Here is a 144,179-nt window from a genome sequence, read left to right as displayed (position 1 = left end):
CTAGTCAATTTCCATGTGCCTGAGTATCAAGCATCACACTTTTCCAGAGTATCCAAGCTTTTCTCTCGAAACAAGAAAGCACAATGCCTCATTACCCTGCAAAATCGTATGTGGGACCCAAGTGCACCCACCGACGATCATAAAGACCATTGGATTCATAGCATGCTGAGTAAACTCTGTGAGGTCCACTGTAGGCGTATGTCTCATCCACTCCATCCATCCGTTTTTTCAGCTCATTTTATGTTTTGAACCCAAAATTGAAGAATATCCCTAGCTTAAGTGGACCACACCATAGGAAACAGTGTGCATGATGACACCCACCGTTGAAACCTTCCTAGGGCCCACAACAATTCTTATTTGTCATCAAACCTATTCATAAGGTCACACAGACATGGATGAAGGGAAAACACAAATATCAGCTTGATACTAAACTTCCGTGGCCCTCAAGAAGTTTTTAACGGTGAGCGTTCAATTCACACGGTTTCCTATGGTGTGGATCACTTGAGCGTTGGATGTGTTTCAAATTTTGGATTATGCTTTTAAAAGAGCTGTTAAAACTGATGTACGGAATGGATAAAACACATACATACATCATAGTGGGCACCACGGAGTTTACTCAGTACGCAATCTGCTTCCAGATATCCCCACGGTTGACACATGGGCCGTGGCCCAGAAATCTCCCACATAGGACGATCACAGCCATTCGAGCAAGGGCCCACCGTACGTCTATTTTCTCAGACCTGCTGACCATCCAATCACGCCACTTCGGATCCAACGGCTCAATGCGATGATTAAAGGTAGGATCACTTGGGCCCCACTGGATTATTGCTCTTGCAGTCCACCTGCCTTTCTCCTTTAAGAGAAACTTTGATACTCTGGCATTGTGTGATGAATGATACGCCAGCACTAAGAAATTACTTAAAAATTGTGTACATGGTATAAAATTAATTAAAAACAAACCATTCAGATGATGTGTATCTGTTTACATGTGCCATGAGCTAAATATATCACTGGTTAAATTATATTGGACGGTTAAAAATGAAAATATCCAACGGTCTTATTCCAGTAAACAAATGAATCAGATGTTAGAAAATTTCAACTAATATGATTTTGGATTTTAACTTATAGATATTGAATTCCACAATTCAGTCGATTGGATTTGAGTTTAAATGTGCCACGTGTACCATCTCGAAGTGGCTGCACATGAAGTATCGTACGCAGTCAGAGTATCAATTAATTCTCCTTTTCCTTTCATAATGAAGAAGATGCTTTCCGAAACGAGAAATTTCAATATCATTATGGGCCGAGAATCGCAATTTTTTACGGAAAAACCACTGCAATTCGAAGTCAGAGAAACGTACGAAACGAATCTCATCCTTTTTTAACGAACGACTAAACATTCCGAGAGCGGATGGGTGTTACCCGGTAACACGTAAGTGGATATTTTTCCGACCATGGGCCCACCTTGATGTATGTGTAGCGTATCCACGCCGTCCATAAGTTTTTCCAGATCATTTGAGGGTATAATCCAAAATACGAATGAGATCCAATTCTCAAATGGACCACACCATATGAAAAGTTGTCATTGAATACCCACCTTTAAAAATTCCTACGGCCCACCGTAATGTTTATCTACCATCCGACCTGTTGATAAGTTGAAGAGACCTGGATGAAGTGAAAATAAATAAATATAATCTTGATCCAAAACTTTTGTGGCCCTTGAGAAGTTTTTAATGTTGAACATTTAATTACTATTGTGTGGTCCACTTGAGATTGAATCTACTTCATTTTTGGGAATATTACGTAAAATGATCTGGAAAAACTGATGGACGGCATGGATATACAAGATATAAATCAAGACAGACCTTACCGTCAGGTAAACACCCACTATCTTGTCACCCGGGTGATACCTAATCTCTCTCGTGAAAGGGTTTATGATTTAACGAGATTCCAGATTTTTTTTGGTGAAGTTATCTGATACTCTGGTGGTATGACGCTTGATACGCGGGCACTTAGAAATGGTACACTTGGAAAATATTAAATCAAATTAACTGATTGAATTATGTAACACATGGTCTCAGAGTTACTCGCTAAAAATCAGATTGTTTGAGCCATGCTAACCTCTGATTCATTGACACATGTTCCTTAAAATAAGACCATTGGATACTATTAAGTTTTAACCGTCCAATAAATGTCCATCAATCTAATAATTAAATAATTTAATAAGAGTTTTTGGTTCATTATACATCTAAAATGGTACCTATAATTTGGACAGTTTATTTTGAATTATTTGTTTTCCGAGCATGCAATTTCTCAGTAATTTCTAATTGCCTGCTTATGATCCATCACACTCCGCCAGAGTATCAACGTACTTCTCTTTTGATTTGCGTATGGCGACAGATCTTTGAAATTGTAGAAAGCGTATATTTCGGCACCATCTGTTCATAATTTCAATGCCTAGTTCAGGTAAAAGCCGGTGGGAAGGTGGACCCCACACGATCGTGACCTCTCATGCATGCCTCGGAGGCTTCCACTCTCTATCAAAAAATCTCATCCGTACAATTTGCAGATGAGTAATCTGGAGCACCAGAATCTGGGGCCCACATCTCTACTGAATTGATACTAGACCTAGCTCTAATTGGCCCAGCATCATATCTATACATGAGAAAAACGTGGACGCTTTAACACCGGTGCCACCACAACTTGTGGTGGTGTCGGACAGCTGTGAGGTCCATGCAAACTGTGCATCAGATCCACCCCGTCCACCCTTCGATGATCATACATGTGGTAAAGATCAGGCCATTCCAGAAGCTAGGTGGGCCACACCATGTGAATTTAGAGGTCATAGGAATGATTATACATTGTGTTCTGCGTTGTGGCCCACCTAAGCTTTTTTATCTCCAATTTTATTTTATTTTTCCAGCGGTGAGCATGAGCGGGAGAAAGCAATGGATGGGGTAGATCGGATTCAAAGTTAATATAGGCTTCACAGCAGCATGGTATGAGCACACCGCTCAAAACCCAGGCAAGGAATGTGAAATCGGGACTTTTCAGCTAACGGTCCATCAAGCTCAATCCCACGGTTATGACTTCTTGGCCACGTAATTCAGATTTACTTAGGAAAAGTTCAGCCTTGTTAAGGGGCGTTTGATCATAAGTTACTTTGCTAATTATGTCATGAGTAATTTATTTTAGTTTTTACATTTCCGTAAACAGCATACTCATTGTTCGTAAAATAAACAAGCATATATGGTTTCCAACATCATAAGTAGTTATCTAATAAGTTTGTTTGGTCCCCTTACATCCATTGTCCATCATGTTTTGCCAAAATTTGATGTGGATTGTTCAATGAGTGGACCTCACGTTTGATATGGACCGTCTATCATGCGGGGCCCACCTTGGTTGTGGGCTATTTATCGTAAAAGGCTAAACTTTAAAGCACATTGTTCATTAGGTAGGGCTGTTGTAATGTCCTCCATTTTTGCTATTTTGAATTTTCAAAAACCATTGAAAATCTTCGATATGACTAGCATTTGTTGTTGCTTATTGGCCCTTGATGCTCAAAGTGAGCGTATACACAGGTAATACCAGTAAAAGACTGCACAAATCCAATCAATCAACCATAGGAAGCCAACGAATCCGCCTGATCATTTAAACATCGAGTTTAGCCTCTGGATTTATTCACGTAGGGTTCAAATCTATCCGATCTATCACTGGCTAATCGAGACAACCGTAACTAAATAAAGATCTACCCAAAGTCGAGACAAGTAGGGGTCAGATCTTAATTAACAAACTAAATCAATTCAATTACTCCTTTAGCCTAAAAACCAACCGTTTAGGGTTATTAAGACCGAATCGCCGTTTCCACTAATTATAAATAGGCCACACTATGAACGTAGTTAATCTAAACCCTAATAATTGCGCACAAGAAATTTTAATACTTAATTCATTTCATAAATGGCTCGATTTTCCAAATAAGCTTTAGATCGCTCGTTAGTGGGCCAGTAATTCCGAAATATACAATAATGTCTGTCTCGTTGGGCTTGACGTCCATCGCGGATGGAGAATCAAGATAGTACCCAGAACTACGCAACTTGGGCCAGAGGTTGAGTGCTTGAAATGCGCAAATATCCTACGTTGAAGCCTGAAACTTAGGTGAAATAGACTTTCCTTTCTTTCGCGAAGTTGTAGATTTTCAATTGTTGGATCGCAATCAAACTCGAAGTATGAGTTAAGGATATTTCCCTGCTCATATCCGTATAGTCGTGGTCCCAATCGATCACCGACGACCGTTCATCGTAAGTGGGGCCTTCACGGTTGATTTAAGAGTCCGATTGTCGCCCGATTCTGACAAACTATAGATCCTATAGTGGGGCACATTTCTCCCGACGTGGATGAGCCAGTGGGCCCCCAGAAAGACCCTATAAGTGGGAAACAACTTCCCTTAGGGTTAATATTAGAGTTGAGTAAAACAGATCCGATCCGGTGGATCCGACCCGATCCTAACCGAACCGACAGCCTGGATCGGGGCGGATTGAGTTAGGTATTTCAGATTCGAATGATTTTCAAATTGGGATCGGATCATAGTCAATCTGGACCGATCCGATCCGAATGGACCCGATCTGGAGCCTTAGGAGGATTTTAATGGAGGATATCCAATCATTATTATTTTCCTGTGATGTGGTCCACCTGAGATTTTTATCCCTCTAATATTTTGTATCAAGCCTTAAAATGGTCTGTAAAAATGAATGAACAGTATCGATGAAATACATACATCATTGTGGGGCCCACAGATCATCGAACACAAGAGTTACAATCCGTCAGCGTCAATACCACGCACCAGCTCGCTATAGCCTGGGAAATAGGGAAATAGGATTGCGTATTGAGTTACTCGGTATGCTTCTATCATACAGAGTAAACTTAGTTGGGCCTACCATGAATGTATTGGGTTATCCACGCCGTCCATCTGTTTTTCAAGATCATTTAAGTGGTTGAGTTTAAAATAGAAGTATTCGCAATGCTCAAGTGGACCACACTATAAGAAACAATACGAATAACGACTTCCACCGTTGAAACCTTGCTAGGGCCACATGTAACGTCTTGGAAAAATTTGTACAATGGCCCGAGTACCACCTCAGGCAGAAATCACTAAAGACCAGATCATTTAGAAATTAAACGAAGATTAATTAAGTGTTAAACTAAATTACCTGTCGAGTTAGCTTAGACAACTTTCAATACGAACTGCAAGACCCAAAATTAGTAGGCTCGCTGGTGCTACATCACCTAAAAACCTATAATTCATCCCAAAACCCAGTTGCTGTCGGGAGCATCACGAAATTCCGTATCGGACCTGGACCGCGCGTCGAAAGTCCGATTACTGTGAAACTATATGATTATGACCGTCTTACTGGGCTTAACAACCATATTGGAAATCAAGTCCTAATAGTATCCAGAAACGCACAACTTGAGCCCGGAGCGAAGTGTGTGAGAAACGCGAATATCTTTAGAAGTGAATTGAGCCGTTTGCTTATAGACCAAATTTAAAGTTTCAGACCATCAGATTCTGACCCAACTACACCTTTGAATCAGGAAAAATTTTCAATACATGTCAGTGTACTTGTGGCCCTGATTAAGTAACGGTGACCGTTGAACTGAAACTGATCCTCCGCGGTCGATCTTTAAATCCGATCGGACCGAAAAATTAACTTGAACTAGATCCAATATCAGGGAACTTATTCTGGACCGTACGCAGAAAAGAGGCCTCCAGATGTGCTCTGTTGGACCGAAACAGCAAACTTTTGGCTATAACCTAAGTATACCATGGCCCTGGGCCATTCTCATCAGTTCTAGGCCTATATAAGGGCCTTAAACCCTCTCTCTCCCATTCCATACTAATTTTTAAACCCTAGGAGAGAGAAGGGAGAAAAGAGAAGAAGAAAGTAAGAAGAAGAGAAAGAGAGTTAGGGATTGCCGCTGGGATTCGATCCCACCACTACACGTGCTTGATCACCTCATCCGTGTCGGTATACCGGCGATTCCGATTCCATTTTTAGATAAGAAGTCTTAACCCTAACCTGTTTTAGGGATTCAAATAGAGCAGATGGTGAAATAGCTAACCTATTTCATGTTATAGGTTGCCGTTATGCCGTAGATAAAGACTTAGTGTTTAAACTGAGTTTATTACGAGTCCACTGGCGAAAGGTGCGGACTATAAACGTTTAGGTTATGGTTTTCAAGGCTTTTAATGTCAGTTAATGATTTATGACTGACTTGATTGCTATCACATATGCTTAGATACGATGTTTCCGCATATTATACATATATATAAACTATGTTGAAAATAATGCATTCTATGTGTTTGTTGAAATGCCTGAATGAATATGGAATTTAGATTTGTGTTTGCCATGATTATTAATTGTAAATGTATGATGGGTGTACGTGTGACAATTCCTTTGTGAAAGGACTTATCATAATATGTGTTATAGCTATTATATTACACGTAGGTGATATGTGTAGTCTAAGTGTTCTATAAAATGCCTGAATAAGAAAATGCTTGTTTAAATGTATGTAATGAGGGTGTTGAGATAGGATTCTCAATTTCCTTATCTATGGTTACAGTTTCCTTTATGTAACCCATCTTACTACTATGTGATTTAAAAATGAAATGCCTGCGTATGGTAACATGTGTAGTGTGTGATTTGTTGAAATGCTTAAATAAGATTTATGTTTAGATTTGGTTGTCACATGTTGTCTTTGGTTGTTACATGCAAATGTTATTGTTTGGAGTGTGATTGGGGCTACGAGGTAGTTCAGGCAATCGGTAATGGTTTACGATCGGTGGCCGAACTATTTTAGCCATGACGGATGCGTCCAATGAATCTGAGTCGTACGGTGATTATCGACAGTGGTTAAGCCACGAAGGGTGCGTATGCGCTCCATGTCAACTAATTCAACGTATGCTCGTACTAGTCGGGCTTGTCAAGTAACCCGATCGGACCAATGTGTGTTCACCATGTATGGACGCTACTGCTTGAATCTAAGGTACCAAACTCACTAGTTAAAAGCCTATTTAACCTTGGTACCTCGATCCGCTAAGACTTATGAGCCGGGCATGGTGGTATGGGACACTGTGGTCGAGTTGTCGGCCTACGCTGGGGCGACGAGCCTCCCCATAGTGACCAGTGAGCAACCTAAACTCGTGATCCGAATACTATGGTATGGGACACTGTATTCGAGCTGTCGGCCTACGCTAAGGTGACGAGCCTTTCCCGCAGTAACCTCGAGTATACCCTAGGACTATGCTAAAATGATAAGCCTTTCCGTAGTGACCTGGAGTATAAACTAGTCCTGTGCTGAGGTGACGAGCCTCTCCGTAGTGACCTAGAACTTGCCTATCGCATGTGATTAACTAGGATTGACAACCCTAGATGGATCATCGTTTGGGTAAACAATGAAAATGGAGGTACCTTAGCTTCTCAAATCTGTTGTATGAATAAGCCTAAATAAATTAGTTGGCTAACATGATCATACACCGCATTACATGTGCTTTGGTGAGAAAGCGCATGTTTAGGGAGTTTGCCATGCGCAATCGTGAGATGATGTCGCTGAGGGAGTGCAGGCAAGGGCATGCATCATTACAACATACCATTCTTGCATTAACAAGAGTACTTAAGATATGAGTGTTGTACTGCTTTATCATTACTGCTTGACTGAATTGATAACATGTTAACCTTTGTCTTATAGCTTCACTAAGTTGATCACTCACTCTCACTCTGGGACGGTGTTTTAAAACACCAACCAGACTCTGTTGTAGTTGCAAGTGATTTCAAGGCTTACAAGATGGAGCCTGACTTTTATGATGATGAGGAGGAGTTCTCCTACATGCAACTCTCTGGCGGGTCTATGTAAACCTGGAGTTACACATCGGGGCTACAAGGATATAGATAAACGATATCACATTTTATCATTTTGTTATTTTGAGAATTATACATGTAATTATTTGACCTGGTGACATGTTCATACTCTGGGGATTCACATCCATTTATATGTTTTATACAACTATCACAATCTTCCGCTTGCGTAACTTAACTGTCTCTAGAGTATGATATGTTGATTTAATATAATCTCACTCATGTTTAATGCACTAATACGGACAACAGTTAATCATCATTATCTATGTTGCATAAGTGATGTGGTGGAACTCAGGAGTTGGGCTTCTGCTCGACCCTCAATTTTCAAGATGTTACACCACAATGATTTTTATTTGTCATCCAACCTGTTCATGAGATTATGCAGACATGGACGAAGGTAAAAAAACAAATATCAACTTGATCCCAAACTTCTATGGGCCCCAAGAAATTTTCAACAATAGAATTTCAATTCACACTATTTCCCGTGGTGAGGTCCACTTGAGATTTGGATATATCTCATTTTTTGGATGAAACCATAAACTTATCTGTTAAAATGGATGGACGGAGTAGATAAAATATGCAAATTACGGTGGACCCTATAGAGTTTACTCAGTACACGTAGCGTATTAAGTTACATAATACGCAATCTGCTTCCATAGCGTGCTAGCTGGCTAGGCACGTGCGAAGACGAGACTGGCGCTCTTCGAGTTTCGAGTTGTACAAACAGTTCAAAGGAGATCAAAGTTATATGGGCCCCACAGTGATGTATTTATTATATCTACACAGTTCATATATTTTTAGATATCATTGTAGAGTATTATGCAAAAAATGAATAATATCCAAAGATCATCTGGACCACACCACAAATAGCAACAGAGAATGATTTTCACCGTTAAACATCTTGTGTGGTCCACTTGATAGTTAGATCTGTCTTATTTTTCGTCTCAAGCCTTAAGACGAGCTTGCCAAATAGATGGACGGTTTAGATATAACACATACTCCATGATCAGACCCATGGAACTTGCTAACATTAATACAGTAAGTTAACACTTGCGTGAAAGTTGTGAAATGTCACTGCACTTTCGTGCAACGCACATTAACACTAAAATGTCTAATATATATTCGATATAAGCAAGGATACATAAACGAATAATTCTTTCATAGTCATGTGGGGCCCACCTTGATGTATATGTTTTATATAAGCTGATCATCCATTTTGACATATCATTTTAGGCCTTGAGCACAAAAAGGAGGTATATTAAAGGCTGAAGTGGACCACACCATGTGAAACAGTTGGATTAAATTTATACGATCCGAATTTTATCGAACCCGATCTGACTCGGTTTCCCTGACCGAGTCGGACTCGGTTCGGGTCAGGCCAACCATGTATCGGATCGGTTCGAGTCAGGTGCCCTGGATTCGGTCCCAAATCGGATTGAGTTCGGGTCAAGACATTAAGACTTCGGATCGGATCAAGTTGGACCCAATCCGATCCGATTCGAACCGATGCCCAGCTCTAGTTAATATAATGGATGAAGGCCAATATGGTCATTTACACCACTTCTGGCACTATGTAAGGGCCTCATTTGGGCACCCCCTTCTCCCATACGAATTTCATACCCTAGCTTGGGTGAGGGAGAAGAGAAAGAGGAGAAAGAGAGAGAGAAAGAGAGAGAGAGAGAGGAAGCTTAGAAGAGTGAGGGTTTGTGCACATTTACTCTCTCATCCCTCTCTATAACTACATTGCCACTCTCATATCCTTTATGGCGTTCTCTCGACTGCGATTGGACGTAAGAAATAGAATCTACTCTATAATATAGTCTTTTGGGTTAGGTTTTCTAGTTCTTATAATGGTTTGTGTGATCGTTTAGGCTTTGTTGCATTTTCTCTATAACCCGGATCCTAGGAGCACTTTAAGTCAGAAAAATCATTATAAAGGTGTGAACCATTATCTCTAGGTCATCGTTTATCGACCCTTGAGGTTCTTAGTTAATAATTAAATCTTGTAGATAAATTTGTGCATGCTAATATGTTGACATTTTGATTTTTTTTATAATATATGTTATTGGTTGCATATGGATGCTTATGTGTTTGATAAAAGGTTTAGGTGATTGAACGTGTTGTTTTATGGATGCTCATATGCTTGATTGAATGCCCAACTAAATGTGTTATTTTGTTGATGCTCACATGTTTGATAAAATGCCCAAGTAGATGTGTTGTTCCATTGATGCTTACATGTTCGATAAAATGCCTAAGTAGGTATGTTGCTTATATTGATGCTCACATGTTCAATGAAATACTTGAGTGATTGTGTAATAGAACCCATACTATAATTGTGTGATGTAATGTTTAGTCTGTAGTGATACTTAGGATTTCTATGATGTTGGGTCAATTGGCCAACCGCCCGAACTAAAGGAGTGACCTAAGTTAAGGCGGTCACCCTAAGTTTGTTCGATCGACCCGGGTTGAACATGGACGATCGACAGGAGTTGGACTACACGAGCTGCTTGCACCCAATGCCGATTGTGTCATGGTTCTCCCAAGTCAATCAAATTAGTCCACTAGCCGACTAATCATGTATGTTCATAATGTATGACACAACTAAATAAAATCTAGGTACCCAATTCCTAATGGATGTGTCCATTCATAACCGTTAGTGTGATACAATCCCACTAAGACTCATGAGCCGGGTATGATGGTATGAGACATCGTGTCCGAGCTGTTGGTCTACGCTGGGGTGACGAGCCTCCCCGTAGTGACCAGTGAGTAACTAGGACTCATGAGCCGGCATGGTGGTATGGGACACCGTGTTCGAGCTGTCAGACTATGCTGGGGTGACGAGCCTCCCATAGTGACCAATGAGCACTGATGGAAGTGATAGACCATTGTTCGAACGGCCCCTATCAAATTACCCGGCCGATGGTTCCGTGCCAGAGTACCGTTTGAACGATCGGACGTGAATGGAATTGGATGACGAGTCCTTTCCTTTGTATTGATTTGGTTTGATGTGATAAGCTCACACCTCTATAACACCCCAGCCACTATTCATCTGGGTTATGGTCTGAGCGTGGGTTGTCATCCGGGTCCATGTGTGGGATCGGTCGAGCTTCAAAAATAGCGCTCCAGTCAGTCGGGATAGCATGTTGTGGGTTGTTACAACCTCAAAACTGAGTGATCATACTTGGTTTGGGTAACAACCCATATCGGATTGATTCTTATACATTCAGATATCATATCGTACCTTTGGAATTATTGATTTGTGATATAAACAGTGACACTTAAATTTGGATCAAATGACTTGGTAAGGATTCGCTACGTGCGACAACGAGCCACATGATCTGGATAAGGACTCGTGATATAACGTCAGTATCCTAGCTTCGCTAATATATTAAATGAATGAAACTTAATAATTACTCGGCTAACATGATCGTTCATCGCATCGTATTAGTTTAGAATGCGGCAAAATAAGATTTGAAGTCGCATGTTGAGGAAGTGTTATCATTTGTGAACCAGGTGGTCGAAGTCGCATGTGAGGGAGTGTTGTTTGGAAAGGGCATGCATCATATCATATCTTCATATGCACATTTAACAAGAGTATTTTGAAAATGTTTGATTTCTTGTTTTATAATTACCTGCGCTAATTGGGTTGATAACATGTGTAACTTAGAAGTAATGCAACTACTGAGTTAGCTACTCGCTCCCACCTGGGACAGTATTTTAAAATACCAATCAGGTGTATCATTGATGCAGGTGCTAGTGGGACCTCAGACAGGTAGTCTCATATTGAATTGTGCCAACGCTGTTATGTTTTGAAGAATTGGGCGTAAGCCGAAAGCTTTACACTTTAACCTTCTTGGGTATGTATATTGTAGATTGTGGCTTGTATAATCCTCATTTTTGACGATCGTCACTAATGAAATTGTATTTTTGACTGTTAGTCTTTTAATTCTGAATCTTTCGTTATCTCTACCTCGCTTTGGATCTGTTAAGTGAATTGCGTTACTTTGATTATCCGTATGCGGAATGAATGTGAATCTGAATGAGGTCACATATGCATTCTTATTAAGTTAACACTCGGGAACTCGGGATCGGGGTCTTTGTACTCGAGTGCCAATTTTCGAGGCGCTATAGACACCATCAATGTTATTATCCATCATGTGGGGCCCATCTTCAATATCCACTGCTCATCGTGTGGACCACACCTTTAATGTGAATTGTTTATCATGTGGGCCCACCTCCGATGTTAGTTGTCCATCACACTGGACCTGCCTTGGATATGGACCACTCATCAAAAGGTCAACCTTTGATGTGGATTGTATATGATGTGGGACCCACCTTGATATGGATCATCAATCTATGAGACTCATGGTTTATTAATTACCCATCATGTGGAGCCTACATTTTATGTGGGTTGAAATCGTGTGGGGCACACCTTCAATGTGCGTTGCCGATCATGTGGGGCTCGCCTTGGACATAGGTCATTCATAATTAGGTGTGGACCTTTGATATGGATCATCCATCACATGGGGCCACCTTGATATGGGTCATTATTATGTGAGGCCCACTAGATCATCTACCCTTTCATTGGATGATTTTCTAAACTCATGAAGGTAGGAGTTCTTGGCCATAGAGTGCTAGTTCCTTTAAATAATTTCCTAAGCCGCTGTATCGCCAATGAGAGTAAAGGAAATAAGTTATTTTTGGAAGTAAAAAGCAATAAAGAATAAGTCATGTTTTGAAGGAAAAAAAAACAAAAAAACAAACAAACCAACTTATTTAAGAAAAGTAAGTTATTAACTTCTGTAAATTAAAAAAGCTAACTTGTTTGGTAATATCCAAATGGGCTTTAAGTCTTCATCAAAATTAAACATAATTTATCATTCAAATTCTTTATTAAAAAAAAAAATTTTAAAAAAAAAAAAACCAAACAAACAAAAAACAAAAAGCTAAGTACCAACACCGTGCACGTGGAAACTTGGATACCCAATCATGTGCAATTGCCACTAGTTTGTAGCATTTGACAATGGTTTTCATATTTCATCTAAGGGCTTATTTGGATACCATCAAATAAGTTACTCTTCTGTTTATAGTAATAAATAACTTATTTGAGATAAGTAAACTTGGTTTATAATCAATTATAAATAACTTTTTTTAAAATTTAAAGTTTCTAAATCACTTTAGTTTAATGATTAGAAATCAGAATAAGCTACACTTAAGGCATAAGTAGCTTAAGTCACTTTTGATCCAAATGTCTCCCTAGTGACCTTAAATTACAAGCTTACTCAAACGTTGATTGGGCTAGAAGCCCTGATAACTATAAATCTACAAGTGGCTATTTTGTTTATTTAGGGCCTAATATCATTTAATTACTGTAGTTCTAATAAATAACTGATTGTCGAACAATCCACCACAAAAATCTTAGCTTCGATATCTTGCTTATACGACTGCTAATTAGCTTTTTTTTTTTTAATTTGAACACTGCTTAAAGATTTGTAGATATATCTTCCCCCTCTGTCTACTATCTGTTGTGATAACATCATTGTGATATCATTGTCTTTCATTCCAGTTTTTTTTTTTTTTTCACTTGTACAAAATACATTAAGATCGATTACCATTTCATTTGGAAGATAGCCCTACGGTGTGTGATCACCCCATCAATTTGCAGGAAGATACTAGATCAGCTTCCAAATTCAAAATATCGTAAAACTCATAGAATCCATTCTAGCTAACTAATTATCTTGTTAATTGATTCGGACAATTAATTCACATGATAATAACAAAAAAAAGTATTTTATTTTATTTGCATACCATATACTATTAATGTGTGTGTGTGTGTGTGTCACACACCACTTATACATAAAATTGTATTTGAGAACATTTTTAATTCAATTAAGATTTTTGTCATGCTGTAAGTGAATGATACAACCCAACATTACTGTTTTCCCAAACTGCACAGAGGTTGAATATGGGGTCGTTTTGAAACAATACAAACCATTTTAATGGTGGCTTGCTCGATTATAATAAACCTATGTCATGGTCTATTACACTGCCTGTGAGGATTTTATGCTACCATTATTGCACGTCCCTCATGGGAAAAAGAAAGAGGCTTGCTTTAAGTAGGCGACTCCAGTAATTTAATTGGGATAACCCGCTCAACCAATGGTTGTTTTTATCTTTTCAACTTATTAATGAGAGTAGCTTTCTCTCACTTAAAATAATAATAATAACAATAATAATTTTACTTGCACCCGACACACCCACACACGCCATGGTGGGATTTCCCTGCTTATGAATTTCAAACCCAAGACCTCATGTTGAAACTCCTCAGAGTCTACCATTGAGGCAAGGATTGAATCCCAGTAGCTTACTCCCACTTCTCTTCTTATGGTGTCAAGGGACCCACCCAGTTGTCCCATGGCCCATCAAATAAACAATTTGAATATTGCAACATGAGCCAAGTCCGAAAGTTATGGTTGAGATGTAAAACTACCCATGCCTTGAAATGCATTCTAGCAAACCTACTTATTGGATTCTATCTAAATTTGCGGTCCGTTTGATGATCATACTATGGCAATTTTGAGTTATAGCTAGTACATAGTGGGCACTGCTTGATTAGCAGCTCCGATCCATCACGTGTGCCCTTGTATGCATGTGAGGCGAGTGTGTTATATGCAAGCAAGTGCACTCCATTGAGTGCAATTAGATTATCTAATTTCTTATAAGTAGGGAAATGATACAATTAACATGCTTGTAAGTGCAGTAGTCCCATACGTGGGAACAAGGCATACATGTGTAAGATTTGAGCTGCCTGTCACGTGATTCCCACTAAAGAATAAATGTGTAGCTGTTGCCTTTCGATTATAAATTCAGTCACATGTGATATGTATAAGCATGATAAAACTAACTCTACGACCTGATACCAACTGAATAACTTTGACCCCGAGCGTCGTGATAGACAAATATATCAAACTTGACCATATATGTCCGAAACCTAAGGAAATTAGCATCCTATTCATCCACTTGTAAGCTGTTTAAGATAATCAAGCATTGTTAAAAGGTAGGGTTCATCATTTGAAAAATGGGCTGCACCTTGCCTACTAATCACATAATGTAAATGCAAAGCACATTTTTAATAGAGGAACTACTATTATAAAGGAAATTGTCTTGCGCGTGTGGAGTACATTTACTACTAATTGCAATCGCTAAGTAGTATTTCTCTTGCTTAAATTAAAAAGAACCGTATCTCACGGGAAGCGAGACACGAAAGTGAAATTCGTGTCGGGATCTTAGATTTTTTTTGGTCTGGAAAGGTACGATTACCGCATGATCTACGAGATTTCAGGTCGAATCCGTGAAATCTTAGCCGTAAAGGAACCAATGGCCCACTTCGCCCGGCAAATGCCGCAAATCTCGTTCCGACTGTACGCGGGTTCTACGCTGGGACGCGGATTGCGTCCTAACCCCGTCCGTCTCTAGCCCCGAACGGGGAGTTCCGTCGGCGGGCCCACCTTGATGTATCTATGCATCCAAGCGGTCCATCCCTTTTCTAAGATCATTTTAAGGCATGTCCAAAAAAAAAAAATCCAACGCTAAAGTGGACCACACCAAATAATAAGCTTGGTTGCATTAAATGCACAGAGCAATAAATGCAAGAGTCATATATAGTGTGGTACATTTGAACTTTGGATCTAACTCATTTTTGTAGTCATGTCTTAAAATTATCTGAGAAAAAGGATGGATGGCTTGGATGTACAGATACATCATGGTGGGCCTGCCCACAGAACTGCCATTCGGGGCTAGAGATTGGCGGGGGTAGGACGCAATCCGCGTCCTCCACACTGACCTTGCCAGGACCGACATCGCCACCGGTCGGTGTTCTGTGGACTCACTATGATGTATGTGTTTTATCCACGCCGTCCATTCATTTTTTTCAGCTCAGATCGACCTGGAAAGAAGGAACACAACTACATTGATAATGACCGTTAGTTTTGCTTGTTTCACCGTACAGCTTTACTTATGCATATGTGGCCTAATTAATGACTGGATAGGCCTTATTTTGACCAGGGGATACTTAAAAGTACGCCCCACCAGATGAACGGCGAGTAATCTGTGTGAGTTCTACACATCGCACGTGTGCTGCCAATGTCCGCTTCGATAATTCGTTGTGCGAGCTTCCCTGCACTTACGATCCGTGAAATCTACGGTGACAAAAATCACGCCTCGCAAGGTTTTGTTTTTTGTCTTACTTTAGCCTGTTATTTCAACCACTGTCAGATCACACTTCCCTGTTAGCCACCGGGAGTCTGCCACCCGAGCAAGAGCAAGGATTCCCTCACAAGGTTACTATTTTTTATTTTTTTATTTTTTTGGCGCACAACCCCACACACTCACACTAGTGAAATTTCACCACCTATGGATACTCGAACCCTTGACTGGGTGTTGAAACTCCGGATAGTCTACCCGAGCGAGGGCAAGGACCGCCCTCACAGGGTTACTCTTTTTTTTTTTCTTTTTCTTTTTTACGCGCGCACACCCCTCACAAGGTTACTTCTCTTTGTTTTTTTTTCTGTTTTACACACGCACACACAACCCCACACACTCACGCTGGTGGAATTTCACCACCAATGAGTTGAAACTTCCGAGAGTCTACCACCTGGGCAAGAGTAAGGACCCCTCACAAGGTTACCTGAATCGTTCTAAAATGGCGTAAAATACCCAAGCTCTGCGGGGCCCACCAGTAATATATGTATAATCTATTCTGTCGTTCGAGCTCTATCCTTGACCCTAGATGCTATGGAAAAAAAATCAGCTAGATCCACAACTCAAGTGGACTACACAAAATCACCAGGATGAAGTGGTATGAAGTGAAGGTGCAAAAACCATCCTGATTCAAAACTTAGGTGAACCACACCACGTAAACTTAGGGTTTATGAGCAATTATATATATATATATATATATATATATATATATATATATATTGGTTCAGTCAATGGTTACCCAATGATTAACGGGTAGATTTACATATACAGCATGGCGGGCCCCACGTAGCTTGCATGTTTTACGTAGCTGCATAAAAGGAGCGTCGTAGACGATTTGGGTATTTAAAAACGAACGTGGATTGGGTGCTACGGAAGCGGATTGGCTGGTGTACCACACATCAGCTATATATCTTATATGTTTACGTCAGCAAGTTTTGTGGCTCCATTGGTGAGGTATGTGTTATATCCAAACCGTCTATTCATTTGGAGAGCTCCTATTAAGGCTTGAGATGAAAAATAATACGTATCTAAAGATCAAGTGGACCACACTGCAAAAATCAGTGGGGATTAAACATCTACCATTAAAACCTTTTTGGGGTCACAAATGTTTTGGATCAATATGATATTTGACCTTATGAATAGATTGGATGGAAAATAAACATTATGGTGGTCCCTATAAATTTTTTAACGGTGAAAATCATTATCTGCACTGCTGTTTATGATGTAATCTATTTGAGCTCTGGGTATGTTTATTTATCATCCAACCTTTTCATAAGGTTGGACCTGAACGAAGGGAAGACATAAATATCAGCTTGATCCAAAACTTCTGGGTATTCAAGAGGTTTTCAACGGTAGGCTTTTAATCAATACTACTTCCTGTAGTGTGATCTAATTAAGCCTTTAATATAACTTCTTTTTAACTTCTTCACATAAAATAATCTCTAAAAATTGATAGACGGAGTGGATAAAACATATAAATCACGTTGGCCCACATAGCCCATTACAAGACCCTCCGTTCCTAGCTAGGCCCCCCGCCGGGATAGTACCTAATTAGCAATTCAACATCCTTTGAAAACTATTTCGGACGCATCGCATAGTTGCAGGCACCAATCCAAAGTCCTAGATTTGCATGCCCTCCCCCGAAAACAGGATGATCCTTAACATTCAATTCTTGACCGTCAAATGGACAGTTGAAAGAAAGCGGTCCGTGGTCGTAACCTAACACAGCCGAAATCACGTTGCCATGGTTCTTCAACCAGTATAATTTTATACACCCTGATCCATGGCTCGGCTAATAGATTGAGTGGGGATGCCTCATTTCAACACTTGAGGTTTGGTATCCGTAGATGTTAAAATCTGGACCACCCTTCACCGAGCTCCTGATACTCGGAGTTGACCCCAAGTCCTGCAACAGAAAAGAAGACAAAAGAGACTCTGGCTAGAGCAGGGGACCCTCCGATGCCAAAGTTAGGCTAGGAAACCAGGTCTAAGTAGTATAGAGTAGGGTGAGGGTGCAAGATATTCCAGTCTTGTTCCTGTATAAATGATTTATATTTATACCTGATGATCATACTAAACATACTTGATAATCTCGGCACGGTCATCGCCACTACACGAGAGCTATGCGTGTACGGTCGTTGGCCGTTACTCGAAGATGGTGGGCCAAACATAGATCCTGTCGTGCGTTACTGGATTTAGTCCATTAATGTCATCACTGACCAAGCTTCATCTAAGCCAACCTCATGGCTCAGATCTCACTCGGCAATCCGAGCCCACGAATGAGTTGATCATTGTCATGCAAGGCAGTGAGGATCGGGTCGGAGGTACACTGGACGGGTGCGTTATGACCTCTTCTGCATTACGAGTTGACATGAGAACTCTTGCAAAAGGACTTAGAGGCAGGTTGGCTCGGACATACTGTTATTGTTCCGAGGTCCTGCTTGTTGGATGCTTGATTACTTGGTCTCAAGTCAGTGTCGTAGCTCTACAAGAGCCCTTGGAATCGCCTTGGGTCGGACACTATCAGTCCGAGGCTTTGCTCATTGGTGCCTCTAAGTTAACCTCAGTGCGGCACGGTTCAAATTTACCCATAACAGAAGCCCCCCTACTCTCTAAGTCCGAGCTCGAACTTAAAGAGTAAAAGACTTGGGGAAGCAAACCGTTGCCCTCCCTATGATGATTAGCTTAAGCGAAGCGTCGCAATGATGGTTCTTCGAGACCCGTGCACTGTACGGAAGTAGTCGTTTCCTATGCTCGAGCCATTGGCTATCGTACACGTGGCCAAGGGCGTTGAGACATTTCGGCTGAGTGAATCGGGCGACGCTGCGTGGACTTCGAAAGATGAAGAGGCGGCAGCGCATTAATTGTTGACTACGCATGGCTCGGAGGATGTTAGGCTAGACGTATCGCGAGTTGCCACATATACAGTCAGGCTCGGATCTGAGTTGCTTCAGCTTCGGAGACAGTTGTCCGTCATGATTACGGATGGCTGGCACGGGCTATAAAAGTGTAACGCCCTGAAAATCGAGAGTCGAGCAGGAGCCCAACTCCCAAGTTCCAACACATCACTTATGCAACATAGAAAATAATGATTAAATGTTGTCTGTATTAGTGCCTTAAACATGAGTGAGATTATACCAAACAACGTATCATACTTCAGAGACAGTTAAATTTCACAAGCGGAAGACTGTGATAATTATATAAGATGTATAAACTATTGTAAGTCTCCAAAGTGTGAACATGTTACTAGGTTAAATATATACATGTATACTCCCAAAATGGATAAAATGAATATACATGGGTACTCCAAAAATGTAAAATGACAAGTGTAATGACATCTAGACAGCATCCGTGCAACCCCGTCGATCAGAACACGGTCTACATAAACCCGCCTGATAACTGCATATAGGAGAACTCCTCCTCATCGTCGTAAAAGTCCGGCTCTGCCTCGAAAGCATCATCATCATCCGCATCTACAACAGGGTCTAGTTAGTGTTTAAAACACCATCCCAGAATGTGGGAGTGAGTGATCAACCCAGTGGAGCTATGAAGCAAAGATTAACATGTTATCAATTCAGTTAAGCAGTAATGATAAAGCAATACAACAAGCATTCTTAAGTATTCTTTTTAATGCAAGGATGATATGTGTTAATGATGCATGCCCTCGCCTGCACTTGCTTTTGCAACAACATCTCACGATTGCGGCATGTAACACTCTCGCTGTGCTCAACTCCAATGTCAAAGGCACATGCAATGCGATGCATGTGCGTGATTAGCTAAGTTCTTAATTAGGCATATTCATACAGCAGGATTGGGAAGCTAAGGCACCTCCCTTTATATCATTTACCCAAACAATGATCCATCTAGGATCGTCAATCCTAGTTAATCGCATAGGATAACAGTTCTAGGTCACTACGGAGAGGCTCGTCACCATCAGCGCAAACCTAGTTTATACTCCAGGTTACTACGGAAAGGCTCGTCGCCTTAGCATAGTTCTAGTATATACTCGAGGTCACTACGGACTCGTCACCTGATCGTAGGCCGATAGCTCAAATATAGTATCTCATACCACCGTATTCAGCTCACGAGTTTAGGTTGCTCACTGGACACTACAGGGAGGCTCGTCGCCCCAGCGTAGGCCGATAGCTCGACCACGGTGTCCCATACCACCATGCCCGGCTCATGAGTTTTAGCGGACCGAGGTACAAAGGTTAAACAAGCTTTTCACTGGTGAGTTTGGTATCTTAGATTCAAACAGTAGCATCCATACATGGTGAACATACATTGGGCCAATCGGGTTACTTGACAAGCTCGACTAGCACGAGCGTACGTAAACTTAATCGACATGGAGTGCATAAGCATTCCGCGTGGCTTAATCACTGTCATTAAACGACGTATGACTCAGATTCATCGAACGCATCCGTCGTGGCTAAAACAGTTCGGCCACCGACCGTGAACCATTACCGATTGCGTGGACTACATCGTAGCTCCAATCACACTTCAAGCAATGACATTCACGTGTGATAGTCAAAGACAGCATGTGACAACCAATTTCAGTATCCATCTCATTTAAGCATTTCAACAAACACGTAGTACACATGTTAACATACATATGCATTCCATACATAAATCACGTAGTAGCAAAATAGATTACATAGAGGAAACTGTAACTATAGATAAGGGAATTTAGAATCTTATCTCAACACCCTCATCAAAATACATTACATCAAGCATTTTCTCACTCAAACATTTTATCAAACACTTAGACTACACATAGTACATACATGTAATAAGGTAGTTAAAAAAAATACAGATAGTAGCGAACCTTTTCACAAAGGAGTTGTCACATGTCCCGTGATCATGCATTAGCAACTAATATTCATGGCAAGCACAAATCATAATTCCATATTCATTCAAACGTTATATCAAACACTTGGATTGCATTAAAATCAACATAGTTTACATACATATGTAATATACGAGAAACATCGAATCTAAGCATATGTGAAAGCAATCAAGTCAATCATAAATCATTAACTGACATTGAAGGCCTTGAAAACCATAACCTAAACATTTATAGTCCACACCTTTCACCGATAAATGAGTATCGAACTCAATTTATATGCCAAGTCTTTGTCCACGGCACGACGGCCACCTATAGCATGAAATAGGTTAGCTATTTCATCACTTACACTATTTGAAATCCTAAAACAGATTAGGGTTAGGTTTTCTTACCTAAGAACGGAATCAGAATCGTCGGAATAGTGATATAAAAGTGGTAGTTAAGCACGTGGAGTGGCGAGGTTGAATCCCAGGAACAAACGCCAACTCTCTCTCTCACTTTCTCTCTCTTTCCTTCTCTTTTCTCTCTTCTCTTTCTTAGCGCTTTCCAAATTCATATGAAATGAGAGAGAGAGGGGGTTTAAGGGGCTTATATAGGCCCAAAACTGATGGGAATGGCCCCAGGGCCATGGTATACTTGGGTAATAGCCAAATAGTGGTCGTTTCGATCCAACAGAGCACATCTGAAGGCCCCTTTTCTGCCTACGATCAGGGATAAGTTCCCTGACATTGGATCTATGCCAGGCTAAGTTTTCAATCTGATCGGATTTGTAGATCGACCGTGGTAGACCAGTTTCAGTTCAACGGTTATCGTCACTCGATCAGGGCCACGAGTACATGGACCTATGCTGGGAATTTCTCTGATTTGAGGGTGTATTTGGGCCAGATTCTGACAGTCGGAAAGCTTAAATTTGTCCTGCAAGCGAACGACGCAATTCACTTAAATCTGAGTTCATTTCTCAAAGGTATTCGCGATTCTCACACACTTCGCTTCGAGCTCAAGTTGTGTGCTTTTGGATACTATCTAGTTTTGATTTTTGAGATGGTTGTCAACTCCAGTAAGGCGGTCCTAAACATATGGTTTCCCAATAATTGAACTTTCGACGCGTGGTCCAGGTCCGATATGGAGTTTCGGTGTGCTCCCAAGAGCAACCGGGTTTAGAGATTGATCCTAGATTTAAGGGTAATATAGCGTTAATGATTCTACAAGTTTTGGGCCTTGCAGTTCGTATGTAAAGTGGTTCAAGCTAATTTCATAGCTAATCTAGTTTAGCACTTAGTTAATTTCGTTTAATTTTTAAAGGATTTAGTCCTAAGTGGTTTTTGCTTGGGATGGTACTCGGGTCTTTATACGAATTTTTTCGAGACGTTACAAAAAGCCTCAAGACTCTTCCATTTGAACTCTCCTACTTTCAAGTTCATTCAATTATTACTCTTCTGTTTGAGACCTGCTGCTACCAGAAAAAGGATTCTGCTCGCATAAACGTAGTCTACTGAGAGAGTTATCTGCCAGAAAAGGAGAATTCCGCCTAGAGAAGTTCATTTAGAGCTCTATGAGTTTTCAACTACCTCTCACTTCAATTTTATTTTCACTATGTCGAATGACTCGAATGAGGTCCGCGAGGTCGTAAATGGGTCCGAGCCGGAGAGCACAGACGCCGAGCGCAAGGGCTTGGAAGGTCCTCTCGAAGTCATTCTGCTCTATCCTCTGCCCAAGAAGAGTATTGGTGCAAAGTCTAGGGGTCGAGCCAAAGGGATAAGAAAGGTGCCCCGATATCCTACTAGGAGAGCATTGGCCGGGCCCTCAGGAGGCCGATCAGAAGTTGTTGTTCCAAGGAACTCGGTTCTAGTCGAGTTCCAGATGGCTCAGCTCTGCACAAATTATCAGATCCCAGACTCTGTGTGCATTAGGGCCCCTTCTGCTCTCGACGCACCTGGAGACCCCTCTAACAGACAAGTGGCGATCTTCGTCTACGCCCTCTAGTGCGGGCTTCAATTCTCTCTCCACCCCCTTGTGCACGCGTTGATGGCGCAGCTAAGGTTGGTTCCGGGTCAGCTCGTCCCGAATGCGTGGCGAATCCTGGTGTCCTCCTATATCATCTAGCGAAGGTTGAAGAACCATGGGTTGTCGCCAAATGAGTTCCTGGCCATGTACCAGGCCAAGCACGACTTAACCAAGCCGTGCTTGTACTACTTCTTGGCGAGGGCCCGGTGCACCTTAGGCCTCATTGCCAAACTTCCCTCTTCCAACAAAGATTGGAAGGAGAAATGGTTCTGGGCCTTAGGGGAATGGGGGGCCCTAGCGTCCGAGCTCGAACGCCTATGGGTCGGAGTACCAACAAAGTTTGCCACCTCGGGTAGATTTCTGTAGATTTGAACTGCCTTCTTATTTTCTCAGCTCGTTCTTTATTCTGACCTCTATTTCTTGCTTCAACCTTCCTAAGGAATCCGCCAGAACTGTCCCCTCTCTTCTAAGCTCAGGTGGCCAAGGCTCGGATGCTTAAGTAAGACGATTGCATCTGTCATAGCCTCATCAGCCCGGACAACATCACTTTATCCGGTTTCTGTAGATTCAAACATCTCCCCATCGCCTTAGGTAAGCCTCGCAACTTCATGCGTCATGTTGTCTTTCCTTAATAGATAAAACTGACTCGAGACTTTGTTGATTAGGAATGGTCGAGGCGTCGGGTTCGAAGAGGAAGAGGGGGGGAGGTGGTGTGCACTCCTCTTAACGTCATCATGACATCAGTACCAGAGTCTCGGGTCAAGATTAGGACCTGGAAGAAGAAGGCTCCTACTCTTGTGGCCGAGCCCGCCGCAGTAAAGCCAGCACCAGCACCAGCCCTTGCCTCCGAGGCCCACTTATCACCACCTCCTGGGATTTGGAGGAGGTCGTGGGAAAAACTGCCGTAACAAATTTCTCCCACGTCTTAGGCGATCTCAACCCCAACCTCGTGTTCACCGCTGCAGATGTGGACGCAATTTTGACTGGTGGAGTCAAAACTTTGATCGGCGACTTCGCAATGCCCTATGCCTAGGCTCAGGCCTCGGCTGCTAGCTGCGTTGGCCAAGCCGCTAGCCCAGTCCCCTCTACAGGACAGGAGCTTTTAGCACCCGACCACCACATGTCGTAATTAAACGACTGGGCAGCCAAGCACGCCCCTGAGGTGACAGTGGCCTGCACCATGACCCGGATCGCCGAGTCGGTGATGAATGACTTCACATCATGCTGCTACATGGTAAGTTTCTCAGCCTCGTCTGTTTGTCCTTGTTAATTTTCGATTGTCGATCTAACCTTCTATACTTTTACTCCTTCAGGTGCTGCCGATGTTCATCCACATCCGAGAAAGGCTTAGAGCGATGACTCAACTAGAAGGGGAGAAGGTCGAGCTAGAAGGACGCCTGAAGGCCTCGACCGAAGAGGTGGAGAAGCTGAAGTGTCAGTTGGGAGAGGGCCAGCTGAGGAAGATCAACGAGCTGCAGTCTCACACGAACTTAGCTGAGTTCGAACAGGCCAGCTCAAAAGCGGACAATGCTCGACTGGCTACTGAGCTTGAGGCTGGTAAGCGCGAGGCCGCCGAAGATTTGGCCAAGCAGCGTTCTGAGCTTGAGGATTTGCAAGCCTCCCAAGTTGTCGTAGCCATGGAGGAGTTCAAGTCTTCCAAGGAGCGGTTTATCGAGCTGGACAGGGTCTACAGCTTCGCCTAAAACGCTACTTATAAGGCATGCTTAGGCGACGTCAAAGGCATCTATCCGGAGCTCGTCCTCGTTGCCTTGGCGATGGATAACGCAGAGGGCTCTCCCAAAGTAGTCAAGGCGAAGGACCCCCCAACAATAGTCGAAGCCGAGAAGGCCTCCCAAGCCCAACTCCCAGCCGATTCAACTCCTCGGGAGGACTGATCCCTCCCCTTTTTTTCCTTTTTTATTTGAACTTAGAATGAAAAGTTTGTAGCCGGATGCTTCCAATCTTATAAAGCTTATCTTTTCATATGATGACTCAATGCATAAATGCTTTCTTTTTATGTTGTTGCTTGTCGCATTTGTCAAATGACGAGCTGACCTCTTCTTTAAGGGCCCGGTTCATCGAAGGGTTTCATTTCTGCACCCGATAAATGACCCTTCGTAGCGCACTTGGATAGTGGAGTGACCGTTTAGTATATCTTATCGAATGACGAGCCAACCCCTTTTTTAAGGGGTCGGTTCATCGAACGACCTGATTTCTGCATATGAGAAATGACCATTTCTAGCGTACTCGGATGACGAGGTAACCATTTAGTAGACCAAGTAGAGATGAAAAACAGGCGATCTTTTATTAAGAGCCGAAGCGGCTAATAGATCCAACCCATACATAGCTTTTCCCTTCAGAGGTGGTAGATCTTCAAGTGCTCGGCATTCCAGAGATGTGATAACGAATGCCCCTCCAAGTCTTCCAGACGGTAGGATCCTGGTTTAGCCGAGCCGACTACCCGATAGGGTCCCTCCCAATTCGGCTCAAGGGACCCCACTCCAAGTTATGTAGTGTTTTGGAAGACGCGGCGAAGGACTAGATATCCTCATCAAAACCGTCTTGTCTTAACTCTGGAGTTGTATAAACGAGCAACTTGTTGATGTCGAGCTGCAACTCGGAGTTTAACTATGTCTCGCACCTCTTCAAGTAGATTTAGGCTCGTCGCAATCTGGTCGGCATTCTGCTCTTCTTGATAGCTCCTCACTCGTACGGTGGGGAGTCCTATCTTGATTGAGATGACGGCCTTTGAGCCGTAAGATAAGGAGAATGGGGTTTTTCCCATGGATGATTGAGTTGTAGTCCTGTAGGCCTAGAGAACAAACGGGAGTTCATCGGCCCAGTTACCTTTAGTTTTCTCCAACTTTTGTCTTGAGGTGATGCTTGATGACTTTGTTCACAGCTTCCACCTGTCCATTGGATTACGAATGACGAGGCGATGAGTACGCGTTGGTAATACCGAACCCCCGACACATGCCTCGAAATCTGTCATTGTCGACATGTCTTTCATTATTGGACACGATGGTGCGCAGGATCCCGAACCGACAGATGATGTTTTTCCATATAAGTCTGTCACCTTTTGCTCAATAATCTTCACCGCCAGTTCGGCCTCAGCCCATTTGGTGAAGTAGTCGACTACCACAATTGCGAACTTGGTCTGCCCCTTTACAGAAGGGAGAGGCCTGATGATGTGGATTCCCCATTGGGCAAATGGTCATGGCTCGCTCATGGGGGTCAGCTCTTCTGCAGGCTGCCTCGGAACGACAATAAATATTTGACATTTATCGCACCTCCGGACAAAGCTCTTGGAATCTTCTCAGATTATTGGCCAGAAATACCCTTGACGAAGTATCTTCTAAGCCAAGGCGCAACTCCCGAAATGATTTTTACACAAATTCCTTTATGGCCTTCTCGGATCACATAATCTTCTTCGTCAGGTCGGAGACATCGCGAACTTGGTCTGCCCCTTTATAGAAGGGAGAGGCCTGATGATGTCGATTCCCCACTGGGCAAATGGTCACGGCTCACTCATGAGAGTACCCTTTCTTGTACAGTGTGTCATTCAAGATCACGTACCGCGCTGCTCTGATCTTCAAACGCCGAGCCTCCAACTTTATCTTAGGGGACTTCACCAGTGATAAGGTACCTGATGATTGGATCCATCCAGTTCGGAGTAGCTTGCACTGGGTTGATCATCACTTGGTCGGCTCAGTCGATGTTCGAGCTATGCAAGAATTTCACAGGGACAACCTCGGGATCTTCCCCTCAGTAACTGAGGCCAGCTTCTCGAGAGCATCTGCCCAAGAGTTTTTAGCTCACGGAATCTGGCTGATGATGCAGTCTTTGAACTTCCCCATCAGCTTTCGTGCTTCGGCCAAGTAAGTTATCATCCCTGCTTCCTTGGCATCGTACTCCGTCAATATATTATTGACTACGAGCTAAAAATCGCACAACACATCGAGGAGCTAAACCCCCAGACTAGCGGCTAATCTAAGTCTTGCCAGTAAGGCTTCATACTCTACATCGTTGTTGGATGCCTTGAAACTGAGCCTAATTGCATACTGGAGGGTAGTCAAGTCAGGCACGACCAGAGCGATCCCCGCTCAGGCTCATTTTGAATTGGATGACCCATCCACGAAAAGGGTCCATCTACTACATCCTCTTTCTGCCTCTACGTTCTCGAGAAGAGGAAGTGCCGGGGGAACAACAGGGGTTGCTTCGGAACTTGTTGAGGTCTCCAGACCAGTCCCTCTGATCTCACAACTCGGAGCCGTGAACTCGGCTATGAAGTCAGCCACGACTTGGTCCTTGATTGCAGTCCTTGGTCGATATTGAATATTAAATTCTCCAAGTTCCACCGCCCACTTGGTCAGACGTCCAAATACTTTCAGCTTATGGAGCACTTATCAGAGAGGTGAATCCGAGATGACGATAACAGAATGCGCCTGGAAGTACGGGTATAGCCTCCGAGCAGAGATGACTAGGCTTAAAGCCGGTTTCTCCATGCTCAAGTACCTAGTCTCGACTGGGACCATAGCCTTACTGGTGTAGTAAATAGGGAGCTGCTTGCCCTCCACTTCTCGAATAAGTGTCGAGTTAACAGCCGAGGTGGAAACCGCTAAATAGAAAAATAAGGGCTCGCCCTCCTCGGGCTTGGACAGCACCGGTGGTGAACCCAGGTACTGCTTCAACTGTTGGAAAGCTTGCTCGCTGTCTGAGGTTCATTCTACTTTCTTGTGACCCTTCAATTGCTGGAAGAAGTAGAGACACTTATCAGTGGCTCTGGATATGAAGCGCCCGAGCGCAGCGACACGTCCGATGAGGCACTGAATTTCTTTCATCGTCCAAGGCGAGCTCATGTCGAGTAAGGCTTTAATCTTGTCGGGATTTGCCTCAATGCCCCTCTGACTGACTTGGAATTCAAGAAACTTGCTTGAGCCCACACCAAAGGCACACTTGGCGGGGTTCAGCTTTATACGATACTCTAGGAGGATCGAGAAGATCTCTCCGAGGTCTTTGACGTGGTCCGATGCTTAGACACTTTTGATGAGTATGTCGTTAACGTAGACCTCCGTGGTCCGACCAATCTGTCGAGCAAACTTCTGGTTCACTAACCTCTGATATGTCACCCCAGCGTTCTTTAGGCCTTGTCCATGACGAAGGTCGTCTTCTGCCTGTATGGGGGGTATATTGCTATCTGGTTGTAACCACAGTATGCATCTAGGAAAGTGAGAAGCTCGTGCTTGGCCTTGTTGTTAACTAACTGGTCAATCCGAGGTAAGGGAAAGTTGTTCTTGGGGCAGGATTTATTTAGATCCGAGTAATCCACACAAACCTGCCACTTTCTATTGGCCTTTTTCACAATGACCACATTAATGATCCAGTTCGGGTAGTGGACTTCTTTAATGAAACCCACACTTAGGAGTTTTGACACCTCATTGACTATGGTTGCGTACCTCTTGGGCCCGAAAACTCTCCTCTTCTGTTTCACTGGTTTGTGCTCTAGGTCTACATTTAGCTTGTGGGCCATGATTTCTAGAGAGATGCCCAACATGTCTTAGTGCGACCATACAAAGACGTCCTTGTGTTGTTGAAGGAAGGTTAACATCTGAGCTCGCTGCTCGGAATTCAGTGATGACCCGAGCTGAACTGATCTGCTCTGATCGGCATTTTCGAGCGGGACAGTCACAAGTTCTTCAGTGAGGGAGTCCTCACCAGTGCTGTCTTCTGAGGTCGAGTACTTTTATCGTGAGAGTCTGCTTTACGGAGCCTTTTCTCACTGCTACCGAATAACATTTTCGTGCTTCACGTTGATCCCCTCAGACATATTTGACTCCTCCGTTAGTAGGGAATTTCATCATCAGATGATATGCAGACACGACAACCCTCATGATGTTAAAGGACGGTCACCCTAAGATGGCATTGTATGCTGATGATATGTTTACCACCAGGAAATCTATCAGCAGAGTCACCTAATTCCGCCCTTCTCCTGCTGTAACTAGGAGGAAAATATCACCCTTAGATATCACCTTATCACCGACGAATCCGTGCAGTGGAGTCTTCACAGGTCGGAAGCGGGACCTGTCTATCGCCATCTTGTCGAACGCCTCCGAGTACAGTATATCGGTAGAGATTCTAGTGTCGACCAGGACGCGGTAGACCTTGTAGTTGGCTATCGTCATCGTAACCTCTAGGGCATCATCATGGGGATGTTGGATTCCCCGTGCATCATCCTCTATAAATGTAAGATTGCAGGGGCTTACTCGAAGTTCTTTCCTTGGCCTTTCGGCTGAGTTGATGTGGAGCTCGGGGTCGGTGCTCCTGGAGTAGGCTTTACGAGCCTGATTCAAATCTCCACCATTGGACGGGCCATCAAAGATTATTCGAATCTCCATGGCCTCGTCCGTAGCTTTGCGGGGCAGGTCTTCCTTTCGGGTCTGCCTCTCTTCCTTCACGTACTGGCGCAGATGACCCTTGCAAATGAGGGTCTTAATTTCTTCCTTTAAGTCAATGCGGTCGTTAGTGTTGTGGCCGTGGTTGCGATGTAAGCGACAGTACTTGCATTTTTCTCGTTGGCCTGCCTGTCTTCATGCAGCTCAGCCAATGCAGTAGCCTCTGATCTTGGATGTCTAATAGGATTTGCTCTGGGGACGTGCCTCTTAGGCCTCTTGCTCGGCCTCCCGTCCCCTGTGGCATTGTCGTCTGACCTCCTTTTGTCCGTGTGCTGCGGCACTTCGTCCCTCTACCTCTTCCCTTTAGATGAGGACTTGGAGGTCTGGTTGCCCTTACGTGAGGTGAAGAATTCCTCAGCATTCATATACTTTTGTGCATGGCTGATAAATTCACCAAGAGTTGATGGTGGGTTCTTCCCTATCAAGAACAGGAATCTCCCTTCCCTGAGCTTGCTGATCATTGCGGACAACACCATCTTGTCAGAGTAGTCATCTACTTGGAGGGCTTCTTCATTAAAGCGAGAGATGTAGTCTTTCAATGGCTCTCTGCTTTTTTGCTTGAGGGTAAACAAGTGGGTTGATGGCTTCCGACTCTTCTTGCCGACGATGAACTGAGTCAGGAATGACCTACTAAGCTCATTGAAGGTACTGATCGACCTTGGCTTGAGCTATCGATACCAATTTCTTGCGACCCCAGTGAGTGTTATCGAGAATGCACGGCATATCATCTCATCAAAGGCAGATTGAATCTGCATCCACGAGTGCTAAGACTCCACGTGCTCTGTTGGGTCACCGGACCTTGAATACCGAGCAATGGTGGACATCCTAAACCTCGGAGGCATTTCTGCGCTCATAACCTACTGGTGAATGAAGGTTCAGTTTCTGCCATCATCGCTTCCACCGCAGTCGAAGTAGGGGTTTGCTGGTTCCACTGTAGGGTCTTGATATGATTCCAGAGCTCGTCAATCTTAACTTCCCATGAGTTTCGATTTTCTGCCACGGTCTCTTGAGGAACTTGAGCCTCAGGCATCTTGCCCTTTCTTCTCCTCTCCAGCTTGTGACGGAGCTCAGCCGGGGCTAGCGCCAAGGTTGTGAATATGTAGGTCGGCTCTAAATGCCATGTAGGATCCGGGGCTCAAGCAGACAAGTTCTGGGATGCTCTGACATGAGAACTCACAAGCAATGGCTCTTCTTCAGCCACCGGGGCCATCTCTTCTGGATTGTGAGGCAGCTTTGTCCTTGCTGTTCTTTCATCCGATTGATCTCGTCCCTTAACATTTGTACCTTATTCTGCAAGACCCTGTATTTGCCTCCTTAGCTTCGGGTCCGTTGAGACGACCCTGTAGGAGCTGAATCGGTATGTTGTAGCGAAGACGAGTGAAGCTGCTGGCTCGGCTCAGGCTTCATAGTCGTTGTTGGAAGTGCTTTCTTCTTTCCTCTCGCCATTTCTGGTAAAGCTCTCTAGTCTTTTTATCCTCATTTCTCATAGACGGCGCCAAAATGTTGATGTTAAAATCTAAACCACCCTTCACTGAGCTCCTGATACTCAAAGTTAACCCTGAGTCGTGCAATAGAAAAGAAGACAAAGGAGACCTTGGTTAGAGCAAGGGACCCTCCGATGCCAAAGTCAGGCTAGGAAACTGGGTCTAAGTAGTGAAGAGTATGGTGAGGGTGCCAGATATTCTGTACATATTCTTGTATAAATAATTCATATTTATACCCGAGGATCATACTAAACGTGCCCGATAATCTCAGCACGGTCGTCGCCACTACGCGAGAGCTATGTGTGTGCGGTCGTCGGCCGTTACCCGAAGATTGTGGGCTATGCATAATTCTTGTCGTGCGTTAGTGGATTTAGTCCATTAATGTCATCGCTGACCAAGCTCTCATCCGAGCCGACCTCATGGCTCAGATCTCGCTCGGCGATCCGAGCCCACGAATGAGTTGATCATTGTCGCGCAAGGCAGGGATGATCGGGTTGGAGATACACTGGACGAGTGCGTTATGACCTCTTCTGCATTCCGAGTTGACATGAAAACTCTTGCAAAAGGGCTTAGAGGCAGGTTGGCTCGGACGTACTGCTATCATTCTGAGGTCCTGCTCATCGGATGCTTGAAGACTTGGTCTCAGGTCGGTGTCGTAGCTCTGCAAGAGCCCTTGGAATTGCCTCAGGTCGGGCGCTATCAATCTGAGGCTTTGCTCATTGGTGCCTCTAAGTTAACCTTAGTGCGACTCGTCTCATATTTACCCATAACAGTATCAATTCCCTAGTGGGGGGTGGCTAACATGACATTGGGTGTGTACTAACAAGCTAACTGGGAAAAAAAAAAGAAAAAAAAAAAAGCCAGTATAATTTTATGCTTTGGCCATCCATGATACGGCCCACAAAGTGGAAGGTCCAAAATTAACCAGCGTACAATGCCACGTAAGCAAGGACCTTGGTGGGACCGTAGCGAGGTCCAGCTACAGGGAGTGGATTGCCTCTAAACCGGGGCACAAAGATATACTTGCGCCTAACGGTTGCATGGGTTCTACATATATGTCCTTAACAAATCCATTATGTCTATCTGTTTTGAAAGGCCACGATAATAAATCCACTATGTCCATCTATTTTGAATGGCCACAATAGAATAAGATTCTAAAAATAAGGAAGACTTGGAACTAAGGTGGGCCACACTAACTAAACAGTGGGAAAGAAAATATCCACCATTGACACCTTCTGGGATCAAATCAAAACTTCCGTCACGAACATCTCTGTGAGCCCCACAGTGACGAAGCTCGGGCACAAGAATATCTGTGTGCCCGGGATCTCGAGCAATCCACTTCCACAGTAACAAAATGGTGGAAAATGTCCACGTGGTACCTGATTGTTTTATCCTTCTATCAATTCTGCCAATCTGGTTACTGGAATTATCTGCTGCCAGATACTTGCACCCCATTCCCGTCCATAACGAGGCCCACCATATGAACGGCGCGAATTACAAAAAGGTTGGTTCTACTCATACGTGTGCCGAGCCGCGTGAAAGTACACAATTTCCAATGTAGTGCGAAAGAGTCAGATGGATGAGTTTTAAGGGTCCAAAGTCAATGTACATGTGTGGCCCATAAGATTATTAAATCATTCTTAATTTAAGGAAGTTGTAAATAAACAGTGAGGCTCGCCTGATGAGCGGTACGGATCTCTCATACACGTGCCACGCTATCACGCATGGCGAGACCAACACTGTTCGGCCTTGGATAACGGCTATAGCTGGAAGCGGATTGGCTGGTGTACCACACACCAGCTATGTAGCTGATGAATTGATGTCAGCAAGTTGCGTAGGTCTCATAGTAAGGTATGTGTTATATCCAAACCGTCCATCCATTTGGTGAGCTCATCTAAGGCTTGAGACGAAAAATAAGACATATAAATATCAAGTGGACCACACCATAAAAAGCAGGGATTGAACATCTACCAGTGAAACCCTTTTAGGGTTACAGAAGTTTCGGATCAATATGAATTTTTTTTTCTTCTGCGTCTATGTATTTTTGACCTTATTAACAGATTATATGGAAAAAAAATGTTATGATGGGCCCTGCAAATTTTTTAATAGTGAAAATCATTATCCTCGTTGTACTTTTTTGGTGTGGTCCATTTGAGCTTCGGATATGATTATTTTTTTGTTTAATGCTGTAAAACGATCTAGAAAAATGGATGAACGGTGTGGATATAATAAATACATCATTGTGGGTCCATGTAACTTTCATCTCCTTTGAATTGTTCGTACAACTCGGAGCTCGAGTAGGGTCGGCGCTCGTCTTCGCATGACACGTATCTACATGAGCTATATAGTTGGTGTGTGGTACACCAGCCAATCCACTTCCCTAGCTTCCAAGGCTTCAAGCACTGTAGAAGAGGAGTTATTCGATACTTTAGCAGAGCATGATGCTCCGTACGCATGCACATTCCCAAAGTTCACCTAACATTTGTATATGTAACCCCAAGTTAAACCAAAGTAGCGATATATGTCATGGGCATAAGACCAGGTGGTTCAGGTGATGATGGCCCTAGAATAGCGAAAACTTGTTCATTGAATCTGAGCTATTAACTACTCTCTATTTTATCGGATGTCCACTAATCAGCAACTTAAAGATCACACATGTTATGGAAAATCTGAGCCGAACTCAACGGAGGTATGTTTGGCTCGATTGATTGAGCAGTTGTGGCAAGACAGGTATCTTCCGACCATAATTGAGGAAAGCCCGACTTAGTTAGTGAAGGAGATCGTCATAGCAAGACAGATGACAAATGTCGATGAGTTGAGCCGAGCATCGGATCGATAATGGTTCGTCCACACCGACCTGGTCATAACAATCAAGGTTGAACCTCCGTGTTCTTTTGTAGAGCTTTAACATCAACCTGGAATACGGAAGAAGCCATTACATATTTCGTCCGATCACTTCGACCGCACCCTTGTTGGCAAGCGACCAGGGCCTACCCGTCTGCGGGCTCGGACTATAAGAGTCAGTTTAGATGAAGGGATGTCCTATAATTACGCTCAGGGATCAACTCCAGTAACACATGTAACACATGACTGGAGTAACATCTAGTGCACGATCTCAGGGTAATGGCTAACATCAGTGCACGCACCATTCTTGCTCAATGGCAGGGATCGTGCCGAAAATGACGGACACATTTATCTCAAGAGAAATGTATAAATAGGGGATATCTATAGGAATAGGTACGCAAAATCTCTCATCGAAAACCCGCTAGGGATCGATGCCAAGACCTCAAGCGTTGAAACGAGGTATCTCCACTCAGTCTGCTAGTTGAGGTATGGATCTGGGTGTTTCTCACCCGAAACTTGCCCACACTACTTAGACTCATATTTCTAGCCAGACCTTGACATCGGAGGGTCCTCTGCTCTAACTAGGGTCTCTTTTGTTTTTCTATTGCGCAGGCTTACAAGGCTCAACGGGAGTGCTCAAAGCTCGGGTAGGGTTAACCGGATTTTTGCATCAACAACACCCTCATCCGAATTTTGGATTACAAACCATTTAAAGTGGTCCTATAGTTTGGGGGGTTTTAATACATGTGTGACACGTGTGCACGCCTACGAAACACCACACTCTTATCCCGCACTATAAGCACCAGGGGGGCAAAAACGCCTCGGGCATGAAGAAATCGACGCCGTCCAATCTCGGACGTTAACCCGGATCCAAGGTTCCATCGCTTTTAAGGCAAGTAGAATTAAGAAAAAGAAGCCCGTTTGAGACCTATTAATCGCATTATCGACCCTGGGATCTATCTGTCACATCTCAATCCAACGGCTAATACTCGTTCAACGGGGGCGCGGCTTGCGGAACCTGACTTTGCGGACCATCTTGATGAATGTACCTTACATCCACGCCGTCCATCCGTTTTGAAAGAAGATCATCTTAAGTTATGATTAAAAAATAAGCAGATCCAAATCTCAAGTGGACCACACCACATGAAACAGTGGTTATTGACCATTGAAAACTTCTTGTGGCCCACAAAAATGTTGGACCAAACTGACATTGATGAAGGTCTCGGTGTTTGATGACAAATAAGCATTCAGTTGACCCCAATAAGTTTTTAACTTTGGGTATTCAATCCCCACTGGTTCCTGTGGTATGGTTCACCTAAGATTTGGATTTTATTAATTTTTAGAACTATGACATAAAATGAGCTGTTAAAACTGATGGACGGAGTGGATTTAAATAAAATACATCAAGGTGGGCCCCACATCAGGGATCCAACTCCTGGGTCCACCGAAGCCGCGCCCAAGTTCAACGACCCAACTCTCTGTTTTTCCCGTGAAATGCTTGGGAGCTGTAATTTTCGCCGTTACGTAACGCCGTTATGCAGATTGTCCTTCCTTTGATTGCTCGCAGCTGGACAAACGCCGGAAACTGGAAAGTAATCCTCCGTAGTGAAAGAAGAGAGAGAGATAAAAAAATCGCTAAAAAATAATCAGTAAAAAGCGCGTCGGTTTTTTTGTTATTTAGTGGCTTTCTGTGGTTTTGGATTATTCTCTCATTTTCGTGTCAGCTTTTCCTCGCCTCCTCTGTGTAAAATCGGCGAGGAAAAAGAGCTCACCTTCTTCTTCTTCTTCACCGAGAGAGAGAGAGAGAGAGAGAGAGAGAGAGAGATGTTGGAGGCTTTGGTGCTTGTCGTGTGCATTTTGATTTGTAGTACGAGTTCTGTCAATGGAGCCACAGATCCAACTCAAGGTACGTTTTTTTTTTCCCCTTCTTTTGGGGAAGCTGATATTCACACCCCCTGTTTTTGATATACGAACCCCTTTTCTTGTTATTTTCTTATGTGTTTACTAGAAGGAAAGGAGTGTCGGTATAAAAATGACGGGAGATTTTTCTTTTTCTTTGTTATTGTTGTTTTTATGGAGATCTTAGTAAGATCTGCATTGCACTGTATTTGAAGATTATTTTTTTTTGTTTTTTTTTAATTAATTAATTTTTATGTTCATGTATTTGAAATTTTCTATTTGATGGGGATTTTTATTTTTTAATTTTTTGGAATTTGATTTTTAATGGTTTTTTTATGAGTGGGTTTTGATTTGGGGATTGAAAAAGGCTGGTAATGATTTATTATAATTTTTTTTTTTTTGGAATTGGGTAATTTTCTCTTTTATTTTTGTTATATGTATATATTTGCATTTTAATAGTTTTGGGGTGAGGAGGTTTTAGGAGAATGGAAATGGGTTTTGATTTATGGATTTAGGAGAGGTTTTTGTTTCTTAGGATTGGTTTTAGAAAGTGGTTTTGGCAATGGCATGAAGCTAAAGTCTTTTCCTTTATTTTTTTATTTTTTGGATTTTTTCTAAGTAAAGGTTGCTTGAGTTAAGATCTTTTACTTATTTTTCTGAAAGAGTAATTTTTATGTATTTTATGTTTTTTTTTTTTTTTTTGGTTCTGACTTCTGAGAGTGTGGAGGTTATAGGATTATTGAAATGGGTTTTTGATTTATGGATAGATAGAAAAGTCATGGGATTCCATCGCGAAGCCTGATCTGGAAGTTGATGGTTTTCTTCTTATTTATGTAAAAACAATGGCAAGCTAAAAAAAATTATTCATTTGTTTATTCTTTTCTTCTTTCCTAGTGCGAGTAATGGTGCGATGATGAAAATGGTTTTTCTTTTCTGGATTTTTTTCTTGCATGATGAATTTGATTAGGTTGGGATTCACATTGATTTGGGTTAGGGATGAGCTGATACAGCCAATGTATGGGTCGCATTCATGCATGCCAATCGGTGGTGCTGAAATCATCGACCCAATTGCAGATTGGAGTATATAGCATGGATGTCACCCTTCTCCGTTGATAACTGTCCCATTTGCCAATGGTCCAGATTTAACGGTCAAATCGGATCGTCCAATCAATGCAATTTTCAGTCTATGCTTTATTCACAACAGGGCCCTTGGCAGTCCAAAATTAGTGTCCAAGCATGACCTGCATACTGATGAGTTCTTAATGGATTCTACAATTATGGAAGTGGTTTTTGGTTCTTCTGATCCATGGACTTAAAAAAATGGTTTTCTAAAGAAGAATGATCTCAGGAAACATTTATTTTCAACTATCAGAAACGACAGCATCTAGCTAAGTATTCATTTTGTTTTTCTCTATTCTAAATTGTTCCCATGTTATGAATGCAAACTCATTTGTTTTCTAAACTTGCCCTTGGTATGAATTGGACAATTCTCACGGAATAATTAGAAAGAGAGCTCCTCTTAAATTCATGCATTATGAGTAGTGTGTAGTAGTAGCTGTTGTGATCTTTGGGCATTTCGAAACCTTATTTTTGCCCATGAAACTAATGTGTATCAAGTAGATTATTGTGGTTTATATACAGTAATCTTTTTGAGGAAAAGTCAGCTTTGAAGTTTTCTTGATGTGACTATCTTGATTCTTGACCTTCATCTTTTGGCTTGTTCAATCCACAGCTTCTGCTCTCCGGGTCATGTACACCAGCCTAAATTCATCTCCTCAGCTGACTGGCTGGAGCTCGACGGGCGATGATCCATGTGGGCAGTCTTGGAAAGGTGTAACGTGCTCGGGTTCATCGGTTACAGAAATGTGAGGATTTTCATCCTGATACTTGGAATGCTTAGCATAACACTGGATACTTCCTTTTCTGATTTGGGTTTTATTATCAGCAAATTATCAAGTCTGCAGCTTAGCGGGTCAATGGGCTACCAGCTTGATTCTCTTACTGCATTAACCAACTTGTGAGTTTTTATTTATTTATTTATTTTTATTTTTATTTTTATTGCTTTTCCTTTTTCTATTCTTCTTCTTGTCCATTATTTTTTCTTCATATTTTATGTTTACATTTGGGGTGTGATTTGTTGACTTCATACAGCGACATGAGCAATAACAATCTCGGAAACTCAATACCTTATCAACTTCCTCCAAACCTCCAACGACTGTAAGTTACATGAATGAAAATTTCTCACAACATTGTAAGATTTGGTGGTGACAGTTAAGTATCTCATCTGCAGAAATCTGGCTGGGAATAGCTTCAATGGAGGCCTCCCTTATTCGATTTCCCAGATGACTTCTCTCAAATACCTGTAAGTTTGGCACCTTTTTTGTTTAATTCTATTATGAATTTATATCGGAAACCTGAGAATTAAGCGGTGGTATTGGTGGTGAGTGTAGAAACGTGAGTCGCAATCAACTTCAGGGCGAATTGGGTGGCCAATTTGGTGGACAACTAACTGGTCTCTCGACATTGTGAGTTAGTTCTCTCTTCTCATTAAAATAGCAACAATTCTTTGCCGCTTTAGCATCATGGGAAAATGTTTTCTCATTATTCTATTGTTGACAATGAGTGAAATTGCTTTCACCTTGCATGATGGGTTGATGGTTTTCATCATGGTTTTTAGACTCGGAGTCTCGGATCGACTTTTTCATCTCGAATTGGGTTGTGATGTGCCTGAATTGGGGTTATTATTATTATTATTTGTTGGAGCGAGAAACTTCTATGATAAAAGAATTAAAGATATGAGAGTGAGTTGAACTTGTAGGCTGTAGCCACAAACGATAAAAGGTGCAAGAGAGGGAATGAAGCCTGCTAGACTGATGTCAATATTCTTTAGGGTTCCTTTGTTTTATTGAAATTGGTTTCAGGTTACTGAAATAAGTATTTCTGATTTTCCATCTTTGCTATTCAGAAGTCAAGTTCTAGTATTAATTTCTCGCACGGAAACTGGCGATGACTGACTTTTCTTTGATCAATTTTTTGATGTTACTATGCTTCTTTTTTTTTTTTTCCCCAGTGTTATTGGAATAGTATTCTGTCATATAGAGTATGTTTTGAACTGGTTGTTCAACTAGCATCCTGGATGCTCTATTCAGAGAGTTTCTCCCTGAATTTGTAACAGCTAGTTTTGCCGAGACAATCTCTCCTCTCTTAATTTCCTCTCTTTAAGCTTTGATGTTCTTGTCGGGTTTATTAGCTTCAAATAAGGTATTTTTCCAATTGCACTGCAGGGATCTCTCTTTCAATACTTTTACGGGCAACCTTCCTCAGGGTTTCAGCTCCCTTTCAAGCATCAACTCAATGTAAGGAACATAATATGTAACCTGCAAGTGATTTAACACTTAGTATTGAGTCATGATTCCTTCATCAGATATCTTATTTACCATCTTGCAGGTTTTTGCAAAACAACCAATTTACGGGTCCCATTGATGTCCTTGCTGATCTCCCCCTTCAAAATTTGTGAGTGGCAATATTAATTAATTTGGAAACTAACCCTTTTTTTATATATAAAATCTTTGGTATTTTTTTTTAAAAAACCTGTTGAACCTTGTAATAATTCACATCTCTGCTGAGTTGCCAGGAATGTTGGAAATAACCATTTTACTGGCTGGATTCCCCCCCAGTTGAGAAAATTAAACAATAATCTCCAGTGAGTATTTTAAGACTGATCATGCTCTTCTTTCTAAGCTAATGATATTCATCATAATCTAGTTTTCTGTTTTCCTTTTTACAGGATTGATGGTAACTCATGGACCAATGGCCCTGCACCTCCCCCACCTCCATTTACACCACCACCAACAAACAGACGAACCAACCCTGGTCAAAGATCTGGTGGCAATAACAGCCCATCGGACAATGGTGGAGGTGGGAAGAAATCAGGCATTGGTGGTGGAGGCGTAGCTGGTATAGTGATATCCGTTTTGGTTGTTGGAGCGATAGTAGTATTCTTCTTGGTAAAGAGGAAATCCAAAAGTTCCTTGGATGAGGAAAAGCTTAGCTATGACCGACCCTTCACCCCTCTTGCTTCAAACGAAGTTAAAGGTAATTCATTTTCATCATGTAGTGTCCATGTATGTAAATTTCTCTTGTTGAGCTTTAGAAGTCATGTCTGCATTTGGTTCTTAATGGGGTTTCATTTGATTCGATCTTCCTCTTCTGCACAGTTAGGCCTAGACACCTTCTTTCCAAAAAAAAAAAGAAGAAGAAAAGGCCCAGACACAATTCTTCATGTTTATCATGCCTAGGCTAAACTTGAGAGAAATTATATAATCCTTGGCCGGAGGATACGTTTGGTATCCTCTGGCCTTATAATTTGTACAAGGTCTCATGGTTCTGTTATTCAGCTCATAGATCTTGTGGGCTCAACCACGCATAGACTGTGATCAAAAGTCTCCTAAGTTAGAAACTCCTTGCATTTTTTTTTTCTTGACTGTGGACCATTGATGTAGCTCTGCTTTACTGTCTTCTTTTTATTTTTAAGGCCACTGGTCTCAAGGGTTAGGGTCGTTTGTTTTTGGGCACGATCCATCATCCAGATTAACTTCTTTGGATCTTTGAACCATTATGGGCCCCGCCTATGCCCCACAAAAGGAAAAAAGAAAAGAAAAGAAAAGAAATTAACAATTGGCCTCATCTTCATGTCTATTTTTATAAGCGACGAATCTCATGTCTGGATCTCCCTTTTTTTTTAAAGGTTGGTTGGAGTTTGCTTTGAATAACAAAGCAATGGGTGATGGAAGGGGTCCTAGGAGGATATATCAACATCAATGTCATTGTTGTCGTTACAAGAGTACCAATTGCTTGTGGTGAGACAGACGAGTTCTTAGTAGCAGTGGGTTCTCATCAATGTTGGTAGTGTAGGTAGGAACATGTACACTGTGGAAATCTCTTATATGATTGCGAAGTGTATCTATAGTCGTTAGAATTGAGATTCAACGGTAAGATATGATTTTGTAAGAGTATGGAATAGGGTGGATGGTTTAGATTCATGGATGGACAAGAGTACATGTGGTTTAGGTGATCTTTGGGCAAATTCACCATAATGGGATGGTCTGATGGTGACGTGGATGGTTAGATTGCTAGATTTAATTCTAGTTAGGTATTCCTACGGTTGATTTGGTGAATGGTCATGTATACGAGCAGGGATAGAGATTGAAATATGAACGGCCTAGAGTTAGTGATGGATTTGTAGGATTTATACACGTCGGTTTAGGGTGAAAATTGAGGGATTGGTTCATCTATTTGATTGACTTGTTTTGGACGGTATAGACATGTTATCACATGACTCAAAGGGCTGATTTAAGTTGTGGGTTCAACGGTTATTAGTGATGCGAGTATAGGGTGGAGATCGTCGGTCAGTTGAAGGCGAATTGATCTCTTACTCTTACGGGTTCGCTGTAAGTCGGTGTAACTCGAGATTGTATGGTTTAGAATGTGTTGATTGGGTGTACTAGTGGGGAATCTTGTTTGGGCATATTTTTAGGGTAATTACAAGGCCCTAATTGAGTGGTTTTTATACACAGGTTGTGGGTCATGATTGGGTAGGTTTAGGGTATGCTCAACAGTTAGATTTGAGCTAGTTTATGGATAAATGGGCAGTCTTGTGAGAATAAGTAGCGAGAGTGCAAGTGTACATGTACACACACGCAAAATCATAAAATTGATAATTATATAATAAGTCCACAGATTGATCATGCATATCAGTAGTCATAACTTGCACAGATAGATGCATGCATGTATGCATGGATGCGTGGGCAAATGCATGGATGCATGGATGAATGCGAGTGTACTTGCATGCACTTGTACGCATGCACACCAAAATCTCAGGTCATTACAATGGTCATGATTGGGTAGGTTTAGGGTATGCTCAACGGTTAGATTTGAGTTAGTTTATGGATAAATGGGCAGTCTTGTGAGAATAAGTAGCGAGAGTGCAAGTGTACATGTACACACACGCAAAATCACAAAATTGATAATTATATAATAAGTCCACAGATTGATCATGCATATCAATAGTCATAACTTGCACAGATAGATGCATGCATGTATGCATGGATGCGTGGACAAATGCATCTATGCATGGATGAATGCAAGTGTACTTGCATGCACGTGTACGCATGTGCACCAAAATCTCAGGTCATTACAATGGTTAAATGAAAAACGAAGTGAAAAATTAGAGAAATTTTGAAACTAAATTCAAAATGGGGCCTTTAAGGCCCTATTGGCCCATGCCAGCCGTAACGGCTGTGTATTGGTGCTGATATGGGGTGTTTCGACCTTTATCAGCTGATATCTATATATATAAATATAAATGTAAATATAAATAGACCAGTTCACCCCCTAAACACATAACAGGGGTGATCGATACGGTTAGATAATGTCTGATATGCCCTTGAAGTAACCGATACTGAAAACCATGGGTGTGTGATGGTAGAGAGAGGTCAACTGGTAAATCGGAGGTTTGGCGGAAGATTTTAGAGCTTTAGGCTTTTAAAAATTAGCATGCCAAGATGGATTCTTTTATATGCAACTTCATTTGGGGGAAAAATTACAAAGGTGAGGCTTTTGTTAAAATCAATCCCCAAGAGATCCTCCAAAGCAATCCATTTTGTTACCTTGGTTCTGTTTTTCAAAAGGATGGGGAGATGGACGAGGATGTCTCCTGTAGAACCAGAGCTGGGTGAATGGAGGTGTTCCCTTGAGGTATTGTATGATCATGGCTTGCTGATGAAACATAAGAGAATTTTATAAGATTGTTGTTCAATCAATGATGCTACATGGGATGGCGTAAAGTGTTGGGCAGTAAGAAGGCCAGCATGGGTGGCGATTGAAATGTTGCATAAAATGAGGGTTTTAAGATGGATGCTTGGAAATGCTACAAAGGATACACTTTAGATCGAAGTAATCCAAAGCAGCCTAGGAGTGCTCCCGATAAGAGAGTGATGGAATGCATGTTGAGATGGCTAGGTCATCTGCAAGGAAAACTAGAGATCTCTAGTGAGGAGGGGAAACATTGATTAGGGTTGGAGGACTTGAAAGGAGATTGGGAGGAAGACCTGAAAGGAATTGGATTGAGGTGGCGGGAATGAATGCAAATGCTTGTTCACTTACTAAGGATAGGTCCTTCAATAGGATTTATTGGTAAGATTTGTAGACCACAAATAGCTGGGTCAAGGTTGTGACGATGATCGTCGCTCTCCAACCCAAGGAAAGAATTTGATCTATAATATTCATACATTGGTACCCATCATCAATCTTTTGTCCATCGCCTTCGAAACATACTTTTCACGATTTCTGCTATTAATTGCCAATAGGCACAATCCACCCTTTGACTTGCATGCATGTGCTACATGCGTTCGTGCTTATTGTGTGTGAAAACCCTGACTTTAGGTCAATTGCAACTGCCTCTACGAAATGTACCCTGACCCAACCTTAATTGCAACCACCTCTTTTATACCTTTAGGCCTAGATCATCCCCCAAAAACCAATGAATTCTGTAGCAGCGAGCCCTTAGCACATTCTTTAACGTTACTGTAGCACATTACTCTGTAGAGTACTTCCGCACAACCCTATTCATTCTTTGAACTTAAACCTCATGTTCAGTACATGTGGGCCTCACCAAATGGACTGTAGGACTCACAGTTTCAATCTTTGGGACCTACTTCATTGCATGCTTCTTGTCATCATCTCGGATTGCATTACATGTTTTCTTTATCGACAAGTATATGGTGCATAAGAGCTTTCCTAATCACACGTGTGTGCAATAAAGCTCATGTACATGTCATACATGTGCCAGCATGGCATAAATACATGGGAGATCTAATCCATCCATCAGCTTGGTCCAATCTTCTATTTGTTTTCCCAAAAATAAAATCAGGTCCAATCAGTATCTGGGCCCCAATTTCGAAACAGTTGGATGGGTTAGAAAGCTTCAGCCAAGTTTTTGAGAGCCATACTTTTGTTTTGCAAAATATGGCCCACCTGACCAGTGGATCAACCTTCTTGAGTTAGGGCATCAATATAGTGGTTCTGTTCTGATTGATTGATTATTTCTTGGACTGATTGTGCCAGGCCGGCACATCACGTGTGGCATGTACATGAGCTTTATTGCACGTGTGTGCACTTAGTGAATCTCACTGCATCAAATAATGTTTTATGACCGGCCAAATGAATCAGATATATTATGTAAGAACTATGGCTAACGAGGCTCATTCCAAGTGAATATTCTCAAGCGTCACTGTATGGAGCATCTGGTGGGAGTCTTTCACATCACTATTTTCGTGTATTGAATTCCTACACAGATGGTTAATTTGTTTATGATTGTGTTATCTATCTTGCAGAAATGAAGTCTGTTCAAACTTCGTCGGCAGCTAACACAAAGACCCTCGAAACATCTCTTTCAATAAATCTGAAACCACCACCTATTGATCGTCACAAGTCATTTGATGAAGATGAATTTTCAAACAAGCCTATTGTCAAAAGAACTAATACAGCTACGATAAATGCTACAATATTTTCAGTAGCAGACCTGCAGATGGCTACAGGCAGCTTCAGTGTGGAAAACCTCATTGGTGAGGGATCTATGGGTCGTGTCTATAGGGGCCAGTTTGATGATGGCAAGGTATATGCTTTTTCGTGTAGGAGTGGGTTGTTTTTATCCATTTGCAAATGATCCTGATGAACCTGGGGAAATTGCATCTTCATGCATCTTTCTCTTTGCAACTTCCAATATCTGAAACGTACTGAAATAGTTTCAGCACTAATTCGGGTGGGACAACGAAAAACCAATAATAAAGAACTAAGGATCTTCTTGGAATTGGGTCTTTCAACTTTTGAGTTGAGGCTATCCAAAGTGGTCTATCATCAATTTGTCCATTTTGATAGGCTGAATGGAAGTAAGAGATGCTCTTTCCTATGGTGCGTCCTCCAGTGGTACCACCATAACCTGCTAGATGTGTCCATTTTGATAGGTTGAATGGAAGTAAGAGATGCTCTTTCAAATGGTGCATCCTCCAGTGGTACCACCATAACCTGCTAGATGTGGGGCCCACGTGATGTTTTAACATCAACTCATCTATCAGATGCATGACCTCAAAAGGCCCCAAGGCCCAATACTTGGCCCGATCCAAAACTGAAGCAGGCCACAGCAAATGGAACTAGCTGAGAGGGGGTGCGCATTCTTGAATTTCACAGGGACACACCTGAGTTGAAAACTGCCTGATTGTTGACTTGATGCTTCATCAGGCCTCGGTGAAGGGTCTGAATACTCTGAACCGACTGGATTCTATATTTACAACATGGTAGGTCCCCCACTGATAAATGGTTGGTGTTCCCTCTCAACTTGTTCCATGTGCTGATTTTTGGGTGCTTCTTCATGTGTGTGTGTGTGTGTGTGTGTGTGTGTGTGTGTGTGTGTGTGTGACGCATATCATTGATGGGTTGGATTCCATGAACAACATCACTGGGGCCCACATATTTCCAGTACCACTGGAGCGTGCCTCATTTCAAATTGTTGCTTTTGGTAAATGAAAATCTATTATGTCATAACCGCTATTTCTTATTGGCCATGCTCTCTGAAGTCATTGTTTCATAGCTGCATTGACATTAATTTTCTGATTGTATTTTCAATAGGTTCTGGCTGTAAAAAAAATAAATTCGTCTGCCGTACCCAACCAATCACCTGAAGATTTCTTGGAGGTGGTTTCAAGCGTCTCTCAGTTACATCATCCTAATGTGACTGAGCTAGTAGGTTACTGTTGCGAGCATGGGCAATACCTTCTGGTTTACGCGTTTCACAAGAATGGATCACTGCACGATTATCTCCACCTCTCTGATGACTACAACAAACCATTGACATGGAGCACACGTGTCAAGATTGCTCTTGGCACTGCACGGGCACTAGAGTAAGTTCATTTTGGATGAATGCGGAGCCTGGTCGGAGAAAAATGATTTTATGCAGTAGTGTTTTTCTACTCGTGAACATAGTGACGAATCTTGTTCTTGGCAATTTCTCGGGAGTTTTTCAAATTCTAAGGTTTTTTCTTGGAAAAACTTGCCAAAAATAAAAATATTATTTTAAATCAATAGGTAATTTTAAATCTAAATACATATTTACATAACAAATCCTCCAGGTTTTCACTTTTTTTGATAATATCGCTATATTTTAAAATCTGCCAATATTTTGAAAATCTTGCGATAATATTATGATAATAGTTGGTCTATTTTGATATGTCACAAGATTTTCAAAATCTCGATAATATTTGTCACACCTCCTCAACATTCTTTGTAAGTTAGTGATTATATCACAAGATTTTCAAAATCACGGCAATATTTGTCACACTTCCTTTGACATTCTTTGTAAGTTAGTGATTGCTCATGAATGGGGATTCTACTGTTAGGTACTTGCATGAAGTTTGCTCCCCATCTGTTGTACATGAGAATTTCAAGTCAGCCAACATTTTACTAGACCTGGAGCTCAATCCTCACCTTTCTGAATGCGGGTTGGGTAGCTTTGTCCCAGATACGGAACATGAGGTAATATCGTGCACTCCAAATTGCGTTTTCAAGTCCACATGAAGAACTTTTTAATGCAACCACAGTACCAAATAGAGATTAGTGCTTGACGTTTTTCTTATATTCTATTTCTTTTGGGCAGTTTCTTTGTCAACCTTGATAGGGTGCCTTTATAACGAATTTTGGCATTTTGAAATTGATTAATTGCACAATTTAGTTGTTAGGTTAAAATTCAAGGATATGCGGTACTGCCACTCTAAACATTTCTGGTTGCCTGTTTTAGTCTTTTCTTGTCTGTGGATGACAACTGCCTGCAATAGAGATGCTACTTGTGCCAATAACATACCTTAAAATCTGGATGCGGATTGCCTGTAACCAGGGGTTGGGGATTCCTGTAACCCCAGACGAGGCGCAATGATGATGCACCGTGTGCACCTGTCAGATGCCGGCCCTGCAGTGAAAAGCAAGGATTCTCATGCTGAATGATGATTTTTGTCCTTCTCACTATGGAGGGGCCCACATCTGCCAGGCGCATGCTGCGTGTTATTATGCCACATCAGGGGTTACACAGGGACTGGTTACAGGCAATCCGTGCCCATCTTGGTGGCAGCTAGATTGATTATGGTAGAATCTCAATGGTATTTTCAGCATTCAGCATGGGTTGCTTGGTTCCTGGATATCTCGGCGGTTGTTTTCATTTTTATAAGCTATTTTTGATTAATGGTGCTTATAACTATTGAAAAATGAATCCATGAAAGTGGCAAACTGCTCTGGTGTTTTGATATTTGCAGGCCTCAAACCAAAACACAGGATCTGGATACACTGCTCCTGAAGTTGTCATGTCCGGTCAATATACTCTCAAGAGCGATGTGTACAGCTTTGGTGTAGTCATGTTGGAGCTTCTTACTGGTCGGAAACCATTTGATAGGTACTCTTAAACTCTGTGGCATTGAAAGATCACTCAATTCTGATGGTTTTACTCCCAAAGAATTCGGATCAAAAAATATTTATTTTTTTCTGAGTTTGTGTAGTCCTTAACATGGAATGCTTGGATGATTTCTATTCTTTCTGATGGTTATGACAATGCTTATGACAGCTCGAGACCGAGATCTGAGCAATCTTTAGTTCGATGGGCAACGCCTCAGCTCCATGACATCGATGCGCTGGCTAAGATGGTTGATCCATCACTCAAGGGACTCTATCCTGCCAAATCTCTATCTCGATTTGCAGATGTGGTTGCTCTCTGTGTTCAGGTAAATCTAGCATATAAAAGAAATGAAATTTTAGTTGGTCAACGCCATCTTTTAGAAGTTTCACTTGTCAGATCCACATCTTAGATGCACAAGAGGCATGAGAATAACTATTCAAATAGCAGGCGTTTTCGTTCTTTTCTTTTCCATATCTCCATTCATACATGAACATCACGATTCAGATGAAATCACATGCGCATGTGTGTGGGTGTGCATGTGCATGCTTGTGATTTGTGCGTGTGGGTGTGCATCCATGTGTTTTGTTGCATTCATGCCTGTCTAAATAATCCTTCCTGTACTTGGAGCTTTGGTAAGCCCACATGCATTTGCAATAAAACTCATTTAAACGTTACTTGTGCTAGAATGGCACCATAGGTCTGAGACCCAATTTACCCATTAGAAAGCCGCCACTATGTTGATGACCTAGCCTGAGAATCAGGTTCATCCACTGGTCAGGTGGGCCACAGTTGCAAAATGAACACACGTCTCTGAAAAACATGGCTGAAGTTTTCTAACCCATCTGCACGTTCTAATACTGTGGTTCACATGCTGATTGGACCAGATTTATTTTTGGAAAAACATGTACAAGGTTGGACCAACCTGATGGATGGATTAGATCTTGCATCTCTGTGCCATGCTGGCACATGTGTGGTGTGCACACAAGCTATATAGCCTTTATTGCCCATGTGTGTGCCCTTAGCAAAGTTCTTATATCTGAGCTAATATCTATACCTCTTATCAGTATTCATATGGTAGTACTAATTTTCAATGTTATCATTATGGGATGTACAATGTGAGCATGTTGATTTGGCATGGGTCTGTAATTAAAACTCGGGCACTTGATTTTGAGTAGCTGCGTTGTATCGGCCACTAGTGTCAAGAGATTCTTCCCTTTCAATCTCCAAAATACTAGTGTACACTTTCCATGTTCTAGAAGTGCGTAAACTAGTATTATTGAGAGTAGACTACTAACACTATAGAATATATTACACTACGATGAAAAGGCAACATTTTCTTTCCGTATCAACTCCCGACGGCCAAATGGACATTATTTCTGGATTGGGTTTTCCTAATTTACCATATCTGATGCCTTAGTGTAGGGTCCAGCACCGATACGTGTCATTATTTTAAGATTCAGACAAGCATGAAGTGACTCAGTCTGAGTTGACTGAGTCACTACGATGAAAAGGCACAGTCTGAGAGTTGACTGAGTCACTACGATGAAAAGGCAATCTGAGAGTGACTCGTGGTATCAGCCAGACTTGACTCAGTCTGAGTTGACTGAGACTCAGCTGGATCCAGTCTGGTTGATACCACGAGTCACCCCCTACTCTGGCAAGCTGTGACTTGACTCGAGCTCAGGGCAGATCGAGCCACGGAGTCTCTAAACCATGATATCTATCCTCGTTGGAATCTAGCACATGTAAATTGTAACATTCAAGGAAATGGGTTCCTAATAGTTTTGTATTTTGGGCTCCTAGTAGTTTTGTATTTCTAACACTCCAAACCATGATATTTGGACAGCCCGAGCCAGAATTCCGTCCACCTATGTCAGAAGTTGTTCAAGCACTGGTGCGGTTGGTGCAGCGAGCGAACATGAGCAAGAGAACAACCGGAGGAGAGGAGCAGCGGTCTACTCCCAGAGCTGACGACTCCGACATACAGGAGTACATGTTTTGAGCCATGCATGCAGCTGATGTGGTTGTGTTTTCTTTCCTCCTTCCCCCCTTTTCTTTCTTTCTTCCTTTCTTTTTTTTTTTTGGGTGATGATGTGCAGAGAACTAGTATTTATGATGGATGGATACATATAGAGTAAGTGGGGGTTATTGTCCTTTCACTTTTGAGGTTTGTGGATATGTTATCTAATGGTTCAGACTTCACAGAGAAGTGTCCCACACAAAACCAAGCACATTTCATTGTATCTCTAGTGATGCTGAAAAGGAAAGACCACTTCTTCAATTTACATTTACTCAGGGTATGTATATATATGAGGATTGCTAACATTCCCTAAAATTCTTTTAAGCAAAACACCTTGGATGGCCCCAATAGCATGAAAATCAGGCTTATCTGATCAGATGAAGCTAACCGTCTGATCAACATTGTGAAAATGGACCGTTGGGATTTCGGAAACAAAAATATCCATTCATCATTTTGAAACCTATATTTAATAGGTCCCACTTTGGGTAAAAAAGGGCACTGGTTTGATGATGGGTACATTACACACGCTAGAGATCCGCAGTATATATTCTTTGGCAATGCTCCTATATGTTCTTTTTCAAATGATCCTGACCATCCATTTCCTGTCGCTACGGTACATAGGGGAAATCCGGATACTGCCTGCTGGATGGCCTACATCGTCTGACCATTCATCCACAATAGTCGTTACATTAGTTACAGGTATGTCACAATGGTTTGCCAATCCTTGCCGTCAAATAAATGAACGAACCGCTTTAGGATTACGAGTTTGGAATGGTCCATCCAAAACACCCTAATGGACGAACCAGATCATCCAGCAAGAGCACAGCTGACTTGTACTGTATATTTTCACACGTCAGGGTGGATGTGAATCAGATCACCCAAACCATTCATCAAGGTGAATATGGCATCCATTCGTCAACTTCTACGTGCCTATATAGATCTAATCGTGTGGCCCACATTGAGCATGTTGTGGATGGAACGTGCCCGTCCGTTCATCAGAACTCGGACTAATGGTCAATATCATTTTAATTTTTTTTTATCCATACCTGTGTTGGGATTGGACCAGCCTAATTTTGGGCTTGTCACATATGCTTGCACGGCGAGATGTGCACCGTTGCGGCCCCACCAGGGATGAGGCATGTGGCATTCGTTGAAGGATATTGGGATGATCTTGGACCGCTTGGCCACCGATGATCTAACCCCCTGAAAACATTTCTGACATGGGAGAGGCCAATATGGCAGCTGCAACACGTGTGCAAGATCTAGGTCGTTCATCAGAAGGGTCCGCCTTGGATGAAAGTGAAGCTAACTCATTCATCAAAGGGACCGCACGTGGCAGTGGTTACGCATTTGATGTACATGAATGATGCACCCATTGGAATATCTCCTCTGCCTGCAATCTGTTTCCTCCATGGTCTAGTACATACTTAACAACTTTCAAACATGCTTTGACCTAAGTGGCCACATATTAAGTATGGGGCGAGCCTTACTTACTATGCGGCCCACCTTGATATATGTATTTTGTATCCAAGCTGTCCATTCATTTGACTGATCGTTTTAGAGCATGATCCCAAAAATGAAGTAGATCCAAATCTATTGAATGACTCACCATTAAAAACTTCCAAAGGTTTATGATAATGTTTTCATAATTTTTATTTGCAATCCAACCTATTAATAATGTCAAATAAAAGTAGATTAAGGTTAAAAGTAAATATTAGCTTGATACAAAACTTTTGTAACAATCACCTTCCTATGGCATGGTCTACCTGAGATTTAGATTTGTTTCATTTTGTAGCTCTTGCCTTAAAATGACCATGCAAAGGTGATGAATGAGATGGGTATGCCCTATAGTAATGGCTGCACTCACTTGGGTGAGGCTGCACCGCCCAAGCTCTGTAAAGCTCATGTATGTGTTTCATCCACCTTGTCTATTTCTCTATATATCATTTTTGGGCGTAAGCCGATGTGGATCAAAGTACAAGTGGACCACACCAACGGAAAATAGTGGGAAAATGATACCCACCGTTGAAATATTATGACCCACCGTGATGTTTATTTGCTATTCAACTTATTATAAAGCCAATGGACCATGATGGACCAAAGGAAAACACAAATAGCAGCTTATCCAACGCTTCCTTGGCTATAAGAATTTTTCGATGGTAGGCCTTCCATTCCACTGATTCATGTGGCCTGGTTTACTTTGAGCTTTGGATCTGCTTCACTTTCGGGCTCATGCTCTGAAATTAGCTAGCAAAACGATTGGACTGCATGGATAAAAGACATACATCACGGGGGGCCTTATAAGAGCTTGTGCGAGTCGTACCATCAGGAGATCCAGGGCGGCGCGTGCTGCAGGGCCGTACGTCCATCTCAGACCTACATCACGGTGGGTCTTATGGAGCTTGGGCCACGTCGTACCATCAGGAGATCCATGGTGGCGGGTTCTGCAGCCTGCAAGGCCGTTCGTCCGTCTCCTGAAATTAAGGTTGTTTTATTTCATTTTTATTTTTATTTTTATTTTTCAATGTTCATGGTGAGCTAGGGGCATTTTGGGGAAATTTACCATCCCGTCCGTTCGTTTTACATACATCCCCGCCTCTTCCTCGAGTGAGCGGATTAGATACCGAACGCTTCGGTAGCCAAGGCGCTACTGAGGTGAAATACAATTGGTTGAACACCAAGAGCCTGTTCCATTACGTGGTCGAGTGCGTGCTCTGGCAAACAGGGAGAGATGTCTAACAGAATACTAAGGAAAAGAGCATTAATTGTCAAATTAAATAGAGTTGGGACGCAGGTTGGCTACCGAACCAGACGGTAAGGAGTCTTGCTACCGATGTCACGTCACCACGCTTTTTAGATCCCACCATGATGTATGTGTTATATCCACACCATCCATCCATTTGGAGAGATCATTTTAGAGAGGGAGCAAAAGAATTAGCAGATCTAAAGTTCAAGTGGGCTCCACCACAGAAAACAGTGGGAGTTGATGGGCCGATCAAACCTTTTTATAAGTTTAAAAAGATATGAAATAAGGTAAAGCATAAATATTAGCTTGATCGGAAGCTTCCGTGGCCCAAAGAGGTTTTAACTGTAGGTGTTCAATCTCCATTGTTTTCCAATGTGGCGTACTTGAAATTTGGTTCTTACTAACTCTCTGGATTATGCCCTGAAATGACTTGAAAATAACATTTTAAAGAATTAAAATTCCCATCTTCTGACAAATTACTAAAATGCGGTTACATGAGTGTCAATCGGGGCGGCAAAGAAAAGAAATGACTTGAGAATAACATTTTAAAGAATTAAAAATCCCATTCTCTGACAAATTACTAAAATGCGGTTACAATGAGTGTTAAAAGTAATAACATGTCTAAGTGGCACCCACCATAATGTTTTTTGATAAATCTATCCGGGCCATATGTTTTTCAAGATATTGCTACAACATGGACCTAACAGTGTTGAACTAGGGTTGGCCAGTAAAACAACATAGACCTAACAGTGTTGAAATAGGGTTGACCATTAAAAACATTTTGGGGGCTATAAAAGCTTATCTTTGTTTTTTCTCTTCATTTGGGCCTGTATGACCTAATGAACAGATTAGATGTCAAATAAACAGTATAGTGGGCCTTAGGAGGATTTTAATGGTGGACATCCAATCGCTACTGTTTTCATGTGGTGTGATCCACCTGAGATTTATATCCCTCTCGTTTTTGGGATTAAGCCATAACATGATCCGTAAAAATGGATGAACAGAATGGATTAAACACATACATCATGGTGGGGTCCACAGAGCACCGACCACTAGCCACTGAGCTGGTGGCAGGGAGAGTAGCCAATCCGTTTCTAACGCGGATTAGATACCGACAGGTTGAGTAGCGATTGGGCTACTGAAGTGATGTCACCAAGTTATGTGGGCAACAATATATTGTATGTGTTATATCCACACCGTCCATCCATTTTTAGATATCATTTTAGGCTATGAACTAAAAAACGAGGCAAATAAAAATTTGTAGTGGACCCCACCAAAGAAAATAGTGGGGAGAGTGATTACCACCATTGAAACTATATTAAGGCTCATCATAATGTTTACTTGAAATCTAACCTGTTTAAAAGTTAAAAAATACATAAAATAAACGAAAACACAAATATCAGCTTGATCTAAAACTTTGTGACCTTTAGAAGTTTTTAATGGTGGGCGTCACTGTCCCACTGTTTTCTGTGCTGGGGTCCACTGGAGATTTGGATTTAACTTGTTCTTTGGATATTGCCTTGAAATGATTTCTCCAAATGGATGGAAGGTGTGGATACAAAACATACAAGGTGGGCCCACGAGCGTCAGCGCTCGTCTTCGCAGGGCTATTTTGGTCCTCAAATGCTCGTCCGTACGTCCAACGTCTAGGTGGGGAGGGTAAGTTCTGGACTCCCCGGGAAAAGAATTAGGAGAAATTTACGACTGTGGACCCCACCTTTTATCCATTGGATATTTTTGAAACAATACAAACTTAACCTACGCTCTTGGACCTCTTTATACGGACGACAAATTCCAGGACGAAAATACCCCTCCTTTTCACGGAAACGGATTGGGTACGCCTCTGCCACCCGCCCATGGCGGATAGTCAGTGGTATGTGGGCCTCACCATGATGTTTTCTTTTCATCCATGCCCTCCATATATTTTTTCAGATCATTTTATAGTATGAGACCAAAAATGAGGTATATCCAAGTCTCAAGTGTACCACATTACAGGAAACAGTGTTGAATGAGCGTCAACCATTACAAATTCAGGTGGAGCCCACTGCGATGTTTGCGAGAAATCCTCCCCATCTAAGTTCATTCATAGGGTCACAAAGACTTGGATGAAGAGGAAAAACAAATTTCAGAATGATCAAAAACTTTTGTAACCCCTGAAAGGGTTTCAATGGTAGATGTTCAATTCCCCACTACCTTTTACAGTGTGGTCCACTTGATAGCTAGATCTATCTTATTTTTTGTCTCAAGCCTTAATATGAGCTCGCCAAATAGATGAATGGTTTGGATATAACACAAACCTCATGATTGGACCCACACGTGCAAACAGTTTAAAAAAAAAAAAAACCACAGACTGCCGAGGTAGTGCCGCCGAACCGGCGGCAGTCGGCAGCACTGCCGCGGCAGTCTGACAGATGATTTTTTTTTTTTTTTACTAGGAGAACTTTTTCTCCCTTACATTTTTTTCTAATACATAATTATATAAATATGTATATATAAGTATATAAAAATATTTTTTTATCTTTTAATTCATTTCTTTGTCCATGTATTCAACAAGCATATCTCCTAAATTAAAATGATTTATTTTTTATTTTTACACATGCACACACACCCCCACACACTCACACTAGTGGAATTTTACCACCTATGGATACTCAAACGCTTGATCGGGTGTTGAAACTCCTAAGAGTCTACCACCTAAGGGAGAGTAAAGATCCAAACTAGAATGTTATGCTTAACGTACTATATATGATTATGGGGTAGGAGAAGTTAATTTAGCGGGGCAAGCATGAAATTCAGCAGGGCAAACATGAAATTCAACGGGGCAAACATGAAAATGAGAGGGCAAGCATGAAAATTAACGGGGCAAACATGAAAATGAAGGGCCAAATATGAAAATGAGCGAGGCAAGCATGAAAAAGAGGAGGGCAAACATGAAAAAGAGCGGGCTAAAGTAAAAAATCAGCGGGGGAAACATGAAAAGTAGCGGGGCAAACTAGAAAAACAACAGGGCAAACTAAAATATGAGCGGGGCAAACTAGAAAATCAACGGGGGAAACATGAAAATCAGCGGGGGAAATATGAAATGCAGCGGGGCAAACTAGAAAATCAGCGTGGGAAACATGAAAAGCAGCGGGGCAAACTAGAAAATCAGCGGGGGAAACATGAAAAGCAGCGGGGCAAACTGAAATATGAGCGGGGCAAACTAGAAAAACAGCGGGGCAAACTAGAAAATCAGCGGGGAAAACATGAAAAGTAGCGGGGCAAACTAGAAAATCAGCGGGGGAAACATGAAAAGCAGCGGGGCAAACTAGAAAAACAGCGGGGCAAACTGAAATATGAGCGGGGCAAACTAGAAAATCAGCGGGGAAAACATGAAACGTAGCGGGGCAAACTGAAATATGAGCGGGGCAAACTAGAAAATCAGTGGAGGAAACATGAAAAGCAGCGGGGCAAATAGATTGAGTGTGGATTGTTTGTGTAGAACGTACACTAGTGACGTTGGGTCTCATTTGTCCACGTCATTTTCAAGGACTCAAGCTAACAAGATATGTCGGATTTCTCTCTCCCAAATAGATTGCATGCTATGCTACATGACTTTTTAAAGGGGTAGTCCTATATTTTAGCTTGGTTTTTTAAAGATAAAAAATGAAGTTCTTTATGATGAATAATCACGTATATAATTAATAAAATCATAGATACAAAAAATAAGTCATATATTGAAATATAATAAACTAATATAATAATGAAAATATTAGCATGCATACACCCGACCAACCCAATCAACCCGTCGAGCCCTCTTGTGTTGGGCTTCGGTTGAGAATTCCCAACCCAAGATTGGGTTGGGTTAGGTCAAGGTTTAGGCATAGGAACCTTGGGTTGGGTTAGGGTTGAGCACTAACCCGAACCAACCGGCCCGACTTTCAGCCATAATTTCATGTTTGCCTTACTCAATTTCATGTTTTACCCGCTAAATTTCTAGTTTTCCCCACTCAATTTCATGTTTGCCTCACTTAATTTCATGTTTGCCCCGTTGAATTTCCAGTTTGACCGCGAAGTGATTGAAATTGACCACGAACTGAATGAAATGAATTTTTGACCATCGACCCGATGGAATCTTGGAAAATAACTAGGTTGGTTGGCTAAATTAGTTTCTCCTACCCCAAAATCATATGTGGTACGTTAAGTAAATCATTCTAGTTTAGGAGACATGCTTGTTAAATAAATAGACAAAGAAATGAATTGAAAGATAGAAAAATATTTTTATATACTTATATATATATATATATATATATATATATATATATTTACTTAATTATGTATTAGAGAAAAATGTAAAGGAGAAAAAGTTCATGTAAAGAAAATACCTCTTCTCTCTCTCTCTCTGTTGGCATTTTCCAGGTATTTTCTTTACATGAGCTTTGATTTGTTTTCATTTTCTCTTGAAATTGAGGGATTTTTCTTCACTATCTTTGATTTTCGATTGATGAAACCCTTTTCTCTCTCCCTCTCTCTCTCTGGGGTGAATTTTCTCTCATTTTCAAGTTTGCCCTATTGATTTTCTAGTTTGTCCCGCTCATATTTCAGTTTGCCCCGCTGATTTTCTAGTTTGCTCTGCTCATTTTCATGCCTGCCCTGCTCATTTTCATAATTGCCCCGCTCATTTTTCATGCTTGCCCCGCTCATTTTCATGTTTCCCCTGCTGATTTTCTAGTTTGCCTCGCTCATTTTTATGTTTCCCCCGTACGGACGAAAAATTCCAGGACGAAAATACCCCTCTTTTTCACAAAAATAGATTCGCTACTCCGCCTGCTACCCGCCAATGGCGAATCTTCGGTGGTCTGTAGGCCCCACCATGATGTATGCTTTTCATCCATGCTGTCCATATATTTTTACGGATCATTTTATGGTATGAGACAAAAAATGAGTATATCCAAATCTTAGTGTACCACATTACTGGAAACAGTGTTGAATGAGCGTCAAACATTAGAAATCCTCCCTGGTCTAAGTTGGGGCCCACAGTGATGTTTGTGAGAAATCCTCCCCGTCTAAGTTCATTCATAGGGTCACAAAGACTTGGATGAAGAAGAAAAACAAATTTCATAATAATCCAAAACTTTTATAACCCCTAAAAGGGTTTCAATGGTAAACATTCAATTCCCCACTACCTTTTAGAGTGTGGTCCACTGGATAGTTAGATCTATCTTATTTTTCGTCTCAATCCTTAATATGAGCTCGCCAAATAGATGGACGGTTTGGATACAACACAGACCTCATGATGGGACCCATAAAAGCACAAAAAAAAAAACAAACATATAGACAGCCACGGCAGTGCCGCAGAAGTCTGGCAAATATTTTTTTTTTTTTTTTGGGAACTTTTTCTCCTTTACATTTTTCTCTAATACATAATTATGTAAATATGTATATATAAGTATATAAAAATATTTTTCTATCTTTTAATTCATTTCTTTATCTATGTATTTAACAAGCATATCTCCTAAATTAGAATGATTTTTTTTTTTTACACATGCACACACACCCCCACACACTCACACTAGTGGAATTTCACCACCTATGGATACTCAAACGCTTGACCGGGTGTTGAAACTCGTAAGAGTCTACCACTCGAGCAAGAGTAAGGATCCAAACTAGAATGATTTACTTAACATACCACATATGATTTTGGGGGTAGGAGAAGCTAATTTAGCCAACCGACCTAGTTATTTTCCAAGATTTCCTTGGGTCGATGGTTGAAAATCTAGCGGGGTAAACTAGAAAAACAGCAGGGCAAATAAGAAAAACAGCGGGGCAAACTAAAATATGAGCGGGGCAAAGTAGAAAAACAGCGGGACAAATTAAAATATGAGCGGGGCAAACAAGAAAAACAGCTGGGCAAAATGAAATATGAGTGAGGCAAACTAGAAAAACAGCGGGGCAAACTAAAATAGGCCTACACCCATGCTCTATATAGCCCACTATGCAGTATGTGTGAAACTACCTCCCTCTATCAAGTCAAAACACTTATTTTCACCATTAGCTATAGGGTCTTACTGACCCTAATTCACTAGCTTCTTTTTCTTTTTCTTTTTTCGTTATAATTCCTACGGCATTTTGTGGGTCCCATTATAAGGTACGTGTTATATCCAAACCGTCCATCTATTTGACGAGCTCGTATTAAGGCTTGAGACGAAAAATAAGACAGATCTAGCTATCACCTAGATCCATAGCTCAACTGGCAGACTGAGTGGAAATACCTCGTTTCAACACTTGAGGTCTTGGTATCGATCCTGAGAGCGGGGCAAGCATGAAAAAGAGCGGGGCAAACATAAAAATGAGTAAGGTAAGCATGAAATATGAGCGGGGCAAACATAAAAATGAGCAAGGTAAGCATGAAATATGAGCGGGGCAAACTGAAGTATGAGTGGGGCAAACTAAAAAAACAGCGGGGCAAACTAGAAAAGCAGTGGGGGAAACATGAAAAACAGCGGGGCAAACTAGAAAAACAGCGGGGAAAACATGAAAAACAGCGGGGGAAACTAGAAAAACAGCGGGGGAAACATGAAAAACAGCGTGGCAAACTAGAAAAACAGCAGGGGAAACATGAAAAACAACGAGGAAAACATGAAAAATAGTGAGAGAAACATGAAAAACAGTGGGGCAAACTAGAAAAACAGTGGGAGAAACATGAAAAACAACGGAAAAAATATGAAAAACAGTGGAGAAAATATGAAAAACAACGGGGGAAATATGAAAAACAGTGGAGCTCATGTTTCCAACTCCTAGTAAAAACAAATCGTAGAAACTAGCACTATCAATAACAATAGTCCAACTTTATCGTTTCTTTTCAAAATAATAACATCATTCTCCATAAATTCTTCTCCTAAAACCTAAGACTACAACTACCTACGTTATTGCTAATTAAGTTCTCAAAAAATTAAATTCTAAGCCTTATTTTTATGACTTGCCTAAGGCCCCAAAAAATGTTGAGCTGCACTTGTTTGGACCTGAATCACTTTCGTGCTCATACTCTCAAATGAGCTGGTAAAATGGACAACCACCTAGCATGGATAAAACACATCTATCATGATGGGCCCATAGAGTTTTTCATGTTTCCCCCGCTGTTTTTCATGTTTCCCCTACTATTTTTCTAGTTTCCTCCACTGTTTTTCATATTTTCCCCGTTGTTTTTCTTATTTTTCATGTTTTTCATATTTTTCCCACTGTTTTTCATGTTTCCCCCGCTGTTTTTCATATTTCCCCTGCTACTTTTCTAGTTTGCCCTACTGTTTTTCTAGTTTGCCCTGCTCATACTTCAGTTTGCCCTGCTATTTTTATAGCTTGCCCCACTCATATTTCAGTTTGCCCCATCATTTTTCTAGTTTGCCCCGCTGTTTTTTACGGAAATACCCCTCCTTTTCATAGAAACGGATTGGGTACTCCTCCTGCCACCCATGAATGGCGGATCGTCGCTGGTCTGTGGGCCCCATCATGATGTATGATTTTCATCCATGCCGTCCATATATTTTTCCAAATCATTTTACGATATGATACCAAAAATGAGGTATATCCAAATCTCAACTATACCACATTACAGGAAACAGTGTTGAATGAGCGTCAACCATTAGAAACTCAGGTGGGGCCAACTGTGATGTTTGTGAGAAATCCTCCTCATCTGAGTTCATTCATAGGGTCGCAAAGACCTGACGAAGAGGAAAAACAAATTTCATAATGATACAAAACTTCCATAACCCCTAAAAGGGTTTCAATGGTAGACGTTCAATTCCCCACTGCATTGGGTTGGGCTTGGGTAGGATATATCGGATCTAATCTCAAGCTTGAGCTATACAAACACCAACCTGATAAAACTTAGGTTAGGCTTGGGTTGAGGTCTCAGGTTATCCGACCTAACCCGAACTCGATCAATATATTAGTTACTTATAAATTATAATTGAGTGTGGATTGTTTGTGTAGAAGGTACACTAGTGATGTTGGGTCTCATTTGTCCACGTCATTTCCAAGGGATCACACCACGGGAAACAATGGGCATAATGATTTCCATCGTTGAAACCATAATGGGCCCAATAGTGATGTTTGTTTATTATCAAACCTATTCATAAGATCATACAGACATGGATTAATAGAAAAAATAATTATAAGCTTGATTCAAAACTTCTATAGCCCTTAAGAAATGATCAACAATAGCAGTTCAATTAAAAATTTCATTTCGTGTGGTCCATTTGAACATTGAATAAGTTTATATTTATCGGCTTAAGCAATGAAAATATCTGTTAAGTTCGCCCCGCTGATTGTCTAGTTTGCTCCATTGAATTTCATGTTTGCCCTGCTCAATTTCATATTTGCCTTGCTGATTTCCTAGTTTGCCTCACTGATTTTGTAGTTTACCCCGCTGATTTTCTAGTTTGCCCCGCTGATTTTCTAGTTTGCCCTACTGATTTTCTAGTTTACCTCACTGATTTCATAGTTTGCCCCGCTGATTTTCTAGTTTGCCCCGCTGATTTCATAGTTTGCCCCGCTGATTTTCTAGTTTGCCCCGCTGATTTTTTAGTTTGCCCCACTGATTTTCTAATTTGCCTCACTGATTTTTTAGTCCCCGCTGATTTTATAGTTTCCTCCGCTCAATTTCATGTTTGCCCCTCTGAATTTCTAGTTTGCCCCCCTCAATTTCATGTACGACTGAAAGTTGGGCGGGTTCAACCCGACCGACCTGTGACCGACCCGACATTGGGTTAGGCTCGGGCAGGATATATCAGGTCCGATCTCAAGCTTGGGCTATATAAACACCAACCCGATAAAACTTAGGTTCGGTTTGGGTTGAGGTCTCAGGTTGCCTGACCCAACCTGAACCCAATCAATATATTAGTTACTTATAAATTATAATTGAGTGTAGATTGTATGTGTAGAAGGTACACTAGTGATGTCGGGTCTCATTTGTCCACGTCATTTCCAAGGACTTAAGCTAATAAGATATATCGGATTTCTCTCTCCCAAATAGACATGTATACACTCGACCAACCTAATCAACCCGTCGAGCTCTCTTGGGTTGGGCTTGGGTTGAGAATTCCCAACCCAAGATTGGGTTGGGTTAGGTCAAGTTTTAGGTATAGGAACCTTGAGTTGGGTTAGGGTTGAGCACCAACCTGAACCAACCGGTTCGACTTTCAGCCTTAATTTCATGTTTGCCCTGCTCAATTTCATGTTTTACCCGCTAAATTTCTAGTTTTTCCCACTCAATTTCATGTTTGCTTCGCTTAATTTCATGTTTGCCCTGCTGAATTTCTAGTTTGACCGCGAAGTGATTGAAATTGACCACGAACTGAATGAAATAGATTTTCGAGCATCGACCCGATGGAATCTTGGAAAAAAACTAAGTTGATTGGCTTAATTAGCTTCTCCTACCCCAAAATCATATGTGGTACATTAAGTAAATCATTCTAGTTTAAGAGATATGTTTGTTAAATAAATAGACAAAGAAATGAATTGAAAGACAGAAAAATATTTTTATACAATTATATATACATATTTACTTAATTATGTATTAGAGAAAAATGTAAGGGAGAAAAAGTTTTCCATGTCAAAAAAAAAAAAAGTCGTACTGCCGGCACTACCACCGGTTCAGCGGCACTTTTGTTAGTCCCATCATGAGGTTTGTGTTATATCCAAACCGTTCATCTATTTGGCGAGCTCATATTAAAGCCTGAGACGAAAAATAAGATAGATCTAACTATCAAGTGGACCACACTGTAAAAAGCAGTGGGGAATTGAACTTCTACCATTGAAACCCTTTTAGGGGTTACAGAATTTTGGATCATTATGAAATTTGTTTTTCCGCTCCATAAAGACCTCCGTGGCCTTATGAATAGATTGGATGGAAAATAAATGTCATGGTAGGCCCTACAAAATTTTTAACGGTGAAAATCAATTTTCCCGCTGCTCTCTGTGGTGTGGTCCAGTTGATCTTTGGATATGATTTTTTATTTTTTGGGATAATGCTCCAAAATGATCTCGAAATATGGATGAACGTTGTGGATATAATAAATACATGGCTGTGGGGCCATGTAACTTTGATCTCTTTTGAGCCGTTCGTACAACTCTCGGTTGGAGGAGCGTCAGCGCTCGTCTTCGAAAGGAAGGCGGGGGTATTTTCCTCCTGAAATTCCGACTCCGTACGAGGAGGTACAACTGCGTATTCTAAGTTTGCATTGCTCCAAAAACTACTGGATAAAAGGTGAGGTCTACAGTCGTAAATTTTTCAAGAATTAGGGTAAAAAGTTGCGTTTACAGTCAATTTCTCTTTTTTTTTCTTCTTCTTTTTTTTTTTTAATTTTTATTTTTCATATTCATGGGCATTTTGGGGAATTTCACCATCCCGTCCGTTTGTTTTACTTACATCCCCGCCCTCTTTCTCAACCCCTATTTAATGAACAACTCAGCGTCAGGACTATCTTCCAGCTCTCCAAAACCCTAGAAAATGGAGCAAGGAGAAGACACGAGGCGCAGCAGCAGCAGCAGAAAGGAGAAGAAGAAGAAGAAGAGAAAGCGATCTGATGTTGAGATCGAGACCTTCTCCGAAGATACTGCTGCTGAGACGGAGATTATCCCCCAAATCGATGGAAACATCGCTCCTTCCGTCGAATTATCCGTCAAGATGGAGAGCTTCCGGGAATCCAGCGACAAGATTGCCCCCGTCGTCGGGTATTTTCCTTCAGGTTTCGACCCGTTGAAGCATCGGATGTCCAATGAAGCAGGCGATGATCCGAAGATTAGGGTTTTCAGGAATAAGCAGTTTTCGAATCGCCTCCAGGTTGTCGTCAGCCCAAAAGAGTCTAAGGTTGAGTACGTTGGCACGAGTTTTTTGGGCGAGGCTACCGCCCCTCAGGTCTGCACCTACGCCCTTGGTGTCTTGGATAAGGAGACAAAGAGGCTGAAGATCGTCCCAATTACTGCTAACAAGGTAATTTCCTTATTCTTCTTCTTATTTTTTGTTTTTGTTTTTGTTTTTGTTTTTGTTTTTTTTTTCCTCAATGTCCGTTGGTTGTTAAATGCAATGATGTTACAGCATATATGCTTATTACTCTTAATTAGTTTATAATCAGTAATTGATGATTACTAATAATTTTAGCACTTTAAAAAATTAATTCACAATACAATAGAAAAGAGGTCGGTTCCTCTGCTACGGGCGCGGATTGGATACTGACAAGGTCAGTAGCCAAATCGCTACTGAAGTGACGTCACCAAGCTCTGTGGACCCCACTATGATGCATGTGTTGTATCCATACCGTCCAACCATTTTTAGAGATCGTTTTATGGCATTACAAAGAGAATGAGATAGATCTAAAGTTCAAATGGACCCCACCATAGAAAATAGTGGGGACAGTGACATCCACCGTTCAAAACTTCTTAGGAGCCACAGTAGTTTCCGATGAAGCTGATATTTTTGTTTTCACTTCATCTATCTCTATGTTAACTTATGAATAAGATGGATCTCAAAAATACATCACCGTGGGCCCTATAAATGTTTCAACGGTGGGTGTGACGGCTCCCACGGTTTTCTGTGGTGGGTCGACTTGAAATTTAGATCTATCCCATTCTCTTTGTAATGCCATAAAAGGATCTCTACAAATGATTGGACGGTATGGATACAACACATGCATCATGGTGGGGTCCACAGAGCTTGGTGACGTCACTGCAGTAGCGATTTGGCTACTGACCTTGTCAGTATCCAATCCGCCCCCTCTGCTACACTTTGCATGAGGTGCCCACACAGTGTCTGTTGTGTGGATGCCATCCAACCTGGCCAATAAATTTGTTCCGTGATGAAAGCAGGGCGCCTCATCATGAACAAATCTAGTTTACTCATTGATTGTAATCAACCTATGTAACGGATTATTACATTGCGCCTGTGGGGGTTTTATGTTCTAATTGCTGATCCCCCAGCTGGATAAAGGAGGTTCGCGTTGGGTTGGCAGCCAGTGTCAACCTAATGCTATAACTGACTTAGATGGGTGTCATGTGCAACGGATACGAAGAACCATGCCCACTAGAAGGGGTGAGTTGCTAAAGGCTTTGAAAGGGCAAGGGGAAGGCCCAAAAAGATATTGATGGAGGTAGTAAGGAAAGACTTGATGACCTATGGTCTAATCGAAGGTCCGGCCCTTGATAGAGTGGAATGGTGGAACTGGATTCATGTAGTCGACCCTAATTAATTGGGATAAGGCTTAGATCATGATGTGCTACAATGGTGTTTGTTTTTGGTTTTTTAATAAATTTTTAAAGAAAAACTCACGAAATTTAATCTTTTGACCACAATTGTCCAGGTGTCCTTTACCAGATATGTGTACCCAATAATCTAGTGGGTGCCCGACACCCAAATGGGTAGAACATGGTTACCCATTTCCGGTAGATGTGGGCATGGATATGGGTGCAATTTCCATTGGTGGTTGTTGGTGTGGTTACCCCTATAGTGACCTGTACACTGCCCATTGTCACCCTCTAGTTTAATTCTTTTGCAGGGCTAGACTCCTATGATGGCTCACCACCATCTAAACAATTGTGGTCACTTCTCAACTGTTCACATGGCATAGTTGTACCCACAATCCAGACCACTCAAATTGCTGAACCAATTGTGGATGGAGAATTAAAAAAATAAAAATTACCATGGGAAGATTGCAGTGATCACCTGATTTTCCCTTAGAATTTAGGCTACTTGCTATCTTACTTTTAACCATCCATGATCCTTTTGATATCCATCAATTGGAAGGTTAGGATTGCTTGATCATGTGATTTTTATACATATGCCCCATCCGAAATGTGCCCTAAAGTTTGGATGGTGTTTGCATAGTCGTAAATGAGTGCCATATTTGAGAATTATGTGTCACCACTGTAGCGAACTCTTATAGGAGTGTAGCCCTCTTTGAATTATGATATACTTCTAAGAGTGTTAGAAATTTTAGATATCTTGGAACGTGCAGTTTTGGATATCTTGCATGTAAAAATGATTTTGTTTCAAAGTGTGTAAGATATTGGGATACGTAGCTTGATGAATTGCAATTGAATAATTGTTGGGTTTTTACTTTTTATTTGCAATTTGAAAGTTTTACTGATAAGGGTAGGATTTTTCAGTGGGGTGCTCTATGGTGTGCATTTTGGTAATGTTTACTGTACACATGGAGGACAAGTATGTCAATCCAACTTGTACTTGTGGGATCCATTGTGGGTGGAGCATATCCTGGAAGTTACACTGAGTAGATAATCTTAGCCGTCTGAGGCCATGTTGAAATTTGGCTTGTATCATCCTTTTATCCCTCCATTTGGACTTTCAGGAATCAGGATTGTCCAATTATTGTGAATATTTGTTATGCTCCATTCAAGTGCGTGGGATTCTTTTACATGTATGCAATGCATATGTTGTATGGAGTGCCACCACGTGATAAGTGGTGACGAGTGCATGCCACAGTCACTTTGTAATATGTAGATGACATTACAGTTGGGAAGGCTTATGGGATTTTCTATTTATTGAGAACCCCTGTACGTAGCTTCCTGTTTGTCTAGGAATGATTTGATTTGGTATCATTTAAAAAAAAAAAGATTTTAGAATTTTATTACAACAGCTAGAGGCAAAATGAAGGAAAACAAACAAAAGGGAACAAAAAACTCCAAAAATTACAAGCTCCACTCCCCGATAAAGGTGAAAGCTTTCCTAACTGTGATACCCATAGGCTCCTCCTTTCCCCAAAGTATCTGCCATTCCTTTCCATCCAGAGGCATCATAAAAAGACCAGCAGCGCTAGATGCTAATGACGCCTCTCTTTGGAAGAAGGCCCCCTCTGCTTGCCACAACCCAAAAACAGATTCTCCATGGAGCATGGCATCGCCCAAGGCACCTTGAAAACTAATAGGATATAATCCCACACTCCTAAGGAGTAAGGGCAACTTTGAAAAAGATGCATCACCGATTCCTCATCCTTTTTGCATAAGAGGTAGATATTGGGAATGATCATTCCTCTCTTGTCGAGGTTATGCACCGTGAGAATCCTGTTTCTACCGGCAAGCCATGCAAATGCAGCTACCTTTGGAGGAGCATGGTATCGCCAAATAAACCTGGTATGCGAGCAGCTGGACCCAGGGTGTGACTCCCGAATGGCCTTGAGAAAGGACTGAACTGAGAACCCCACTGATTTATCCCTTAGCCAGTAAGGAACATCCAGAACAGCCGTCCCTGTTCCTGATTTGATAAGGAACATCTGGAATAGCCATCCCTTAACCAGCAAGGAACATCCGGAACCCCCATAATTTGGTATCATATTCCATAGATCCTACTATATGGGCATTAGCCGTCACTGTTCCTTCTTCTTCTTCTTCTCCTCTCTCTCTCTCTCTCTCTCTCTCTCTCTATCTTTTTTCCTTTTATCTTTTGTGCTATTTTGTTCTAGACTATCTTTGTTTCATAAGAAGCAACCGTAACTAGTGATTTCACATCAGTCTTTGATCTAAGAGGTTATTGCAGATCTTCAGGTTGGAACCAAGAGTGAGAGGAGTTCCTCGGGTGTTAAATGAAGAGGACCTTACTGAAGAAAAGAAGGTGAACAATGTGGCTGATCTCACCAACGTCTTTGGAACAAAGCAGTCTAAAAGAAGGGTACGATATTGATTCCACTCTGTTTCTTCAGTTGTCATGGGTCGCTGCACGGAATGTGTAATTAATGCATTGCTTTGAACACGTTCATCTGCCTTGTTAGCTTTAACAGCATCACATATGCTGATGCTGAATCAAGGTTTCTAAAATCTGACTGAGCATCTCAAGAGGGATGATGCTGGAGGCACACAGGGGCATTTATTTATTCTTTTTATTTCATTATAGTCTTCAGCAGGGCAGAACAAATTTAGAATGGCAAGTGACATCTTGTCAACTTGATGAGCTTTTTTGAGTCTTTTTTCAAATGACAATTCACGTATTCATCCATCTTTTACTTTTAATGAGCTTTTTTGAGTCTTTTTTCAAATGACAAGTCACGTATGCATCCATCTTTTACTTTTAATGTTTTTTTCCTTCACGAGAGTGGAGAGATTGAGAAGGATATTGCCCATAGAATTCAAACTGGGAGGAAGAAATGGAGATGTGACTTTAGATTTTTGTGTGATTTTCATGTACCCGTCAAACTGAAAGGGTAAATTTATCGGATAGCTACAAGACCAGCCATGCTTTATGGGACACGAATGTTGGGCAGTTAAGTAACAACATGTTCATAGTACGAATGTAGCTGAAATTAGGATATTGAGATTAATGAGTGGCAAGATGATGAATGATATAACTAGAAATGAACGCATTTGAAGGAACTTGGGAGTAGCAGTGTAGCACCAATAGGTAATAAGATGAGGGAAAGTAGACTTAGATGGTTTGGTCATGTGCATTAGAGACTGTGAACTACAGCGGTTAGGAGTGAGTTGGTACAAGCTGAAGCCTCTAAAAGGGCAAGGGAAGGCAAAAGGATGTGGATGGAGGGAATAGGAGAAGATGCGATGGCCTATGGTCTAACTGAAGGTTTGGTCCTTGATAGAGTGGAACGGTGGAAAAAGGATTCATGTAGCCGATCCCAATTAATTAGGATGAGGCTTAGATGGCGATGACAATGCACTATTTCTTCAAATCCGTTTGGTTTATCAAATCAGAAGCACTGATTACTTTAAAAAAGAATACTTATAAGACAGCAGTGTAGGACAAGTAGTGGAGAATTATATTTTATTTGAAGACGGCGAAACAATACACTTTTGGGGTAGTTACTCTTTTGTATGTAGGATTCTTCCATTTAGGCCATTGTACATGGGACAATCTTTTTCTGATCAACTAACAGGAGCCACTTAAATGGTTATGAGCTTTGCTAAGCGCACACGTGTGCAATAAAACTCATGTACACACCATGAATGTGCCAACATGGCACATACTGGTAAGATATAATCCATCCATGAGGATGGCCTATCTCTTACAAGTTTTCCCAAAAATAAAATCTGGTTCAGTCAGTGAGTGGGCCTAAATGGAAACAGATGGATGGGTTAGAAAACTTCAGCCAAGGTTTTCAGAGCCGTAAGTTTGTTTTAAAAACTTTGGCCCACCTGACTAGTGGATCGACCTGATTCTTAGGCTAGGGCATCAATATAGTGCTGGTTCTGATGGATAGATTGGACCCCAGACCTATCGTGCCATGCTGGCACATGCGCGGCGTGTACATGGGTTTATTCCACATGCATGTAGGCTTAACAAAGCTTGATAGTTATGTTATGTGTTTGTTTGGTATAGAAAAGGGTGTGTGGTCTTTTGTGCTTCCTCTGCTTTGCTGTTCTAAAGTTTCCTTTTTGGCTTCAAAAACTCTTCAATGTCAATATTTTATCATGTTTGTCAAAGTTGATCCTTCATTGGAAATTGTATATTAAATGACGCAATTTGAGGGGTCCCTGCTCATGGCTCAGTGGTAGACTCACAAGAGTTTCAACACAGAGATCATGGGTTCGAGTCCCATTGTGGTGTGTGTGGGTGTGAGTGTGCGTGCGTTAAAAAAAAAAAAAGATGACGTAATTTGAGATTTAATAGAAAGATTTTGAGAGCTTAGCTGGTAAGGGTTTACAGACTAATTAGCATTACTGATATGTCATACTTGCAATGTTTCTGTTGAATAATTAAGAAACTAAGTATGCTTTTTAATTTTACAGTTTCGTAAATGGGAAGTACTGCTACGGAAAGAAGTTGATCCTGAGGCGCAGAGAGAAATAGAAAGTAAAATTGAGGGTGTTGAAATAAACAAGGAGGCCCTTGAAAGAGTTAGCGCAGAAGTTGGTAACATCCCGCCACATGACACGACTGCCACTACACCAGAAAAAGCTTATCCATTGGACAAGATTATTCTCAAGGGGGAGTGGGATCACCTTTCAGATGTTATGGAGCTTATGCAATCTGGTGCAAATACAGCTTCAGCAGTTGAGTTTTGGCGAAAGGACACTTATCCGTCTTTTGTTTGCAACCGTATACATAAGCTGGGGGAGATTGGGGTATGGATTAATCACGCTGGTTTTATTTAATGCATTGATCTGTTTCATCATGCGTCATAATGGTTTCATGGGCTTAGAGAGATGTCTTTTCATTCCTTATCTCTACATAAAGAGTTTTTCTTTTATTACCGATAACTTGCATAAGTATTGTTATTGTGACTTCATTGAAATGTGAGTATTTCTATCTAAACTGACTAGAATTAGATCTATTGCTGCGTGATTCTGTTCTTGTAGATTATAGCTGTGCTGTTCTTTAGTGCTTTGGTCTTGTCCCCAAGTGTCTCATTGAGGGCATATTTCTTCTTCACATTAGGTGTGGCAGTCATTATTACTTTAGCATTATTTTAGTTGTTAAAACACCTGTTTCTCCCTTGTGGTTCAAGTTTTACTAGCCTTTCACCCCATGCCACCTTGCTTTGATCCGTAGACCCTTCTTTTCACCTTGAGCTAGTCCTTCTGTTACCTCAGTGGATTTTGTTTGGTGCTATTGTCCTTAAAACCAGAAAGCAATTGCCGCGTTTCCAGCTGCTATGGCTGTCATCCCTAACTTCTATGATAGCCTGTGCTGATAAGATTGCAAAATATATCAAGGTGCCAATGGTTCTCTTAGTAACTGTGCTACAAACTGCAACCCTACATGAGTTGTTTACGTGGCTGAGATCTTGGCATCCGGGTGGCCCTCACCAACTGCTTATGTGGCTTCTAGAATGTTCAATTGCTAGGCATTGCTGTTTTCTATGGGTTCAGTCTTTTTGCATGGCTTGTGGAGCATGTTATCCATTGGGCCAGGAGTCAACTTATGTGCTTCATAGGGCACCTAGTGTGAAGCACACATCTGCACCTTCTACTCAAGGAAACAAGCAGACCTGCAAAAAAGGAAAGAAAGTAGAGATACACTGATTAACTGAATGGATTTCTTTCTTTTTTGGGAAGGTACGGCGAGAAGTAGAATGGATTTAGTCAATGAAACATATGGTTACATTCTTACATTAACATGGTAAGGGTTTGGCATCAGATGTCCATTGGCTCTAGTAAAACCCCCTTTATACATTAAAGGCATCTCAATAGCCATTCATGCAATTTAGACATTCTCTATAATTATGCCAAGTCAACATGTCAAACTGAGGCCTGATTGATGCCACTCACGAGACATGAAGGCTGTATGTTTCCAGAACAATCCAATAATCAAAATCCATCTCCAAAACAAAATCATTGGTGTATTGTGCAACTGTTGTAGTTCAAATTTTCTGGTTTTTTGAGAGGTACACACTTTAAAAGAAGGTTTTTCTTTTGATAAATTACAATGTAAAGGTGGCTGTACTTATCAAATTCTCTCCAATAGAATGTCCAAATACGATAAAATTAGAAAAGTTTGTGTGATCACTTGCAAACATGTGTCAGGGTTAGACATGACCACTCCTGCAAGTCGATACATGGTCAATCCACACTGTTCCAATTGAAGATAACTTTTTATGCATATATTATTCGTGAAGTACACACTTTAACAGAGACTGTTTTGAATGGATGTCATGCACACAACACGGTGTGTATGTGAATTTGTCGCCCTAGGGATGCTGTTGGCTGTTGTGGGGCCATTGTCATTTGAATCGCTTGAATCATATGATTGTGTGTTCCTTACATAATTAAGAACTTCCTAACTTATGCAAAACGCAGCTAGTCTTCTTTGTACTTTTATTTCCTGGCCTTGTATATATAGGTTCTGCTTCTGCTGTTTAACTAAGTCCATCTCTTTTACAGGATGAGGATGAGAAGAAGAAACTGGCTTGCATATTTTCATACATAACTCTACTTATACGGTTTAGGAATTTGTCAAAGAATCATAAGAAATCCCTTCCAGTGGTCCCCAATACCTCTGCGTACCATAAGATACCCATTGCTTTATTTGACAAGTTCATTAGGATGTTCGCAGATACCGAAGCAGATAGACTGCCAAAGGAGAAGGGCGATCTTCTCATAAGCTACATCTTAGTACTTACACTTTATGCAGATGGATTCTTGACAGATATTACTGACATTGCCAAGGACTTGAAGATGGCGCCGAGTTATTTACGACCATACTATGTACACCTGGGCTGCAAGTGCCCAGCAGGAGCGCACTCATTAAAGAAGTCTGTGGTAGTTGCTCTTCGTGTTCCTCTGCAACTCCCAAAGTTGAAGATGAAGTTTAGGAGATAGCCAGGTGCTGTTGCTCTGAGGTATGATTTACATGGATATGCATCCACGCACTTAGATAGGCACTCCGACATTCATCTATACGTGTGCATACATACATAAGTTTTAAAAAGCTGATCTCTTCCTTCTTAACAGGGTTCACTTAACTCGGGTTGTGACTGAGTCAACTCATTGAATTTTTCAAGCAGTTCAGGATTTTTTCATCCTTTCCTTTTCGAGTACTGATTATGCAACTAGCTTACTATGTGTGGTCTCTGTGGTCTGCCTCTCAAAATGCCAAGAAGTTCCACTGGTCTGGCTTGTGATTTCACCATATATGGGGTTGGTTTTGTACACCTCAACGTGCTTATTGACTCTGAAGACTCAACTGCTCTTGTCCAGGTGCCTCTCAAAAAAAAAAAAGAAAAGAAGAAGAAGAAGAAAAAAAAACTGCTCGTCCAGGTTCAATCTCTATCATAGTCCAAAAGCAGACAAATTTCTCAACATCTTGGGCATTTCAAACTCTTAAATTTGAATGACTGATTTCCAATCTTGTTGAAGCCGATGTCTGATTTTCACCACATATGGGGTTGATTTTGTAATTTTACCACTCTGAATCTGCCCTAGTGTCCAAAAACACACTGATTGACCCTAAACTCAGTAACTCAGTAGAGTCAGTAGAGTCGGCTTCTCTTGTCCAGGTTAAAAATCCCAACAAGTTTCCCTTCATCTTGGCCATGTCAAACTCATTTAAATGAATAATTCCAATCTTGCCTGAGTTTGACTCGGTTGCGCCTTGGGATTTTAGCATGAAATCAATACTCAGATACACATGACAGCAGGATATGCGATTACTGACAAGGACAGGGTATTCCTGTCATTCACCAACTGCAATCTGTGTTCCGTTGCAGACTTGCAGGTGCAGTTATGGAGCATAGATCAGTGTGGAGGAATACCCTGCTCTCTTTTCCTTACAAGCTCAAATGTCTATGGACAGGAAGAGAATAGTGGTCCTTGCCTAACATGTTTGAAGTTAAGAAAGCCCCACATGTAGGAATCTGCCAGTCTAGAATGTGAAGATGTGTCGGTGCAGGCATCTTTGAGAAATTCTTCTAAAATATCATGGGTGATGAAGACTATAGAGTTGGGGCCTATAAGGGGGTTTCCGGAAAAGGCAGGGTTTCAAGCCAGCAAACCATTATGGCATTATAGCTCCTAATTTGTCAAGCAGGAGATGAGATGGGGGTTTGCAAAATTCCCAATAACTGCATTTGGATCAAAATGGTGTATCAGCCTCAAAAGAACCTTTAGTGGATTGTGTCCAAACTGGTCCTTATGGTCATCTGTTAGGATAGGTTTTGGCACACGAGTGAAATGAATTGCCAATTTTTGTTTAATCAAAAGGGAATGACAAAACGAATTATGTTTCCTGGTATTTTAATCTGAACGCACCCTCAATTTTATTTTTTTCCCCTTGCGTTGAAATTTCATTTGGCTTTGCAGGAGGATGCTGGGTTATTCATTCATGGAGTTATTACTCGCAGCTTTCGAGCACCAGGCATGCTGTTGAACCCTACAGACTTGAAAATTTGGGTTTGCAGGAGAGCAATTGTTGCTTTATATCAGTTAATTTTGGAGGGATTTGCATTTTACCTCTCCATATTGTAGAAAGCACATGCATGCTCATGATTATGCTAGTCCATTCCTTGTTTCCAGTTCTATTTTCACGCACGTCCTTGCTTTTGGCTTTAGATCACATACCCGAAGCCCCACCCAATCAATCGTCCCAATTTTCCTCTCTTCCAATGTTTCTCCTGTGAACCCCAGAAATTATTCGGTTGTTTCTAAGAAATTGGGGATGTGGATTTCCCACTCGTAGATCAAAGGTCTTGGTCCATCTGACCATTTCTGTTAACCTGACCATCCAGTTGGGTGAGACGTTACGATTTTACTGTAAATGGCCCCTGGTTGGGTGGTTATGCGATGACGATTCTTGGATCAAATATCTAACCGGCGGTGTCTCCTAATTTGGAAAAAAGAAGGGAGTAAGTACCTAGAGTAGGATCTTTCAAAAAAAAAAGTTCCTAGAGTAGGCCTAATCCTAATATGTTTTGCATAACTGTCATGCCGCATAGGGCCCACATACTTGGATGACCAATGAATTGAACTACTCATGTTTCTAGTACTACCATTGGTAATGATTTTCTAATTATCAATGTAGTAGTAATCCAGAACTTTGATTTTTGGTGTTGAGTGTGATCCATTGAAAGCTTAGTTCAATGTTAAAATTCATCTACGCATGATGGTTAGGATCATCTGTTCAGTGAAATTTTCTTACGCCAGTTCTTGAAGCACATTCCAAATATGAACCGTTCATATCATCAGACCAGCCTAATATGTGGGCCCAAATGGTGGTTCATGCTGGGTTTTGGAAATCTTTGAATACTGGCAGTAACACCGCCGGCTTACCTCATGCAAGCTAGCTCGCTTTGGCAATGTTTTGCAAAAGTGTAAAGGTTGAAGAGGATGTCTGATTTTTCATTTCCAGTGTAAATAGGTCATTATTACACATGGTGCCTGTTTGAAAATAGGTGTATCTACCTCGAGAACTGGTTGGGATAGGGTTGACTGAAATTTGTGGGCCCTGCCATGATGTATGTGACGTATCCGCAAAAGCAGAAACATTCTAGTGCGTGAGCCCAAAAGTGAGGCAAATCCAAAGCTTAAGTGGCCCACGTCACAAGAAACAGAGGTTTTTTCTTCCTAGGGCCCACACGATTGTTTATTTTTTATCTAACCTGTTCATAAGGTCGCATTGACATGGATAAGGGGAAAACTCAGCTTGATCGAAAACTTTTGGCCCCTAAATTTTATTTTATTTCTTGACTGTGGGTGTTCAATTTCCACTGTTTCCTGTGATGCGGTCTACTAGATCTTTGGATCTGCCTCATTTTAGGGCTCATGCTTTAAAGACAGCGAGCAGAAGAGAACGGATGGACGATTTGGATAAGCCATATACATTGTAGTGGTCTCTACATGAAATTCACACCTCAGAACGGATAAGCCATATACATTGCAGTGGTCTCTACATGAAATTCACACCTCAGAACGGATGGACGATCTGGATAAGCCATATACATTGCAGTGGGCTCTACATGAAATTCACACCTCTTAGTTTTGGCGTTGAAAAAACAAAACGTGAAGGTCTGCATTGAATAATAGTGTTCAAGTTACATTAGTAAATAATTATTACATATTTACCAGTATTTAAAAACATACAAGTATTTACCATAATGATTTAAAAAGCAAACGCATGTAAGTCTGTGTAAGGTTGGCCCACCCAAGTGCTGAATCAGACTGGTTTTTGGGATCCATGCCAAGTAAAGAATGGTCTACCTGATGGACAGCATGGATTCCGTGCACGGTAGTTACCTAGGCGACACAAGTGTTTTCCTGCTGGCAGAGCTTGATGATGTATACAACCATTTCCAAGAATTTGTGCGCCTATCTCAAGATTAGCTCCAACCTAGGATGGTCCATAAACCAAATCTTTACATAAATTCAATTTCCTAAATATGAGATTGTAGGAGAAAACACTGAACGCTTCTAGTGGAAACATTCAACAGTTCAAATTCAAGAAACAGATGCCCATCAATTATCATTTAAGATTGCTGCGGTTAACGTGATTTTGAGAAGATGGCCGATGGGACCCACCTTTTAAACAAATTAAACCAAGGGTTCCACGTACAAGTTCTTAAACATCAACCATTATATTCTGCCCGAGTATCAAATAGTTCCTAACATACAGAAAAAAAACTTTGATACTTTGGAAGGAGTGATCACTCATTAAAAGGCACTTGGGATGGGTCCCTACTCATGACTTAGGGGTAGAATCACGAGAGTTTTAACGCTAAGGTCATGGGTTCGAGGACCCACTGTAGTGTGTGTGCGTATGTCTCAAAAAAAAATTGGGAATTGCATATGTGGCATATATTAACTTAAATCCAACCATCAAAATGTGAGAATGTGGGAAGCGGATTGGACAGTGATGCCCACCTTGAAACGTTCCTAGGGCCCATCATGAGATTTATTTGAGATCCAACCCGTTAATAAGTTAACATAGACATAAAGGAAGGGAAAACATAAATATTGTAAATATCGGCTTGATTGGAAACTTTTGTAGAAGTTTTTAACGGTGACATTCAATTCTCACTGTTTTCGGCGGTGGGTCCACTCGAGCTTTCGATCTGCCTCATTCTTTGGATCATGTCCTAAAATGATCTATCCAAAATGATGGACAGTGTGGATATAACACATACATTATGGTGGGGCCCATATAACTTGGTGATCACTTCAACAGTGAATCTTGCTATTCAACCTGTCAGTAGCTGATCCATGTCCCAAAATGTGGGTCCAAATTTTATTATTATTATTATTATTTTTTATGGCTCCGGATGGCAATTAACAATCACAGTGGGCTTTGAAAAGTTTCAAGGGTGTTTGTCATTATAATTGCTGCTTAGTGCTTCCTATGGTGTAGTCCATATTCTGCCTCATTTATAGGCTCATATGCTAAAATGATACAGAGAAATGGCTGGCTTGTATCCCTATACTGAGAAATGGCTAGGCAGTGTGGATAAAACCCATACCTGTTTCAAGCTTGGGATGTGCATGTTAGAAATTCAATAGACAATAGAGGATATAAGAAAATGATTAGAACTATCGGGTTCAAGGATCGACTTGAATAGTTGATTTCTCAAGACAGATTTGTTGTGCTTTTTCTGAAAATTCCAGCAAGTGCAAACGAAAGAAATCTACAAATTGTCTTCAGGATACAATGAACTCTCAATCCAATTTTCAACACGAAAATTTGCACATTTAAGTGTTGAACAGATCTCTAGTTTTGACACCGATATGCCTTAAAACATTCAGAAAAAACTCAGTAAGAGATTAGATCGAGAATAATTGCATAAAAGATGATATAATGTTAAGGATTAAGAGTATATTTTTTTGGATTATAGTATCCATAATTTATATCAACTGAAAGGTTATGGATTTCTTCCTGAAGAGGTGCTAAAGAGTCTCTTTAAGAAATCCATACCCATTCATAGTAAATAATTACCTTTTCATGGAAAGACATGACTCTATGTCCTATAACAGTTATTTTTGTACTTATTCAGACAGGAGTAGTTATCTAACAAGAAAAACTGAATCCACATAAGCGACACATGATATAGGTGTCACATGTACAATCATGTCACAATTACTTTTAATCAACAAAGATCATAAATCATCAGGATAAACCCTCGTTCAATTCCAATTATACCATGGCAAAAAAAGTTTGTACCATGTGCCAAAAAGACTAAGGTTCTTTTTGCTCCTTGAGACGATGCGCCTAATAAAGCGCCAAAAAGCGCCCAAACAACCTTATAGCCCACGCCACGCGCGTGCATGCGCGGACGGTGCGAAAGCAAAAATCTATTCTCCTACCAACTGGCTATACACATTATTTAAGGAAAGTTTAAATAATTAATATATTTATTTACTTTCTAAAAATAACTTTTATTTTTGAAATTTATTTTTATTCTAAAGACACAACAGTACAGGGGTATGCCCCTTCCAAAATGTGGTTCTAGTTTTTTTTACTGCTCTTAAATGAAAAACTACATCAACAATCAAAATGTGGGTCAATTTTTTTAATTTATTTTTCAATTAATTAATTATTTATGGCTCTTAAACAAAAATTTACATTATCAAACCATCAAAATGAGGGTTCATTATTTTTATAGCTCTTCAATAATTAAAAAAAAAAGAAAAATTATTATCAAACCATCAAAATGTGGGTCCAGTTTTTTTATGGCTCTTAAATGAAAAATTACATTGAATGAATTTTTTAACTTGGATGGTGAAATGAAATAGTCAATCATTTATCTAAATTTGTTCGATTGTCTATCTACAGTAGTCATGCGACTCGGGTGGTTTAGAATGACTTAAATACCACGTTTACAACTTATGGCTGCTTGAGTATCACCAATTAAAGTCCGCTAGAGCATCAAGAATCAAGGCCCGAGTTTCCTTTTTATTGGTTACTAATGGGAAGCATCCCTGTTTTGTTTCCTCATCAGTATATGTGGGCCATGGTTGGTTTATCCAAACCATTGATCTGAAGCCCAAAATCTCTGAATTGTTAAGATCCAAACCATCAAATCTTGTCTTTTATGCACCAAATGTGGACCGTTATTGCTTCTTTTTTTTTTTTACTCCCCTTAAGCACGTACTTACACATCAATACTGAAAAGTTTAAGTGTTGACCAAATGAAGAGATCTTTTGGACCTCATCAGCTCAATGGCTTGGCCCCACGTATACAGACTCGCACCAAAAAGCAGGGAAGGCTGGGAGCGGATTAGCAGTTACCGGCTAACAGCTCAGTAGGTGTTACCCTTACCGTGTGGGGCCACCTTAATAAATGTGATTCATATCCATGCCGCCCATCTTTGTTTTTTTTTTTTTTCAGCTCGCTTTAGACCGTCATCCCAAAAATAAAGCATATCCAAATCCTGAGTGAACTATACCACTGGAAAAAGTGGTGCATGACCATTAAAAGTTTTGGATCAAGCAAATCTTTGTATTCTTCTTTCATCAAGTTCTGTTACAGTGGACCTTGGGGAAATTTTTAATGGTGAGCATTTAATCATAACTGTTTCTTGTGGTGTGGTCCACATAAGGTTTAGATGTGCTTAATATTTTGGACCATATGATAAAATGAGGAGAAAAAACGAATGAATGAAGTGGATATATAACATATCATAAAGGTGGGCCCTACCGTGAGGGTAACACCCACTAAGCTGTTACCCGAGTAACACCTAATGCGCGGCCGGGAAAGCCGGCCTATGAGAAGGTTTGGACTGCGCACTAATAGTTTTGTGGCGGGCCCACCTAGGTATTTATGTTACATCCATCTGATATGCCTCATCGGGACGTAAGAAATAGCCAAAATTTGGAATATTTTCAAACTCAAAGTACGCCATGCAACGTGAAATTAAAGGATTTAGATATGATTTTATTTTATTTTTTTTGGGCCCGCTTGAGTGTTGAATTAGCCTGATTTATGGATGCTGGGAAACAAGGGGTGGTGTACCTGATGAACGGTGCTGATTTCGTGCCTGCGGAAGGAGAAAGTTACAGTCAGGGTAGCGGCATCCAGACCCATACGTGGGAGTGCATGTATTCTAGTGATTCATGGTGGGCCTTATTTTCGCTGATGTGTATGAACGATTTCATGCAGATGAAATCCACCCCGTCCATTAGGTGAGTCGCCCTGTGATTCAACGGGGCAATGCCGATTCAACAATTAATGGTGTATACCATGCGAAACTGTTGAGATGGGAAGTCCCCACCATTAAAATCGTCCTAATTGCGTGTGGGTTCCACTGTCGTGTGCATGTACCATCCAGTCCACTCATTTGACGTTCCATACCAGCATGAATGGAAAATAAGGACATTCCAGGACGCGTGTGGGCCACGCCACGTGAATCCTGGTGACTCCTACACCAGTAGTGTTTAAACTATGTGGGGCCCACTATGATGTATGTATTTTATCCTCTCCGTACATCCAATTTTCAAGCTCATTTCAGTGCATGTGACAAAAAATGAGGCAGATCCAAATCACATGTGGACCACACCACAGGAAACAACGAGGAGAATGGTGTCCACAGTTGAAACCTTCACAGGGACTAGTGATGTGTTTATTTGTCATCCAACCGGTTAATAAGGTCACAGGGATTTAGATGAAGGGAAACACAAATATCATCTTGATCCAGACTTTTCAGCCCCCGGTAAGCGTTCAATCCCCACCATTTCATGTGGTATGGTCCACTTGAACTTTGGATATGCCTATTTTTTTGGATCATGCACTAAAATGAGCTGGAAAATGTATGGACGGCGTGGATAAAACACATACATTATGGTGGGGCCACATAGCTTTGCCACCAGCTAGCTGGCTGATGTTGGGATCACCAGCCAAACCTTTTCCCCTCTTCTACGCAAAGGAGAAAGAGAGGAGAGAGAGTGGACGACAAGAGGAGAGAGAGAGAGAGAGAGAGAGAGCAGAGGAACGATGGCGCCTGAAATTGAAGATGGAGATATTAACAATGAGAAAAACCCTCCTCCTTTGGATGAAGACGACATTGCACTCCTCAAAACCTACGTACGCTTCCAAAATCCTAAATCATTTCATTGTCTTTGTAATCTTCTTCTCTTATCTTTTCATCGTTTTTAAAATCTCGCTCTCCTGTTAGGATTAGGTTTTGATTTTCTTCTCTTCCGAATCATGAAGCTTTGATTTACTTCTCCGAATTCGTACTTGTTTTTTATTTTTTTATTTCAAAATTAAGCGTAGTCGATCTCAACCGATACTGATACTAGCCCTTGATCTGTTTTTAGACTGCGAAATCCTGGCTTTAGGTTGTTGTTTTCGCAGAGACTGATTTAGATTGTAGAAATTCTGGTGATTTTGCTTGTTCTTGGTGGTGTCCTTTTGGAATAGAAATTTCTTTAGTTTTTTTTTTTTTTCCCCTACTGTTGATCTGTATTGATATTGATTGTGTCCTCAGAATGAAATCTTTAAAGAAATAGTAACTTGAGTTTTGGATGGCGGATTCTGTTTCTGGATTGTGCATTCTTCTTCTTATTATTATATTTAAAACAAGACAGGAAAGAACTACTATCTATCAAGGCAATTGACAAGAGGGTTCGGTATGCAGTGCTGCCTTTAGCCCATGGAATCACACTCCATGAATGAAGAAATCACACTTCATGGAACGGTTGTGCTGCCTTTAGCCCATGCCACAACCGACCCAGATTCTGCATCGACAACTAGAGGGCCCTCAAAATGTCACTAGGTGATCTGTACTTTGATTCCCATGAACTCCGTGTAACTGGAATCACTATCTATCACCGGTCTGGAAAATACAGAAGGAGATCTCACCTTTCACTAGGTGAATGAAACCACTTTGCTTGAACAGGGCCTTCCACTGAACTATCATAAGATTTTCAATGGAGTTGGCAGTACCCATGACATATCAAGTAAATGGATAAAAAAAAAGCTCAAATTTCCCAAGCTGTTTCGCAATTAATAAAGATATGATCAACTGACTCCATATCCTTTTGATTGGCCCCAACTCATTAACCTTTTTTTTTGTTTTTTTTTTGTTTTTGAAAGATGAAGCAATTTATTAGGCAGAGCCAAAAAGGAACAAACTATACAAAAGAAAAGAAAACAAAGAAAAGAAAACAGAAAGCTCAAATACAACAGACCCAGACAACAGACTAGGCACACCTCTAAAGAGAAAAACCAACTACACCACACCCAATCCCTCGATTCATTAACCCTCTAAACTAGTGCAAAGTTTATATCGTCTGGGAACTGATTTTGTTGGATGTGGAATCGCTGCAAAGCAGCCTAATGCTGGGGTATGTCATGGATGGACCAATGGTCAAACATTTCATTCACTGGATGTTTCTACCATTCAATTGGTCATTCAGATGGTAATGGATTTTGAAAGAAATGGTAGCTATAGTTGTCCTTAAAAGGCATTTCAGCACATGTTATATTTGAAGAATTTCTTCCATGTAAGCGCACTGCATGCAGTTCAATTTCTTGTGGGGAAGGCCCACCACAGCAGCTTGCTGCTGGGGCCCTCAAGTGTTGCCATTGTGTTGCACTACAACATGGGCCCGGCACACCCCTCATTAAAAAAAAAAAGGAAAAAGAAGAAGGAAAAAGCACACGAGCACACACACACACACACACACACACACTTAATACATTTTCCATTTTCCCACATAATCTATTATTTATAGATTTGGATCTGTGTGACGTTGACTTATAATTCCTTTTTATTCTAGCTTCAAATGCATTGAGCTTTTGCTTCTTTGTTTCTTTCACTTTGTTGGTTTCTTTGTTTCTTTCACTTTGTTGGTTATGTGGGTTAATGGTGTTGTGTTTAGTGTTCGATAGTGGCCGGCATTGTGATTTTTGATATTTGGAATTGTTTAATGGCAGGGCTTGGGACCCTACTCTGCCAGCATAAAGAAAGTGGAGAATGAAATCAAGGACATGGCCAAGAAGGTCAATGACTTGTGTGGTATGTTTCTTGGTTTTACTTTTGGCACTTTTTTTTTTTACTAATGACATTAGAATGAATAGGGAACATGGAAGATCATTATGTACTTAGTTTGTGGTTGAGGCATTTCATTGTGTCAGTTGATATCATGAAGTTTCATTGCAAGTAGTTTCTACGAGGCACTTCTCCTTGTCTCCATCATTATCGGCTTCTCTCAGCATCTGCCCCTCTATCTTCATTATAACACTTTTTGAATAGGAAGATTTTGTTTCATTTAAACAATAGGAATAAAAGAGTCAGACACTGGGTTAGTTGCACCCAGCCAGTGGGATCTTGTTTCTGATAAACAAATGATGCAGGAGGAGCAGCCTCTTCAGGTAATCTTTAAGAGTGCTGGCTGTTGTTGTGGCTATGAATACATTGCATGTTGTTCGACCTTACATGTGTGTTTATTCATGTTTTGAGCAGGTTGCAAGATGCACAAAAATAATAAACCAGAACTCTGATGATGCAAAGTATGTAATAAATGTTAAGCAAATTGCCAAGGTATATTTCTATGCAATATTTTGTTATTTCAGGTTGGTATAACTTAAAGAAACTTGGCACATTTTGATGGACCTAATTCTTTCTGGTACCTGCAGTTTGTTGTTGGTTTGGGCGATAAAGTTTCGCCAACAGATATTGAAGAAGGCATGCGTGTCGGGTAAGTTAAAATTTCCACTTTATAGTTTCCTTTCTTGGATTTAATTAGGATGTTTCATTGATGATAAGACATGCAATTGCAATTGTCATGACTATTACTCTTTTACCCTGGTTATGGGACCAGCCATGGTAGAGGCACACATTGACATCACTCGCAGCACAAGCCACCACTTATTTTTGAAAGATAACAAGAAACTTTCATTGAAAGGCGCTGAGGCGGTGCCAAAAAAACATACACAAGCCAAACAAGGTGAATGCTTCTCATAAGGTCCACCACTTGTAATCGCAAAATTAAAATCCCAGTGCGGAGACATAAAACTGTACCAAAAATGAAAACTGAAAATGAAAAATCAAGGTGAATGCTTCTCATAAGGTCCGCTTTATTAAGAGTAGAATTTGATAGATTAAAAAGTGATCACCAAAATCAACTCATCATTACCAAAAATAAAAATAAAAATCCTTTACGTATATTAGTTTTGAAGGCAAATCATAATGCAGTGGCATTTTCACACCGGGCTTGAGTGGGGTAGCCCGTGGGATGCGGGGACACACTCGGGGTGGGTGACCCATGTGATTTGGGGCCCATAGGGGAGATCTCGTGTTCGAGACTCCTCACCAGGGGTGATTAATGCGCATTTCACACCGAGCTCGAGTTGGGTAGCCCGTGGGATGCGGGGACACACTCCGGGTGGGCAGCCCATGTGATTTAGGGCCCACGAAGGGGGTTCGGCCGAGGTCCTAACCCATGCGATGTGGGGCCTGGGCTATGAGATAAAAAGATTAATTCGCTATACTCTAACAGTTCGAGCTTTTAGAGCAAGTGGTTAATTGTCTTGCATCAAATCAAGAATGCATTCAGCTAATGCTTTCGAAGTAGAAATTACATTACACTATTCTGAATATTGGACTTTGGTTAAGTAGATGATAGTTGACAATTTAAATTACTTTCTATCAGTGTCGAAGTATCGGTATTGCTATGAGTTTTGCTGGCCAGAGATATGGAAACAATATTGATATCACCGACAACCAAAAATGCAGGGAAACATTAGAGAAACATGGGGAAAACAGTGGATTTTTTTAGCAAAACTTCAGGAGATGCCCCAAAATACACATTTGCATATTTAGGAATAAAAAAATTGCAAAAAGAATACACACATAATAAGTTCTCATTTAATGGGGGCCTAAAAGCATACATTGTCATAAGAAATTAGTCCAACCATCCCATCTATCCATCTAAACAGTCATTGAAATTTTAGAATATCGACAACATATGATATTTTGCCGAGAAATCATCAACAACTGGAAAGGAAAAGAACTCAATGTCTCCCATGTTGTGATAACGATAATATCATCGACAAATTGAACATCGCATACAACCATGTGCCTATAAAAAAAAAATATGAAATGAAAAATTTTAATAAACAATTTTTTGGTGATATTAATACATTAACGACATTATCAAAATACCACCGATACACTGGCGATACAAGCGACACCTTTACACAGTGAAAAATATTGGCAATACATTGGCAACAACGATACATTTGGCAATACAAGTGACACCTAGAATTTACACAGTCGAAAATATTGCCAATTAATTGGTGATATGAATACATAGGCGATACTTGCAATACATCGCCGATACCTAGAATTTTTATACTACCAGTGTTATTGGTATCACTACTTGTGTTATCGATATCACTAAGCTGGAGATAGCGATAATATCGGGGATACTTTGAACAATGCTTTCTATTATCAATTGTTCACACTGAGAATGGATTGTCATTGATTGATTACTGGACTTCCTTCTTTTTTTTCTTTTTCTTTTTCTGCGCATGTGTGTGGATGGTTCTTGTTTTGATAATCATCTGCTGTATCTGATGATTGTGTTTTATGTTGCAGCGTTGATCGAAATAAATATCAAATTCAAATTCCCTTGCCTCCGAAGATTGATCCCAGTGTTACCATGATGACAGTGGAAGAAAAACCGGATGTTACATACAATGATGTTGGTGGATGTAAGGAGCAGATTGAAAAGATGCGAGAAGTGAGTTATGAGTATTTTAATTCTCATATGAGAATGCTTTTGTATAAGCTTTTCCCCCAATTCTAGGATAAGCACCTGGCGGACCCAGTGCTGTAAGTGTGATATATAGCATTCACATTCACAAGTTACTAAGGATATTTGTGCATGTGTTTTTTTTTTTTTAAAGATCCATACACACATACCAAGACATTCAATGTTATTATGTAAAACATCAATGATCAATAATGTTTGTGTTGCCACTTGATCTGTCAGTGATTGAACTAGTCATAGTTTTCCCAGTTAAAACTGATAACTTGAACTAATGTATTAACATTCATTCTTTTGGTCTATGCTTCTAGCTACATTTGATTGCATAAAACATGATTCTTGCACCTTTTTCTGTTTGTACCAAATATCTTGATTTTGAATCTCCTTATAGTAGCACTAAGATAATCAACGTCAAAATATTATTTTCCTTTCAGTGTCTCTTATGGGAACTTCATTTAAAAAGTCATGGATGTTGGTGCTCTAAAGATGCTCACTAGCACAGGTCTTCCTATGAGGTGCAACGTTTTTACCTACAGGAATTAAGCCACTAGTACTACGCAGAATCTTGTCAGTCTTCAAAGATCAAATAGTACACTTTGCAGTAATCAAGTATTCTCCTGTTCAAAGAAGGATTTGATGTGTGAAGTTTGACATGAAGATTGTAAGAAGCATAGTTCACTACTGGGGCCTAAGACACCCAAGTCAACTTTACCCAGTCACTTGGATAATCTAAATTGAAATATTCTTTTCATCTTCAATGTCTCTTATGTGCATTTCCTTTAAAGATCATGGGTGTTGGGAGCATTTATCTATCTCAAAAGATGGCCACTGGTACAGTTACAGATCTTCCTTTGGGATGTTCTAGACAAGATTTTAACATACGGGAATTAAGACGCTATTGCTGCACAGAATCTTGTCATTCTTAAGAAAAGAGCAAATAATACACTTTTAAGTAATCGAGTAATCTCATGCACAAATTATTTGATGTGGAAACTTTGACATGAAGATTACTGAAAAAGCATAGTTCTCAAACCGGGCTGGTCAACCTAAATCTCACCCTGGCTGGGTCGGGTAACCAGCCATTCCTAGTTTAGGGCAAGTTTCACCCTAGTTTTCCATGCCCATGCCTGGTGTAGGATCAGAATCACTTCAGATTCGTGAATCCTGGGGAAGAAGAAGAATTGCGGTTTTGTTTAATGTTCAAAGTTAGTGCTACAGTTTGATAGCAAGATATGAGCTTCCACTCGTTCACATATTGAGGCAGAAATCAGTGAGCTCCCAGTGAGTTAAGGGGTGCATTTGGTCATTACTCCCCAATGTAGAAAAGGAACAATTTTTTGCTGAATATTTTCTCACCATGGTTTTGTTTCTAGACAACATGAAAATTTTAGTGTGGTTGTCTTTACCAGGGTACATTTTCCCAGCAATGATCAAGCAGCCACTATTTTTTTATTTTTATTTATTTATAGATACCACTACAGGTGTACTTTGCCAATGCCAATTAGTTGGGATAAGGCTTTGACAATGATGGTGACTCCAGGTAGTACTTATGTTTCCTTCTTGTTGTGATGCTGTCTTCTTTTTTTTTTTAAAAAGGTAGTGGAACTCCCCATGCTCCATCCAGAGAAATTTGTGAAGCTTGGCATTGATCCTCCGAAGGGGGTGCTTTGCTATGGTCCTCCAGGAACAGGCAAAACTTTACTAGCTAGAGCTGTGGCCAACAGAACTGATGCCTGCTTTATTCGTGTTATTGGAAGTGAGCTTGTTCAGAAATATGTTGGAGAGGGGGCCCGGATGGTTCGTGAGCTTTTCCAGGTTGCTACTATGACATTTAATGAATTTATTAGCAGAGATTAGAAGGTTTTCTTACAGTTAGTTCTATTCAGATTCTCTGCTAGTTCATTTCGGCTGTTACCATTTGCCAATCTTTTTTATGTTCTGTAGATGGCACGTTCAAAAAAGGCTTGCATCGTCTTCTTTGATGAGGTGGACGCAATAGGTGGTGCTCGGTTTGATGATGGTGTGGGTGGAGACAATGAGGTCCAGCGTACAATGCTTGAAATCGTGAATCAGCTCGATGGCTTTGATGCTCGAGGAAACATCAAAGTTTTGATGGCAACAAACAGGTTAGCAGCATTTGTTGTCACATAGCCTTCTACTTGTTCACATGTTTGCCTAGATCACATATTATTTCTTCTATTTGTTCACATGTTTGCCTAGATCACATATTATTTCTCCTGTATCCTGCTGTCAATCGTGCGAGTACTTTGTCAAATTTCTGATGAGTGTACGTGCCTAACACTGATGCTGAAGTGTGCATCTGCTCTATCTTTCCAATGGCAACTTTATTTTCAATAGGCGTGTCTGCATTAGCTCTTTCCCATGATGCCATGTGTTTCTACAATTTCTCAAGTACTGTAACCTTGTTGTTTACAGTCATGGTCTGTTGTAAATTACGGTTCTTGGGTGGAGCTTAGTCTACCCCAATTGAGGAAGAAAACTGGATATTCCTATTCCAAGTTTTCAATAGGATCTTGGAATGATTTATAGTCTGAATTCTGATGAATACTAATTAAAATCACAAGTTTCTCTATGATCTGCAGGCTGATGATGCATCTTACCACCCGTTTGCTTTTTTTTTTTTTTTTTTAAACTTTTTTGCTCTATGCATTTCAGGCCTGACACACTAGATCCAGCATTGTTGCGTCCTGGACGACTAGACCGTAAGGTTGAGTTCGGTCTGCCTGATCTGGAGAGCAGGACACAAATATTCAAGATCCACACACGGACAATGAATTGCGAGAGAGACATCCGGTTTGAGCTTCTCGCTCGCCTCTGCCCCAACTCAACGGGTAAGCAAATGATGCCGAGAGCCCCTCTTACTGTTTTCTACCACGTTACTGTTTCATAAAATCATTTGAACAAAACAATGTTATGTTGTATGCCTCGACCTATTTATGTTGGACAATGCCTTGACCTCTTGCTACCAATCAATTCGTCAAATGCATGATCTTGTTTACCCTATTTAAGGGAGTCTTTAGACTTGCTTTCTTGTACGTTTGGTTTATCTTTCACAACAAATGCTTGCAAAACTTTTTGTGAATGCATTGGGTGTGAGCTTGATCCTTGGGCAAGACTTCTATTCTAGTTTTACACAATTTAAAAAATGGTGCAGAAACATGTCGTGGTTGTACTTTCCAATCCAGACTGTCCAAATCGGTGACCCAACTATAGGTGGTGTAACCTAAAAATTTCACTGGGAAGATAATATTAGCCATCTGATTTTTCCCTTTTAACTTTAATCAAACACTTAATGGCCATTAATTGGGTGGTTAGCATTGCTTGGTCAACGTGATTTTGGCCATTAATTGGGAGATTAGCATTGCTCGATCAACATGATTTTGGCCATTAATTGGGTGGTTAGCATTGCTTGGTCAATGTGATTTTAGAGAGATGCTCCATTCTCTATGGCACCCACATTTTGGATGGTCTGGATAGCTGTACGTCAGAGTGCCACCATTAGAAAAAGGCAAAAATGTTGAGGATTTCCTGCACCATTGGAAGTACAAGATGGTCTTCAGAGTATCAGCAAGTACATACAACTCCCGTGAACAATAGTTTGAGCTCAACTAAAAATCTTCCATTTTCAACACCAGAAATGGCATCAATTAGGTCTTCATTCCTGTGCCTGCAATTTTAGATCAGAAGACTCGACAATTGCATTCATCCATCAAATCAAAAAATCAATAATAAAACAGCCTCATAGAAGACACTTGCATTTACGCAGTGCTAAAAAGTAGAAACAGGGACTAATGATCCTTGTATTTGCATGGGGGTAGTGTTGCTACCCATGCGGGACATGAACAAAGGTTCCCTGCTCTCCTTTCTTCCCCATCCTATTTAAGCCAACAAGCCCAACACATTCGTCTTCAATGTGTTATCTGCAAGAGAACGCATGCAGTCGTCAATCTTATTACCTCCCATTTCCAGCCTTTCTTCCATTAAAGTTTCCTGCATTCTGGTCCTTCACTTGCCGCCAAAATTTCCATTCAACTTTTTAACTTTGGTTATGGATTTTTTCAGGGGCAGACATCAGGAGTGTATGCACTGAGGCAGGGATGTTTGCTATCCGAGCGAGGAGAAAGACGGTGACGGAGAAAGATTTCCTTGATGCGGTCAACAAGGTCATCAAAGGTTATCAAAAATTCAGTGCTACTCCTAAGTACATGGTCTACAACTGACAGAGACCATTTACTGCCTTCCCCTGGCCTTTCATGACTTGATCCTGGCCGGGCAATGCGCTGGCAGCCATTCATCGGTTGCCACATGGGTTATTTATAACACAACATTCCAATATTCTTCTAAAATGAAAGAGGGGCCTCGCCTTCTTCAGCTGGTCATGTAATTTCTTCATTGTTGTTCTAAAGCAGATGGAACTTTGGTCTGCCTCTGAACTGGCAGCCCCAAGTTTATAAAGGTGAAAGAACTCAAAATAGCTATTTATTTATTTTCCTGGATAATCTTTGGTGAATCTGTCATCTGCATCATCAAATTGGTTGCCATGGCCATTAAGGCAATGTGATCACTATGCCACCGTAATTGCATGGATAGGATGATGCCTTAGAGCAGTTTGTTTCTTTATTGCCTGTTTTTGGATGGTCATCACAATTTTCTGGCAGCTATCTACATGTGAATTGTGAAACCCAGATAGAGGCGTTCTGTTCCTCCACCTTTTGGGCTTTGGCCCACCCAAGAATACTAATGCAACTGCCTGATGCTTGAATTTATCTATTTTAAGAAATTAAACTGAGAAGAATACTATACTGTACTATTGATTGTTTTGGAAGTTGGAGAAACTTTTTGCCAGCATTGCTTTCAGATATTGAAGAGCTCAGCTGCCGGCAATAAAGAACTTTTTGACACTGGCTGAGTGATGAATGATGGGCAGGCTCTTAGAAATTACTTGGAAATTGCATGAGTGACATGCAAAATTTAAATTAAAGTGTACATTCTAGATTATGTGTCTCAGTTCACATGTATCACGAACAAAATTCCCTGTTATTTGCCGAGGTATGTGATATTTGGCTGTGTTATGCTTGATCTGCAGGCACTCAGAAATGGCACAAGTGGCATATATTAACTCAGGGTTAACCTAGTAATTCTGGAACCCACTCTCACTAAGCCACATTCTCAAGATCCAACCTCTGATTCTTGGACACCTTATTTCTTGAAATGAGACCAGTGGATGTTTTTCATTTTTAGCTTTCCAATAAATGCCCACCAACCAATTCGGTAGTGTCAAAGTATCTCTTTGATTTATCTGATTGCAGATTAAAGTTTAGATGATGATGATGAATGATTTAAGGTTTTCTTACTTCAAGGCATGATTAGCATAATTTATGGTGAGGCCTGCTCTCTCGCTGCCTGAGCGGAAACCAAAGAGTGGTGCTTCAGGCCAGCATGGTTTATATATTTCATCAAAACCTGCTCAGTGGGCGTGACTTACAACATGGTAGCCCAAAGTGTGATTGGGTGTTTCACGCACTACATAAAAGAAAACGTTGGAGATGAGGGGGCCATCAAATGAACCCATCACCAAAATCTGGTCCCTTTTGTTCATAATTCTAGCCCATTTGTAAACTGAACACTAATATTTTATTTTCTCAAGAGGAAAAAACTAGGCCAGCAACTGTACATTTGATCTAGGCCATTTACTTGACAGGAACCACAATGAACGGTCATACCATAATATATTGCCTATTGAGAATCTTAGGCCAGCTTTCGGCAGTTATTTGCCCAATTGTGTTGTAGAAAATTTCTGTTATTCCAATGGATTGTACCATAATGAAAAGCATTGCATACAAGCATCAGCCTCATGGAATACACGGATATTTGAATATCTTAGAACATAAATATTTCATTTCTCTTCTGCATTCATTTATTTAACAACAGAGATTCTCACTGACCATACAAAAGGTGCGTTAGAAACAACAGTCCAGATTGAACCACCTGCAGTGGGCCTTCTAGATGAACAGCTCAGATTATCACTTAGTCATGAATTTTGCATTCAATGAAATCCACCACCATAGGTCATGGAAATCAAGCATTGAGGAAGCTTCCCTTGATGAACAGCCCAACTGAGCACTTGTGGAAAAAGACGAGACCCGAAAGGCCATCTCGAACCATTCCTACTTTTCCACCATTGATGCACAGGCCCACTCAGGATACCAAAAAGGTGTGTGAGAATGGATGAAAGCCAGTGCGAAAATCATTATAGACTCTCCGCCCAACCACCATTGCACCAGGATGGCTTTTTGCTGCAGACATCAGAATTTGGTGGGGCAGATTTCTGATTGAAGAGGAATTACAGAAACTGTCTCAAGAGTTGGGGTAGGGAAATAAGTATCTCATGCATCCTGCATTATAATGGCACATGAATCAGTAACGACGAACACTCCGCAGCATACTAATGGCATAAGAAACATCACCTGTTAAGGGTGCATTTGGATTAACTATTGAATTTAATTAGCAATTAGAATAGTCCAATAAACGCAGAAGGGAATTGTAATTGCCTTGCATTTTTTTTTTACACACGCGCACACCCCTACACAATGCAGGGCATTGTAATTGCCTTGCATGGGACTCAATGCAATTGCCTCTATTCTAAATTATGCATAGAATGCAACTGCTTCTATTCTCAATTATGCATAGAATGAGATTGATCCAAAACTTCAGTATTGAGCTACATCTGCAGCTCTATAAAGAAATGTCATTCTGAATTTAGCCAATATCATTATGACCAATTCTTTGGCAGCAGCTCTCTCAGCACCCTTAGCACATAGCTCCGTAATAATTGAGTAAACTCAATCAAGATCCAGCCTTTAAAACCTACAGATATGCTGGCAAGAGATCCAAGCCCTGAACATGCTGAGAGTCCAAGGGACAGAACTGCTAACATTAAAGGATTAGAAGTACGAAAATTTAGCCACCATCTAGATTAAGATTCAGTCAAAATCCTAATCGAGACTCAAATGTCAAGACACGGTAATATCTAATACCTGAAGTATAGTATTACCAGTTCATGGTAAGTTGAGTCAAATCTCGGTGGATTGACATGAGTCCTAACAAGTTAACTGGATCTTGGTGAGTGTTGGCCAAATTGAGTTTTTGTAGAGTCAAGCCAAAATCTGATCAAGTCGAGTTTTTTTTTTTCCTGAGTTCTTGAACTATGGAACGTGTCTTATAAAAGCAGAAAATGCTAATCAACATCTTAAGATCTTAGAAGCAAACCAAGAACAAGAAATACAAGAAGCAAGAATCAAGCATGGATCATTTGTACCTGTATTAAAACCCTAATTTTGTGTGGCGTAGTATTGTGGAGCCAACTCAGGTAGCCACAGCGGATCGATTCTTGTTATATTTCGAACATAATTATGATTTGTTCGCACCAATTCATTGAAAATAATACATTCTGGTTTTGTCCGAAATAAAACTGAAGAAGGGTGGATTTGAACTAGCTGACTGCTTGCCATAGCCCTGTAAAGTAATAAGACTGATTTCAAAATGGAAAAGATGAATTCACTACACAAGCTAGCATTATATTGGCATGCAGAAATTTATAAAGAAAAACAAAATAGTAATAACCAACACCTAACAACACATACTCTGAAACAGTGAATGAATGATATTTTTCTTTGAAAGGCTTTCTTTTTTATTTCGTCTTTTTAAAAAGAAAAAAAAAAATTATTCAAGTGGTAAGGCTATTTTATTGACACTTTCAAAGGAAGAAAACAACATTGTACAACTTTTTTTTTTAATAACCCAACCCTTCAAACCTCTTCTTTTTTCCATTCTATTTATTTTGCCAGAATAAGCAAGACTCCCAAAAGTTGACAGATCTTTCAGAAGGAATGCACATCCTATTTCTCTTCACCCCTCCTTAATACTCCACAACCCTTCTCTGCCTCTTCAAATCCTTTCTTTTTGCCTTCAAGATAGTCCACTTTCTTTTCATTTCAAAAGTAAAGATTTATATCGTATCAACTTCTTTTACAGCCCATACTTTTGATTTCCTCTCGGAATGACTGTGCCAGAGGACATATCTTGAGCATTTCCAGTTTGGACATAGAAGTTGAAAATAGTCCCTTTTTTTTTTTTTTTTTTCTCACAGATAGAGGTTTGCGATTTTCTGTTACACATGCCAAGCCTAGATTGTGTGCGAGGCACTATGAATGGTTTCCCTAGCACCAAGAGAACAGAGACAATCTTGAGGGCAAAGAGAAATCTTTGATCCAACAAAAAATAAATAATATATAAAATCATACAGCAGTTCGAAAAAAGAAAGAAAGATGAAAGGAGAACTTTATCGATGATGTTTGCCATCTCTCTTAAAAGTGTCCAACCCATGGCATTTATCAACAACAAGATTAGGACACTTTGTCCATCGGATTATGAAATGTTGTGTCAAGGAGACCCAAGTGTCCAGCCCAGCAAAAGCCAAAAAGAAGTGTTCAGGTGATACTTTGTTTGTTTGCTTGTTTGTTTTTTTGTTTTTTTGTTTTTTTGAGAGGTACAGGTAATATTGTTCCACATGCTTTCTTTTAACAATGAAGTTGAGTGTTCACAAAGAAAGCAGGATTCACATGAGGGATTATCCACATCAGCAGATTCGATATCTGCAAGTCCATGAAGGGTACAGTGATTGGAAAAGTGATAGTTTAAAACAACACTGGGGCAGTTCCTAAGTGTTTGAAAATTTTGGATTTGATGGCACTGTTTTCATCAGACATTAGGAGCAAGAATGATGTCTTCAAATCTGAAAATTACAGAAATAGGCCATGTGTTTTTATTTTAACAGATGACAACCATTCCACTATTATAACATCCTCATCTTTTCCAAAACACTTCAACAGCACAAACACTTCTTTCTTAAGACACGCAGTCTTAACTCCTTTTTTCATTAGCCTTCAATTCCACACAAACACAACCCTCACTAAAACAATCAAGATACAAAGAACACATAACATTCAGATTTTCCCCCCCATTATCCTACAGTTCCATACCTGTATGATCCATCAGGCTGTTTCAAAGCAGCATTTAGGAAAAAAGATGCAGCAAGACATCTGCAGAACTGCACCATATCATCCCCACATGAAGAAATATGCAGACCCAATTGTTTGGCATGCCCTTGAATTTGGCTGCAAGAAGGCAGATATACGAGATAATTAAAAAAAAAACACACACACAAACTCAGATACAGGCATACGCTGCAGTGTCGGCAGGGCATTGACGCTCAGCTAACAAAATTTTTTTCAGAGTAAGGAACAGCATCAATCATGCTGTATACATTGCGAACTGCATGAAGAAATGTGCATTTCCGGTTGTGAAGAAACAAAGATTTGTGAAGAAGCTCAGATTATGATCTGAGCTGCCTACACAAGTTAATTTCAAATGAGAAAATATTGGGTCCTGAGCATTAGCAAACATATAGTTTGCTGACGTGCAGGATACTATTTTTGTGGAGCCCATGTTCAGTGTTCCAAACCATCAATCTTATGGTCTCCAATGTGGATTGGGGCTGCCCCAGAAACCCCCAACATCGGATGATCCTCACCCTCTGATGTTCTACCATTTTTACACGGGACATGGACCAATGTCGTAAATTTTCTTTTAACCATCTGTTTATAGGTTACCTCTTCCAATATGCAATATTACCACAGCACCCGCCACCATAGTCGGCCCATAGGAGCAAGAGGTCAGATCACCACAGCCTGGGTGCCACATGCACAGGTCCGGCAAGTCAGGAAACTACGCCTTTGTTTGTGCTCAAAACTCTCAAAATTCCTCTTTTCAAATACCCACTGGATTTCTTTGAACTACCAATATTGGCAGCACTAGGGAAAACCCAAACGAAATCCGATGCCCCGAAAACACGTCAGAGATTCTTGATGGGCACTTCCAGACAGCTATTTCACAAAACCTTCTCTTTGTTTACACAAAACAATTTATTGATGACAAGGAAAACCATGTTAGAGGCAAATCATGCCCAATAAAAATATCATGATCTATTAATTGCGATTAGAAATTATATAGTATTGATATAGATTTAAATATCATAATCCTATCCGTAGGATTATATTTGTCCACATATTGTACTGAAACTAAGATGTATGTTATAGATAATCTTACAATATTATCAATTGATTAGCTAGTATGGATGTGTTAGCGAGTGTATCCAATGGTTGTGAATTTAAAAGTCAGATAATTTGTGTGAGCGTGCATGACAAAGATGTCAACAGGTCGGGTTCAGGTCAGATATTGGTGTAACTGTATCCAAAGCGAAAAGACTTCCATTCAGGTCCTATTGGGTTCAAATATGGGTATTAAATCTGAATCTGATGATTCGAGTAAATTCGTCAGGTCCTGTAGGATACAATTTTGAGCACGGAATATGATTTGTTATGGATCCAGGTGATCTGATTCAATCAAGGCCCATATTGGTCCTTATTTGTGGCCAATTGTTTGGTCGGGCCCATCCAAGGGTTTGAATTCCAGATCCAGCCCAGAAAAGGTCCACAGAACAGTCCAGACGTTGCCTTCCTAACAGTTCAGGTTGAAGATCAGGCTATCCCACCGTTGACGTTGAGCTGATTGATGATCTGGACCAGGTCAAGAGCTTCAATGACATATTAGGGCCAATTCAATGGTCTAATGGGACTGTGGAACCAACATATACAATCATATAGCCCTAATTGATGACCAGTTGGATTGCAAAGCCTCTACTCCCAACCATACAACCATAAAAGCCCTATATTGGTGTTTTAAAGCCAAGACTGGATGCGGCAGTTGGGTGGTTTGGATCAGAAACAGCCACCAAAAAAGACCGGGAATCCTGGGAGTCACTGAAAAATGCCAGCACACCCATCAAAGCTCGACCCACATCTTCTACTAGAAAATCAAAGGCTCTAACCACGATGATAGCACCAAATTGCTTGTTAATTCCTTCTCGTTTTCATAATTACAGATCGAGTATAGTTTGAGGCTGAAACAGGCCAGGGTGGGTCTGACCAGTTGGGCCCATGGTTGAATTGAAATGTCTGCAGAAACAGGTCAGGATCCGATCCAGAATTTAAAACATTGCACTACATACAAACCGTGTGGCCTCTTTTGAAGGTTCTTTTTTGTCAATGGTGCCGAAAGCATTTCCCCAATGAACTCTGTGTGTGTGTAGAGAGAGAGAGAGAGATGCTCACCTGCGCACCTTCTTACGTGAGCACCCATGCACACCTTTGCACACGTGTCATGGGCATAGAATCTGAACGGTCCACGTGATGCGGCACCCCTTGAAACTCTATGGGCCCAATTTTCAGCCTGATCCAAAACTCTAGCAGGCCATAGCAAAGAGAAATGCCAATCAAGGGAGGAAACTGTTTCCTTTTGCCATGGCCCACCAGAGTCTTGTATCGGGCTGAAAGTTGGGCTAGTGAGGTTTCAAGGGGTGCCGCATCACGTGGACAATTCAGATTCTGTGCCCATGACACGTGTGCAAAGGTGCTCATGTAAGAAGGTGCGCAGGTGAGCATTTCTCTCTCTCTCTCTCTCTCTACATATATATATATATATATATATATATAAAGTATTAGATCATAAGGCATACTAGAAATTAGTCTATGAGAAACAGAAAAGCACTATACAAATAGTATATAGATGATACAAAAAAGCAAGAAAAATGTGGCTTTATATTGAAAATATCTTTTTGTTAACTATAGAAAGGCAAGAAAAATAGTTACTTATAGCGTGTTAATTCTGCACCCATTACGGCAAAGTTTCACAGATATGTAACCTTATTACTAGAGGAAAAAAAAAGCATATATAAACCAGCAATGGACAAGTCCATATCATAGGTTCTTCATATCAGTCATTGATACATCGATGAATGTCACACGGAAAAAATCATATAGGATGCTTTTAGCAAGATTATGTTAGCCCAACCTGTGAATGTCTCTGGCATGCCTCAGGGAACGGCTATTGATGAAATTTTCCCTGCACCATTTGTTCAAGCGTTTCTCAGTTGTTTTCTCTTTACTGTTTGCCATCTTGCTCTTCTGCAAGCACTCTGCAGATGCCCGATATACATTAACCAATGTGATGTGGTCTCCCTCTAGACTGGAAAAAAGCTTCCTCGCAGCTCTTGCCTGATTTCAAGAGAAAGTGGTTATCACCAATTAAAATATGATTTTCAAACAAAAAGGAAAGCAATACAGATGTATTGAGATAAGTATCTTAAATTCAAAATAGGATACAAATGCAATATTATGCAACTGGAGAAGTGAACTCGCCAACAACAGTATTTTCTAAACTTGTCATTTGCATGGGATGAAGGAATGGATGCCATATGGCTGAGAATTGTACAAAGTAATCCAATGTTTAAGAAACTGATTCAGTGATTCATAAACGGTAATGGCGGCACAAACCACATGCTAATACCTAAAGCTTTTAGCAATAGGAAAAATGTATCCTTGAGTTGACAAAATCTAACAAAATATTGAAAATACTGCAACTTCATGAATAATAAATCATATGTAGTTATAGTAAAGGATTGGTATACTTCAATGATATTTTGGTCATAGCAAGGAAAGTTTGTTGTCCTAGATACTTGATGTTTGTGTCCAACAACACCATAGCTTCCATGAATAGTGTGCATGCACATGTGATAGGACCAGATATGCATACCTCTTCCAACTTTTCCCGAGGGGTGTAAAAGATCGATTCCACAGAGAGCACCGCAACAGTGATCAACATTTCTTCCAAACAGTTGAATTCACTAGCTAAAATGAGTGCCTTTGAGTACATGGGGTCTAAGGGCAAGCTGCCCATTTGACGCCCAACTGGTTCTGATAGTTTATAATCGTTGGTCAGAGCCCCTAGTACAAATAACTGCTCCAAAGATTTCACAATAGCCATCCTGTTCACATCATCAAAGCCTCAGATGTTGCAATAAGTTATTCAAATGACTTGAGAGCACATGGTGATTGATGATAAACTATTTTACAAGATTGTGAGGTTAAATCTAGGTATTGACTGCGGAAAATTTCCAAAACATCCAGCACATTTGAAGTTCTTCTAACAATAGCCAAATTTTACCATGCGTCTTGACAGAAGACCTAGTGATTCAAAGTGAATGGCCATGAAAGTTTCTTTCTCCAGAACAAGTTATAAATCAAAAATAAAGAAAAACTACCCATAAAGTTCAGGCATATGAGATCAAATCATCATCAAAGCCTTATCACAACTAATTGGGGTCAGCTACACAAATCATGTTCCACCATTCCACTATATCATGAGATTTACAAATATCATCTAGTACTCTAGTTGTTTGAAGGATCCAAGTTCCATAGGCTTAAACAGTAGCAATGCCAATCTCAAATTTCACCAATTCAAATACTGGAAACATTTGTAGGGTGTTTAGTGTAACTTAATGTTCCAAACTGAACAAAAGGGTCATCATCATCATTATAGCATTGTCCCAGCTATTTGGGATCGACTCACAAGCCCTTATAATTACCAAGGATTTCCCTCACAAATATTGCATATGCCTTCACATCTAGAGTTATTCTCGCGCTGGGTACCAAGTATCGCAGGTTCTTCATGAAAGACAAACTTTTTGAGTTTCCCTGGGATTTTTTATTAGTATTTACCTTTAGGGCTCGATTGGGCGCTTGTAAATGGAGGTAAATGGGAAATGGAATTGGAGGTAAATGAATTGGGAGTAAATGACTTACTCGAAGTTATGTTTGGATGAAAGTAAATAAAATGCATTGAAATTCAAAATATTCTGTTTGGGTGGGAGTAAATGGGAGGAATTGAAATGCATTTAAAATTTTCAATATATTCATGGGAACACGTGATATTCTAAATAAGCTTTAATATCCCAAATTAGTGTACATATATGATATTTGAAAGAATAATTATAATAAGCCCATTGAAATATATACTTTAGACAAAAAAAAAATGAGGAAATTCCAAGCCTTAGGTGGACCACAAACATAAGGATTACCAACAAGTGACTTGTCAATGTTTTTTAACCGTACATTTTGATGGCCAACGTTTGGACGGTTTGGATCATTCTACTGAAGTGAACTTAGTGATGTAGCTTACATGTGGCTTATTTTGGAGTATCATTAGCATGCCACGTGTACAGTGGACATGTGCATGTCAACACCTTTGTTTACATATGCGACTCTCCAAGGGAGCCTAAAAAGGCATTTACCCCCATTTACTCTCAAATCTCTCTGTAGAGGGAGGATTTAATTTAAAGCCCCATTTACCCGCAAGTCATTTCATTTACTTCCATTTACTTCCATCCAAACACACCAAAAAAAGCTATTTACTTCCATTTACCTCCATTTACTCCCAATCCCTCTCATTTACTCTCATCCAAACGGTCCCTTAGAATTCTTGGAAACTTTTAAACAAGTTAAATCTATTTCCTCATTGCCAACCCCAATCAATGGGATATGGCTTAGATGATGATGACGAAATCTATTTCCTCCAATGAGAAAGAAGTGTCATTCCAGCTAAACTCTCTTATGGTTCATGAAATCGAAGTTATTTGGGTTGTCATAAAAGAACATTAGTCAACTAAATCTAATCCATCACTGACGTGCTGGCTAATGAAGGGGTTCCAAAGACGGCGGTTTTTATTAGCAATCCCTATCCACTGTCTTGATGATTTTTAATATTTTTCCCTTTTTATTTGTGATTGAATGTCCGTGTTTCTGATAAAAGGAACAATAAAGAAATGAAAAGAACATTACAAGCAATTTTTTTATTCAACAACCATCCATAAGCAGGATTTTGTTTCACCTCGAAGGCTTTTCCATGAAGTCAAACCCGATAATATCATCAATGCCTAGAGCCTTAAGCTGTAGTACAACATTTGAGAGGTTGCACCGCTTGATCTCCGGGACAGTGGAATCCACAAGTTTACTAAATTCGCTCTCAGGGTATAAGCGATAGCACTTGCCAGGTCCTTCACGCCCTGCACGACCACTGCATTAAACATGCATGAATCTTCTGTCAAGGAACAGAGGATAAGATCTCATACAATATGCACAATCAGATAAGCATTGGCTGAAGGAACCATATTTATTACAACTGAAAGTACCAATAATTGCTGGCCTGGTGCTTGGCAAGTAAAAAGAAGCTCAAATGATCCACAAGATCACAAGCATAGGCATATAACAGGCCATTGTGCTGAATGGAAGGGGAGAAAAAACAAGTTCGAAATGGTTTCTCAGAAAGCACAGGGAAACAAACATTGGAAATGAGATGTTCTCTTTATACACTAAACTTCTTGCTATAATGCAAGGATCTGCTAGAAAAGTTTCTTTTTAAAAAAAAATGATGCATGAGATCATAACCGTAGATGAATTTCGGGGGGGGGGGGGAGGGGGTGGTGTTGTCTTGTGTAAATTTTTTTCTTCAAAAAGTGCAACTTATTGCCGTTTCATTTGAAACTATGATCAAAAGTGCATAGAAGCTATGAACCGTATTCAAGCAATATGATTTCAAATGTGTATAAGCGAAACATGTAAAGAAACCATATAAAAGATCATAAATCAAATAGGGGGCAATAAATGGTGACAAGTAATTTTTTCAAAAATTGTAACTTACTGCAGGTTTATATGTATGCATGTATAGATATAGATATGTATATATGTATCTATGTGTGTGTGTCTATCTATCTATCCATCCATTTATCTACACACACACACACACACACACAGAGAAATGCTCTCCTGGGAACAGGTTCTCATGGGAACTTCGTGAGAATTTTTGACACATGATGTGGGCACAAAATCCAGAAAATCCATTTGTTGAGTCACCTCATGAAACCCCCTGGGCTAACTTTTTGCCCCAATCCAAAAAACTAGCAGGCCATGGCAAAGTGGAAAACCCCAGGCCCCAATAGATGAGTGGATCTGTCGATCTGACTGATTTTCATACTGGGCGATCTTCCTGGAAGAGCCCACCTTATGCATGATTTGGATGTCCTATTGACATTAAATGTAGGAGTATGAGATGGGTTGGATATGAAGTTCATGTCCAAATTATATCTGAAGATTACACATATATACATGGGCAAGACTCCTTGGATAGTTCACCACCATTTTTTTAAATATGTTGGTGACTCAAAATCCCTCACATGTGGGGAAGAAACAGAAGACGGTTTCGGAATGCGAGCACCTCATCTTTCGAGATTTTTTGTAAGGCGAGCTTTTTTGTTGTGGAATGTGCTTCCTCCATGAAGTTAGTAGAGTCTTGTAATTTTTCTCTCCTTGGGCTGTAGGTTTGTGTTCTGGTTAGTGCGCCATCTTGGCACCTTCTTTTAATAAAAATTCAATTATCTTTAAAAAAAAAAAAAAAAAAACTCACACAACACGCTCATATATGGCTATCCAAACCATCCAAATTGTGGGCCTCGTTGTGGATGTAGTATTTGTCAATTCTAACCATCTAATTGATGGCTATCGAATGGATGGTTAAAAGTAAAATAATGATTGCTCCAAATTCCATGGGCAAAACCAAATGGTTACTATCACCTTATCAGCATAATTTTTCGGTTATGTTCCATCCATAATTGGGTCAAAGACTTGGATGATTTGGATCATCAAAAGAAAGTGTGTCACGTGCATGTTGAATGAACTATCATAGGAGTCCAGCCCTACATACATATGTGTGTCCAGTACACCTACCTCCGCTGAAGAGCTTGTGCTTTTGAGGTTGGGATGATAATCAGTGCTTCCATCCCTGTGAGTGGGTTGTAAGAACGAGCCTTCACCAATCCAGGATCTATAACATACTTGATTCCAGGGATTGTTATTGATGTCTCAGCAATATTTGTTGCCAATATGACCTACACAACCCAGCACAAATTAGGCGCTGCATCATGTATGGACAATTTAATTTAAGTATGCAACAAAGACACGCATTTAGGAAAAGTACATAAAGTTGGACATGGTTGGACATACGGCAATTTCTAGTTTTAATTATTATATTTCGTTTTTCTATTTATCTGAAATTACACATCATCATCAGCATCATCTAAGCCTCCTCCCAACTAATTGGGGCCGGCTACAGGAATCCTTTTCCGCCGTGCCACTGTATCAAGGGACATAACTTTGATTGGACCATAGGTCATTAGGTGTTTTCTTACTACCTCAACCAGCGTTCTTTTGGGACTTCCCCTTGCCCTTTTAAAAGCTTCAACTTGTACCAACTCACTCCCAACCAGCATAGTTCTTGGTCTCCATTGCACATGACCAAACCATCTAAGTCTACTTTCCCTCATCTTGTTACCTATTGGTGCTATTTTCAATACCCTCGAATGCACACATTTCTAATTTTATCCCTATCTTATCACTCATCCCTCTCAAAATCTTCATTTGCAGCTAAAACTCATCCTATGGACATGTTGTTCCATAACTGCCCAAAATTATGTCCCATCAAGCATGGCTAGTCTTATAGACATCCTAGGAGGATGAGGAGACATTATGGTTTAACTAAGGATATGATCCTTGATAGAGTGGATTAGCACAATAGGATTCATGTAGCCGACCCCAAATAGTTGGGATAAGGCTTAAATGATGATGACAATGACAACATACAGTGCCAGGCTGCCAACATCAGAAGAATACTCTGTCCATACTCCATGCATATCTTGGAGTGTCATGCACCCCCCAAAACACACACACACACACACACAGACACACACACACAAGGAGAAGTTCAAGTAAACATATATTTATCCCCCTAATTGTATGCTGCCAAAAAAGAACAATAAGATATTTCAATAAAAAACTACCTTGCGAAAGCCAGATGGGGTTGGCCTGAAAACTTTCATTTGCTGCTCTGAAGGAAGAGATGAATATATAGGAATGGTTAAAATCTTTTGACTGCCTTCGGGTAATTGTTGCACCCGCTCTTGGACTAGTCTTTCTGCAGATTCAATCTCTTCTTGCCCAGTCAAAAATACAAGTATATCACCGGGACTCTCCTCCAAATGAATCTAACACACAGAAGTAGAAAGGAATGGACACAATCACCACAATTTTATATAACTGAGTATCACAACTGAATTGCAAGGAAACAAGGTTCAAAAAAATGATCCACAAAGAAAGTTCTGAAAATTGACCAAGTACTCAAAACTAGTGTTTCAAATAGCACTCGTAGCGTAGCTAAATAGCGCAAATCCCCTGTAGCATACACTATAGCTACATAGCATGTAGCATTTGTAGCATATGCGACAATGTTTTTTTTTTCTCTGTTTCTTTTTTCTTTTAAATGGTGTAAAACTCATATCATGATAAACTTAAAATGTAAAGTTAAAATCAAACCCTTCTTTGTTTACTTTCACTTAAAATGGTGGTGATCCTTTGTTAAAGTTGGTGTGAAACTCACACATTAAAAAACCCTTAAAACTAAACTTGAAAGAAAAAGGGTTTTCAAAAACCCCTATTTGTATTGATAGCATTTGTATTGTACTTAATACTCCTAACCTATGGGATTTTTATTTCTTTTCTGGACATGTAAGTTGTGACTTGCAATTTCAATTAGACTATTAATAAAAGTGGTTTGCTCATAAAGTTGTTGATGTGATAATTATTTGATTTGGTTTATAACTTTATATATTTGGATTGGGTTTTGATAAGCGATAATTAATAACTTTTTTCAACATACTTATACTTGAGAAATGAATTATCTTTTAAGCATTTTTATATTTTTTTGCTTCTTTTTTTTTTTTTCTTATTATTTATCATGTTTTTCCTATTTTTAAATTAAAAAATAGAAGTATCGTGTAGCACATGCTACACTCTATAATGGGCTAAACACTCTGCAACACACTACCGCTATTTAAAACACTGCTCAAAACTTCACCAACTTGACTAGACTCAATCAAGAGTATCAAGAAATTTTGACTTTAAAAAAAAGTACAATATATTGTTAATGAATTCATTAAAAGAAAGATTCAGTACTTGATAAGGTTTAAAGTTAACTCAAACTTGGGCTCTCATTGAATCCTTATCAAGTCAAGTTTTTTCTAACTTTCCTGAGCAATGCAGACAATGTGGAAACTGAATACAGAGTATATGATAGTTATAGAAGACCGAACTGTCAAGTGTACCTGAAAAATAGTAATTAAGGCCGCATCCAGGCAGTCTGGCTCAGCATGATAAGTATAAAGTATATCTACAGGGTGTTGTCGCCCTTGAATATGAACAGCTCTAGCACCACCAAAGTACTCAGAAAAACCTCTCGCATCCAAACTAGCAGACATTATAATCAACTTTAGAGGAGGAACTTTTGGACCCTGGCATGTCTTTAGATGACGGTGGCATCGAGCATTGTCTTCTTTATCAATCACTCTCCCATTGTGAGCATTCATCTTCCCAGAATTATTTTGTTGAATGGTAGATCGTGACCTTGCATTTTGTACATCTTTCAACAAGCCTAGCAACACATCAGTATGGACTGTTCTCTCATGAGCTTCATCAACTATGATGACAGAATACCTAGACAACAAAGGATCCAGTAATGCTTCCCTGCAAAATTAAAAATCATAAACTAGTAAAAAACTAGCTTGTAGATCTTCATATTTCAACTGAAAATGGCTAAAAATCCTAATCATCATGATTCATGACATCTCCATCAAATTGAAAGAGTCGAGAATAATACTGAAATGTTTTTACAACCATAATTCAGTAGACAATAAAATTTGCAAGAATGCAACAAAATTTATGAGAAAAAAGAAGAAGAAGAAGAAAAGAACACTTCATGTTTGACTCATATATTGATCAACTATATATTCGATGTAGAATAATTCAACTTACCTTTCAAAATAATAATAATAATAATAATAATAACAATAATCCAACTTCTAAACAATTGGTATCCAAGGTCCATGGTCGGCCTGTTAAAATTGTCACTGGCGGCAATTGTCAATAGCTAAAGAAAATTGCCAGCAACCACCATGTCAATGATCAACCTATAGGATTTCTAATAAACTTTCCTGCCCTTTTGAGGTAGGGTATTCTTGGAGTTGACCTAACAGTCATCCCATTTTTTTTTTTTTTTTTTTTTGAGAGATAACAAAGACTTTTCATCGAAGAAAAAAGAGAACAGGGGAGGAACCAACCCGCTGAGATAGTGAGTCAGTTAGCTCCATACAAAAGCAGATTACAATCTTTTAGAGGGATAACGATGGATGCCCATTCAAAAATATAAAACTGAACCCTTTGCAGAATGGAACCCAGCCCTTTAGATTCCCCTCTAAAGCATCTCCCATTCCTCTCTTCCCACACCGCCCACCAAATAGCCGTGAGGGAGATTCTCCAAATAATGGATTTTTCGCTTTCCAAAGGAAGCACCATGCCAGGCTTTTAGCAACCACCCTGTCGAGTTTGGAAGAACCCAAGAGACTTGAAACCAGGAAAAAATAGAAGACCAAATCTGGGTTATGAAGGGGCAGTGGATAAACAGGTGGTTGACTGATTCTGCATCCGCCATGCAGCATAGACAGATATTTGTAAGAATCATACCTTTTTTCCTCAAGTTATCTACCGTCAACACTTTACTCTTGCCTACCAGCTAAGCAAAGACCGCAATCTTCGGGGGAATCTTGTATTTCCACAATTTATCAGTCATCACTTCTTCTAACACCTGAGGGATCCTGGTGGTGAAGTTATATAAGGATTTAACCAAGAAAAAGCCCGATTTGTCTGGAATCCACACCAACCTGTCCTTGTCTGACTGATTTGGTTTACCAGCGCTAATGCATGAGAGGAGAGCCGCATACTCTTCGAGCTCCCAATCTTGGAGATTTCTTCTTATGGGGGGGTTCCACACAATATCATTACCATGAATATCATAACTGTCAGCCACCGATTTGGATCTGTTTGGGGCTAGGCGATAAATGTTAGGAAATGCACATTTGAGAGGTGCTCCCCTATCCAAACGTCTTCCCAAAACTGAATTTTGTCTCCTTTGCCAATGGAGAACCGAATGCCTTTTTGAATCTCCTTCTTCATGCCTAGGATATCTTTCCATAGGGCCGAGGCCCTATAAGCTGAACTTTCTCTCGTCTACCACCCCACTTTTGAATGACCATATTTACTCTTAATCAAACAATTCCAAAGAGTATCTGGTTCATTTCCAAGCCTCCAAATCCACTTCCCTAAAAGAGCCCAGTTCATGCTCTTGAGATCCCTAACACCTGCGCCGCCCTTACGAACATTCTGACACACCGTCTTCCAATTCACCAAATGAAATTTCTTCCTGTCTTCCTTTCCATGCCAGAGGAAGTCCCGTCTGAGTTTTTCAAGCTTGCCCAAGATCGCATTCGGGCATTTGAACAGAGACATGAAGTATAAGGGCAAGTTAGAGATGACCGCTTTGATCATGGTGAGGCACCCCTCCAAAGATAAGTACTTTCATTTCCATCTAGCAAGAAAATGCTCAAATTTGTCAATGACTTTGTCCCACAAAGACTTTGGAGGCATTCCTAAACATAAAGGAAGACCAACAAAGGTAGTCGGAAGATTTCCCGTCGGGCAATCGAAAGAGCCCGCAAAAAGAGAAGTCTCTGCTTCTTCCATATTAACACCAAACATCTTGGACTTGGAAAGATTGACTTTGAGACCTGACACCGCCTCGAAACAGGGAATGATCGTGCGCAAGTTACTGATTTTGACCTGATTTGCTTCGCAGAAGAGGAGAGTGTCATCTGCAAATTGAACGTGAGAAATAGGAGCATCCATCCCTCTGATTGCGCACCCTCCTATGATACCAACTTCTTGGCCTCCTTTCAACATTCTGGAGAGGGCCTCCGCGACAATAAGGAAAAGGAAAGGAGATAGAGGCTCGCCTTGCCGGAGCCCCCTTGAACTTCCAAAGAAGCCTTTGGGGGAACCATTAAGAATGATCGAGAACATGGCAGAGCTAACACATTCCTTAATCCAGAGGCGCCATTTAGCCCCAAAACCCATCCGTTGGAGCATGTATGGAAGGAAGTCCCAATCAACATAATCATATGCCTTTTCAAGATCTAGCTTACATAAAAGTCATCCCATATGACCCAACTGGGATTGCATCAATCCCTGCTAGTTAGGAAGAACCCGTGCTCAAGTTTGGATCTCGGTACAGATCCATTGGCATGGACAACCTTTGTAACGTGTCACTTTTGGCTTTTGCTAGAAATTGATGACGTAGGCCCACCCATCGACTTTGTTGGAAGTTGATGATGCTGGCCCACCCATGATTCCATATCATACCACATTGTTACCGCCTTGATCTTCATCTTCTCATGAGCCGAATATGTTATCTTGTCCTTCACCCAACGTTGATCTTCAATTGTTTGTTCCATCCATGATTGAGTGATTGATGTGTCCGCATCTGCTTCAATGTACACCTTATTGACCATCACTGATCCATTTGTTGACAAATCCATTGATCCACCCCATCAATCCACCATCTTCATCATCTTGTTAAGCATCTTCATTTGTGGTGTCATCTTAGACGCTACTAACAATGGATCTTTGATTTGTTCTTTGAAATTATTAAATTTTTAGGAGCACGCAAAAACATCTCAACATGATGCGAAAGAACAAACAATGCGGGCAATCTAAAGATCTATCCACCAATTCTTCAATTAGCAATATCAATACAAGAACATAGCTGGAAGAAAAACATGATTACATTTGTTTACCATCTAGTCTTCTTGTTTCGCATTAGCCATTGGCTGACCTGCTAATTAGTCAAAGTTATTTTGGACCACGATGGGCACAGTGTGCCGTAAAGGCCGTTACATAAAGATAACGGTGGCAACCGTTACACGTTATGGGGTCGTAATGGCTATAACAACCGTTATGCCAAAAAAAAAAAGACCTATAATTACCATTAACGGCCCGTTACGCCCCCTGTAAAGGCCACAACAGCCTTGCAATCATTTGTTGTAAGGTAGATACAGGTTTACAGATTTTTTTTTTCAACGTTATGGAGCAAATATAGGTTTTTCAGGTTTTTATTTTTAATAAAAAAGAGAATGTAACGGCCATTATGGGGACCGTAACAGCTATTATGACCCGTATCGTAAAGGTAATGGTAGTGGCCACTATGGCCACCATTACCATTGCGGAATACCTCGACGACGGGCTAGAGATGGAGCTATTGCTCGTAATTTGAGAGGGAAGAAATATCTCATCTCCCCCATCTTCTTCCAACCTTCCAATTTCTTTTCCCAAGGCACTCACATGACTTCTAGAGTTGGATCAACCATAGAAGCACATGCCCAAGCAATCCGGTTGCTATAAGGTCCAAAATCTTATTCCATTCAAGGGATTGACCAACATTCACCAACAAACAGATGAAATTCTCCATATGCAGATCCCCCTAAAACTCAACCATTTTAATTTTTATTACCCCTTAGGTATAGTCACAACTAACAACTCAAGATCCTCCAACTGATCGCCTCTTCTGCCAGGGGGTGATCAAGTGGAACACCATCAAAATTGTATTCCTCTGATTCCATACAGTTGCCTTTTCCTCATCCACGAGGAGGCTCTCCATGGTGTTTTATTGGTGGTGCCAACACATTCAATCTATTTGATATTTCTTTAGTGACTCCTAAAAATTGATCTTGCCTTCTTCTCCATTATATTTCTCTCTAATGTCAGCCATAGATGACAAAGATGCCCACGGATGAACTTGTTCTTACGGAATTCGATGTAGGGTAGTAAGGTGTCTGTTGGAAGAGAGAACAAAGAGATAGATCAGATTTCTGGATTCCCGACAAAGAATTCAAGAGAATGATTTCTACAATTTTCCCCTTTGCAAGAGTAGTTCTAAATAAGGGGGAAAAACTCAAATTTGATTCACTATTTCATGCCATATGGCATCTATAAACCATACCCTAACCTAAATTGATTCTTAGCCACTAAACTCTAGTAAATCAAAACCTTGATTATCCCTTAAAATGATCCAATTTGTAGGTTATTATAACATTTTTGTAGCAACTAATATAAAAGGCATTGTAGTGTGCAAGAACACACCCTTAAATGACTTCAAACATTTTTTCCAGTGATGCCGAAAAGAGTAAAAGAACCATTACAGATTGATGCCCCGACACTAATTTGACTAGATTTTTGTTATCCTGATTGTGCCCCCTAAATACATTATGAATGAACTACAAGAATTTGTTAAAGCTAGGTGTTTTTTGTTCACATCTACTCTTGAGATATATTTATTTAAAAATTAAAAAAATTAAAACATTTTTAAAAAATAAAAATAAAATTTGCAAATACTATTCAAGTGTTCCCCTACGCATCTTAATCTCTTCTCCTCTCCGTAACACTAGCTCTTTGATCATTTCACTCTCTACATCTTACCATTTTCCCCTTTACCCTTGTCCCACCGAATAGTCATTTTTTCCATGTTTCTTAATTTACTTCAATTTGTCAATATACTTGACTATTTTCTAATGAATAACTCAGCTGATTCTGCATTGACTCGATTTAGTAGTCTTGCCTAGGCCTTTTGTCAATCTAAGAGGCAGTTTTTTAGTATTGACACATAAATGCTGAGAGTAACATCAACAACAGATTAGATAAAGCTTTACAGTTTATGAAATGTATGAGTGGATCTATAATGTAATCATTTCATAAGATCACCTTAGTAAAAGTCCATCAGTCATGTACTTGATCCTTGTGGAGCTGGAAGTTACATCATCAAATCTAATTGAATACCCAACTTTTTGGCCTAACTCCACTCCACATTCTTCTGCTACGCGTTTCGCAACAGTAACAGCAGCAACCCGACGTGGTTGTGTGATCCCAATAACTCTTCCATCATGACAGAAGCCCCCATTAAATAAAAATTGTGGCAATTCTGCAGGGAACATAACCAAAATGAGCAACACTCATGTATGATAATTTCCAATAAATTGTCAAGATTCCACATGGAGAAAAAGAGAACAAATAAGGTGAATCAGAGGAATACGCACTATATTTCTTTTGTTTTTTATCTATAAAAATGCCTGTGAGACGGGTCATGATTTCCACATGTTTTTGTCTGCCTTTTCTAGAATGCCACTAAGATGGCTTAGGATTTCGATTGTTCCTCCCTCCTGTCTTTATCTCATTGAAATTGGACAAATATACTTTAGGGCTAAGAAAAGAGGAAAGATGGGCCAAATATCCCTATAATCATGTATATAATTTCATAGGATGTTTATCTTTCAAAATAAAAATCATAGGATGTTTATTGGTGATCTAAATATGCAGTTTACGATGTCTTTGGAGTTTGGACATACACTTCAACAACTTATCCAGCCCAAAAGAATTTGAGGCCATTCACCGCTGTAAAAGGCAATGCATTTGGAAAGGCACAGAAAGCCTCAATGCCTTAGGGTGGTAGACCACTTTTCCACCCTAAATCGATCTGCCTGTTTCATGTAGAAGATGAAACAATCAAGATATCAATTTTGAGTGGAACACATTCCCAAGGCACCCAAGCACAGCATTAAGGTTTTGAATGGTCTAGAAAGTTTAAAATGTGACTATGCGAGTGAATGTTAGAGAGAGAAAATCAAAAGGTTGTAGGCCTCTAGGTAAGCATGATGCGAGTGACTGTTAGGGCATGCTTGTTTGACACCGAAAAATCATTTTAATGGGTTTTTGTCTGATAGGTGTGTCAGGTCTTGTCAAAACCTGTCAGAATTTCTACCAATAGTTCAGATTGCATACACTTCTGCGGCCCAACTCTTTCTCTGATGGGCTGAATTATCCAGTTCAGGCCCTTTAACATGATGGTGCTTCCTGTGGAAAGTTTGGATCCCACACACATGTAAGTCTGTGACACATTCATAAACATTAGAGAGGTAGTAAATCACTGCCTCCCCCTAATGATTTTTGCAAAAAAAAAAACAAAAAAACAAAAACAAAAAAACAAAAAAAAAACACACACACACACACCGGGAGAACTCTTGTCCTCACATAGCAGTTGTGTGGCAGATATGAAACCCAACCATTTTCAGGTGTCACCCGGAGATGCCTTTGGGGAACTTAGAAGTTGCTTTCCCAAGGATTATCTCAAAGGATGAAATTGAAGGTGATTGCAACTCATGTGGTGAAAGGGACTCAATAAACATGAACAAGTTTGGGCCTTCTTTCTTTCAAAATCACACTATAATTCATTTCATTTTATTTTTCTTCATTTTCATTTGATAAGGAAATGAAAACTAAGATCACCAAAAAGCATAATTTCATCACATGTCATACAAAACCATTGCTCTTTTACACCACTGAACCTTCTAGGAAACACCGCAACAATACAAACAACAGATTCATGAGTCATAACAGTTATTCTACTCAAAATTGGGTGACTTTTTAAAGGTACAAGACCAAAAGGTACAACAAATGGTGGATATACACACTAGAAAGCATAGAAAACTTACGTGTTGTTTTCCCACTTCCCGTTTCGCCAACTATTATTAGTATGTCATTCTTCCTCACTTCCTCCACGATTCTTTTCTCAACTGAAGAATCAACAATTAAAATATTGTCACTTAGATAACGAAGAAACCCCACAAATTCTTTAAAAAAACACATTTAAACATCCATTTGATTAGTATTAGTACAAGAAGGAGCTATCTTTGTGTAAATTATCATGGACATGACTTGTTTGTCACAAACAAACAAATAAAAACTTTGAGCTCAACAATCAAAACCATATGCATGGCAAGCGCTGATGATATCTGGACCATTCATTGGGTGGACCCTGCAATGCAGGGCCCATACCTCAAGAAACAATCTGCCCAGGTGATCCTAACCATCCACTCATTGCCCTACGAATGGGCACTAAACACAAAAAACAAGTACATAAGCATGTAAGCAACAGTCCATAATCAACGGACCAAAATTTCTTGTTTAGAGGGACGCAATCATCTGAAAGGTGTGATTTTGTAGCTTTAGACTATCCTCTGTGAGGCCAGAATGATGAACGATTAGGACCTCATACAAGTTAACCACATCCAGGCTTTTGGAACACAGACATATGATTCCAATGTCTGTATTGCGGATCAACAATCGTTGTTCCCATCATTTAGCATTTACTCTCCATGAATGGTAATAATACAAGTGTAAAGGGAAGGTTGCATCTATCAGCCAGCATGGGTATAGATATCAATTCCATTGTCATGTACTGAAATGATTTACAGCATATGCACATACCTGACGCAATCGGCAGTGATTTCTTCTGTTGGGCAATCAACTGCTTCCTGGGAACAACAAAAATTCAAAGCAAAGTTCAGAAGAGAATGTTAAGTGTGCTTTGCTTGCTATAGATGGACAGAGGCTTCCCGGTCCATCCGGTCCGTTCATCAGGCAGAACATGCTTTGAGCATTGTACTTGACCAAATATCTGGCCCATCCACTCATCAGACAGGCAAGGCTTCATGAGGAAAAAACAGACGATCAGGAGAAAGATCAACGATCAGTCTATATCTAAGATACACATGTGGCCTACCCGATGAGCTGACTGGTCTGATTCTTTTGGGTCAGGTCATACTAATAGAACGTGACCTACACGGTGGACGGCCAAGATCAAGCGAATGTGCACCGCGAGGGAGTAGAACACTATAGAGATAATACGAAAAAAATATATATCGAAAAGAAAGAGATACATGTACAGAAACCCTAGAAAAGAGTGTATACTCCAGCAATGAGACGGAACTAGGGTTTTGAGGGTTTATTTTTTCATATACCTTCGGAGAGAATCGTCTCTGAAGTTGGTTTGGGACTTCTTGCCGTTGGGTTGTGGATTTTGATGGGAGTTTTTTATGTGAGGAAGTTGGGAAGAAGAAGAAGAAGAAGCAATGGAAGGCATTTTCGACTGAAAGAGCGAGAGTGAAAAAGCAGGGGCCGAGTAAGAGAGGTCCGGCCGAGCAGTCAAAAGAGTAGCGAAAACGCAGGGTTTCTCGCTCGCTCGCTCGCTCTGTGTTTGTGTTGAGTTGTAAACGAAAGCGGGTTGTCTACCGGACCCGCCGGAGCGGATTTCCCGGGAAAGCCTTTCGCATGAAGTTCCTGTGCAAGGATGCTGGGTGGGGCCTAATACAATGTATGTGAGAAATCCATTCCGTCCATCCGTTTTTAGAGATCATTTTAGTATATCATACCAAAAATTATGTGGATACAATACTCAAGTGGGTCACACGAGATGGAGAATTGGGGAAAGAAATTCATACCGTTGAAACCTTCCTGGGCTCTACCTTGTTGTTTATATGCTATCCAAACCGTTTACAAGATCATTATAAATTGGATTAAGTGAAAAAACTAAAATTATAGCCTGATAGGAAACTTTTATGGCCATAGGAATGCTTCAACGGTTCTCACTGAATGTCCACTGTTTCCACTTGTATGGTCCACATGAGTGTTGGATACAGCTCATTTTTGTTCGCACGTCCTAAAATGATCCGGCAAAACGTATGGACGGGTGGATTTCTAAAAAAAAAAAATCTATGTGGGCCCACGCAGCATCCTTGCGCAGGAACTTCCTGACAAAGCCCGCGTCCGCACCCGCCATCCCCGGGCAGGACACTTGGGGCCCACCAATATGTTTTTGTTTTATCCACGCCGTCCATCCGTTTTTTCAGCTCATTTTAGGTTAAAAGCCAAAAAATGGAGCAGATTTAAGTCTGAAGTGGACCACACCATAGGAAACAGTGGGATAATAACACCCATCCACGTTCGTAGGGCCCACAGTGATATTTGCCATCCAACCTGTTCACGACGTCACACAAATGTAGATGAAGGGTAAACACAAATATCAGCTTGGTCCGAAGCTTCTCGACTTCTGTGATCCTAAACAAGTTTTCAACGGTAGGCATTCAATCCCACAGTTTCCAAACAGCATGCTAAAGATTTTGAGTTGTTTTCGGTAGAACCCTATGTTATTCCAAACGGTTTACATGAACTGACAGTATACTCCCCAGTGGTTTAAGAGCATAGCCCGACGCATTCCATGCTGCATTGGTTAGGTTAGGTCCCTGACCCTTACTGTGGGCCCCATCTTCATGAATGTATTATATATCCATGTCATTCATCCGTTTCGGCATATCATTTAGGGCATAGGCACAAAAATGATGAAGATCCAAATCCCAAGTAGACTGTAACACAAAAAATAATGGTGATTACACATCAAAAACATTTTATGAGCCACAAAAGTTCTGGACCAAAGCTAATATTTTTATTTTTTTTCCCTTCATTTATGTTTGTGTGACCTTATCAAATAAACACTGAAATTATTATAATAGGCCTTAAGAAGTTTTTAACAATAGCATGTTTACTATATTACGGTCCACTTGAAATTTAGATCTACTTTACCTTTTAGCTCATGCCGAATAAACAATATGAAATATAGAATGATGGGCCACATAGTAAGGGCTGGTCCTTCTTTGTGGGGCGCACCTAATATGCTTGAAATTTAGGCTTCTACTCCAGGGCCGTCAGGCTTGAAATTTAAGCCCCAACATGGCCCCCGGGGCTGATGCTCTAGCCTGCGCGCAGCCCAAGGTGGGTTAAGCCCGAATGGGTCTACTCAGCCCATTGACACCTAGCGGTGTCAACGGGCAGGGCCAAGCTATATCTAAGCCCATCACATGTTTTTCAACTTTGGCCTAAATCCGGCCTCAGCTGCTAAAATAGTCCAGTTTAAGCCCAGCCCCTAATATTAATATAGGGCCTGCCTCAAGCCCAAGCCTGGTGGCATGAAACGGTAAAAATATCCACAACAGCATCCAAACAGGGAATATTGGAGCGATGGGTTGGGGGTGATATTGTTGCAAAAAATATTGATTTTAATAAAATATATTTCAATACTAAAATAATATATAATATATAAAAAGTTGTTTTGAAAAACACTTTTCTATAGGTTTTTGGGAATAGTCCCACATGAAAAAGAGAAGAGAAAAACCTGTGGTTTATATAAAAGATGTGGAGTATTATAATATTTACCTACCTAGTCCGTGGACTATGGACCTTGCATGTTCCAGTGGCCGCGCTCGCTCCCGCTCGCACTCGGGCTCGGGCACGGGCACGGGCTCGGGCGTGGTGTGGGCATGGGCATGGGCATGTGAAGCGGTGTAGCTGTAGAGACGCTAGTGGCGCACTTTAAAAAAGATTTATCCATCTTATATAGAGACTGGAACTAGCCGTTTAAGAGATGGTGTAACTGATGGCTAGCATATAACTAGTTGTCCCATATGAAAAACGGTCAGAAACTGCCAAATAACGGATAGTTTCTCACCAACAACTAGAAACTGTCATGTGGAGTTATGACCCTAGACCAAAACATCCAGCAATCCTAACCTATATAAATAGTGTTTGGGTGGTTTATTGGACCACCGACCACTCGAACCACTATCCCATACGACCCAACAAGAACAACTTAAGTTCTCTCTAATTCTAGTGTTTCCAGCAACGTAGTAAGGCTTAAACCTTAGCTTGAAGAACAGACCAGCGGTGTGGTCTAGGACGGTTCAACTGAACCAGTGGCTGAAGATTTAAACTGACCTGTGCAGAAGTTGAAACTACTTTTTCTCTTCTTTTCTTCTTCTCTTGGGATTTTTCCTTTATACTGTAATACTGCCAAGATTGTGTAATAAAGTTCTATTTAGTGGGCTTTCGTGTTTGCTGAACGGAGACCCACACCAGGCTCGTCGTATCCTGAAAGCTAGCATGTAACCTATCAACATACTCAATTCACTTGAGTAGGGGCAAATAACGCTTTAAGGCCAGCGTTTTAAGACGTACTTCAGCCGATTTCAGATTATTTTACAATTTTCGATTTCCACATTATACATAAATATATTAATCTGTATAATATCCAACAATCTTAAAGCGTTATTTGATGGATGGAAGTCGACAGTGTTTCATCCATCAAGTTGATGAATCAACACTTGATACGTCTTGATCGGTTCGATGGAACCACTTTTACAAGATGGCAAGACAAGTTGAAATTTCCTGCGCTAAAGATCTATTACATATTATATCTAAATTTGCAGCACTACCTCAAGCATCCGACAAAGACACACCTAAATAAGTAGCGCCGCACCAAAAGAGCCGAAGACGAACTCTTGTGTCGAGGACACGTTCTGAACGCTCTCTCCGACCGCCTGCACTCTGTACCAACAGACATCATCAGCAAATGAGATATGGGCCACTCTGGAAGTTCAAATACAAGGTCAAGAAGAAGGTATCAACAAGTTTCTCATCGCAAGGTATTTTGACTTCAATGGTAGATAATAAACCGTTGTTCCCCAAATCCAAGAACTGCACTAATAGTAAACAAAATAAAAGCGATAAAAATCGATCTTCTGAATCATTCTAAGTCGGGGCTATAATCGCCAAATTGCCACCGATGTGGATGACTATAGAAAGAAGTTGCTATAAAATCGAGGACTACACACTGGAACAAATCCAAACACCTCGGGATTGAGGAAGAATTCCCTAACCGTGGTAGAAAAATGATAACAGAATACCTCGCCCAAGGTACATGTTGTAGAAAACACTAATAACAAACATCCCGAAAAGGACGATTCCCCGAAACCTAATAAAGGAAAATTCAAGAAAAACACCCAAAAGAAGAACGGAAAGTTCAAGGGCATATGCCATGTCTGTGGAAAAATCGGACACTATGCTCGAGTATGCCGCTATCGCAAATCTAAAAAGAGGCAAGTGCAAGAAGAAGGCGATATCGTGGCTATGATCATCGAGGTGAATACCATCCAAGGCAAAGTTCTAGGTTGGTGGTATGATATTGCTATCGTACATGTGTGCTACGACAAATCACTTTCAAAACTTATGAGGAATTGAACGATGGTCAAGAAATCCAAATGAGTAATGAAGTCCGATCGAATGTCATCGACAAAGGAATTGTCGAAATGATATTCACCTCTGGAAAAAAGTGATTCTAGCTAATATATTGAACGTCCCAGACATGAGGTAAAACTTAGTTTCTAAAGATCTCTTGAAAACCAGACATACGGGTGGTGTATGAGTCGGGTAAAGATTGTCTAAGAATGAGAATTTTATCGAAAAGGGATATGCTTATAACGGTATGGTTAAGTTTTCTCTAAATGAAAGTAGCACTTCTACGTATATGGTTGAATCTGTTGGACTGTGGCATGATAGACTAGCCCACGTAGGGTATAGTACCTTGAAGTTCATGGCTAAGAATGGTTTAATCTCATACACAGATAATGAAACCGATAAATGTGAAGTGTGCATACGATCCAAAATGACGAAGAAACCTTTTCCAAGTGTTGAAAGATCGTCTCAAGTATTGGATCTTGTGCATAGTGATATCTGTGAGTTAAACGGCATTCTTATTCGTGAAGGTAAACAGTACTATATAACCTTTATAGATAATTACTCTAAATATGTATATGTATACCTATTAAAGAGTAAAGATGAAGCATTGAACATGTTTAAAATATATAAAGCAGAAGTAGAGAATCAACTAAATAAGAAGATAAAAATTCTCCGTAGCGATAGAGGAGGAGAATACTTCTCCAATGAATTCGATAACTTCTGTGAAGAACATGGACTGATACATCAATGTACAACGCCATACACACCTCAACAAAATGGAATAGCTGAAAGGAAGAATAGAACATTAGTAGAAATGGTCAACTCAATGCTGATAAGAGCAAAGTTGCCACTTAGTTTATGGGGTGAGGCACTGCTTGCAGCATGCCATATAATAAACAAAATTTCATCTAAAAAATATAAAATATCTCCATATGAAACATAGAGAGGTAGAAAACCTAACCTAGGATATCTAAAAGTGTGGGGGTGTCTTGCATATTGCAGAACCCCTGATCCAAAAAGAACTAAGTTAGGACCAAGAGCTATTAAGTGCGCCTTCGTAGGGTATGCACAAAATAGTAAAGCTTATAGACTTCTAGACATAGAGTCTAATACAATAATAGAATCAAGAGATGTTGAGTTCTTTGAGAACTCACTATCCTTGGAGTCAAAGGATAATGAAATCCAAACTCCTAATAGAGAACCAGATAACACAGCTCCACAGATAGTGGAAGCTCCTATTGAACCTCGTATGAGTCAAAGGACAAGAATAAAGAAGAGTCTAGAAGATGACTATATAAACTCACAACGTGTCATTTTTCATCTTGTAGAAGAAAATAGAGAAAATGTTATAAGAAAAATACCTATAGTAATGACTATAAAAGATGATCCTAAAACATATAAAGAAGTCGTATCCTCTAGAAACTCAGCTTTCTGGAAAGAAGCTATAAACGATGAAATGGAATCCATAATGTCAAACCAAACATGGGAACTAGTAAACTTACCTCCAGGTTCTAGACTCATAGGTTGTAAGTAGGTATTTAGAAAGAAATATCACATTGATGGGACTATTCAAACCTTTAAAGCTCAATTAGTAGATAGGGATTTTAGACAAAAAGAATAGATAGATTATTTTGACACATACTCTCTTGTAGTTAGGATAACATTCATTAGGATATTATTTACTCTAGCTTCTATACATCATCTTCACATCCACTAAATGGATGTAAAGACTGCATTCGTGAATGGTGGCCTCAATGAGGAGGTATACATGGAACAACCTGAAGGATTCGTTCTACTAGGAAATGAAAATAAAGTATGTAGATTAATCAAATCTCTGAATAGATTAAAATAAGCATCAAAACTGTGGTATGAGAAGTTTGATTTTAAAATACTATCTCATAGTTTCATGCATAATGTAGCAGATAAATGCATATATTCTAAAGTAGATTATAGCTGCATGATTATTATTTGTCTGTACGTTGATGACATGTTAATAATAAGTAATAAAATGGAAGGTGTGACTGAAACAAAGAGGTTTTTATCTTCCGTATTCAAAATAGAGGATCTTGGATAAGTTGATACCATCCTAGGTATCAAAGTTAAAAAAACATTGTGGGGGTTATACTTTGTGTCAATCTCATTATATTGAGAAGATATTAAACAAGTTTAACTATCTAAATATAAAAGAAGTAAAAATCCCATTTGATCTAAGTATTAAACTAAAAGAGAATAACGGAAGAACAGTTACACAATTAGAATAAGCAAGTGTCATAGGAAGTCTTATGTATGTCATGCAATGCACTAGACTTGATATCACATATGTTGTGAGTAAACTTAGTAGGTTTACTAGTAACCTCAATACTGAACACTGGAATGCTATCAGTAGAGTCCTTAGTACGTGGTACAATTTTATTCAAGTTTCTTGTCGTATTGGAAGGATATATCGATGCGAGCTGAATAATGAGTGTAGGGGACAACAAGTCTACTATAGGGTGAGTTTTCACCCTAGGAGGTGCAGATGTATCATGGGGATCCAAGAAATAGTCTTGCATAATGCACTCGACTATGGAGTCTGAATTCATAGCCCTGGCCACAACAGACAAAGAGGCTGAGTGGCTAAGGGATCTTCTATTAGAAATTATTTTATATGTAAAACCTATATCGACAATGTTACTACATTGTAATAGTGAAGCCACATTAACTAAAGCTTGTAATAACACATATAATGGTAAGTCTAGACATATCAGTCTTCGACATGATTATGTCAGACAAATGATTCGAGATGGAATCATTGTTATTTCTTATGTGAAATCAAGCAATAATCTGGTAGACTCTTTCACTAAACCTCTACCAAGAGAGGTAGTAAAGGCTACATCTAGAGGGATGGGGTTGAACTCTTCAACCAAAGTTCCACCAGTGATGGTAACCCAACCTAAAGTTAAAAAATCTCTAATTTTGGGTTTAATAGGTAAGAACAAGTTACTGATATATGGAAAGTTTTCAACACTAAATAATAAAACCTCATCCATAATAGATAAGTGTTGAGTATTACAAAAGAGGGTAGAGTTTTAGAACTCTTAATGAAATCTAGTCTAAAAGACAAGTGTCTTATAGTAACGAAGACACCGGAAAGATTTCACCTTTATGAACGTAAAGATGGTGCCGTCTCTCACGAGAGTTAGGAGTTTTCTCTCGGGATTGTTCACGAAATAGGATAAGCACATGACCATTAATTGTGATCAGTAAAATTGTGGAAACTCTAATTAACACATAACGAATATGTGTATTTTTTCTCCAACTCTGTTATCTAGGATAATTGGTTGAAAGCTGCGGCTACTAATAATTTTGATTCAGTTTTAAGATACTTACACTAAAGGAAGATTAAAATCGAAAAATATATTTCTTTATGCATATAAGCTGATTACTCGGACAGAAATATTTTATCGAGAAATATATTTTTATAAAAATCAAGTTGGGGATTGTTACAAAAAATATTGATTTTAATAAAATATATTTCAAATACTAAAATAATATATAATATATAAAAGTTGTTTTGAAAAACACTTTTCTGTAGGTTTTTGGGAATAGTCCCAAATGAAAAAGAGAAGAGAAAAACTGTGGTTTATATGGAGGATGTGGAGTATTATAATATTTACCTACCTAGTCCGTGGACTATGGACCTTGCGTGTTCCGCGCTCGTGCTCGGGCACGGGCACGGGCACGGGCTCGGTCTCAGTCTCGGACTCGGTCTCGGTCTCGATCACGGTCACGGGCTCGGTGCGAGGGGGTGGGCATGTGACCAAGTGGCTATGGCGGGTGGTTGGTTAGCAGAGAGACTAAAGGACTGGGAGAGAAATCTCTCAGTATAAATAGAGGGACTGAAAAGAATTGTTGTAGCAGAAACTGTAACAGCTGAGCCATTAGTACATGGTCCAACTATAACTGCTGTATGGCTAGCCCAACAGCTAAAAAATGGCTAGCTGTTGTCTCACAACAGTCAGTATGCAACAGATTAATGGCCCATGCACAACAGTCAGAAAACAACCATAAAACGGTTAGTTTTCCAACAGATAAACATTAGAGAGGTAGTAAATCACTGCCTCCCCCTAATGATTTTTGCAAAAAAAAAAACAAAAAAACAAAAACAAAAAAACAAAAAAAAAACACACACACACACACCGGGAGAACTCTTGTCCTCACATAGCAGTTGTGTGGCAGATATGAAACCCAACCATTTTCAGGTGTCACCCGGAGATGCCTTTGGGGAACTTAGAAGTTGCTTTCCCAAGGATTATCTCAAAGGATGAAATTGAAGGTGATTGCTACTCATGTGGTGAAAGGGACTCAATAAACATGAACAAGTTTGGGCCTTCTTTCTTTCAAAATCACACTATAATTCATTTCATTTTATTTTTCTTCATTTTCATTTGATAAGGAAATGAAAACTAAGATCACCAAAAAGCATAATTTCGTCACGTGTCATACAAAACCATTGCTCTTTTACACCACTGAACCTTCTAGGAAACACCGCAACAATAGAAAAAACAGATTCATGAGTCATAACAGTTATTCTACTCAAAATTGGGTGACTTTTTAAAGGTACAAGACCAAAAGGTACAACAAATGGTGGATATACACACTAGAAAGCATAGAAAACTTACGTGTTGTTTTCCCACTTCCCGTTTCACCAACTATTATTAGTATGTCATTCTTCCTCACTTCCTCCACGATTCTTTTCTCAACTGAAGAATCAACAATTAAAATATTGTCACTTAGATAACGAAGAAACCCCACAAATTCTTTAAAAAAACACATTTAAACATCCATTTGATTAGTATTAGTACAAGAAGGAGCTATCTTTGTGTAAATTATCATGGACATGACTTGTTTGTCACAAACAAACAAATAAAAACTTTGAGCTCAACAATCAAAACCATATGCATGGCAAGCGCTGATGATATCTGGACCATTCATTGGGTGGACCCTGCAATGCAGGGCCCATACCTCAAGAAACAATCTGCCCAGGTGATCCTAACCATCCACTCATTGCCCTACGAATGGGCACTAAACACAAAAAACAAGTACATAAGCATGTAAGCAACAGTCCATAATCAACGGACCAAAATTTCTTGTTTAGAGGGACGCAATCATCTGAAAGGTGTGATTTTGTAGCTTTAGACTATCCTCTGTGAGGCCAGAATGATGAACGATTAGGACCTCATACAAGTTAACCACATCCAGGCTTTTGGAACACAGACATATGATTCCAATGTCTGTATTGCGGATCAACAATCGTTGTTCCCATCATTTAGCATTTACTCTCCATGAATGGTAATAATACAAGTGTAAAGGGAAGGTTGCATCTATCAGCCAGCATGGGTATAGATATCAATTCCATTGTCATGTACTGAAACGATTTACAGCATATGCACATACCTGACGCAATCGGCAGTGATTTCTTCTGTTGGGCAATCAACTGCTTCCTGGGAACAACAAAAATTCAAAGCAAAGTTCAGAAGAGAATGTTAAGTGTGCTTTGCTTGCTATAGATGGACAGAGGCTTCTCGGTCCATCCGGTCCGTTCATCATGCAGAACATGCTTTGAGCATTGTACCTGACCAAATATCTGGCCCATCCACTCATCAGACAGGCAAGGCTTCATGAGGAAAAAACAGACGATCAGGAGAAAGATCAACGATCAGTCTATATCTAAGATACACATGTGGCCTACCCGATGAGCTGACTGGTCTGATTCTTTTGGGTCAGGTCATACTAATAGAACATGACCTACACGGTGGACGGCCAAGATCAAGCGAATGTGCACCGCGAGGGAGTAGAACACTATAGAGATAATACGAAAAAAATATATATCGAAAAGAAAGAGATACATGTACAGAAACCCTAGAAAAGAGTGTATACTCCAGCAATGAGACGGAACTAGGGTTTTGAGGGTTTATTTTTTCATATACCTTCGGAGAGAATCGTCTCTGAAGTTGGTTTGGGACTTCTTGCCGCTGGGTTGTGGATTTTGATGGGAGTTTTTTATGTGAGGAAGTTGGGAAGAAGAAGAAGAAGAAGCAATGGAAGGCATTTTCGACTGAGAGAGCGAGAGTGAAAAAGCAGGGGCCGAGTAAGAGAGGTCCGGCCGAGCAGTGAAAAGAGTAGCGAAAACGCAGGGTTTCTCGCTCGCTCGCTCTGTGTTTGTGTTGAGTTGTAAACGAAAGCGGGTTGTCTACCGGACCCGCCGGACGCGGATTTACTGGGAAAGCCTTTCGCATGAAGTTCCTGTGCAAGGATGCTGGGTGGGGCCTAATACAATGTATGTGAGAAATCCATTCCGTCCATCCGTTTTTAGAGATCATTTTAGTATATTATATCAAAAATTATGTGGATACAACACTCAAGTGGGTCACACGAGATGGAGAATTAGGGAAAGAAATTCATACCGTTGAAACCTTCCTGGCCTCTGCCTTGTTGCTATCCAAACCGTTTACAAGGTCATTATAAATTGGATTAAGTGAAAAAACTAAAATTATAGCCTGATAGGAAACTTATATGGCCATAGGAATGCTTCAACGGTTCTCACTGAATGTCCACTGTTTCCTCTTTATGGTCCACGTGAGTGTTGGATACAGCTCGTTTTTGGTCGCACGTCCTAAAATGATCTGGCAAAACGTATGGACGGGTGGATTTCTCAAAAAAATCTATGTGGGCCCCACGCAGCATCCTTGCGCAGGAACTTCCTGCGAAAGCCCGCGTCCGCACCCGCCATCCCCCAGGCAGGACACTGTGGGGCCCATCAATATATTTTTGTTTTATCCACGCCGTCCATCCGTTTTCCCAACTCATTTTAGGCAAAAATCCAAAACATGGAGCAGATTTAAGGCTGAAGTGGACCACACCATAGGAAACAGTGGGATAATAACACCCATTCACGTTCGTAGGGCCCACCGTGATATTTATTTGCCATCCAACCTGTTCACGACGTCACACAAATGTAGATGAAGGGTAAACACAAATATCAGCTTGGTCCGAAGCTTCTCGACTTCTGTGATCCTAAACAAGTTTTCAACGGTAGGCATTCAATCCCACAGTTTCCAAACAGCATGCTAAAGATTTTGAGTTGTTTTCGGTAGAACCCTATGTTATTCCAAACGGTTTACATGAACTGTCAGTATACTCCCCAGTGGTTTGAGAGCATAGCCCGACGCATGCCATGGTGCATTGGTTAGGTTAGGTCCCTGACCCTTACTGTGGGCCCCATCTTCATGAATGTATTATATATCTATGCCATTCACCCGTTTCGGCATATCATTTAGGGCATAGGCACAAAAATGAAGAAGATCTAAATCCCAAGTAGACTATAACACAAAAAATAATGGTGATTACGCATCAAAAACATTTTATGAGCCACAAAAGTTCTGGATCAAAGCTAATATTTTTATTTTTTATTCCCTTCATTCATATTTGTGTGACCTTATCAAATAAACACTGAAATTATTATAATAGGCCTTAAGAAGTTTTTAACAATAGCATGTTTCCTATATTACGGTCCACTTGAAATTTAAATCTACTTTATCTTTTAGCTCCTGCCTAATAAACAATATAAAATATAGAATGATGGGCCACATAGTAAGGGCCGATCCTTCTTTGTGGGGCGCACCTAATATGCTTGAAATTTAGGCTTCTACTCCAAGGCTGTCAGGCTTGAAATTTAAGCCCCAACATGGCCCCTGGGGCTGATGCTCTAGCCTGCGCGCAGCCCGAGGTGGGTTAAGCCCGAATGGGTCTACTCAGCCCATTGACACCTAGGGGTGTCAACGGGCAGGGCCAAGCTATATCTAAGCCCATCACATGTTTTTCAACTTTGGCCTAAATCCAGCGTCAGCTGCTAAAATAGTCCAGCTTAAGCCTAGCCCCTAATATTAATATAGGCCCTGCCTCAAGCCCAAGCCTGGTGGCATGAGACGGTAAAACTATCCACGACAGCATCCAAACAGGGAAAATCGGAGCGATGGGTTGGGGGTGATAAATACTGTTGCAAAAATATTGATTTTAATAAAAAAATATTTTAATAATAAAATAATATATAATATAAAAACAACATAAAAAGTTGTTTTGAAAAAACACTTTTCTGCGAGTTTTTTTGGGAATAGTCCCACATGGAAAAGAGAAGAGAAAAACCTGTGGTTTATATAAAAGATGTGGAGTATTATAATATTTACCTACCTAGTCCGTGGACTATGGACCTTGCGTGTTCCAGTGGCCGCGCTCGCTCCCGCTCGCACTCGGGCTCGGGCGGTGTGGGCATGGGCATGGGCATGTGAAGCGGTGTAGCTGTAGAGACGCTAGTGGCGCACTTTAAAAAAGATTTATCCATCTTATATAGAGACTGGAACTAGCCGTTTAAGAGATGGTGTAACTGATGGCTAGCATATAACTAGTTGTCCCATATGAAAAACGGTCAGAAACTGCCAAATAACGGATAGTTTCTCACCAACAACTAGAAACTGTCATGTGGAGTTATGACCCTAGACCAAAACATCCAGCAATCCTAACCTATATAAATAGTGTTTGGGTGGTTTATTGGACCACCGACCACTCGAACCACTATCCCATACGACCCAACAAGAACAACTTAAGTTCTCTCTAATCAAGTCAATAAGGTTCAATATGAACCTTAGCCAGCAAGTCCTCAAGAAATAAACTAGTATAGTGGTCTAAGTCAGCTATTTCATTTCTAATATTCTCTCTGATATGGGATTTTTCTTTACGTTTTTATCTACTAGCAAATCGTGTATACATAGTTCCATTAGAGGTTTCTTCATGCTTGTCGAACACATAACCACATACATGCTCATCATATCCTAGAAGCTATCTATCTACAACCTGTCAGCAATCTCAATTACTTTGTGAATAGGCGAATAATGCTTTAAGGATAGTGTGATCACACATGCTTTTTTTTTCTGAAATTAATAAATCTATAATTTGATAATATCAACTTTATAATAGTGAAAACTAAGCACATGTTTGGAATGAGGGATTGTTTCATCCATCAAGTTGATGAATCAACACTTGATACGTCTTGATCGGTTCGATGGAACCACTTTTACAAGATGGCAAGACAAGTTGAAATTTCTGACGGCGCGAAGATCTATTACATATTATATCTAAATTTGCAGCACTACCTCAAGCATCCGACAAAGACACACCTAAATAAGTAGCGCCGCACCAAAAGAGCCGAAGACGAACTCTTGTGTCGAGGACACGTTCTGAACGCTCTCTGACCGCCTGTATGATCTGTACTAACAGACATCATCAGCAAAGGAGATATGATCAAGAAGTTCAAATACAAGGTCAAGAAGAAGGTATCAACAAGTTTCTCATCGCAAGGTATTTTGACTTGATGAAGGTAGATAATAAACCGTTGTTCCCCAAATCCAAGAACTGCACTAATAGTAAACAAAATAAAAGCGATAAAAATCGATCTTCTGAATCATTCTAAGTCGGGGCTATAATCGCCAAATTGCCACCGATGTGGATGACTATAGAAAGAAGTTGCGCATAAAATCGAGGACTACACACTGGAACAAATCCGAAACACCTCGGGATTGAGGAAGAATTCCCTAACCGTGGTAGAAAAATGATAACAGAATACCTCGCCCAAGGTACATGTTGTAGAAAACACTAATAACAAACATCCCGAAAAGGACGATTCCCCGAAACCTAATAAAGGAAAATTCAAGAAAAACACCCAAAAGAAGAACGGAAAGTTCAAGGGCATATGCCATGTCTGTGGAAAAATCGGACACTATGCTCGAGTATGCCGCTATCGCAAATCTAAAAAGAGGCAAGTGCAGAGAAGAAGGCGATATCGTGGCTATGATCGAGGTGAATACCATCCAAGGCAAAGTTCTAGGTTGGTGGTATGATATTGCGCTATCGTACATGTGTGCTACGACAAATCACTTTCAAAACTTATGAGGAATTGAACGATGGTCAAGAAATCCAAATGAGTAATGAAGTCCGATCGAATGTCATCGACAAAGGAATTGTCGAAATGATATTCACCTCTGGAAAAAAGTGATTCTAGCTAATATATTGAACGTCCCAGACATGAGGTAAAACTTAGTTTCTAAAGATCTCTTGAAAACCAGGCATACGGGTGGTGTATGAGTTAGGTAAACTGATTCTTTCCAAAAATGAAAATTTTGTCGGAAAGGGATATGCTTGTAACGGAATGATTAAGTTTTCTCTGAATGAAAGTAGCACTTCTGCGTATATGGTTGAATCCACTAGACTATGGCATGATAGACTAGCCCATATAGGGTATAGTACCTTGAAGTTCATGGCTAAGAATAGTTTAATCTCATACACAGATAATGAAACCAAAAAATGTAAAGTGTACATAAGATCTAAAATGACAAAGAAACCTTTTCCAAGTGTCGAAAGATCGTCTCAAGTATTAGATCTTGTGTACAGTGATATCTGTGAGTTAAATGGCATTATTACTCGTGGAGGTAAACGGTACTTCATAACCTTTATAGATGATTGCTCTAGAAATGTGTATGTATACCTATTAAAGAGTAAAGATGAAGCATTAAACATATTTAAAATATATAAAGAAGAAGTAGAGAATCAACTAAATAAGAAGATAAAGATTCTCCGTAGCAATAGAGGACTGATACATTAATGTACAGAACTTATGTGAAGAACATGGACTGATACATCAATATATAGCGCCATACATACCTCAACAAAACGAAATAGCTAGCTGAAAGGAATAATAGAACATTAGTAAAAATGGTCAACTCAATGTTGATAAGAGCAAAGTTGCCACTAAGTCTATGGGGAGAGGCACTGCTTGCAGCATACCATATAATAAACAGAATTTCGTCTAAAAAATATAAAATATCTCCATATGAAACATAGAGAGGTAGAAAACCTAACCTAGGATATCTAAAAGTGTGGGGGTGTCTTGCATATTGCAGAACCCCTGATCCAAAAAGAACTAAGTTAGGACCAAGAGCTATTAAGTGCGCCTTCGTAGGGTATGCACAAAATAGTAAAGCTTATAGACTTCTAGACATAGAGTCTAATACAATAATAGAATCAAGAGATGTTGAGTTCTTTGAGAACTCACTATCCTTGGAGTCAAAGGATAATGAAATCCAAACTCCTAATAGAGAACTAGATAGCACAGCTCCACAGATAGTGGAAGCTCTTATTGAGCCTCGTAGGAGTCAAAGGACAAGAATAGAGAAGAGTCTACGAGATGACTATATATACTCACAACGTGTCATTTTCTATCTTGTAGAAGGAGATAGGGAAAATGTTATAAGAAAAATAACTATAGTGATGACTATAGAAGATGATCCTAAAACATAAAAAGAGGTTATATCCTCTAGAGACTCAACTTTCTGAAAAGAAGCTATAAACGATGAAATAAAATATATAATGTCAAATCAAATATGGGAACTAGTAAACTTACCTCCAGGTTCTAGACCCATAGGTTGTAAGTGGGTATTTAAGAAGAAATATCACATTGATGGGACTATTCAAACCTTTAAAGCTCGACTAGTAGCTAAGGGTCTTAGACAAAAAGAAAGGATAAATTACTTTGACACATACTCTCCTGTTGCTAAGATAATATCCATTAGGATATTATTTGCGCTAACTTCCATATATCATCTTTACATCCACCAAATAGATGTAAAGACCACATTTCTAAATAGTGACCTCAATGAGGAGGTTTACATAGAACAACCTAAAGGATTCATTCTACCAGAAAATGAATACAAAGTATGTAGATTAGTCAAATCTTTGTATGGATTAAAACAAGCACCAAAACAGTGGCATGAGAAGTTTGATTGCAAAATATTATCTCATGGTTTCATGCATAATATAGCTGATAAATGCATATATTTTAAAGTAGATGGTAGTTGATGACATGTTAATAATAAGTAATAAAATGGAAGGTGTGACTGAAACAAAAAGGTTTCTATCTTCCGTATTCAAAATGAAAGATCTTGAACAAGTTGATACCATCATAGGTATCAAAGTTAAAAAACATTGTGAGGGTTATGCTTTGTGTCAATATCATTATATTGAGAAGATACTACACAAGTTTAACCATCTAAATATAAAAGAAGCAAAGACCTCATTTGATCCAAGTATCAAGTTAAAAGAAAATACTGGAAGAACAGATGCACAATTAGAATATGCGAGTGTTATAGGGAGTCTTATGTATGCTATGCAATGCACTAGACCTGATATCACATATGCTGTGAGTAAACTTAGTGGGTTTACTAGTAACCCCAGTACTGAAAACTGGAATGCAATCAGTAGAGTCCTTGGTTACTTAAAAGTAACCAAAGACTTATGACTATTTTATTCAGAATTTTCTGCCGTATTGGAAGGATATACCGATGCAAACTGGATATCGAGTGCAGGGGACAACAAGTCTACTACAGGGTGGGTATTCACCCTAGGAGGTGTAACTGTATCTTGGGGATCCAAGAAACAGACTTAAATAACTCACTCAACTATGGAGTCTGAATTCATAGCCTTGGCTGCAACAGACAAAGAGGTTGAGTGGCTAAAGGATCTTCTATTAGAAATTTCTTTCCGTGTAAAGACTATATCGACTATGTCACTACATTGTGATAGTGAAGCCACATTAGCTAGAGCCTATAGCGGCACATATAATGGTAAATCTAGACATATCAGTCTCCGACATGATTATGTCAGACAATTAATTCGAGATGGAATCATTGTTATTTTCTATGTGAAATCAAGCAATAATCTGGTAGACTCTTTCACTAAACCTCTACCGAGAGAGGTAGTAAAGGCTACATCTAGAGGGATGGGGTTGAAATTCTTCAACTAAAGTTCCACCAGTGATGGTAACCCAACTTAAAGTCAGAAAATCTTTAATTTTAGGTTCAATGGGTAAGAACAAGTCGCTGATGTGTGGAAAGTTTTTCAGCACTAAATTATAAAACCTCATTTATAATAGATAAGTGCTGAGCATTACGAAAGAGGGTTGAGTCTTAGAACTCTTAATAAAATCCAGTCTAAAGGACAAGTGTCTTATAGTAACGAAGACACTGGAAGAATTTTACATATATGAACGTAGAGATGGTGCCATCTCTCATGAGAGTTAGGAGTTTTCTCTCAGGATTGTTCATGAATTAGGATAAAGCACATGGCCATTAATGATGCTGAGCAAGATTATGAGAACTCTAATTAATACATAGCGAATATGTGTGTAGTTTCTCCAACTCTGTTATCTAAGAATAACTGATTCAAAGCTGCGACTACCAGTTATTTCGATAGAGTTTTGAGATACTTACACTAAGGGAAGATTAAAATCAAAAGATATCTTTCTTTATGCATATAAGTTGATGATTTTGGCAGAAATGTTTAACCGAGAAAATATATTTTTATAAAAATCAAGTTGGGGATTGTTGTAAAAAATATTGATTTTAATAAAATATATTTCAATAATAAAATAATATATAATATATAAAAAGTTGTTTTGAAAAATACTTTTTTGTGGGTTTTTGGGAATAGTCCCACATGGAAAAGAGAAGAGAAAAATCTGTGGTTTATATGAAGGATGTGGAGTATTATAATATTTACCTACCTAGTCCGTGAACTATGGACCTTGCGTATTTCAGTGCGTAGCACTGGAACACCCACGCGCGCGCTCGGGCACGGGCACGGGCATGGGCTCGGTCTCGGTCTCGATCTCGGTCTCGGGCACCGGCTCGGTGTGAGGGCGTGGCCATGTGAGGCAGTGGGCTGTAGAGGCGCTAGTGGTTGGTTAGCAGAGAGACTAAAGGACTGGGAGAGAAATCTCTCAATATCTTATCTGGCCTGGAAGAAGAGTCATTGCAGAAATCAGACAAGCTGAGCCATTAGTACATGGTCCAACTATAACTGCTGTATGGCTAGCCCAACATAGAAAACGGCTAGTTGTTGTCTCACAATAGTCAACATGCAGCAGCTTAGGCTTCCGTAAAAAAAAGCCATAAAATGGCTAGTTTTCCAACATGAAATGACTTAATGGAATTTAAGTCTCGGACCATTACCCTCTAACCACCATAACCTATAAAAGGAGGACCTGGATGGGTTTCCAAACGATCTCAACTCACTCCCAGCAAACCCATATGAACTAAGACAACCCTCTCCACTCATATATTCTAGTGTTTCCAACAGCAACGTAGTAAGGCTTAAACCTTAGCTTGAAGAACAGACAGCGGTGTGGTCTAGGACGGTCAAGAAGCTGAAGATTTGAACTGACTTGTGTAGAAGTTGAAACTACTTTTTCTCTTCTTTTCTTCTTCTCTTGGGATTTTTCCTTTATACTGTAATACTGTCAGAAAGTGTGTAATTGAGTTATATTTGGTGGGCCTTCGTGTTTGCTGAACGCAGACCCACTCTAGGCTCATCGTATCCTAGAAGCTGTTTGCCTGTAACCTATCAGCATACTCAATTCACTTGAGAGGCAAATAACGCTTTAAGGACAACGTTTCCACAACAGCATCCAAACAGGGAAAATCGGAGCGATGGGTTGGGGGTGATAAATAAATAGAGAGTGTATTCAGGGTGGTTTGTTTAGTAGAGCAGAGCATTGTTATGACAGTAGAAGGAAGCAAATTATTACAGCTGCCCTCCAAATAGTTGGAGTGTGGAATGAGAGTAGTGTGTCTAATCTCCCATGTACACAAAGATAAAGAGAGGAGAGGAGTGTATATTTTCCGTACGTGACGTAAAAATTTACATGATTTGATAATATGTGTATATTATAGAGCAATAACACAGCTTTTTGTCTACACTGGAAATTTAAAAAAACATAAGTACAAAGTTTATTTCTCTCCTGGCCATATAATTTTTTTTATTTATATAAAAAATGAGTAATTGAAATTGAATTACCTCTTTTTACTTATGAGCCTCCTCATATAAAGGTATATCATAAAGTATAAAAGAAATAAGCTTTACCATACATGACCATACATACGGCCGTATGCATGAGAGAGGAGGAGAAAAGATAGAGACGTCTCTCACCAGGAGAACTCGACTCTCAGGCAAGGGAGAAATATATGAAAATGGGATCAGGTATTTTGATTATATGAAAATTAACAAAATTATGTATTGAAAATCACAAGACTTTGACGAGTTTATTTTCTTGTTATTATTTTATTTTATTTTGAGCTGACCAGATATTTCGGATTGAGCCTGGCCGGAGGCAGGCCGGGCCCAGAAACCCGCTGGCCAGTCTGGCCCATTGACGGTCTCACCCTTAGAACGGAGTCCCTGCCTCCCGGAGAGAGTAACATAAACGTGTCATACGTATACGATGATCTGAACTACGCATGCTGTAGTCTCTGCAATTGATATGCCCATGATAAAAACTTGTAATCTGATCGGACCATCTTAGCCATCTGATAAATGGACCTTTTTCTCACTATTATTGAGACATTGTTGATTTTGTTTCGGTGTTCACTTGTTCACCACTGATTAGAATCCTAGCCTCGTCCAAACGTTCTTATTTTAGAAATACCGTATGAACGGTTTCGATCTGGTCCAAAAGTGCCACCAGTGAAGAAACCCAACATCGAGTCTGATTGTTCAACGCACTGCGTGCATTGTAGCAAACTCAGCAGGACGCACGGATTACCTGTGCCCCCTCCAAAGGAAGTTCCTTTGGTCGGAAGCTACGTGGGGTCCGTATAAACGTAAGTGGCGAATCCACTCCGTCCATCAGTTTCAAAAACCACAATAGGATAGGATTTTAAAAAAAGTTCAGACAAATCCAAAACTCTAGTGGACCACACCATACGAAAAGCGGGGAGTGAATGATAACCGTTGGAATTGCCAGGGCCACATAAGTTCCTACAGTTTATCCGAGTGATAACAAACCTATGAACGGTTTATATGACATATGAACATCATGTTCGGTTCCAGGAAGGTTTCAACGGTGGACATTTCTATTATCACTGTTTCGTGTGGTGTGGCCCGTATGAGTTTTGGATCTATCTAATTTTTGGAATTCTGAACTATAGTGCCATTTAGAGACTTATGGACAGATTGGATTCGTCACAATAATAACATATATGTGGGCATCACATAGCTTCCAACTTGCCTGGGCACGGGCAAGTGCGTCCAGCTCGGCACTGAAATTCTGACACTGTGTGCAGACTACGCAGAGCACGATTCTTGATACACAGGCACTCAGAAACCGTACACGTGGCATATATAAACTAAAACTAAACCAACTAGATTGTGGAACCCACTTTCTACAATACACAGTCCGAAAATCCAACTGCTTGAATAGTCACAGTCTCTGATTCATGGACACTAAAAAGAAAGATATTCTTCCTTTTAACCGCACAATAAATGACCGTTAATCCGATATTTAAATATTCAAATAAGCTTATAATTTTTATTTATAATAAATCTAAAGTGGAAAAAATAATTTGGACAGTTTATTTTGATTTATTTTAACTAATACACGTAATTTCAAAGTGTCTGTGTATCATCCATCACAATCTGTCAGAGCATCGAAATTTCACTATTTTCTCAGCATCAACATCGCGTCTCAATCTGTCGGTTACAGGGACATTTTCGTCCACCAAAGTACGTAACCTCTCACTCACCCTCTTGTCTCTATAAAAAAACCGAAACAGATCTAGATCGACCAGCAGCTCCTCTGCCAGACATTCCAAACCCTCAAAACCCCATTACTGCTGTAAATACCCTCAACAAAAGCCTCAAATTCCATTAATGTCCATTTGCATTTTTAGCTGAAATCTCCCTGTCCTTGAAAGGTGAAAATGGAGAGAGATTCGTCGGATGAAGAAGACGATCGAGAGAACCTGATCGATTCCAACCATGCGTCGAAGATCCGACGGTCCTCCTTCGAGATCGGCGAATTCCAGTCCCGGGTCAGCCGCAGCTTTGCGTTCAACAAGAGGTACCTCATCGTGATCTTCCTCGCGGTCTTTCTGATCATCGCCTTCTTTTCTTTCGATATCGGCCGTCTGTTCCGAAGCACCTCAAGCGTCAGGATTGCTCCAAAAGTCGACCGGATGCGAGAAGCCGAACTGCACGCTCTATATCTGTTAAGAAATCAACAAATAGAGCTTTTGAATCTGTGGAATCGGACATCGACTCGTTCAAAACCAGAATCTTTGATACCGAATGTGAATTCCACTTCCTCGAATTCGAGTTCGAATGCGACATTAGGTCCTGCATCAAAGCCATTGCCACCGTCGATTTCGTTCGATGACTTCAGATCCGCATTGTTTGATCAGATCAAGCTCAACAAAGAGATTCAAGAAACTCTGCTGTCGGCGCACAGAGTAGGAAACGTATCAGATCTGGCGGACGATGATGCTGGACCTGCATTTGTCGGGTTTGGTGCAGACACCTGCCGGAAAGTTGACCGGACAGTACTGAGGCAGACAATCGAATGGAAGCCGAAGTCGAACAGGTATCTGTTCGCCATCTGCATCTCCGGCCAGATGTCTAACCATCTGATATGTTTACAGAAGCACATGTTCTTCGCAGCTCTTCTCAGCCGCATGCTGGTCCTCCCAAGCCCGAAATTCGACTACCAGTATGACCGGGTAATTGACATTGATCACTTAAACCAGTGCTTCGGACGGAAGGTCGCCATCTCCTTTGAAGAATTCTCCGAGAGCAAGAAGGGTCACTTGCATATAGATAGGTTTATTTGTTACATGGCAAAGCCGCCTTGCTTTTTGGATGAAGAACAGGTTAAGAGGTTGAAGGCATTGGGGATTTCAATGGGTAAGCTTGAATCAGCATGGCCGGAGGATGCAAAGTTGGCTGAGCCAAAGAAGAGGGTGGTCGACGAGATTTTGCCAAAATTTTCTTGCGATGATGAAGTTCTTGCGATCGGGGATATTTTCTATGCTGACGTAGAGGAGGAATGGGTGATGCAGCCAGGTGGGCCGCTTGCTCACAAGTGCAAGACGGTTATCCAACCAAGTCGGCTTATCATGCTTACAGCACAGCGGTTTGTCCAGACGTTCTTGGGAGGGAACTTTGTTGCGCTGCACTTCAGGCGACATGGGTTTTTGAAGTTCTGGTATGCTCTCTCTCCTGCCTCTCTGTTCTGTAGTTCCATTTTGATGGGGATATGATATTTCGCTTTGGTTGTAAATTGTACATATCTTTTCATTACTCTAGGTTAGATTCTACATGTTCTATTTAGCAATTGTACAGTCATCTTAGACTAAGCACTTACCTAAATTAGCTTGTGTGTGTGTGTGTGTGTGTGTGTGTGTGTGTATTAAAAGGATTATTCCTCCTTCAATGAAGATCATCAAGGATTTCTTCACTTAACATAGTATCAGAGCAAACCTAATTGAGCCTTTGATATTTTTGCCGGAATCCAGCCGTCCCTATACTCCGGCAGCCCTGTTGCTGCTCAAACAACCCATTCCCTGTTTTCGGATCAGATCTGGCAGCAACATCCTGCCCATTGATCATATCTACCTTATTTTTTCCCACCCGCAAGCGCACAAGATCTCTGTTGTGATCGCCTTCTGCTGTTATGGCCAGCCGTTTGGTCTTCCATCGACAACTGCCAGCCGCTCCTACCCCCTTGTCACACAAACAGTGGCCCTTGTCGCTGCTTCCTCACTGATTCCATCCTTGGAAGTTCATAGTTTTATCCCAAAGGGTTGTTTGGTTGCAAAGGGGATGATTAAAGGATTACATTGAGAGCTTTGTAAGACCACACTGCCCTTGTAGGGGTGGAAATATGAACCTTTATGCGGTATAGAGAAAACTTAATACAACCAAGCAAAAATTAAAAATAAAGATAAAATAATACAACCAAAGAAGAACTGTGATGATAGATATAGATCTTAGGGGTGGAATGGGAAGCAATGAAGTGGATCGGTAGTCTTCTTTTGAGTTTAGTGGTTATTTAAGTTATTTGAATACCCTAAGATTTTTGTGATGAATTCTAGATTTTGGTAGTGCGGCCATTAATGACTGCATAGTGTAGTAATCATTTCGTTTCATGTATTAACTTATGGTGATTGTTCCTGCATTTGCGATTTCATCTGTTCAAAATCTGTGATCTGAAAAAAAAATTAAAAAATCTCCGCCTTTCAAAAATAAAATAAAATTTGTGATGGTTCCTGCATTTGAGATTTCGTCAGTTCAAAATCTGTGATTGTCCCTGCAAATGCTATATCATCAGTTCAAAATCTCGATTCCTCTCTCTCTCTCTCTCTCTCTCTCTCTCTCTCAGAAAAGAGTGTTGAGGTGGAAGAGTTTCTTCTCTTGATGTTAATTTTGATATTGGACATTAGTAATTTGGATAATTGATCTGCCTGATCTGTCTAACTGCATTTATGGCCCTTGATAGAGTGGGATGCGGAATGGGATTCATGTAGCCAACCCCAATTAGTTGGAATAAGGCTTTTATGATGATGCTGTGACATTAATGATATGGAGAATTGATCTGCTATCTCGTTTACTTCACTTTCAAACACAGATCATGAATTTTATTAGCCAAAAAAAAAAAAAAAGAAGGAAAGAAGGAAAGAAAAGAAAAAAGAAAAAAAGAAAAAGAAGGAAAAAAGCCCTCTTCTTCCACCATAGTATTTTCTTCTTATGTAGAGGCTCCTGTAGCAACTTTTCTGACAGTTGATGTTTTATCCTCAGCAATGCAAAGAAGGAGAGCTGCTTTTTTCCTGTTCCTCAGGCAGCAGAGTGCATTCTTCGGGTCGCGGAAAGGGCAAATGCACCTGTAATTTATCTGTCTACGGATGCAGCTGAGAGCGAAACCAATCTTCTGCAGTCATTAACCTTGCTGAATGGCAAGATGATCCCCCTTGTCAAAAGGCCTACTCACACATCAGTGGAGAAGTGGGATGCATTGCTCTACAGAAACCACCTAGGTGGAGATGATCAGGTGAGCGTATCCTTCTCTATTTATTTATAGCATGGAAAAATAAACAAAATAAAAGACAGACATCTTGTTGTAACAAAGTCCAAAAAACATAATCAAGCACTAAAAAAACTCATCGATTTGAATTGATTTGAGAAAGCCTCAGTTGAAGTTAAGGTCACAATTGGTTTTTGTAAAGCCCATGCAAACTTCGCTGACTACTCATGAAACTTGATTGAGTACACAGTGAACTCAGAGAATCTATGTACTTGAAAAACCTGGAAGATTGATTTTCAGGAACAAGGGTCAGTCCGGTTTGTCCATAAGATGCAGGTGGGATAACTTTCCACTGCCCAAAATGAGGAGGAGATAAAACAGGTCCAAACTGTTATCCTTCCATTCTCATTTTGGAGGCGCATATCGTGGTTACCAGTATATAACACATCCCACTATCATCTTTCACAGGACACGAAATGGCTTGGCACCACTTTCCATGAAACGCACATGTACCCATGTGTATTCTAATTTTGGGGTGCACCCAAACAAGGCTTTAAACCTTTTAAGCTTGATCAAATGCTCAATTTGAGTTTCGAGGTGATTTGGATCATCATTGAGTCCAGGCCACCACTTGATTTTTTTTATTTTTTTTTCTTGTTTCTTTCTTTCTTGATGTTGTTCATAAGTAATTCACTGTTTTTTTTCCTCCTATTAGTAGTTTATAATTATATAGACCAGTGGTTATGGCACGTGCAATGCTCCTGAGGAGAGGAAGTGAATTGGATTACATACATTCAAATATATGGTATTTGTGTGGGTCCACTCTGATATGTGACTGTCATTCCACCCACCTATTGTATGCACCTCTCCAAGTTAAGCCTATATTCCAATAACCAACTAAATTCGTAACCATGGTGGGTCACACCAATGGGACAATGGGGAACAGGGGAGGGTGACGCCCACCATTAAAACTTTTAGATGGCATGTGGGGTCCACCGTGTTGTGTAGATGTCATCCAACTCATTCATCAAGACAGCCCCACCAGGATGAATGAACAGACCGAAATGCAGTCATTGAAAAACAGAGTTCAGCCAAACCACGTGAATATATAGGTTTTAGGAGTAAATTATACATTTCTCCCTGTGGTGTGTGCCACTTGATGTTTGGATCATGATTATCATTTGTATGTAAGTTGAACATGAGAAGCCACAACCCACAACCAATTATACCTAAACATCATGGGTAGACCCCACATGGCTCGAATGTACAGTAATTACTATACTCTAACTTATCAAGTTTTTGTCTCTTTTTAAACGATGATAATTTTATTGAAAAAGAGGCCGAAGCCTGAAGAATTACAAATCAGACCATAAAACAGGAAAAGAGACACTATCAGGTATTACATTTGATGCTATCGCCCACTCCATTACATTATTTTAGCCCCATCAAAAACCTCCGAAAACCACCCCTTTCGATTCCTAAAGCATCAGTTATTCCTTTCTAACCATAGGAACCAAATTCCAGCTAACAAGCTGAGTCTCCAAATTGCCTTTCTTTAAGAGACTCGTCAAACAGTTGGTCGGCCATATATGGCTTTGGAAAATTAACAAAATGTTCAATCTTTTTATCTAAACCCCTTCTCATTGTTGGAAAATTTTGCCCCTCACTACTAGCATTGTATATAGTAGAGATATATGTTGAAATTGATTTATTGCTGTTGCCCATTCACATATAGCGTATTTGATCACACTGTAAAGAACCCACATAACAAAATAATCATAACAAAATACGAAATGGTCAGAATGACCACAACTTTTGATACATCCATTGTAATACTTATCACCAAGACCTTGAAAATCTCACATTCATTAATTGATATTATTGTGATAATATATGAGTATTTGAAAATATTGGCTATTTTTAATTTTTCGTGATTTTTTTGAAATAATTATTAAAAGCCTAAAATTAATTCATTTTCTCCATATTTTAAAGTTTTAAAGTTATTTGTTAATTTATAATAATATTTAAATATTTTATTTTTAGCGAGATTTTCTCAACAATATCACGAGAAAAACATCAAAATATGGAATCTCCCGAGAAAGTTCCGCGCTGAGAAATTGCTGAGAATGAGATTTGTCACTTTGGATTCATCCCTAGGGGCTGTGGGTTTGTCTGATTGTTTTATTTGTTTGATGGTTTGAATGTTGAGTTCCACTACTTACGATTGATGCCTGATCCTGATCTCATCATCATCTGAACATCAATCCAAAATACAATGCACTCTTCTAAAACTCACATGTTGAATCAGACCACGGCCAAGTTGGCTCAGCCAAATAATAATAATAATAATAAATTCCAATAATTGACTTTGTACATTTCTTTGTAAAATCGGCAAGCTTTTGGACATTGTTTATACGAACACTTTGTTTTGTGTGTTTACCTGCCGGGGAACATACATCTTAGGGGTCATTTAGCACTGTGGATTTGGATTTAACTTAAGAATCCAAATCCAGGATTTTCAATTCCTAAGATTTTCATTCAATTGGTTGTGTTTGGTAGCCTGGATTTTCAATCCGTGGAATCCAAAAATTGTGTTTGGCAACCTGAATTAGAAAAGGCCACTTCATAGAGAAGAGGAGAGAGCAGTTATGACAGTTAGAGAGGATTGGAAATTCCTGGATTGTGCATCGCCCCTTTTTTAAGAAGAATTAAAAAGGAGTCCTTTTGAGGATTTTCAATCCTAGGTGATTTGAAATTCACCAAAATCAAGTGTGCCTAACACAACTTGAATTAAATTTATTTATTTATTTTTTTGTTAAAAAAAGAAGAAAAGAAGTCTCGGAAATTTAGTCTAAGCTTAAAAAAATTTCCTTTCTGGTCTCCTGAAGGTTGATGCGATGCTGGACAAGACGATCTGCGCCATGTCGAATGTATTTATAGGAGCATCTGGTTCGACCTTCACAGAGGACATATTGCGGCTCCGAAAGGACTTGGGTTATGCGTCGGTTTGCGACGAGTACTTATGCCGAGGTGAGCAACCAAATTTCATAGCAGACTCGGAATGAGGGAATTGAGTCATGGTTCTGATTCTTCTTTTTTATTTTTGCTTTTACTCTTCTTCACATTGTTAGTAGCTCAGCTACAGATGGGTGCCTGTAAGATTTCAATGTGTACTTTAGTGTATAGTATCATTATATTCTTGGGTAAATTTTGGGCTTTCTTCCTTTCAGAATCCGTGCATTTGCTTGATATTGGTCTTTCTGTCATCCTCTCCTGTAGGCAACTAACATGGACTTCCTATTTGAAATTCAGTCTCATGAGCGTCGTTGTAACTTGTAATACTTCGGGACTTGGACCAACTCAGTCCTGAATCAGCTCGAACTGGACGAGTTTCCCACTTTTGATCAAAACATCATCATCATCATCAATATTATCATCTAAGCCTTATCCCAACTAACCTAGATCAAGGGTTTGGAGGAGAAAATGTGCAAAAATGGGGAAAAAATCACAAAAAGGAAAAGGAATTCCATTAAGGCCGAGTCACACAGGACTGACTTGCCCACTTGCCCAAGTCTTTAGCAACTTGTTTGATTTGACCTGAGCCACCCTGAATAGGACTTGTGGTGCTGAACTGTATCGGTCTAGCATTTACACCTCTAAAGCATGGCGAGCAGGCTATATATCATAGGTAGTGTGCGCTACATGTTTCTTCTAGGTTTTTAATTAAGGTCGTGCTTGGTTGCACCAAATATCATGAAAGCTATATATCATAGGTAGTGTATGCTAACATGTTTCTTCTAGGTTTTTAATTAAGGTCATGCTTGGTTGCACCAAACATCATGAAATTTGAAATTATTTTAGGATGTGTTTGGTTGCACATCCTAGAAGAATAAGAAAAATAGGGTTCCTCCCTACTTTTCATCATCGTCACCATTATCATCATAATCAGCATTGTTATCACTGTTATAGCTTCTTCCCAGCTGTTCAACGTGGGTTCTATTAATGCTATTTTTTCCACTGCATTTTGAAATAAAAAGTTTTTGTGATTGCCTGGCCAAAGTTCCAAGTCATAACTAATAAGCTGTTCTTTTACCTGAACCTGTGACTGGGCAGTGCATAGCATCGGTTGGACCATTCACTATGCAAGGTGTTATGCAATGAAGAGAAATGCATATTAAGGGCCCGTTTGGACACACCCTACAAGAGGGTGTTTGAGGCTTAAACCCCCTTTTGAGCTAAAAAGTTCTTTTTGCGTGTGCGCCCGTGCTGCAAATTCCCATTTCATGGTCTGGTCGACAACACAGGCGCTAAATTGCTGACACCAGGAAACCATTAGGCTGAAAAGAGCAGGCTTTGAACCCCAACCACCCCCACCCCACCCCCACGTGCAGAATTTCGCAAGAGTATCCAAATGGGCCCTAAATGATGGCTGTTGTTGGAGGGGCAATGGCTTGGGTAGACCCGTTGGCTAAGTGACCAGCCTGATTGAAAGACAGGCTCAAGTTGAGTTTCTCAGGTTTGGGTCAGGCTCAGGTCAAAACATGGCCCATTTAAGTATGTGAGCCGGGTTCAAGATGAACTTGGTTTGTCCTGCCGAACAATCTTTTCTACTAGTGGGCCGTGCTTGAGCTTCAGAATCTGTTCATGGGTTGGGCCTGGTCATCTCATCTCCGGTCATGGGTCAGTTTGGATCGGCCTAACCTGACCCATCAGCATCCCTGGTCGGTATTTCCAAAATGATAATGGATCGTTGTTTAATGGAACAGACACTATTTCCTAGAACTGGTTTCAAGTGATAATGGTGTTATGCTATGCAATGTTTTTAGTATCGATGTATGTATCTTATCGTATAACCTTTGGATACGGAAACATATTGAGTATCACGTGAGAAATATCACATGTATTGTGTAATTTACGGCTGTTTTTTAAGAAATATAGAGAAATTGGTAAAAAAAAATTTACAATAATACACACATAATAATTAAAAGATCACAAAAAACAAATACACAATTATAATTTTCTTTTGCATGGGGTCCTAAACTATGCTTTGTCTAACAAAAATGATGCAACTATCTTTAAATCAGTTTATATAATTTAAATTATCTAAGACATGTATGAAAACACAACCAATATATTTAAAAACCAAATTTGTCCTACAATGTATATTGCATTTATTTTTTTAGAAAATAAACTAGTTTTTTTTTTATAAAAAAATTAAATTTATTTTTGAAATAAATAAATGGGTTTAACTGATGTTAAGGTCAAAATACATTCATAAATACATAAATATAAAGCATAAATAATATTTAGTCAATGTAATTTTTTAATAAAATATTTTTATTTATTCTTTGATATTTTTAACTAAAAAATATATTTAAGAAAAAATATCTAAAAAGTTTTGTCAATATACAAATCAGTCTCCAAGTACTTTCACATGGTTTTTTTTTTCCATATTTTAATTGCAAATTAAATGGGTAAACTTGATCAATTTTAGATTTTTTCCTTTTTTTAAAAAAATCGCAAATAAAAAAAAAATGAAGGTGAAAATCTATGATTGAGCATGCAAAACATGCAAAATCATGAATTAGTAATTTCATTCCATAAATTCTATGTAATTTAAGCAATATGAAACAATTTAAATTAGAAAATAATAATAATAATAATCACTGATTGAGTTTTTGGTACCACACGCTCTATGTTCTCAATTTTCACCTTAAAATCTCATTTTCTCTTCAAATAAATAAAACGGATTGATCGAAATTCCCTCAAGTGATGTAATCCTAGCAAGAAATTTCAGAGAATTTTTTGGGTGAAATTTTCAAAATTTTTGGAAGTGGCCCAACACAAGTGTGATATCCTCTATATGTGAGATATATAAGGAAATTTATAGCAACAATATTTTTAGAAGTGGACCAACACTAGTATAATACTCTGAAGATTTCCAACTACATCTCATTTTTGTATCGACTCTATACAATATCGATAGTATTTGTCAACATTCTATTGATACCAGAATCACTAATGTTATGATAGATGGTAGATGTTGGGCTGTCATTTATCTTTTTTATCTTCTTGCTGTTGCATAAAAGAAATCATCAAGTCCTTAGAGAATAAGCTTCTCCTATAAGGTTGTGAGGTTGTGCATGGTCAACCATGTTATCCAACCTGTTCAAAGGGGTCACTCTACTGTAAAATTTGAAAGCCTCAACTGATCCAACCATCATGAGGGCCACCACATGAATTTAGAAGCTTTTGAGCTGTTATCAATTATTTTTTTATGATATATCCCTCACATAATGACTGAATAAGCTTTGGTTTTTGGAGAATCCCATCATCATAGTGGGGTGCATTTAATGCACGAGTTGAATGAAATGCACACAACATGGTGGGCTGCATAACTTGGTGAATATGTATTGCAGCAAGGTGAGCAACAATAAATAACTTTTACACTCACTCGTAGGATATGTTTTAGAGAGGAACTAACCTTGTTTGCAAGAGAGGGTTAAAAAAGAAAAAGTATACGAGATTGTATTTTTCAGAAGATAAACAAAGAAATTTACTTTTTTGGGTAAACAAAACGAAACATATTTTATTAAAAAAAAAAAAAAACTTTTGGGCACAATCTGAAAAATATAGACTAGTGGTAACCACTCATTGATAAAATTGAGAGGAAGGTGATTTTTTTTTAAAAGACAAATGGTTTAATTTATATGAGGATTACTCGAAAAGAAAAGATTTGAGAGAGGAAAAGAATACAATTGGACTATTTAAAAAAAATATTATTCATATATGTAAATATATTAATTATTTTAATTAAGCGTTACTATGTTAACATTACTTACATATAAGAGCATGTCTCAAGTCCAACCAATTGGACCACAAGTTACTATGCATCAAGTGCATGCCTAATCTAACACATCCAATAGCTTAGATCACACCATGAGGATCGTCTTATGCAGAAATCAGCCCTATCCACTTGTCAAGTAGGCCACACCATACAAAACAACATCTAGCCATTGATAAATAGAATATACAAATGCAGCCTACTTGATGAGTAGAGATGAAGGCTTTTGTACTAGGGAATCCTTATTATAAGGCTAAGCTATTGGATGGGTTGGATGTTGCATAAACTTATCAAGTTAGAAATTATATGCTAAGTAGACCATAATTTGTAGTCCAAATGGTTGAATTTTGATCATATTTTTTACAATTAAGAATGAATTAAACATAAACATTTGCCGTATTGTTTTTCCGTGGGTTGCCATTTTGCTAAATATGAGCTCGAAAACCTAGATCCAATGTAGGAGACTCTTTGTTGACCCAAACATACCATTACTTGACCTAATTTTCAACCTAGCCTCGTTGAAACCCAATGCAACTTTACCTGACCTGATTTTCAACCCAGCCTCGTCATCCAATGCACCTAAACCTATTTTCATATTACTTGAATAGAACCCAGTTGATAATGGCCCGAAGAGGTTTCAACGGTGTGATTTATGAGTTGGTGTAAGCTCTGAAATTGATGGATGTAGTCAATATTACACTGAAATTATATTAGTCCCACTAAATTTTTTTGTTGATAAGCTTTGTAAGAAATTCTTGTCCTTCTCATGCAGCACGTGTATCCACCTAATAAGTGTGAGGAGTACATGCATAAGGTGGGCCTCACTGTAGAGATGATGGTACAGAAAAGATCAATTTGTTCCGTTCATAAGGTAGGCCATCCCTAGAAACAAATGGACGGTTAAAAAACCTTATTGCCTCTCTCTCTCTCTCTCTCTCTCTCTCTCTCTCTCTCTCTCTCTCTCTCTATATATATATATATATATATATATATATATATATATATATATATATAGCGGAGCGCACACCTGCGAACCACGGACTACCTACTAACTTTTTTGAGAACTCATCGTATCTGATGATTCTTGAAAATCTGAACCGTCCACATGAAGCAGAATCTCATGAAACCCTCTCTACCAATATTTACTTTGAACCAAAACTTTGGTGGGCTATAAAAATGCAAACAGTTTCTTCCCTTGATTTGAATTTCTGTTTACTATGGCCCACCAAGATTTTAGATGAGGGTGAAAAATTGCCTTTGCCCTCGGGTAGAGATACTCCTGTGCCCCTGTTGTCAGAAGCTGTGTAGGGCCCACAGAAATGCCCTTGACAAATTCATCAGTTTTCCAAGACCACAGTAGAACTGCAATATAAAAATCAGGCAGATCCATAACT

The 144,179-nt window shown here is 40.1% G+C and overlaps 6 protein-coding genes and 1 long non-coding RNA gene across 11 annotated transcripts; 5 read left to right on the top strand and 2 right to left on the bottom strand.

Moving 5' to 3' along the window:
• Nucleotides 1-28,988: 28,988 nt before the first annotated feature.
• LOC131250728 (uncharacterized) lies at nucleotides 28,989-30,678 on the bottom strand. Its single transcript, XM_058251008.1, has 3 exons — nucleotides 30,646-30,678; nucleotides 29,763-30,079; nucleotides 28,989-29,601 (listed from the first exon to the last, which is right to left on the bottom strand). Exons 1-3 carry the CDS (start codon nucleotides 30,676-30,678, stop codon nucleotides 28,989-28,991), a joined length of 963 nt encoding a protein of 320 aa, XP_058106991.1.
• A 4,743-nt stretch (nucleotides 30,679-35,421) lies between these two features.
• LOC131251823 (protein STRUBBELIG-RECEPTOR FAMILY 6-like) lies at nucleotides 35,422-49,514 on the top strand. The gene is made up of 16 exons (XM_058252786.1): nucleotides 35,422-35,702; nucleotides 37,428-37,560; nucleotides 37,641-37,712; nucleotides 37,847-37,912; nucleotides 37,986-38,057; nucleotides 38,146-38,220; nucleotides 38,980-39,051; nucleotides 39,143-39,208; nucleotides 39,330-39,398; nucleotides 39,483-39,790; nucleotides 44,089-44,369; nucleotides 45,380-45,651; nucleotides 46,147-46,282; nucleotides 47,053-47,189; nucleotides 47,358-47,514; nucleotides 49,036-49,514. The coding sequence occupies exons 1-16, from the start codon at nucleotides 35,621-35,623 to the stop codon at nucleotides 49,189-49,191; spliced, it is 2,154 nt and encodes a 717-aa protein (XP_058108769.1). The 5' UTR covers nucleotides 35,422-35,620; the 3' UTR covers nucleotides 49,192-49,514.
• Nucleotides 49,515-62,351: 12,837 nt separating this feature from the next.
• Nucleotides 62,352-72,897, top strand: LOC131251822 (uncharacterized). 5 transcript variants are annotated; one of them, XR_009174038.1, is made up of 6 exons: nucleotides 62,356-62,924; nucleotides 66,477-66,608; nucleotides 68,675-69,010; nucleotides 70,769-71,226; nucleotides 71,488-71,644; nucleotides 72,686-72,897. XR_009174038.1 is itself a non-coding variant. In XM_058252784.1 (5 exons), the coding sequence occupies exons 1-4, from the start codon at nucleotides 62,442-62,444 to the stop codon at nucleotides 71,204-71,206; spliced, it is 1,389 nt and encodes a 462-aa protein (XP_058108767.1). In that variant the 5' UTR covers nucleotides 62,356-62,441; the 3' UTR covers nucleotides 71,207-71,226; nucleotides 72,686-72,897. The 5 variants fall into 5 exon arrangements, 3 of the variants coding, with proteins under 3 accessions (XP_058108768.1, XP_058108767.1, XP_058108766.1); XR_009174039.1 differs by having other exon boundaries at nucleotides 71,485-71,644; XM_058252784.1 differs by lacking the exon at nucleotides 71,488-71,644.
• Nucleotides 72,898-79,220: 6,323 nt separating this feature from the next.
• On the top strand, nucleotides 79,221-88,724 carry LOC131251821 (26S proteasome regulatory subunit 7-like). The gene is made up of 10 exons (XM_058252782.1): nucleotides 79,221-79,389; nucleotides 81,247-81,328; nucleotides 81,593-81,684; nucleotides 81,776-81,853; nucleotides 81,949-82,010; nucleotides 83,912-84,056; nucleotides 85,680-85,898; nucleotides 86,028-86,209; nucleotides 86,760-86,935; nucleotides 88,167-88,724. Exons 1-10 carry the CDS (start codon nucleotides 79,300-79,302, stop codon nucleotides 88,322-88,324), a joined length of 1,284 nt encoding a protein of 427 aa, XP_058108765.1. The 5' UTR covers nucleotides 79,221-79,299; the 3' UTR covers nucleotides 88,325-88,724.
• Nucleotides 88,725-89,678: 954 nt separating this feature from the next.
• On the top strand, nucleotides 89,679-90,319 carry LOC131251820 (uncharacterized). The gene is made up of 2 exons (XR_009174037.1): nucleotides 89,679-90,134; nucleotides 90,173-90,319. It is a non-coding gene; the product is annotated as an uncharacterized LOC131251820 (long non-coding RNA).
• On the bottom strand, nucleotides 89,975-112,149 carry LOC131251819 (pre-mRNA-splicing factor ATP-dependent RNA helicase DEAH10). Its single transcript, XM_058252781.1, has 13 exons — nucleotides 111,901-112,149; nucleotides 111,368-111,414; nucleotides 110,593-110,673; nucleotides 108,809-109,025; nucleotides 103,270-103,687; nucleotides 101,950-102,153; nucleotides 100,841-101,001; nucleotides 98,949-99,134; nucleotides 96,816-97,047; nucleotides 96,075-96,277; nucleotides 93,146-93,280; nucleotides 91,423-91,619; nucleotides 89,975-90,499 (listed from the first exon to the last, which is right to left on the bottom strand). The coding sequence occupies exons 1-12, from the start codon at nucleotides 112,020-112,022 to the stop codon at nucleotides 91,436-91,438; spliced, it is 2,190 nt and encodes a 729-aa protein (XP_058108764.1). The 5' UTR covers nucleotides 112,023-112,149; the 3' UTR covers nucleotides 89,975-90,499; nucleotides 91,423-91,435.
• Nucleotides 112,150-132,680: 20,531 nt separating this feature from the next.
• Nucleotides 132,681-139,173, top strand: LOC131251818 (O-fucosyltransferase 36-like). The gene is made up of 3 exons (XM_058252779.1): nucleotides 132,681-134,126; nucleotides 135,719-135,968; nucleotides 138,830-139,173. The coding sequence occupies exons 1-3, from the start codon at nucleotides 132,847-132,849 to the stop codon at nucleotides 139,004-139,006; spliced, it is 1,707 nt and encodes a 568-aa protein (XP_058108762.1). The 5' UTR covers nucleotides 132,681-132,846; the 3' UTR covers nucleotides 139,007-139,173.
• Nucleotides 139,174-144,179: the final 5,006 nt, after the last annotated feature.

The sequence above is a fragment of the Magnolia sinica genome, chromosome 7 (assembly GCF_029962835.1).
Source record: "Magnolia sinica isolate HGM2019 chromosome 7, MsV1, whole genome shotgun sequence".
Lineage (NCBI taxonomy): Eukaryota > Viridiplantae > Streptophyta > Magnoliopsida > Magnoliales > Magnoliaceae > Magnolia > Magnolia sinica.
The sequence above is the reverse complement of the archived record's forward strand: the minus strand, read 5'-3'. Positions and strand labels throughout refer to the sequence as shown.

Bases quoted from the DNA above. Each gene is read 5' to 3' on its own strand.
- LOC131250728 (XM_058251008.1), bottom strand. From the start codon at position 30,678: ATGGCCCCGGTGGCTGAAGAAGAGCCATTGCTT. The intron at 30,080-30,645 runs GTGAGTTCTCAT...TTCCTGACTCAG, and splicing joins CTGAAGAAGAGCCATTGCTT to TTCATCGTCGGCAAGAAGAG. The intron at 29,602-29,762 runs GTAGAGGGACGA...AGCTGCATGAAG, and splicing joins TCCTCATCTAAAGGGAAGAG to ACAGGCAGGCCAACGAGAAA.
- LOC131251821 (XM_058252782.1), top strand. From the start codon at position 79,300: ATGGCGCCTGAAATTGAAGATGGAGATATTAACAATGAGAAAAACCCT. The intron at 81,329-81,592 runs GTATGTTTCTTG...TTTAAACAATAG, and splicing joins GAAGGTCAATGACTTGTGTG to GAATAAAAGAGTCAGACACT. The intron at 81,685-81,775 runs GTAATCTTTAAG...TGTTTTGAGCAG, and splicing joins AGGAGGAGCAGCCTCTTCAG to GTTGCAAGATGCACAAAAAT.
- LOC131251818 (XM_058252779.1), top strand. From the start codon at position 132,847: ATGGAGAGAGATTCGTCGGATGAAGAAGACGATCGAGAGAACCTGATC. The intron at 134,127-135,718 runs GTATGCTCTCTC...TTTTATCCTCAG, and splicing joins CATGGGTTTTTGAAGTTCTG to CAATGCAAAGAAGGAGAGCT. The intron at 135,969-138,829 runs GTGAGCGTATCC...GGTCTCCTGAAG, and splicing joins ACCTAGGTGGAGATGATCAG to GTTGATGCGATGCTGGACAA.
- LOC131251819 (XM_058252781.1), bottom strand. From the start codon at position 112,022: ATGCCTTCCATTGCTTCTTCTTCTTCTTCTTCCCAACTTCCTCACATA. The intron at 110,674-111,367 runs GTATGTGCATAT...TTGATTCTTCAG, and splicing joins ATCACTGCCGATTGCGTCAG to TTGAGAAAAGAATCGTGGAG. The intron at 102,154-103,269 runs GTACACTTGACA...TCTGTGTGTTAG, and splicing joins CCTTAATTACTATTTTTCAG to ATTCATTTGGAGGAGAGTCC.
- LOC131251822 (XM_058252784.1), top strand. From the start codon at position 62,442: ATGGAGCAAGGAGAAGACACGAGGCGCAGCAGCAGCAGCAGAAAGGAG. The intron at 62,925-66,476 runs GTAATTTCCTTA...AGGTTATTGCAG, and splicing joins TCCCAATTACTGCTAACAAG to ATCTTCAGGTTGGAACCAAG. The intron at 66,609-68,674 runs GTACGATATTGA...TTAATTTTACAG, and splicing joins CAAAGCAGTCTAAAAGAAGG to TTTCGTAAATGGGAAGTACT.
- LOC131251823 (XM_058252786.1), top strand. From the start codon at position 35,621: ATGTTGGAGGCTTTGGTGCTTGTCGTGTGCATTTTGATTTGTAGTACG. The intron at 38,058-38,145 runs GTAAGTTTGGCA...TGGTGAGTGTAG, and splicing joins ATGACTTCTCTCAAATACCT to AAACGTGAGTCGCAATCAAC. The intron at 39,791-44,088 runs GTAATTCATTTT...TCTATCTTGCAG, and splicing joins TGCTTCAAACGAAGTTAAAG to AAATGAAGTCTGTTCAAACT.